The 144,179-nt window shown below is 57.6% G+C and overlaps 1 protein-coding gene across 2 annotated transcripts; it reads left to right on the top strand.

The window, feature by feature from the left end:
* The first annotated feature begins 67,468 nt into the window (after window positions 1-67,468).
* rrp36 (ribosomal RNA processing 36) lies at window positions 67,469-111,839 on the top strand. Of its 2 annotated transcripts, none has more exons than XM_072500377.1 (8): window positions 67,469-67,486; window positions 79,662-79,923; window positions 81,377-81,509; window positions 90,036-90,102; window positions 96,190-96,294; window positions 96,617-96,691; window positions 106,012-106,129; window positions 107,210-111,839. In XM_072500377.1, exons 2-8 carry the CDS (start codon window positions 79,671-79,673, stop codon window positions 107,347-107,349), a joined length of 891 nt encoding a protein of 296 aa, XP_072356478.1. In that variant the 5' UTR covers window positions 67,469-67,486; window positions 79,662-79,670; the 3' UTR covers window positions 107,350-111,839. The 2 variants fall into 2 exon arrangements, with proteins under 2 accessions (XP_072356478.1, XP_072356477.1); XM_072500376.1 differs by having other exon boundaries at window positions 67,480-67,537.
* Window positions 111,840-144,179: the final 32,340 nt, after the last annotated feature.

The raw sequence follows: 144,179 nt of genomic DNA, 5'->3' as shown, positions 1-144,179 counted from the left end.
AGCATGACAGTCACTGGGCTAGTAATCCGGGTGGGTGTAGCGGGACAGTGACTGGGCTAGTAATCCGGGTCGGTGTAGTGGGACAGTCACTGGGCGAGTAATCCAGGTCGGTGCAGCGGGAGAGTCACTGGGCTAGTAGTCCGGGTCGGTGCAGCGGGACAGTCACTGGGTTAGTAATCGGGGTCGGAGGAGCGGGACAGTCACTGGGCTAGTAATCCAGGTCGGTGTAGCGGGACAGTCACTGGGCTAGTAATCCAGGTCGGTGTAGCGGGACAGTCACTGGGTTAGTAATCCGGGTGGGTGTAGCGGGACAGTCACTGGGCTAGTAATCCAGGTCGGTGTAGCGGGACAGTCACTGGGCTAGTAATCGGGGTCGGTGCAGCGGGACAGTCACTGGGCGAGTAATCCGGGTGGGTGTAGCGGGACAGTCACTGGGCTAGTAATCCAGGTTGGTGTAGCGGGACAGTCACTGGGCTAGTAATCCAGGTCGGTGCAGCGGGACAGAGACTGGGTTAGTAATCCGGGTCGGTGGAGCGGGACAGTCACTGGGCGAGTAATCCGGGTCGGTGTAGCGGGACAGTCACTGGGCTAGTAATCCGGGTCGGTGTAGCGGGACAGTCACTGGGCTAGTAATCCAGGTTGGTGTAGCGGGACAGTCACTGGGCTAGTAATCCAGGTCGGTGCAGCGGGACAGTCACTGGGCTAGTAATCCGGGTCGGTGTAGCGGGACAGTCACTGGGCTAGTAATCCAGGTTGGTGTAGCGGGACAGTCACTGGGCTAGTAATCCGGGTCGGTGTAGCGGGACAGTCACTGGGCTCGTAATCCAGGTCGGTGCAGCGGGACAGAGACTGGGTTAGTAATCGGGGTCGGTGTAGCGGGACAGTCACTGGGCTAGTAATCCAGGTCGGTGTAGCGGGACAGTCACTGGGCTAGTAATCCGGGTTGGTGTAGCAGGACAGTCACTGGGCTAGTAATCCGGGTCGGTGCAGCGGGACAGTCACTGGGCTAGTAATCCGGGTCGGTGTAGCGGGACAGTCACTGGGCTAGTAATCCGGGTGGGTGTAGCGGGACAGTCACTGGGCTAGTAATCCAGGTCGTTGCAGCGGGACAGTCACTGGGCTAGTAATCCAGGTCTGTGTAGCATGACAGTCACTGGGCTAGTAATCCGGGTGGGTGTAGCGGGACAGTCACTGGGCTAGTAATCCAGGTCGGTGTAGCGGGACAGTCACTGGGCTAGTAATCCAGGTCGGAGTAGCGGGACAGTCACTGGGCTAGTAATCCGGGTCGGTGGAGCGGGACAGTCACTGGGCTAGTTCTCCAGGTCGGTGGAGCGGGACAGTCACTGGTCAAGTAATCCGGGTCGGTGGAGCGGGACAGTCACTGGGCTAGTAATCCAGGTCGGTGGAGTGGGACAGTCACTGCGCTAGTAATCCAGGTCGGTGCAGCGGGACAGTCACTGGGCTAGTAATCCAGGTCGGTGTAGCGGGACAGTCACTGGGCTAGTAATCCAGGTCGGTGTAGCGGGACAGTCAATGGGCTAGTAATCGGGGTCGGTGCAGCGGGACAGTCACTGGGCGAGTAATCCGGGTGGGTGTAGCGGGACAGTCACTGGGCTAGTAATCCAGGTTGGTGTAGCGGGACAGTCACTGGGCTAGTAATCCAGGTCGGTGCAGCGGGACAGAGACTGGGTTAGTAATCCGGGTCGGTGGAGCGGGACAGTCACTGGGCGAGTAATCCGGGTCGGTGTAGCGGGACAGTCACTGGGCTAGTAATCCGGGTCGGTGTAGCGGGACAGTCACTGGGCTAGTAATCCAGGTTGGTGTAGCGGGACAGTCACTGGGCTAGTAATCCAGGTCGGTGCAGCGGGACAGTCACTGGGCTAGTAATCCGGGTCGGTGTAGCGGGACAGTCACTGGGCTAGTAATCCAGGTTGGTGTAGCGGGACAGTCACTGGGCTAGTAATCCGGGTCGGTGTAGCGGGACAGTCACTGGGCTCGTAATCCAGGTCGGTGCAGCGGGACAGAGACTGGGTTAGTAATCGGGGTCGGTGTAGCGGGACAGTCACTGGGCTAGTAATCCAGGTCGGTGTAGCGGGACAGTCACTGGGCTAGTAATCCGGGTTGGTGTAGCAGGACAGTCACTGGGCTAGTAATCCGGGTCGGTGCAGCGGGACAGTCACTGGGCTAGTAATCCGGGTCGGTGTAGCGGGACAGTCACTGGGCTAGTAATCCGGGTGGGTGTAGCGGGACAGTCACTGGGCTAGTAATCCAGGTCTGTGTAGCATGACAGTCACTGGGCTAGTAATCCGGGTGGGTGTAGCGGGACAGTCACTGGGCTAGTAATCCAGGTCGGTGTAGCGGGACAGTCACTGGGCTAGTAATCCAGGTCGGAGTAGCGGGACAGTCACTGGGCTAGTAATCCGGGTCGGTGGAGCGGGACAGTCACTGGGCTAGTTCTCCAGGTCGGTGGAGCGGGACAGTCACTGGTCAAGTAATCCGGGTCGGTGGAGCGGGACAGTCACTGGGCTAGTAATCCAGGTCGGTGGAGTGGGACAGTCACTGCGCTAGTAATCCAGGTCGGTGCAGCGGGACAGTCACTGGGCTAGTAATCCAGGTCGGTGTAGCGGGACAGTCACTGGGCTAGTAATCCAGGTCGGTGTAGCGGGACAGTCAATGGGCTAGTAATCGGGATCGGTGTAGCGGGACAGTCACTGGGCTAGTAATCCAGGTCGGTGTAGTGGGACAGTGACTGGGCTAGTAATCCGGGTCGGTGGAGTGGGACAGTCACTGGGCGAGTAATCCAGGTCGGTGTAGTGGGACAGTCACTGGGCTAGTAATCCAGGTCGGTGTAGTGGGACAGTGACTGGGCTAGTAATCCGGGTCGGTGCAGCGGGACAGTCACTGGGCTAGTAATCCGGGTCGGTGGAGTGGGACAGTCACTGGGCGAGTAATCCAGATCGGTGTAGCGGGACAGTCACTGGGCTAGTAATCCAGGTCGGTGTAGTGGGACAGTGACTGGGCTAGTAATCCGGGTCGGTGCAGCGGGACAGTCACTGGGTTAGTAATCCGGGTCGGTGTAGCGGGACAGTCACTGGGCTAGTAATCCGGGTCGGTGCAGCGGGACAGTCACTGGGCTAGTAATCCGGGTCGGTGTAGCGGGACAGTCACGGGGTTAGTAATCCGGGTCGGTGTACCGGGACAGTCACTGGGCTAGTAATCCGGGTCGGTGTAGCGGGACAGTCACTGGGCTAGTAATCCAGGTGGGTGCAGCGGGACAGTCACTGGGTTAGTAATCCAGGTCGGTGTAGCGGGACAGTCACTGGGTTAGTAATCCAGGTCGGTGTAGCGGGACAGTCACTGGGCTAGTAATCCAGGTGGGTGCAGCGGGACAGTCACTGGGTTAGTAATCCAGGTCGGTGTAGCGGGACAGTCACTGGGCTAGTAATCCGGGTCGGTGCAGCGGGACAGTCACTGGGCTAGTAATCCAGGTCGGTGCAGCGGGACAGTCACTGGGTTAGTAATCCAGGTGGGTGCAGCGGGACAGTCACTGGGCTAGTAATCCAGGTCGGTGCAGCGGGACAGTCACTGGGTTAGTAATCCGGGTCGGTGTAGCGGGACAGTCACTGGGCTAGTAATCCGGGTCGGTGCAGCGGGACAGTCACTGGGTTAGTAATCCGGGTCGGTGTAGCGGGACAGTCACTGGGCTAGTAATCCTGGTCGGTGCAGCGGGACAGTCACTGGGTTAGTAATCCAGGTGGGTGCAGCGGGACAGTCACTGGGCTAGTAATCCAGGTGGGTGCAGCGGGACAGTCACTGGGCTAGTAATCCGGGTCGGTGTAGCGGGACAGTCACTGGGCTAGTAATCCAGGTCGGTGTAGCGGGACAGTCACTGGGCTAGTAATCCGGGTCGGTGTAGCGGGACAGTCACTGGGCTAGTAATCCGGGTCGGTGCAGAGGGACAGTCACTGGGTTAGTAATCCAGGTGGGTGCAGCGGGACAGTCACTGGGCTAGTAATCCGGGTCGGTGTAGCGGGACAGTCACTGGGCTAGTAATCCGGGTCGGTGTAGCGGGACAGTCACATGGGCTAGTAATCCAGGTGGGTGTAGCGGGACAGTCACTGGGCTAGTAATCCGGGTCGGTGTAGCGGGACAGTCACTGGGCTAGTAATCCGGGTCGGTGTAGCGGGACAGTCACTGGGCTAGTAATCCAGGTCGGTGTAGCGGGACAGTCACTGGGCTAGTAATCCAGGTCGGTGCAGCGGGACAGTCACTGGGCTAGTAATCCGGGTCGGTGCAGCGGGACAGTCACTGGGTTAGTAATCCAGGTCGGTGTAGCGGGACAGTCACTGCGCTAGTAATCCGGGTCGGTGTAGCGGGACAGTCACTGGGCTAGTAATCCAGGTCGGTGTAGCGGGACAGTCACTGGGCGAGTAATCCAGGTCGGTGTAGCGGGACAGTCACTGGGTTAGTAATCCGGGTCGGTGCAGCGGGACAGTCACTGGGTTAGTAATCCGGGTCGGTGCAGCGGGACAGTCACTGGGCTAGTAATCCAGGTCGGTGCAGCGGGACAGTCACTGGGCTAGTAATCCAGGTGGGTGCAGCGGGACAGTCACTGGGCTAGTAATCCAGGTCGGTGCAGCGGGACAGTCACTGGGCTAGTAATCCAGGTGGGTGCAGCGGGACAGTCACTGGGTTAGTAATCCGGGTCGGTGCAGCGGGACAGTCACTGGGCTAGTAATCCAGGTCGGTGTAGCGGGACAGTCACTGGGTTAGTAATCCGGGTGGGTGTAGCGGGACAGTCACTGGGCTAGTACTCCAGGTCGGTGTAGTGGGACAGTCACTGGGCTAGTAATCCAGGTCGGTGCAGCGGGACAGTCACTGGGCTAGTAATCCGGGTCGGTGCAGCGGGACAGTCACTGGGTTAGTAATCCGGGTCGGTGTAGCGGGACAGTCACTGGGCTAGTAATCCGGGTCGGTGCAGCGGGACAGTCACTGGGCGAGTAATCCGGGTCGGTGCAGCGGGACAGTCACTGGGCTAGTAATCCAGGTCGGTGTAGCGGGACAGTCACTGGGCTAGTAATCCGGGTCGGTGCAGCGGGACAGTCACTGGGCTAGTAATCCAGGTCGGTGTAGCGGGACAGTCACTGCGCTAGTAATCCAGGTCGGTGTAGCGGGACAGTCACTGGGCTAGTAATCCGGGTCGGTGCAGTGGGACAGTCACTGGGCTAGTAATCCAGGTCGGTGTAGCGGGACAGTCACTGGGCTAGTAATCCGGGTCGGTGCAGCGGGACAGTCACTGGGCTAGTAATCCGGGTCGGTGCAGCGGGACAGTCACTGGGCTAGTAATCCAGGTCAGTGTAGCGGGACAGTCACTGGGCTAGTAATCCGGGTGGGTGTAGCGGGACAGTCACTGGGCTAGTAATCCGGGTGGGTGTAGCGGGACAGTCACTGGGTTAGTAATCCAGGTCGGTGTAGCGGGACAGTCACTGGGCTAGTAATCCGGGTGGGTGTAGCGGGACAGAGACTGGGTTAGTAATCCGGGTCGGTGTAGCGGGACAGTCACTGGGCTAGTAATCCGGGTCGGTGCAGCGGGACAGTCACTGGGCTAGTAATCCAGGTCGGTGTAGCGGGACAGTCACTGCGCTAGTAATCCAGGTCGGTGTAGCGGGACAGTCACTGGGCTAGTAATCCGGGTCGGTGCAGTGGGACAGTCACTGGGCTAGTAATCCAGGTCGGTGTAGCGGGACAGTCACTGGGCTAGTAATCCGGGTCGGTGCAGCGGGACAGTCACTGGGCTAGTAATCCGGGTCGGTGCAGCGGGACAGTCACTGGGCTAGTAATCCAGGTCAGTGTAGCGGGACAGTCACTGGGCTAGTAATCCGGGTGGGTGTAGCGGGACAGTCACTGGGCTAGTAATCCGGGTGGGTGTAGCGGGACAGTCACTGGGTTAGTAATCCAGGTCGGTGTAGCGGGACAGTCACTGGGCTAGTAATCCGGGTGGGTGTAGCGGGACAGAGACTGGGTTAGTAATCTGGGTCGGTGCAGCGGGACAGTCACTGGGCTAGTAATCCGGGTCGGTGCAGCGGGACAGTCACTGGGTTAGTAATCCAGGTCGGTGCAGCGGGACAGTCACTGGGTTAGTAATCCGGGTCGGTGCAGCGGGACAGTCACTGGGCTAGTAATCCGGGTCGGTGCAGCGGGACAGTCACTGGGCTAGTAATCCAGGTCGGTGTAGCGGGACAGTCACTGGGCTAGTAATCCAGGTCGGTGCAGCGGGACAGTCACTGGGCTAGTAATCCGGGTCGGTGCAGCGGGACAGTCACTGGGCTAGTAATCCAGGTCGGTGCAGCGGGACAGTCACTGGGTTAGTAATCCAGGTCGGTGCAGCGGGACAGTCACTGGGCTAGTAATCCAGGTCGGTGCAGCGGGACAGTCACTGGGCTAGTAATCCGGGTCGGTGCAGCGGGACAGTCACTGGGCTAGTAATCCAGGTCGGTGCAGCGGGACAGTCACTGGGCTAGTAATCCGGGTCGGTGCAGCGGGACAGTCACTGGGCTAGTAATCCAGGTCGGTGCAGCGGGACAGTCACTGGGTTAGTAATCCGGGTGGGTGTAGCGGGACAGAGACTGGGTTAGTAATCCGGGTCGGTGTAGCGGGACAGTCACTGGGCTAGTAATCCAGGTCGGTGTAGCGGGACAGTCACTGGGCTAGTAATCCGGGTCGGTGCAGCGGGACAGTCACTGGGCTAGTAATCCAGGTCGGTGCAGCGGGACAGTCACTGGGTTAGTAATCCGGGTGGGTGTAGCGGGACAGAGACTGGGTTAGTAATCCGGGTCGGTGTAGCGGGACAGTCACTGGGCTAGTAATCCAGGTCGGTGTAGCGGGACAGTCACTGGGCTAGTAATCCGGGTCGGTGTAGCGGGACAGTCGCTGGGTTAGTAATCCAGGTCGGTGTAGCGGGACAGTCACTGGGCTAGTAATCCAGGTCGGTGTAGCGGGACAGTCACTGGGCTAGTAATCCAGGTCGGTGCAGTGGGACAGTCACTGGGCTAGTAATCCAGGTCGGTGTAGCGGGACAGTCACTGGGCTAGTAATCCAGGTCGGTGTAGCGGGACAGTCACTGGGTTAGTAATCCGGGTCGGTGTAGCGGGACAGTCACTGGGCTAGTAATCCGGGTCGGTGCAGTGGGACACTCACTGGGCTAGTAATCCAGGTCGGTGTAGCGGGACAGTCACTGGGCTAGTAATCCGGGTGGGTGTAGCGGGACAGTCACTGGGCTAGTAATCCAGGTCGGTGTAGCGGGACAGTCACTGCGCTAGTAATCCGGGTGGGTGTAGCGGGCCAGTCACTGGGCTAGTAATCCAGGTCGGTGTAGCGGGACAGTCACTGGGCTAGTAATCCAGGTCGGTGCAGCGGGACAGTCACTGGGCTAGTAATCCAGGTCGGTGGAGTGGGACAGTCACTGCGCTAGTAATCCAGGTCGGTGCAGCGGCACAGTCACTGGGCTAGTAATCCGGGTGGGTGTAGCGGGACAGTCACTGCGCTAGTAATCCGGGTGGGTGTAGCGGGACAGTCACTGCGCTAGTAATCCAGGTCGGTGTAGCGGGACAGTCACTGGGCTAGTAATCCAGGTCGGTGCAGCGGGACAGTCACTGGGCTAGTAATCCAGGTCGGTGGAGTGGGACAGTCACTGCGCTAGTAATCCAGGTCGGTGCAGCGGGACAGTCACTGGGCTAGTAATCCGGGTCGGTGTAGCGGGACAGTCGCTGGGCTAGTAATCCGGGTCGGTGTAGCGGGACAGTCACTGGGCTAGTAATCCAGGTCGGTGTAGCGGGACAGTCACTGGGCTAGTAATCCAGGTCGGTGTAGCGGGACAGTCACTGGGCTAGTAATCCAGGTCGGTGCAGCGGGACAGTCACTGGGTTAGTAATCCAGGTCGGTGTAGCGGGACAGTCACTGGGCTAGTAATCCAGGTCGGTGTAGCGGGACAGTCACTGGGCTAGTAATCCAGGTCGGTGCAGCGGGACAGTCACTGGGCTAGTAATCCAGGTCAGTGCAGCGGGACAGTCACTGGGCTAGTAATCCAGGTCGGTGCAGCGGGACAGTCACTGGGCTAGTAATCCAGGTCGGTGCAGCGGGACAGAGACTGGGTTAGTAATCCGGGTCGGTGCAGCGGGACAGTCACTGGGCTAGTAATCCGGGTCGGTGTAGCGGGACAGTCACTGGGCTAGTAAACCAGGTCGGTGCAGCGGGACAGTCACTGGGCTAGTAATCCAGGTCGGTGTAGCGGGACAGTCACTGGGCTAGTAATCCGGGTTGGTGTAGCGGGACAGTCACTGGGTTAGTAATCCGGGTCGGTGTAGCGGGACAGTCACTGGGCTAGTAATCCAGGTCGGTGTAGCGGGACAGTCACTGGGCTAGTAATCCAGGTCGGTGTAGCGGGACAGTCACTGGGCTAGTAATCCAGGTCGGTGTAGCGGGACAGTCACTGGGCTAGTAATCCGGGTCGGTGCAGCGGGACAGTCACTGGGTTAGTAATCCGGGTCGGTGTAGCGGGACAGTCACTGGGCTAGTAATCCAGGTCGGTGCAGCGGGACAGTCACTGGGCTAGTAATCCAGGTCGGTGTAGCGGGACAGTCACTGGGCTAGTAATCCGGGTTGGTGTAGCGGGACAGTCACTGGGTTAGTAATCCGGGTCGGTGTAGCGGGACAGTCACTGCGCTAGTAATCCAGGTCGGTGTAGCGGGACAGTCACTGGGCTAGTAATCCAGGTCGGTGTAGCGGGACAGTCACTGGGCTAGTAATCCAGGTCGGTGTAGCGGGACAGTCACTGGGCTAGTAATCCAGGTCGGTGTAGCGGGACAGTCACTGGGCTAGTAATCCAGGTCGGTGTAGCGGGACAGTCACTGGGCTAGTAATCCGGGTCGGTGGAGCGGGACAGTCACTGGGTTAGTAATCCAGGTCGGTGCAGCGGGACAGTCACTGGGCTAGTAATCCAGGTCGGTGTAGCGGGACAGTCACTGGGTTAGTAATCCGGGTCGGTGTAGCGGGACAGTCGCTGGGTTAGTAATCCAGGTCGGTGCAGCGGGACAGTCACTGGGCTAGTAATCCAGGTCGGTGCAGCGGGACAGTCACTGGGCTAGTAATCCAGGTCGGTGTAGTGGGACAGTCACTGGGCTAGTAATCCGGGTCGGTGCAGCGGGACAGTCACTGGGCTAGTAATCCGGGTCGGTGTAGCGGGACAGTCACTGGGTTAGTAATCCGGGTGGGTGTAGCGGGACAGTCACTGGGCTAGTAATCCAGGTCGGTGTAGTGGGACAGTCACTGGGCTAGTAATCCGGGTCGGTGCAGCGGGACAGTCACTGGGCTAGTAATCCAGGTCGGTGTAGCGGGACAGTCACTGGGCTAGTAATCCAGGTCGGTGTAGCGGGACAGTCACTGGGCTAGTAATCCAGGTCGGTGTAGCGGGACAGTCACTGGGCGAGTAATCCAGGTCGGTGCAGCGGGACAGTCACTGGGCTAGTAATCCGGGTCGGTGTAGCGGGACAGTCACTGGGCTAGTAATCCGGGTCGGTGTAGCGGGACAGTCACTGGGTTAGTAATCCGGGTCGGTGCAGCGGGACAGTCACTGGGTTAGTAATCCAGGTGGGTGTAGCGGGACAGTCACTGGGTTAGTAATCCAGGTGGGTGTAGCGGGACAGTCACTGGGTTAGTAATCCAGGTCGGTGTAGCGGGACAGTCACTGGGCTAGTAATCCGGGTGGGTGTAGCGGGACAGTCACTGCGCTAGTAATCCAGGTCGGTGTAGCGGGACAGTCACTGGGCTAGTAATCCGGGTGGGTGTAGCGGCACAGTCACTGGGCTAGTAATCCGGGTCGGTGCAGCGGGACAGTCACTGGGCTAGTAATCCGGGTCGGTGTAGCGGGACAGTCACTGGGCTAGTAATCCAGGTCGGTGCAGCGGGACAGTCACTGGGTTAGTAATCCGGGTCGGTGTAGCGGGACAGTCACTGGGCTAGTAATCCGGGTCGGTGCAGCGGGACAGTCACTGGGCTAGTAATCCAGGTCGGTGCAGCGGGACAGTCACTGGGTTAGTAATCCAGGTCGGTGCAGCGGGACAGTCACTGGGCTAGTAATCCGGGTCGGTGTAGCGGGACAGTCACTGGGTTAGTAATCCAGGTCGGTGGAGCGGGACAGTCACTGGGCTAGTAATCCAGGTCGGTGTAGCGGGACAGTCACTGGGCTAGTAATCCGGGTCGGTGCAGCGGGACAGTCACTGGGCTAGTAATCCGGGTCGGTGCAGCGGGACAGTCACTGGGCTAGTAATCCGGGTCGGAGCAGCGGGACAGTCACTGGGCTAGTAATCCGGGTCAGTGTAGCGGGACAGTCACTGGGCTAGTAATCCAGGTCGGTGCAGCGGGACAGTCACTGGGCTAGTAATCCGGGTCGGTGCAGCGGGACAGTCACTGGGCTAGTAATCCGGGTCGGTGCAGCGGGACAGTCACTGGGCTAGTAATCCGGGTCGGTGTAGCGGGACAGTCACTGGGTTAGTAATCCAGGTCGGTGTGGCGGGACAGTCACTGGGCTAGTAATCCGGGTCGGTGCAGCGGGACAGTCACTGGGCTAGTAATCCGGGTCGGTGCAGCGGGACAGTCACTGGGCTAGTAATCCGGGTCGGTGTAGCGGGACAGTCACTGGGTTAGTAATCCAGGTCGGTGTGGCGGGACAGTCACTGGGTTAGTAATCCGGGTCGGTGCAGCGGGACAGTCACTGGGCTAGTAATCCAGGTCGGTGCAGCGGGACAGTCACTGGGCTAGTAATCCGGGTCGGTGTAGCGGGACAGTCACTGGGTTAGTAATCCAGGTCGGTGTGGCGGGACAGTCACTGGGTTAGTAATCCAGGTCGGTGTAGCGGGACAGTCACTGGGCTAGTAATCCAGGTCGGTGTAGCGGGACAGTCAATGGGCTAGTAATCCAGGTCGGTGCAGCGGGACAGTCACTGGGCTAGTAATCCGGGTCGGTGTAGCGGGACAGTCACTGGGCTAGTAATCCGGGTCGGTGGAGCGAGACAGTCACTGGGCTAGTAATCCGGGTCGGTGTAGCGGGACAGTCACTGGGCTAGTAATCCAGGTCGGTGCAGCGGGACAGTCACTGGGCTAGTAATCCAGGTCAGTGCAGCGGGACAGTCACTGCGCTAGTAATCCGGTTCGGTGTAGTGGGACAGTCACTGGGTTAGTAATCCGGGTCGGTGGAGCGAGACAGTCACTGGGCTAGTAATCCAGGTCGGTGCAGCGGGACAGTCACTGGGCTAGTAATCCAGGTCAGTGCAGCGGGGCAGTCACTGGGCTAGTAATCCGGGTCGGTGCAGCGGGACAGTCACTGGGCTAGTAATCCAGGTCGGTGTAGCGGGACAGTCACTGGGCTAGTAGTCCGGGTCGGTGTAGCGGGACAGTCACTGGGCTAGTAATCCAGGTCGGTGTAGCGGGACAGTCACTGGGCTAGTAGTCCGGGTCGGTGCAGCGGGACAGTCACTGGGCTAGTAATCCGGGTCGGTGCAGCGGGACAGTCACTGGGTTAGTAATCCGGGTCGGTGTAGCGGGACAGTCACTGGGTTAGTAATCCAGGTCGGTGCAGCGGGACAGTCACTGGGCTAGTAATCCGGGGCGGTGCAGCGGGACAGTCACTGGGCTAGTAATCCGGGTCGGTGCAGCGGGACAGTCACTGGGCTAGTAATCCGGGTCGGTGTAGCGGGACAGTCACTGGGCTAGTAATCCAGGTCGGTGCAGCGGGACAGTCACTGGGTTAGTAATCCGGGTCGGCGCAGCGGGACAGTCACTGGGTTAGTAATCCGGGTGGGTGTAGCGGGACAGTCACTGGGTTAGTAATCCAGGTCGGTGTAGCGGGACAGTCACTGGGCTAGTAATCCAGGTCGGTGCAGCGGGACAGTCACTGGGCGAGTAATCCAGTTCGGTGTAGCGGGACAGTCACTGGGCTAGTAATCCGGGTCGGTGTAGCGGGACAGTCACTGGGCTAGTAATCCGGGTCGGTGTTACGGGACAGTCACTGGGCTAGTAATCCAGGTCGGTGTAGTGGGACAGTCACTGGGCTAGTAATCCAGGTCGGTGCAGCGGGACAGTCACTGGGCTAGTAATCCAGGTCGGTGCAGCGGGACAGTCACTGGGCTAGTAATCCGGGTGGGTGTAGCGCGACAGTCACTGGGCTAGTAATCCAGGTGGGTGCAGCGGGACAGTCACTGGGCTAGTAATCCGGGTCGGTGCAGCGGGACAGAGACTGGGTTAGTAATCCAGGTCAGTGCAGCGGGACAGTCACTGGGCTAGTAATCCAGGTCGGTGTAGCGGGACAGTCACTGGGCTAGTAATCCGGGTCGGTGTAGCGGGACAGTCACTGGGTTAGTAATCCGGGTCAGTGCAGCGAGACAGTCACTGGGCTAGTAATCCAGGTCGGTGTAGCGGGACAGTCACTGGGCTAGTAATCCGGGTCGGTGTAGCGGGACAGTCACTGGGCTAGTAATCCAGGTCAGTGCAGCGGGACAGTAACTGGGCTAGTAATCCAGGTCAGTGCAGCGGGACAGACACTGGGCTAGTAATCCGGGTCGGTGTAGCGGGACAGTCACTGGGCTAGTAATCCAGGTCGGTGTAGCGGGACAGTCACTGGGCTAGTAATCCAGGTCGGTGTAGCGGGACAGTCACTGGGCTAGTAATCCAGGTCGGTGTAGCGGGACAGTCACTGGGCTAGTAATCCAGGTCGGTGCAGCGGGACAGTGACTGGGCTAGTAATCCGTCGGTGTAGCGGGACAGTCAGTGGGCTAGAAATCCAGGTTAGTGCAGCGGGACAGACACTGGGCTAGTAATCCGGGTCGGTGTAGCGGGACAGACACTGGGCTAGTAATCCGGGTCGGTGCAGCGGGACAGTCACTGGGCTAGTAATCCGGGTCGGTGCAGCGGGAGAGTCACTGGGCTAGTAATCCGGGTCGGTGCAGCGGGACAGTCACTGGGCTAGTAATCCAGGTCGGTGTAGCGGGACAGTCACTGGGCTAGTAATCCGGGTGGGTGCAGCGGGACAGTCACTGGGCTAGTAATCCAGGTCGGTGCAGCGGGACAGTCACTGGGCTAGTAATCCAGGTCGGTGCAGCGGGACAGTCACTGGGCTAGTAATCCAGGTCGGTGCAGCGGGACAGTCACTGGGCTAGTAATCCGGGTCGGTGTAGCGGGACAGTCACTGGGCTAGTAATCCAGGTCGGTGCAGCGGAACAGTCACTGGGCTAGTAATCCGGGTCGGTGCAGTGGGACAGTCACTGGGTTAGTAATCCAGGTCGGTGTAGCGGGACAGTCACTGGGCTAGTAATCCGGGTCGGTGCAGCGGGAGAGTCACTGGGCTAGTAATCCGGGTTGGTGTAGCGGGACAGTCACTGGGCTAGTAATCCAGGTCGGTGTAGCGGGACAGTCACTGGGCTAGTAATCCAGGTCAGTGTAGCGGGACAGTCACTGGGCTAGTAATCCGGGTTGGTGTAGCGGGACAGTCACTGGGCTAGTAATCCAGGTCGGTGCAGCGGGACAGTCACTGGGCTAGTAATCCAGGTCGGTGTAGCGGGACAGTCACTGGGCTAGTAATCCAGGTCGGTGCAGCGGGACAGTCACTGGGCTAGAAATCCAGGTCGGTGCAGCGGGACAGTCACTGGGCTAGTAATCCAGGTCGGTGTAGCGGGACAGTCACTGGGAGAGTAATCCGGGTCGGTGCAGCGGGAGAGTCACTGGGCTAGTAATCCGGGTCGGTGCAGCGGGACAGTCACTGGGCTAGTAATCCGGGTCGGTGCAGCGGGACAGTCACTGGGCTAGTAATCCAGGTGGGTGCAGTGGGACAGTCACTGGGCCAGTAATCCGGGTCGGTGCAGCGGGAGAGTCACTGGGAGAGTAATCCGGGTCGGTGCAGCGGGAGAGTCACTGGGCTAGTAATCCGGGTCGGTGCAGCGGGACAGTCACTGGGCTAGTAATCCAGGTGGGTGCAGTGGGACAGTCACTGGGCCAGTAATCCGGGTCGGTGTAGAGGGACAGTCACTGGGCTAGAAATCCAGGTTGGTGTAGCGGGACAGTCACTGGGCTAGTAATCCGGGTTGGTGTAGCGGGACAGTCACTGGGCTAGTAATCCGGGTCGGTGTAGTGGGACAGTCACTGTGCTAGTAATCCGGGTCGGTGGAGCGGGACAGTCACTGGGCTAGTAATCCGGGTCGGTGCAGCGGGACAGAGACTGGGCTAGTAATCCAGGTCGGTGTAGCGGGACAGTCACTGGGCTAGTAATCCGGGTGGGTGTAGCGGGACAGTCACTGGGCTAGTAATCCAGGTCGGTGCAGCGGGACAGTCACTGGGTTAGTAATCCGGGTCGGTGTAGGGGGACAGTCACTGGGCGAGTAATCCGGGTCGGTGTAGCGGGACAGTCACTGGGCTAGTGATCCGGGTCGGTGTAGCGGGACAGTCACTGGGCTAGTGATCCGGGTCGGTGTAGCGGGACAGTCACTGGGCTAGTAATCCAGGTCGGTGGAGCGGGACAGTCACTGCGCTAGTAATCCAGGTCGGTGTAGCGGACAGTCACTGGGCTAGTAATCCAGGTCGGTGGAGCGGGACAGTCACTGGGCTAGTAATCCGGGTCGGTGCAGCGGGACAGTCACGGGGCTAGTAATCCAGGTCGGTGCAGCGGGACAATCACTGTGCTAGTAATCCAGGTCAGTGTAGCGGGACAGTCACTGGGCTAGTAATCCGGGTTGGTGTAGCGGGACAGTCACTGGGCTAGTAATCCGGGTCGGTGTAGCGGGACAGTCACTGGGCTAGTAATCCGGGTCGGCGTAGCGGGACAGTATCTGGGCTAGTAATCCGGGTCGGTGTAGCGGGACAGTCACTGGGCTAGTAATCCGGGTCGGTGGAGCGGGACAGTCACTGGGCTAGTAATCCGGGTCCGTGTAGCGGGACAGTCACTGGGCTAGTAATCCGGGTCGGTGTAGCGGGACAGTCACTGGGCTAGTAATCCGGGTCGGTGTAGCGGGACAGTCACTGGGCTAGTAATCCAGGTCGGTGCAGCGGGACAGTCACTGGGTTAGTAATCCGGGTCGGCGCAGCGGGACAGTCACTGGGCTAGAAATCCAGGTCGGTGCAGCGGGACAGAGACTGGGTTAGTAATCGGGGTCGGTGTAGCGGGACAGTCACTGGGTTAGTAATCCAGGTCGGTGCAGCGGGACAGTCACTGGGTTAGTAATCCGGGTCGGCGCAGCGGGACAGTCACTGGGCTAGAAATCCAGGTCGGTGCAGCGGGACAGAGACTGGGTTAGTAATCGGGGTCGGCGCAGCGGGACAGTCACTGGGTTAGTAATCCAGGTCGGTGCAGCGGGACAGAGACTGGGTTAGTAATCGGGGTCGGTGTAGCGGGACAGTCACTGGGCTAGTAATCCAGGTTGGTGTAGCGGGACAGTCACTGGGCTAGTAATCCGGGTCGGTGCAGCGGGACAGTCACTGGGCTAGTAATCCGGGTCGGTGTAGCAGGACAGTCACTGGGCTAGTAATCCAGGTCGGTGGAGCGGGAAAGTCACTGGGCTAGTAATCCGGGTCGGTGTAGCGGGACAGTCACTGGGCGAGTAATCCAGGTCGGTGCAGCGGGACAGTCACTGGGCTAGTAATCCAGGTCAGTGCAGCGGGACAGTCACTGGGCTAGTAATCGGGGTCGGTGTAGCGGGACAGTCACTGGGCTAGTAATCCAGGTCGGTGCAGCGGGACAGTCACTGGGCTAGTAATCCAGGTCGGTGGAGCGGGACAGTCACTGGGCTAGTAATCCGGGTCGGTGTAGCGGGACAGTCACTGCGCTAGTAATCCAGGTCGGTGGAGCGGGACAGTCACTGGGCTAGTAATCCGGGTCGGTGTAGCGGGACAGTCACTGGGCTGGTAATCCAGGTCGGTGTAGCGGGACAGTCACTGGGCTGGTAATCCAGGTCGGTGTAGTGGGACAGTTACTGGGCTAGTAATCGGGGTCGGTGTAGCGGGACAGTCACTGCGCTAGTAATCCGGGTCGGTGTAGCGGGACAGTCGCTGGGCTAGTAATCCGGGTCGGTGTAGTGGGACAGTCACTGGGCTAGTAATCCGGGTCGGTGTGGCGGGACAGTCACTGGGCTAGTAATCCGGGTCGGTGTAGTGGGACAGACACTGGGTTAGTAATGCGGGTCGGTGTAGCGGGACAGTCACGGGTCTTGTAATCCGGGTCGGTGTAGAGGGACAGTCACTGGGCTAGTAATCCGGGTGGGTGTAGCAGGACAGTCACTGGGCTAGTAATCCAGGTCGGTGTAGTGGGACAGTTACTGGGCTAGTAATCCGGGTCGGTGTAGAGGGACAGTCACTGGGCTAGTAATCCGGGTCGGTGTAGAGGGACAGTCACTGGGCTAGTAATCCGGGTCGGTGTAGCGAGACAGTCACTGGGCTAGTAATCCAGGTGGGTGTAGCGGGACAGTCACTGGGCGAGTAATCCGGGTCGGTATAGCGGGACAGTCACTGGGCTAGTAATCCAGGTCGGTGGAGCGGGACAGTCACTGGGCTAGTAATCCGGTTCGGTGCAGCGGGACAGTCACTGGGCTAGTAATCCGGGTCGGTGTAGCGGGACAGTCACCGGGCTAGTAATCCGGGTCGGTGCAGCGGGACAGTCACTGGGCTAGTAATCCGGGAGGGTGTAGCGGGACAGTCACTGGGCTAGTAATCCGGGTCGGTGCAGCGGGACAGTCACTGGGCTAGTAATCCGGGTTGGTGTAGCGGGACAGTCACTGGGCTAGTGATCCGGGTCGGTGTAGCGGGACAGTCACTGTTCTAGAAATCCAGGTCGGTGTAGCGGGACAGTCACTGGGCTAATAATCCAGGTCAGTGGAGCGGGACAGTCACTGGGCTAGTAATCCGGGTCGGTGGAGCGGGACAGTCACTGGGTTAGTACTACGGGTCGGTGTAGCGGGACAGTCACTGGGCTAGTAATCCAGGTCGGTGGAGCGGGACAGTCACTGGGCTAGTAATCCAGGTCGGTGCAGCGGGACAGTCACTGGGCTAGTAATCCGGGTCGGTGCAGCGGGACAGTCACTGGGCTAGTAATCCGGGTCGGTGTAGCGGGACAGTCACTGGGCTAGTAATCCGGGTCGGTGCAGCGGGACAGACACTGGGCTAGTAATCCGGGTCGGTGCAGCGGGACAGTCACTGGGCTAGTAATCCAGGTCGGTGTAGCATGACAGTCACTGGGCTAGTAGTCCGGGTCGGTGCAGCGGGACAGTCACTGGGCTAGTAATCCGGGTTGGTGTAGCGGGACAGTCACTGGGCTAGTAATCCAGGTCGGTGTAGCGGGACAGTCACTGGGCTAGTAATCCAGGTTGGTGTAGCGGGACAGTCACTGGGCTAGTAATCCGGGTTGGTGTAGCGGGACAGTCACTGGGCTAGTAATCCGGGTCGGTGTAGCGGGACAGTCACTGGGCTAGTAATCCGGGTCGGTGCAGTGGGACAGTCACTGGGCTAGTAATCCAGGTCGGTGCAGCGGGACAGTCACTGGGCTAGTAATCCAGGTCGGTGTAGCGGGACAGTCACTGGGCTAGTAATCCGGGTCGGTGCAGTGGGACAGTCACTGGGCTAGTAATCCAGGTCGGTGCAGCGGGACAGTCACTGGGCTAGTAATCCAGGTCGGTGTAGCGGGACAGTCACTGGGCTAGTAATCCAGGTCGGTGCAGCGGGACAGTCACTGGGCTAGAAATCCAGGTCGGTGCAGCGGGACAGTCACTGGGCTAGTAATCCAGGTCGGTGTAGCGGGACAGTCGCTGGGCTAGTAATCCGGGTCGGTGCAGCGGGAGAGTCACTGGGCTAGTAATCCGGGTCGGTGTAGAGGGACAGTCACTGGGCTAGAAATCCAGGTTGGTGTAGCGGGACAGTCACTGGGCTAGTAATCCGGGTTGGTGTAGCGGGACAGTCACTGGGCTAGTAATCCGGGTCGGTGTAGTGGGACAGTCACTGTGCTAGTAATCCGGGTCGGTGGAGCGGGACAGTCACTGGGCTAGTAATCCGGGTCGGTGCAGCGGGACAGAGACTGGGCTAGTAATCCAGGTCGGTGTAGCGGGACAGTCACTGGGCTAGTAATCCGGGTGGGTGTAGCGGGACAGTCACTGGGCTAGTAATCCGGGTCGGTGCAGCGGGACAGAGACTGGGCTAGTAATCCAGGTCGGTGTAGCGGGACAGTCACTGGGCTAGTAATCCGGGTGGGTGTAGCGGGACAGTCACTGGGCTAGTAATCCGGGTGGGTGTAGCGGGACAGTCACTGGGTTAGTAATCCGGGTGGGTGTAGCGGGACAGAGACTGGGCTAGTAATCCGGGTCGGTGCAGCGGGACAGTCACTGGGTTAGTAATCCAGGTCGGTGCAGCGGGACAGTCACTGGGCTAGTAATCCGGGTGGGTGCAGCGGGACAGTCACTGGGCTAGTAATCCAGGTCGGTGCAGCGGGACAGTCACTGGGTTAGTAATCCGGGTCGGTGTAGCGGGACAGTCACTGGGCGAGTAATCCAGGTCGGTGCAGCGGGACAGTGACTGGGCCAGTAATCCAGGTCGGTGCAGCGGGACAGTCACTGGGCTAGTAATCCGGGTCCGTGTAGCGGGACAGTCACTGCGCTAGTAATCCAGGTCGGTGGAGCGGGACAGTCACTGGGTTAGTAATCCGGGTCGGTGTAGCGGGACAGTCACTGGGCTGGTAATCCAGGTCGGTGTAGCGGGACAGTCACTGGGCTAGTAATCCGGGTCGGTGTAGCGGGACAGTCACTGGGCTGGTAATCCGGGTCGGTGTAGCGGGACAGTCACTGGGCTAGTAATCCAGGTCGGTGGAGCGGGACAGTCACTGGGCTAGTAATCCGGGTCGGTGTAGCGGGACAGTCACTGCGCTAGTAATCCAGGTCGGTGGAGCGGGACAGTCACTGGGCTAGTAATCCAGGTCGGTGTAGCGGGACAGTCACTGGGCTAGTAATCCAGGTCGGTGGAGCGGGACAGTCACTGGGCTAGTAATCCGGGTCGGTGTAGCGGGACAGTCACTGCGCTAGTAATCCAGGTCGGTGGAGCGGGACAGTCACTGGGTTAGTAATCCGGGTCGGTGTAGCGGGACAGTCACTGGGCTGGTAATCCAGGTCGGTGTAGCGGGACAGTCACTGGGCTAGTAATCCGGGTCGGTGTAGCGGGACAGTCACTGGGCTGGTAAACCAGGTCGGTGTAGCGGGACAGTCACTGCGCTAGTAATCCGGGTCGGTGTAGTGGGACAGTCACTGGGCTAGTAATCCGGGTCGGTGTAGTGGGACAGTCACTGGGCTAGTAATCCGGGTCGGTGTGGCGGGACAGTCACTGGGCTAGTAATCCGGGTCGGTGTAGTGGGACAGACACTGGGTTAGTAATGCGGGTCGGTGTAGCGGGACAGTCACGGGTCTTGTAATCCGGGTCGGTGTAGAGGGACAGTCACTGGGCTAGTAATCCGGGTGGGTGTAGCAGGACAGTCACTGGGCTAGTAATCCAGGTCGGTGTAGTGGGACAGTTACTGGGCTAGTAATCCGGGTCGGTGTAGAGGGACAGTCACTGGGCTAGTAATCCGGGTCGGTGTAGAGGGACAGTCACTGGGCTAGTAATCCGGGTCGGTGTAGCGGGACAGTCACTGGGCTAGTAATCCAGGTGGGTGTAGCGGGACAGTCACTGGGCGAGTAATCGGGGTCGGTATAGCGGGACAGTCACTGGGCTAGTAATCCAGGTCGGTGGAGCGGGACAGTCACTGGGCTAGTAATCAGGTTCGGTGCAGCGGGACAGTCACTGGGCTAGTAATCCGGGTCGGTGTAGCGGGACAGTCACCGGGCTAGTAATCCGGGTCGGTGCAGCGGGACAGTCACTGGGCTAGTAATCCGGGAGGGCGTAGCGGGACAGTCACTGGGCTAGTGATCCGGGTCGGTGTAGCGGGACAGTCACTGTTCTAGAAATCCAGGTCGGTGTAGCGGGACAGTCACTGGGCTAATAATCCAGGTCAGTGGAGCGGGACAGTCACTGGGCTAGTAATCCGGGTCGGTGGAGCGGGACAGTCACTGGGTTAGTACTACGGGTCGGTGTAGCGGGACAGTCACTGGGCTAGTAATCCAGGTCGGTGGAGCGGGACAGTCACTGGGCTAGTAATCCAGGTCGGTGCAGCGGGACAGTCACTGGGCTAGTAATCCGGGTCGGTGCAGCGGGACAGTCACTGGGCTAGTAATCCGGGTCGGTGTAGCGGGACAGTCACTGGGCTAGTAATCCGGGTCGGTGCAGCGGGACAGACACTGGGCTAGTAATCCGGGTCGGTGCAGCGGGACAGTCACTGGGCTAGTAATCCAGGTCGGTGTAGCATGACAGTCACTGGGCTAGTAGTCCGGGTCGGTGCAGCGGGACAGTCACTGGGCTAGTAATCCGGGTTGGTGTAGCGGGACAGTCACTGGGCTAGTAATCCAGGTCGGTGTAGCGGGACAGTCACTGGGCTAGTAATCCAGGTCGGTGTAGCGGGACAGTCACTGGGCTAGTAATCCGGGTTGGTGTAGCGGGACAGTCACTGGGCTAGTAATCCGGGTCGGTGTAGCGGGACAGTCACTGGGCTAGTAATCCGGGTCGGTGCAGTGGGACAGTCACTGGGCTAGTAATCCAGGTCGGTGCAGCGGGACAGTCACTGGGCTAGTAATCCAGGTCGGTGTAGCGGGACAGTCACTGGGCTAGTAATCCGGGTCGGTGCAGTGGGACAGTCACTGGGCTAGTAATCCAGGTCGGTGCAGCGGGACAGTCACTGGGCTAGTAATCCAGGTCGGTGTAGCGGGACAGTCACTGGGCTAGTAATCCAGGTCGGTGCAGCGGGACAGTCACTGGGCTAGAAATCCAGGTCGGTGCAGCGGGACAGTCACTGGGCTAGTAATCCAGGTCGGTGTAGCGGGACAGTCACTGGGCTAGTAATCCGGGTCGGTGCAGCGGGAGAGTCACTGGGCTAGTAATCCGGGTCGGTGTAGTGGGACAGTCACTGGGCCAGTAATCCGGGTCGGTGTAGAGGGACAGTCACTGGGCTAGAAATCCAGGTTGGTGTAGCGGGACAGTCACTGGGCTAGTAATCCGTGTTGGTGTAGCGGGACAGTCACTGGGCTAGTAATCCGGGTCGGTGTAGTGGGACAGTCACTGTGCTAGTAATCCGGGTCGGTGGAGCGGGACAGTCACTGGGCTAGTAATCCGGGTCGGTGCAGCGGGACAGAGACTGGGCTAGTAATCCAGGTCGGTGTAGCGGGACAGTCACTGGGCTAGTAATCCGGGTGGGTGTAGCGGGACAGTCACTGGGCTAGTAATCCAGGTCGGTGCAGCGGGACAGTCACTGGGTTAGTAATCCGGGTCGGTGTAGCGGGACAGTCACTGGGCGAGTAATCCGGGTCGGTGTAGCGGGACAGTCACTGGGCTAGTGATCCGGGTCGGTGTAGCGGGACAGTCACTGGGCTAGTGATCCGGGTCGGTGTAGCGGGACAGTCACTGGGCTAGTAATCCAGGTCGGTGGAGCGGGACAGTCACTGCGCTAGTAATCCAGGTCGGTGTAGCGGACAGTCACTGGGCTAGTAATCCAGGTCGGTGGAGCGGGACAGTCACTGGGCTAGTAATCCAGGTCGGTGTAGCGGGACAGTCACTGGGCTAGTAATCCGGGTCGGTGTAGCGGGACAGTCACTGGGATAGTAATCCGGGTCGGTGCAGCGGGACAGACACTGGGAGAGTAATCCGGGTCGGTGAAACGGGACAGTCACTGGGCTAGTAATCCGGGTCGGTGCAGCGGGACAGTCACGGGGCTAGTAATCCAGGTCGGTGCAGCGGGACAATCACTGTGCTAGTAATCCAGGTCAGTGTAGCGGGACAGTCACTGGGCTAGTAATCCGGGTTGGTGTAGCGGGACAGTCACTGGGCTAGTAATCCGGGTCGGTGTAGCGGGACAGTCACTGGGCTAGTAATCCGGGTCGGCGTAGCGGGACAGTATCTGGGCTAGTAATCCAGGTCGGTGTAGCGGGACAGTCACTGGGCTAGTAATCCGGGTCGGTGGAGCGGGACAGTCACTGGGCTAGTAATCCGGGTCCGTGTAGCGGGACAGTCACTGGGCTAGTAATCCGGGTCGGTGTAGCGGGACAGTCACTGGGCTAGTAATCCAGGTCGGTGTAGCGGGACAGTCACTGGGCTAGTAATCCAGGTCGGTGTAGCGGGACAGTCACTGGGCTAGTAATCCGGGTTGGTGTAGCGGGACAGTCACTGGGCTAGTAATCCGGGTCGGTGTAGCGGGACAGTCACTGGGCTAGTAATCCGGGTCGGTGCAGTGGGACAGTCACTGGGCTAGTAATCCAGGTCGGTGCAGCGGGACAGTCACTGGGCTAGTAATCCAGGTCGGTGTAGCGGGACAGTCACTGGGCTAGTAATCCGGGTCGGTGCAGTGGGACAGTCACTGGGCTAGTAATCCAGGTCGGTGCAGCGGGACAGTCACTGGGCTAGTAATCCAGGTCGGTGTAGCGGGACAGTCACTGGGCTAGTAATCCAGGTCGGTGTAGCGGGACAGTCACTGGGCTAGTAATCCGGGTCGGTGTAGCGGGACAGTCACTGGGCTAGCAATCCAGGTCGGTGTAGCGGGACAGTCACTGCGCTAGTAATCCAGGTCGGTGCAGCGGGACAGTCACTGGGCTAGTAATCCGGGTCGGTGTAGCGGGACAGTCACTGGGCTAGTAATCCAGGTCGGTGCAGCGGGACAGTCACTGGGCTAGTAATCCGGGTCGGTGTAGCGGGACAGTCACTGGGCTAGTAATCCAGGTCGGTGCAGCGGGACAGTCACTGGGCTAGTAATCCGGGTCGGTGTAGCGGGACAGTCACTGGGCTAGTAATCCGGGTCGGTGCAGCGGGACAGTCACTGGGCCAGTAATCCAGGTCGGTGTAGCGGGACAGTCACTGGGCTAGTAATCCGGGTCGGTGCAGCGGGACAGTCACTGGGCTAGTAATCCAGGTCGGTGCATCGGGACAGTCACTGGGCTAGTAATCCGGGTCGGTGTAGCGGGACAGTCACTGGGCTAGTAATCCGGGTCGGTGTAGCGGGACAGTCAATGGGTTAGTAATCCGAGTCGGTGCAGCGGGACAGTCACTGGGCTAGTAATCCAGGTCGGTGCAGCGGGACAGTCACTGGGCTAGTAATCCAGGTCGGTGCAGCGGGACAGTCACTGGGCTAGTAATCCGGGTCGGTGGAGTGGGACAGTCACTGGGCTAGTAATCCGGGTCGGTGCAGCGGGACAGTCACTGGGCTAGTAATCCAGGTCGGTGCAGCGGGACAGTCACTGGGCTAGTAATCCGGGTCGGTGTAGCGGGACAGTCACTGGGCTAGTAATCCAGGTCGGTGTAGCGGGACAGTCACTGGGCTAGTAATCCAGGTCGGTGCAGCGGGACAGTCACTGGGCTAGTAATCCGGGTCGGTGTAGCAGGACAGTCACTGGGCTAGTAATCCAGGTCGGTGCAGCGGGACAGTCACTGGGTTAGTAATCCAGGTCGGTGTAGTGGGACAGTCACTGGGCTAGTAATCCGGGTCGGTGTAGCGGGACAGTCACTGGGCTAGTAATCCAGGTCGGTGCAGCGGGACAGTCACTGGGCTAGTAATCTAGGTCAGTGCAGCGGGACAGTCACTGGGCTAGTAATCCGGGTCGGTGCAGCGGGACAGTCACTGGGCTAGTAATCCAGGTCAGTGCAGCGGGACAGTCACTGGGCTAGTAATCCGGGTCGGTGTAGTGGGGCAGTCACTGGGCTAGTAATCGGGGTCGGTGTAGCGGGACAGTCACTGGGCTAGTAATCCAGGTCGGTGTAGCGGGACAGTCACTGGGCGAGTAATCCGGGTCGGTGCAGCGGGACAGTCACTGGGCTAGTAATCCGGGTCGGTGCAGCGGGACAGTCACTGGGCTAGTAATCCAGGTCAGTGCAGCGGGACAGTCACTGGGCTAGTAATCCGGGTCGGTGCAGCGGGACAGTCACTGGGCTAGTAATCCAGGTCAGTGCAGCGGGACAGTCACTGGGCTAGTAATCCGGGTCGGTGTAGTGGGGCAGTCACTGGGCTAGTAATCCAGGTTGGTGTAGCGGGACAGTCACTGGGCTAGTAATCCAGGTCGGTGCAGCGGGAGAGTCACTGGGCTAGTAATCCGGGTCGGTGTAGCGGGACAGTCACTGGGCTAGTAATCCGGGTCGGTGCAGCGGGACAGACACTGGGCTAGTAATCCGGGTCGGTGCAGCGGGACAGTCACTGGGCTAGTAATCCAGGTCGGTGTAGCATGACAGTCACTGGGCTAGTAGTCCGGGTCGGTGCAGCGGGACAGTCACTGGGCTAGTAATCCGGGTTGGTGTAGCGGGACAGTCACTGGGCTAGTAATCCAGGTCGGTGTAGCGGGACAGTCACTGGGCTAGTAATCCAGGTCGGTGTAGCGGGACAGTCACTGGGCTAGTAATCCGGGTTGGTGTAGCGGGACAGTCACTGGGCTAGTAATCCGGGTCGGTGTAGCGGGACAGTCACTGGGTTAGTAATCCGGGTCGGTGCAGTGGGACAGTCACTGGGCTAGTAATCCAGGTCGGTGCAGCGGGACAGTCACTGGGCTAGTAATCCAGGTCGGTGTAGCGGGACAGTCACTGGGCTAGTAATCCGGGTCGGTGCAGTGGGACAGTCACTGGGCTAGTAATCCAGGTCGGTGCAGCGGGACAGTCACTGGGCTAGTAATCCAGGTCGGTGTAGCGGGACAGTCACTGGGCTAGTAATCCAGGTCGGTGCAGCGGGACAGTCACTGGGCTAGAAATCCAGGTCGGTGCAGCGGGACAGTCACTGGGCTAGTAATCCAGGTCGGTGTAGCGGGACAGTCACTGGGCTAGTAATCCGGGTCGGTGCAGCGGGAGAGTCACTGGGCTAGTAATCCGGGTCGGTGTAGTGGGACAGTCACTGGGCCAGTAATCCGGGTCGGTGTAGAGGGACAGTCACTGGGCTAGAAATCCAGGTTGGTGTAGCGGGACAGTCACTGGGCTAGTAATCCGGGTTGGTGTAGCGGGACAGTCACTGGGCTAGTAATCCGGGTCGGTGTAGTGGGACAGTCACTGTGCTAGTAATCCGGGTCGGTGGAGCGGGACAGTCACTGGGCTAGTAATCCGGGTCGGTGCAGCGGGACAGAGACTGGGCTAGTAATCCAGGTCGGTGTAGCGGGACAGTCACTGGGCTAGTAATCCGGGTCGGTGTAGCGGGACAGTCACTGGGCGAGTAATCCGGGTCGGTGTAGCAGGACAGTCACTGGGTTAGTAATCCGGGTCGGTGTAGCGGGACAGTCACTGGGCGAGTAATCCAGGTCGGTGCAGCGGGACAGTCACTGGGCTAGTAATCTGGGTCGGTGTAGCAGGACAGTCACTGGGCTAGTAATCCAGGTCGGTGTAGCGGGACAGTCACTGGGCGAGTAATCCAGGTCGGTGCAGCGGGACAGTCACTGGGCGAGTAATCCGGGTCGGTGCAGCGGGACAGTCACTGGGTTAGTAATCCGGGTCGGTGCAGAGGGACAGTCACTGGGCTAGTAATCCGGGTCGGTGTAGCGGGACAGTCACTGGGCGAGTAATCCAGGTCGGTGGAGCGGGAAAGTCACTGGGCTAGTAATCCGGGTCGGTGTAGCGGGACAGTCACTGGGCGAGTAATCCAGGTCGGTGCAGCGGGACAGTCACTGGGCTTGTAATCCGGGTCGGTGTAGCGGGACAGTCACTGGGCTAGTAATCCAGGTCGGTGCAGCGGGACAGTCACTGGGCTAGTAATCCGGGTCGGTGCAGCGGGACAGTCACTGGGTTAGTAATCCGGGTCGGTGCAGCGGGACAGTCACTGGGCTAGTAATCCGGGTCGGTGCAGCGGGACAGTCACTGGGCTAGTAATCCAGGTCGGTGTAGCGGGACAGTCACTGGGCTTGTAATCCGGGTCGGTGTAGCGGGACAGTCACTGGGCGAGTAATCCGGGTCGGTGTAGCGGGACAGTCACTGGGTTAGTAATCCGGGTCGGTGCAGCGGGACAGTCACTGGGTTAGTAATCCGGGTCGGTGCAGCGGGACAGTCACTGGGCTAGTAATCCGGGTCGGTGCAGCGGGACAGTCACTGGGCTAGTAATCCAGGTCGGTGTAGCGGGACAGTCACTGGGCTTGTAATCCGGGTCGGTGTAGCAGGACAGTCACTGGGCTAGTAATCCAGGTCGGTGTAGCGGGACAGTCACTGGGTTAGTAATCCGGGTCGGTGCAGCGGGACAGTCACTGGGCTAGTAATCCGGGTCGGTGCAGCGGGACAGTCACTGGGCTAGTAATCCAGGTCGGTGTAGCGGGACAGTCACTGGGCTTGTAATCCGGGTCGGTGTAGCAGGACAGTCACTGGGCTAGTAATCCAGGTCGGTGTAGCGGGACAGTCACTGGGCGAGTAATCCAGGTCGGTGGAGCGGGACAGTCACTGGGCTAGTAATCCGGGTCGGTGTAGCGGGACAGTCACTGCGCTAGTAATCCAGGTCGGTGGAGCGGGACAGTCACTGGGCTAGTAATCCGGGTCGGTGTAGCGGGACAGTCACTGGGCTGGTAATCCAGGTCGGTGTAGCGGGACAGTCACGGGTCTTGTAATCCGGGTCGGTGTAGAGGGACAGTCACTGGGCTAGTAATCCGGGTGGGTGTAGCAGGACAGTCACTGGGCTAGTAATCCAGGTCGGTGTAGTGGGACAGTTACTGGGCTAGTAATCCGGGTCGGTGTAGAGGGACAGTCACTGGGCTAGTAATCCGGGTCGGTGTAGAGGGACTGTCACTGGGCTAGTAATCCGGGTCGGTGTAGCGGGACAGTCACTGGGCTAGTAATCCAGGTGGGTGTAGCGGGACAGTCACTGGGCGAGTAATCGGGGTCGGTATAGCGGGACAGTCACTGGGCTAGTAATCCAGGTCGGTGGAGCGGGACAGTCACTGGGCTAGTAATCCGGTTCGGTGCAGCGGGACAGTCACTGGGCTAGTAATCCGGGTCGGTGTAGCGGGACAGTCACCGGGCTAGTAATCCGGGTCGGTGCAGCGGGACAGTCACTGGGCTAGTAATCCGGGTCGGTGTAGCGGGACAGTCACCGGGCTAGTAATCCGGGTCGGTGCAGCGGGACAGTCACTGGGCTAGTGATCCGGGTCGGTGTAGCGGGACAGTCACTGTTCTAGAAATCCAGGTCGGTGTAGCGGGACAGTCACTGGGCTAATAATCCAGGTCAGTGGAGCGGGACAGTCACTGGGCTAGTAATCCGGGTCGGTGGAGCGGGACAGTCACTGGGTTAGTAATCCAGGTCGGTGCAGCGGGACAGTCACTGGGCTAGTAATCCAGGTCGGTGGAGCGGGACAGTCACTGGGCTAGTAATCCAGGTCGGTGCAGCGGGACAGTCACTGGGCTAGTAATCCGGGTCGGTGCAGCGGGACAGTCACTGGGCTAGTAATCCGGGTCGGTGTAGCGGGACAGTCACTGGGCTAGTAATCCGGGTCGGTGCAGCGGGACAGACACTGGGCTAGTAATCCGGGTCGGTGCAGCGGGACAGTCACTGGGCTAGTAATCCAGGTCGGTGTAGCATGACAGTCACTGGGCTAGTAGTCCGGGTCGGTGCAGCGGGACAGTCACTGGGCTAGTAATCCGGGTTGGTGTAGCGGGACAGTCACTGGGCTAGTAATCCAGGTCGGTGTAGCGGGACAGTCACTGGGCTAGTAATCCAGGTCGGTGTAGCGGGACAGTCACTGGGCTAGTAATCCGGGTTGGTGTAGCGGGACAGTCACTGGGCTAGTAATCCGGGTCGGTGTAGCGGGACAGTCACTGGGCTAGTAATCCGGGTCGGTGCAGTGGGACAGTCACTGGGCTAGTAATCCAGGTCGGTGCAGCGGGACAGTCACTGGGCTAGTAATCCAGGTCGGTGTAGCGGGACAGTCACTGGGCTAGTAATCCGGGTCGGTGCAGTGGGACAGTCACTGGGCTAGTAATCCAGGTCGGTGCAGCGGGACAGTCACTGGGCTAGTAATCCAGGTCGGTGTAGCGGGACAGTCACTGGGCTAGTAATCCAGGTCGGTGCAGCGGGACAGTCACTGGGCTAGAAATCCAGGTCGGTGCAGCGGGACAGTCACTGGGCTAGTAATCCAGGTCGGTGTCGCGGGACAGTCACTGGGCTAGTAATCCGGGTCGGTGCAGCGGGAGAGTCACTGGGCTAGTAATCCGGGTCGGTGTAGTGGGACAGTCACTGGGCCAGTAATCCGGGTCGGTGTAGAGGGACAGTCACTGGGCTAGAAATCCAGGTTGGTGTAGCGGGACAGTCACTGGGCTAGTAATCCGGGTTGGTGTAGCGGGACAGTCACTGGGCTAGTAATCCGGGTCGGTGTAGTGGGACAGTCACTGTGCTAGTAATCCGGGTCGGTGGAGCGGGACAGTCACTGGGCTAGTAATCCGGGTCGGTGCAGCGGGACAGAGACTGGGCTAGTAATCCAGGTCGGTGTAGCGGGACAGTCACTGGGCTAGTAATCCGGGTGGGTGTAGCGGGACAGTCACTGGGCTAGTAATCCAGGTCGGTGCAGCGGGACAGTCACTGGGTTAGTAATCCGGGTCGGTGTAGCGGGACAGTCACTGGGCGAGTAATCCGGGTCGGTGTAGCGGGACAGTCACTGGGCTAGTGATCCGGGTCGGTGTAGCGGGACAGTCACTGGGCTAGTGATCCGGGTCGGTGTAGCGGGACAGTCACTGGGCTAGTAATCCAGGTCGGTGGAGCGGGACAGTCACTGCGCTAGTAATCCAGGTCGGTGTAGCGGACAGTCACTGGGCTAGTAATCCAGGTCGGTGGAGCGGGACAGTCACTGGGCTAGTAATCCAGGTCGGTGTAGCGGGACAGTCACTGGGCTAGTAATCCGGGTCGGTGTAGCGGGACAGTCACTGGGCTAGTAATCCGGGTCGGTGCAGCGGGACAGACACTGGGAGAGTAATCCGGGTCGGTGAAACGGGACAGTCACTGGGCTAGTAATCCGGGTCGGTGCAGCGGGACAGTCACGGGGCTAGTAATCCAGGTCGGTGCAGCGGGACAATCACTGTGCTAGTAATCCAGGTCAGTGTAGCGGGACAGTCACTGGGCTAGTAATCCGGGTTGGTGTAGCGGGACAGTCACTGGGCTAGTAAACCGGGTCGGTGTAGCGGGACAGTCACTGGGCTAGTAATCCGGGTCGGCGTAGCGGGACAGTATCTGGGCTAGTAATCCAGGTCGGTGTAGCGGGACAGTCACTGGGCTAGTAATCCGGGTCGGTGGAGCGGGACAGTCACTGGGCTAGTAATCCGGGTCCGTGTAGCGGGACAGTCACTGGGTTAGTAATCCGGGTCGGTGTAGCGGGACAGTCACTGGGCTAGTAATCCAGGTCGGTGTAGCGGGACAGTCACTGGGCTAGTAATCCAGGTCGGTGTAGCGGGACAGTCACTGGGCTAGTAATCCGGGTTGGTGTAGCGGGACAGTCACTGGGCTAGTAATCCGGGTCGGTGTAGCGGGACAGTCACTGGGCTACTAATCCGGGTCGGTGCAGTGGGACAGTCACTGGGCTAGTAATCCAGGTCGGTGCAGCGGGACAGTCACTGGGCTAGTAATCCAGGTCGGTGTAGCGGGACAGTCACTGGGCTAGTAATCCGGGTCGGTGCAGTGGGACAGTCACTGGGCTAGTAATCCAGGTCGGTGCAGCGGGACAGTCACTGGGCTAGTAATCCAGGTCGGTGTAGCGGGACAGTCACTGGGCTAGTAATCCAGGTCGGTGCAGCGGGACAGTCACTGGGCTAGAAATCCAGGTCGGTGCAGCGGGACAGTCACTGGGCTAGTAATCCAGGTCGGTGTAGCGGGACAGTCACTGGGCTAGTAATCCGGGTCGGTGCAGCGGGAGAGTCACTGGGCTAGTAATCCGGGTCGGTGTAGTGGGACAGTCACTGGGCCAGTAATCCGGGTCGGTGTAGAGGGACAGTCACTGGGCTAGAAATCCAGGTTGGTGTAGCGGGACAGTCACTGGGCTAGTAATCCGGGTTGGTGTAGCGGGACAGTCACTGGGCTAGTAATCCGGGTCGGTGTAGTGGGACAGTCACTGTGCTAGTAATCCGGGTCGGTGGAGCGGGACAGTCACTGGGCTAGTAATCCAGGTCGGTGTAGCGGGACAGTCACTGGGCTAGTAATCCAGGTCGGTGGAGCGGGACAGTCAATGGGCTAGTAATCCAGCTCGGTGGAGCGGGACAGTCACTGGGCTAGTAATCCGGGTCGGTGCAGCGGGACAGTCAATGGGCTAGTAATCCAGGTCGGTGGAGCGGGACAGTCAATGGGCTAGTAATCCAGGTCGGAGTAGCGGGACAGTCACTGGGCTAGTAATCCAGGTCGGTGTAGCGGACAGTCACTGGGCTAGAAATCCAGGTCGGTGCAGCGGGACAGTCACTGGGCTAGTAATCCAGGTCGGTGTAGAGGGACAGTCACTGGGCTAGTAATCCGGGTCGGTGTAGCGGGACAGTCACTGGGCTAGTAATCCGGGTCGGTGTAGCGGAACTGTCACTGGGCTAGTAATCCAGGTCGGTGCAGCGGGACAGTCACTGGGCTAGTAATCTGGGTCGGTGCAGCGGGACAGTCACTGCGCTAGTAATCCAGGTCGGTGTAGCGGGACAGTCACTGGGCTAGTAATCCGGGTCGGTGTAGCGGGACAGTCACTGGGCTAGTAAGCCGGGTGGGTGTAGCGGGACAGTCACTGGGCTAGTAAACCGGGTGGGTGCAGCGGGACAGTCACTGGGCTAGTAATCCAGGTCGGTGTAGCCGGACAGTCACTGGGCTAGTAATCCAGGTCGGTGTAGCCGGACAGTCACTGGGCTAGTAATCCGGGTCGGTGTAGCGGGACAGTCACTGGGCTAGTAATCCAGGTCGGTGTAGCGGGACAGTCACTGGGCTAGTAATCCAGGTCGGTGCAGCGGGACAGTCACTGGGCTAGTAATCCGGGTCGGTGTAGCGGGACAGTCACTGGGCTAGTAATCCAGGTCGGTGCAGCGGGACAGTCACTGGGCTAGTAATCCGGGTCGGTGCAGCGGGACAGTCACTGGGCTAGTAATCCAGGTCGGTGTAGCGGGACAGTCACTGGGCTAGTAATCCAGGTCGGTGCAGCGGGACAGTCACTGGGCTAGTAATCCGGGTCGGTGTAGCGGGACAGTCACTGGGCTAGTAATCCAGGTCGGAGTAGCCGGACAGTCACTGGGCTAGTAATCCAGGTCGGTGTAGCCGGACAGTCACTGGGCTAGTAATCCGGGTCGGTGTAGCAGGACAGTCACTGGGTTAGTAATCCGGGTCAGTGGAGCGGGACAGTCACTGGGCTAGTAATCCGGGTGGGTGTAGCGGGACAGTCACTGGGCTAGTAATCCAGGTCGGTGCAGCGGGACAGTCACTGGGCTAGTAATCCAGGTCGGTGTAGCGGGACAGTCACTGGGCTAGTAATCCAGGTCGGTGTAGCGGGACAGTCACTGGGCTAGTAATCCGGGTCGGTGCAGCGGGACAGTCACTGGGCGAGTAATCCGGGTCGGTGTAGCGGGACAGTCACTGGGCTAGTAATCCGGGTCGGTGCAGCGGGACAGTCACTGGGCTAGTAATCCAGGTTGGTGCAGCGGGACAGTCACTGGGCTAGTAATCCGGGTCGGTGTAGCGGGACAGTCACTGGGTTAGTAATCCGGGTCGGTGTAGCGGGACAGTCACTGGGCTAGTAATCCAGGTCGGTGCAGCGGGACAGTCACTGGGCTAGTAATCCAGGTCGGTGCAGCGGGACAGTCACTGGGCTAGTAATCCAGGTTGGTGCAGCGGGACAGTCACTGGGCTAGTAATCCAGGTCGGTGCAGCGGGACAGTCACTGGGCCAGTAATCCAGGTCGGTGTAGCGGGACAGTCACTGGGCTAGTAATCCGGGTCGGTGTAGCGGGACAGTCACTGGGCTAGTAATCCGGGTCGGTGCAGCGGGACAGTCACTGGGCTAGTAATCCGGGTCGGTGTAGCGGGACAGTCACTGGGCTAGTAATCCGGGTCGGTGTAGCGGGACAGTCACTGGGCTAGTAATCCAGGTCGGTGCAGCGGGACAGTCACTGGGCGGGTAATCCAGGTCGGTGCAGCGGGACAGTCACTGGGCTAGTAATCCGGGTCGGTGTAGCGGGACAGTCACTGGGCGAGTAATCCAGGTCGGTGTAGCGGGACAGTCACTGGGCTAGTAATCCGGGTGGGTGTAGCGGGACAGTCACTGGGCTAGTAATCCAGGTCGGTGTAGCGGGACAGTCACTGGGCTAGTAATCCGGGTCGGTGTAGCGGGACAGTCACTGGGCTAGTAATCCGGGTCGGTGCAGCGGGACAGTCACTGGGCTAGTAATCCGGGTGGTGTAGCGGGACAGTCACTGGGCTAGTAATCCAGGTCGGTGTAGCGGGACAGTCACTGGGCTAGTAATCCAGGTCGGTGCAGCGGGACAGTCACTGGGCTAGTAATCCAGGTCGGTGCAGCGGGACAGTCACTGGGCTAGTAATCCAGGTCGGTGTAGCGGGACAGTCACTGGGTTAGTAATCCGGGTCGGTGCAGCGGGACAGTCACTGGGCTAGTAATCCGGGTCGGTGTAGCGGGACAGTCACTGGGCTAGTAATCCGGGTCGGTGTACCGGGACAGTCACTGGGCTAGTAATCCGGGTGGGTGGAGTGGGACAGTCACTGGGCTAGTAATCCGGGTCGGTGTAGCGGGACAGTCACTGGGCTAGTAATCCAGGTCGGTGTAGCGGGACAGTCACTGGGCTAGTAATCCAGGTCGGTGTAGCGGGACAGTCACTGGGCTAGTAATCCGGGTCGGTGTAGCGGGACAGTCACTGGGTTAGTAATCCGGGTCGGTGTAGCGGGACAGTCACTGGGCTAGTAATCCGGGTCGGTGCAGCGGGACAGTCACTGGGTTAGTAATCCGGGTGGGTGTAGCGGGACAGTCACTGGGCTAGTAATCCAGGTCGGTGTAGCGGGACAGTCACTGGGCTAGTAATCCGGGTTGGTGTAGCGGGACAGTCACTGGGCTAGTAATCCAGGTCGGTGCAGAGGGACAGTCACTGGGTTAGTAATCCAGGTCGGTGCAGCGGGACAGTCACTGGGCTAGTAATCCAGGTCGGTGCAGCGGGACAGTCACTGGGCTAGTAATCCAGGTCGGTGTAGCGGGACAGTCACTGGGCTAGTAATCCGGGTCGGTGTAGCGGGACAGTCACTGGGCTAGTAATCCGGGTCGGTGTAGCGGGACAGTCACTGGGTTAGTAATCCGGGTCGGTGTAGCGGGACAGTCACTGGGCTAGTAATCCGGGTCGGTGCAGCGGGACAGTCACTGGGTTAGTAATCCGGGTGGGTGTAGCGGGACAGTCACTGGGCTAGTAATCCGGGTCGGTGGAGCGGGACAGTCACTGGGCTAGTAATCCGGGTCGGTGGAGCGGGACAGTCACTGGGCTAGTAATCCAGGTCGGTGTAGCGGGACAGTCACTGGGCTAGTAATCCGGGTCGGTGGAGCGGGACAGTCACTGGGCTAGTAATCCAGGTCGGTGTAGCGGGACAGTCACTGGGCTAGTAATCCAGGTGGGTGTAGAGGGACAGTCACTGGGCTAGTAATCCGGGTCGGTGTAGCGGGACAGTCACTGGGCTAGTAATCCAGGTCGGTGTAGCGGGACAGTCACTGGGCTAGTAATCCAGGTCGGTGTAGCGGGACAGTCACTGGGCTAGTAATCCAGGTCGGTGTAGCGGGACAGTCACTGGGCTAGTAATCCGGGTCGGTGGAGCGGGACAGTCACTGGGCTAGTAATCCGGGTCGGTGCAGCGGGACAGTCACTGGGCTAGTAATCCGGGTCGGTGCAGCGGGACAGTCACTGGGTTAGTAATCCGGGTCGGTGTAGCGGGACAGTCACTGGGTTAGTAATCCGGGTCGGTGTAGCGGGACAGTCACTGGGCTAGTAATCCAGGTCGGTGTAGCGGGACAGTCACTGGGCTAGTAATCCGGGTCAGTGCAGCGGGACAGTCACTGGGCTAGTAATCCAGGTCGGTGCAGCGGGACAGTCACTGGGCTAGTAATCCAGGTCGGTGTAGCGGGACAGTCACTGGGCTAGTAATCCAGGTCGGTGGAGCGGGACAGTCACTGTGCTAGTAATCCGGGTCGGTGCAGCGGGACAGTCACTGGGCGAGTAATCCGGGTGGGTGTAGCGGGACAGTCACTGGGCTAGTAATCCGGGTCGGTGCAGCGGGACAGTCACTGGGCTAGTAATCCAGGTCGGTGCAGCGGGACAGTCACTGGGCTAGTAATCCAGGTTGGTGCAGCGGGACAGTCACTGGGCTAGTAATCCGGGTCGGTGTAGCGGGACAGTCACTGGGCTAGTAATCCGGGTCGGTGTAGCGGGACAGTCACTGGGCTAGTAATCCAGGTCGGTGTAGCGGGACAGTCACTGGGCTAGTAATCCGGGTCGGTGTAGCGGGACAGTCACTGGGCTAGTAATCCGGGTCGGTGCAGCGGGACAGTCACTGGGCTAGTAATCCAGGTCGGTGTAGCGCGACAGTCACAGGGCTAGTAATCCGGGTCGGTGCAGCGGGACAGTCACTGGGCTAGTAATCCGGGTCGGTGTAGCGGGACAGTCACTGGGCTAGTAATCCGGGTCGGTGTAGCGGGACAGTCACTGGGCTAGTAATCCAGGTCGGTGCAGCGGGACAGTCACTGGGCTAGTAATCCGGGTCGGTGCAGCGGGACAGTCACTGGGCTAGTAATCCGGGTCGGTGCAGCGGGACAGTCACTGGGCTAGTAATCCAGGTCGGTGTAGCGGGACAGTCACTGGGCTAGTAATCCGGGTCGGTGTAGCGGGACAGTCACTGGGTTAGTAATCCGGGTCGGTGTAGCGGGACAGTCACTGGGCTAGTAATCCAGGTTGGTGTAGCGGGACAGTCACTGGGCTAGTAATCCAGGTCGGTGTAGCGGGACAGTCACTGGGCTAGTAATCCGGGTCGGTGTAGCGGGACAGTCACTGGGCTAGTAATCCGGGTGGGTGTAGCGGGACAGTCACTGGGCTAGTAATCCGGGTGGGTGTAGCGGGACAGTCACTGGGCTAGTAATCCAGGTCGGTGTAGCGGGACAGTCACTGGGCTAGTAATCCAGGTCGGTGTAGCGGGACAGTCACTGGGCTAGTAATCCGGGTCGGTGTAGCGGGACAGTCACTGGGCTAGTAATCCAGGTCAGTGCAGCGGGACAGTCACTGGGTTAGTAATCCAGGTCGGTGCAGCGGGACAGTCACTGGGCTAGTAATCCGGGTCGGTGCAGCGGGACAGTCACTGGGCTAGTAATCCAGGTCAGTGCAGCGGGACAGTCACTGGGCTAGTAATCCAGGTCGGTGCAGCGGGACAGTCACTGGGCTAGTAATCCGGGTCGGTGTAGCGGGACAGTCACTGGGCTAGTAATCCGGGTCGGTGTAGCGGGACAGTCACTGGGCTAGTAATCCAGGTCGGTGCAGCGGGACAGTCACTGGGCTAGTAATCCGGGTCGGTGTAGCGGGACAGTCACTGGGTTAGTAATCCAGGTCGGTGCAGCGGGACAGTCACTGGGCTAGTAATCCGGGTCGGTGCAGCGGGACAGTCACTGGGCTAGTAATCCAGGTCAGTGCAGCGGGACAGTCACTGGGCTAGTAATCCGGGTCGGTGTAGCGGGACAGTCACTGGGCTAGTAATCCGGGTCGGTGTAGTGGGACAGTAACTGGGCTAGTAATCCGGGTCGGTGTAGTGGGACAGTCACTGGGCTAGTAATCCGGGTCGGTGTAGCGGGACAGTCACTGGGCTAGTAATCCAGGTCGGTGTAGCGGGACAGTCACTGGGCTAGTAATCCGGGTCGGTGTAGCGGGACAGTCACTGGGCTAGCAATCCAGGTCGGTGTAGCGGGACAGTCACTGCGCTAGTAATCCAGGTCGGTGGAGCGGGACAGTCACTGGGCTAGTAATCCAGGTCGGTGGAGCGGGACAGTCACTGGGCTAGTAATCCAGGTCGGTGCAGCGGGACAGTCACTGGGTTAGTAATCCAGGTCGGTGGAGCGGGACAGTCACTGGGCTAGTAATCCAGGTCGGTGCAGCGGGACAGTCACTGGGCTAGTAATCCGGGTCGGTGTAGCGGGACAGTCACTGGGCTAGTAATCCAGGTCGGTGGAGCGGGACAGTCACTGGGCTAGTAATCCAGGTCGGTGCAGCGGGACAGTCACTGGGCTAGTAATCCGGGTCGGTGTAGCGGGACAGTCACTGGGCTAGTAATCCGAGTCGGTGCAGCGGGACAGTCACTGGGCTAGTAATCCAGGTCGGTGCAGCGGGACAGTCACTGGGCTAGTAATCCAGGTCGGTGCAGCGGGACAGTCACTGGGCTAGTAATCCGGGTCGGTGTAGCGGGACAGTCACTGGGCTAGTAATCCAGGTCGGTGTAGCGGGACAGTCACTGGGCTAGTAATCCAGGTCGGTGCAGCGGGACAGTCACTGGGCTAGTAATCCGGGTCGGTGTAGCAGGACAGTCACTGGGCTAGTAATCCAGGTCGGTGCAGCGGGACAGTCACTGGGCTAGTAATCCAGGTCAGTGCAGCGGGACAGTCACTGGGCTAGTAATCCGGGTCGGTGCAGCGGGACAGTCACTGGGCTAGTAATCCAGGTCAGTGCAGCGGGACAGTCACTGGGCTAGTAATCCGGGTCGGTGTAGTGGGGCAGTCACTGGGCTAGTAATCGGGGTCGGTGTAGCGGGACAGTCACTGGGCTAGTAATCCAGGTCGGTGTAGCGGGACAGTCACTGGGCTAGTAATCCAGGTCGGTGTAGCGTGACAGACACTGGGCTAGTAATCCGGGTCGGTGTAGCGGGACAGTCACTGGGTTAGTAATCCGGGTCGGTGTAGCGGGACAGTCACTGGGTTAGTAATCCGGGTCGGTGTAGCGGGACAGTCACTGGGCTAGTAATCCAGGTCGGTGTAGCGGGACAGTCACTGGGCTAGTAATCCAGGTCGGTGTAGCGCGACAGTCACTGGGCTAGTAATCCAGGTCGGTGCAGCGGGACAGTCACTGGGCTAGTAATCCAGGTCGGTGTAGCGGGACAGTCACTGGGCTAGTAATCCAGGTCGGTGTAGCGGGACAGTCACTGGGCTAGTAATCCAGGTCGGTGTAGCGCGACAGTCACTGGGCTAGTAATCCAGGTCGGTGCAGCGGGACAGTCACTGGGCTAGTAATCCAGGTCGGTGTAGCGGGACAGTCACTGGGCTAGTAATCCAGGTCGGTGCAGCGGGACAGTCACTGGGCTAGTAATCCGGGTCGGTGTAGCGGGACAGTCACTGGGCTAGTAATCCAGGTCGGTGTAGCGGGACAGTCACTGGGCTAGTAATCCGGGTCGGTGCAGCGGGACAGTCACTGGGCTAGTAATCCGGGTGGGTGCAGCGGGGCAGTCACTGGGCTAGTAATCCGGGTCGGTGTAGTGGGACAGTCACTGGGCTAGTAATCCGGGTCGGTGTAGCGGGACAGTCACTGGGCTAGTAATCCGGGTCGGTGCAGTGGGACAGTCACTGGGTTAGTAATCCAGGTTGGTGTAGCGGGACAGTCACTGGGCTAGTAATCCAGGTCGGTGTAGCGGGACAGTCACTGGGCGAGTAATCCGGGTCGGTGTAGCGGGACAGTCACTGGGCTAGTAATCCGGGTCGGTGTAGCGGGACAGTCACTGGGCGAGTAATCCGGGTCGGTGCAGCGGGACAGTCACTGGGCTAGTAATCCAGGTCAGTGCAGCGGGACAGTCACTGGGCTAGTAATCCAGGTTGGTGTAGCGGGACAGTCACTGGGCGAGTAATCCGGGTCGGTGCAGCGGGACAGTCACTGGGCTAGTAATCCAGGTTGGTGTAGCGGGACAGTCACGGGGTTAGTAATCCAGGTCGGTGTAGCGGGACAGTCACTGGGCTAGTAATCCAGGTCGGTGTAGCGGGACAGTCACGGGGTTAGTAATCCGGGTGGGTGTAGCGGGACAGTGACTGGGTTAGTAATCCGGGTCGGTGTAGCGGGACAGTCACTGGGCTAGTAATCCAGGTCGGTGTAGCGGGACAGTCACTGGGCTAGTAATCCGGGTCGGTGTAGCGGGACAGTCACTGGGCTAGTAATCCGGGTCGGTGTAGCGGGACAGTCACTGGGCTAGTAATCCAGGTCGGTGTAGCGGGACAGTCACGGGGTTAGTAATCCGGGTGGGTGTAGCGGGACAGTGACTGGGTTAGTAATCCGGGTCGGTGTAGCGGGACAGTCACTGGGCTAGTAATCCAGGTCGGTGTAGCGGGACAGTCACTGGGCTAGTAATCCGGGTCGGTGTAGCGAGACAGTCACTGGGCTAGTAATCCGGGTCGGTGTAGCGGGACAGTCACTGGGCTAGTAATCCAGGTCGGTGTAGCGGGACAGTCACTGGGCTAGTAATCCGGGTCGGTGCAGCGGGACAGTCACTGGGCTAGTAATCCAGGTCGGTGTAGCGGGACAGTCACTGCGCTAGTAATCCGGGTCGGTGCAGCGGGACAGTCACTGGGCTAGTAATCCAGGTCGGTGTAGCGGGACAGTCACTGGGCTAGTAATCCGGGTCGGTGTAGCGGGACAGTCACTGGGCTAGTAATCCAGGTCGGTGCAGCGGGACAGTCACTGGGTTAGTAATCCGGGTCGGTGCAGCGGGACAGTCACTGGGCTAGTAATCCAGGTCGGTGTAGCGCGACAGTCACTGGGCTAGAAATCCAGGTGGGTGTAGCGGGACAGTCACTGCGCTAGTAATCCGGGTCGGTGTAGCGGGACAGTCACTGGGCTAGTAATCCAGGTCGGTGTAGCGGGACAGTCACTGGGCTAGTAATCCGGGTCGGTGCAGCGGGACAGTCACTGGGCTAGTAATCCAGGTCGGTGGAGTGGGACAGTCACTGGGCTAGTAATCCAGGTCGGTGCAGTGGGACAGTCACTGGGCTAGTAATCCAGGTCGGTGCAGTGGGACAGTCACTGGGCTAGTAATCCTGGTCGGTGGAGTGGGACAGTCACTGGGCTAGTAATCCAGGTCGGTGTAGCGGGACAGTCACTGGGCTAGTAATCCGGGTCGGTGCAGCGGGACAGTCACTGGGCTAGTAATCCAGGTCGGTGTAGCGGGATAGTCACTGGGCTAGTAATCCAGGTCGGTGTAGTGGGACAGTCACTGGGCTAGTAATCCGGGTCGGTGCAGCGGGACAGTCACTGGGCTAGTAATCCAGGTCGGTGTAGTGGGACAGTCACTGGGCTAGTAATCCGGGTCGGTGTAGCGGGACAGTCACTGGGCTAGTAATCCAGGTCGGTGTAGCGGAACAGTCACTGGGCTAGTAATCCGGGTCAGTGCAGCGGGACAGTCACTGGGCTAGTAATCCGGGTCGGTGCAGCGGGACAGTCACTGGGCTAGTAATCCGGGTCAGTGCAGCGGGACAGTCACTGGGCTAGTAATCCGGGTCGGTGCAGCGGGACAGTCACTGGGCTAGTAGTCCGGGTCGGTGTAGCGGGACAGTCACTGGGCTAGTAATCCAGGTCGGTGCAGCGGGACAGTCACCGGGTTAGTAATCCAGGTCGGTGCAGCGGGACAGTCACTGGGCTAGTAATCCGGGTCGGTGCAGCGGGACAGTCACTGGGCTAGTAATCCAGGTCGGTGTAGCGGGACAGTCACTGGGCTAGTAATCCAGGTCGGTGTAGCGGGACAGTCACTGGGCTAGTAATCCAGGTCGGTGTAGCGGGACAGTCACTGGGCGAGTAATCCAGGTCGGTGTAGCGGGACAGTCACTGGGCTAGTAATCCAGGTCGGTGTAGCGGGACAGTCACTGGGCTAGTAATCCAGGTCGGTGTAGCGGGACAGTCACTGGGCTAGTAATCCGGGTCGGTGCAGCGGGACAGTCACTGGGCTAGTAGTCCGGGTCGGTGTAGCGGGACAGTCACTGGGTTAGTAATCCAGGTCGGTGCAGCGGGACAGTCACTGGGCTAGTAATCCGGGTGGGTGTAGCGGGACAGTCACTGGGCTAGTAATCCAGGTCGGTGTAGCGGGACAGTCACTGGGCTAGTAATCCGGGTCGGTGCAGCGGGACAGTCACTGGGCTAGTAGTCCGGGTCGGTGTAGCGGGACAGTCACTGGGTTAGTAATCCAGGTCGGTGCAGCGGGACAGTCACTGGGCTAGTAATCCGGGTGGGTGTAGCGGGACAGTCACTGGGTTAGTAATCCGGGTCGGTGTAGCGGGACAGTCACTGGGCTAGTAATCCAGGTCGGTGCAGCGGGACAGTCACTGGGCTAGTAATCCAAGTCGGTGCAGCGGGACAGTCACTGGGTTAGTAATCCAGGTCGGTGCAGCGGGACAGTCACTGGGTTAGTAATCCAGGTCGGTGTAGCGGGACAGTCACTGGGCTAGTAATCCGTGTCGGTGTAGCGGGACAGTCACTGGGCTAGTAATCCAGGTCGGTGCAGCGGGACAGTCACTGGGCTAGTAATCCGGGTAGGTGCAGCGGGACAGTCACTGGGCTAGTAATCCGGGTCGGTGTAGCAGGACAGTCACTGGGCTAGTAATCCGGGTCGGTGCAGCGGGACAGTCACTGGGCTAGTAATCCGGGTCGGTGTAGCAGGACAGTCACTGGGCTAGTAATCCAGGTCGGTGCAGCGGGACAGTCACTGGGCTAGTAATCCAGGTCGGTGGAGCGGGACAGTCAATGGGCTAGTAATCCGGGTCGGTGCAGCGGGACAGTCACTGGGCTAGTAATCCAGGTCGGTGCAGCGGGACAGTCACTGGGCTAGTAATCCGGGTCGGTGTAGCGCGACAGTCACTGGGCTAGTAATCCAGGTCGGTGGAGCGGGACAGTCAATGGGCTAGTAATCCGGGTCGGTGCAGCGGGACAGTCACTGGGCTAGTAATCCAGGTCGGTGCAGCGGGACAGTCACTGGGCTAGTAATCCGGGTCGGTGTAGCGCGACAGTCACTGGGCTAGTAATCCAGGTCGGTGCAGCGGGACAGTCACTGGGCTAGTAATCCGGGTCGGTGCAGCGGGACAGTCACTGGGCTAGTAATCCAGGTCGGTGCAGCGGGACAGTCACTGGGCTAGTAATCCGGGTAGGTGCAGCGGGACAGTCACTGGGCTAGTAATCCAGGTCGGTGTAGCGGGACAGTCACTGGGCTAGTAATCCAGGTCGGTGCAGCGGGACAGTCACTGGGCTAGTAATCCGGGTAGGTGCAGCGGGACAGTCACTGGGCTAGTAATCCGGGTCGGTGCAGCGGGACAGTCACTGGGCTAGTAATCCAGGTCGGTGCAGCGGGACAGTCACTGGGCTAGTAATCCGGGTAGGTGCAGCGGGACAGTCACTGGGCTAGTAATCCGGGTCGGTGTAGCAGGACAGTCACTGGGCTAGTAATCCAGGTCGGTGCAGCGGGACAGTCACTGGGCTAGTAATCCAGGTCGGTGGAGCGGGACAGTCAATGGGCTAGTAATCGGGGTCGGTGCAGCGGGACAGTCACTGGGTTAGTAATCCAGGTCGGTGTAGCAGGACAGTCACTGGGCTAGTAATCCAGGTCGGTGCAGCGGGACAGTCACTGGGCTAGTAATCCAGGTCGGTGCAGCGGGACAGTCACTGGGCTAGTAATCCAGGTCGGTGCAGCGGGACAGTCACTGGGCTAGTAATCCAGGTCGGTGTAGCGGGACAGTCACTGGGCGAGTAATGCAGGTCGGTGGAGCGGGACAGTCACTGGGCTAGTAATCCGGGTCGGTGCAGCGGGACAGTCACTGGGCTAGTAATCCAGGTCGGTGCAGCGGGACAGTCACTGGGCTAGTAATCCGGGTGGGTGTAGCGGGACAGTCACTGGGTTAGTAATCCGGGTGGGTGTAGCGGGACAGTCACTGGGCTAGTAATCCGGGTGGGTGTAGCGGGACAGTCACTGGGTTAGTAATCCGGGTCGGTGTAGCGGGACAGTCACTGGGCTAGTAATCCAGGTCGGTGCAGCGGGACAGTCACTGGGCTAGTAATCCGGGTGGGTGCAGCGGGACAGTCACTGGGCTAGTAATCCAGGTCGGTGCAGCGGGACAGTCACTGGGCTAGTAATCCGGGTGGGTGTAGCGGGACAGTCACTGGGTTAGTAATCCGGGTCGGTGTAGCGGGACAGTCACTGGGCTAGTAATCCAGGTCGGTGCAGCGGGACAGTCACTGGGTTAGTAATCCAGGTCGGTGCAGCGGGACAGTCACTGGGTTAGTAATCCAGGTCGGTGTAGCGGGACAGTCACTGGGCTAGTCATCCGTGTCGGTGTAGCGGGACAGTCACTGGGCTAGTAATCCAGGTCGGTGCAGCGGGACAGTCACTGGGCTAGTAATCCGGGTAGGTGCAGCGGGACAGTCACTGGGCTAGTAATCCGGGTCGGTGTAGCAGGACAGTCACTGGGCTAGTAATCCGGGTCGGTGCAGCGGGACAGTCACTGGGCTAGTAATCCGGGTCGGTGTAGCAGGACAGTCACTGGGCTAGTAATCCAGGTCGGTGCAGCGGGACAGTCACTGGGCTAGTAATCCAGGTCGGTGGAGCGGGACAGTCAATGGGCTAGTAATCCGGGTAGGTGCAGCGGGACAGTCACTGGGCCAGTAATCCGGGTCGGTGCAGCGGGACAGTCACTGGGCTAGTAATCCAGGTCGGTGCAGCGGGACAGTCACTGGGCTAGTAATCCGGGTAGGTGCAGCGGGACAGTCACTGGGCTAGTAATCCGGGTCGGTGTAGCAGGACAGTCACTGGGCTAGTAATCCAGGTCGGTGTAGCGGGACAGTCACTGGGCTAGTAATCCGGGTCGGTGTAGTGGGACAGTCACTGGGCTAGTAATCCGGGTAGGTGCAGCGGGACAGTCACTGGGCTAGTAATCCGGGTCGGTGTAGCGGGACAGTCACTGGGCTAGTAATCCAGGTCGGTGCAGCGGGACAGTCACTGGGCTAGTAATCCAGGTCGGTGGAGCGGGACAGTCAATGGGCTAGTAATCGGGGTCGGTGCAGCGGGACAGTCACTGGGTTAGTAATCCAGGTGGGTGTAGCGGGACAGTCACTGGGCTAGTAATCCGGGTCGGTGCAGCGGGACAGTCACTGGGCTAGTAATCCGGGTCGGTGCAGCGGGACAGTCACTGGGTTAGTAATCCAGGTCGGTGCAGCGGGACAGTCAATGGGCTAGTAATCGGGGTCGGTGCAGCGGGACAGTCACTGGGTTAGTAATCCAGGTGGGTGTAGCGGGACAGTCACTGGGCTAGTAATCCGGGTCGGTGCAGCGGGACAGTCACTGGGTTAGTAATCCAGGTCGGTGTAGCGGGACAGTCACTGGGCTAGTAATCCGGGTCGGTGCAGCGGGACAGTCACTGGGCTAGTAATCCAGGTCGGTGCAGCGGGACAGTCACTGGGCTAGTAATCCGGGTCGGTGTAGCGGGACAGTCACTGGGCTAGTAATCCAGGTCGGTGTAGTGGGACAGTGACTGGGCTAGTAATCCGGGTCGGTGTAGCGGGACAGTCACTGGGCTAGTAATCCGGGTCAGTGTAGCGGGACAGTCACTGGGCTGGTAATCCAGGTCGGTGTAGTGGGACAGTGACTGGGCTAGTAATCCGGGTCGGTGTAGCGGGACAGTCACTGGGCTGGTAATCCAGGTCGGTGTAGTGGGACAGTCACTGGGTTAGTAATCCAGGTCGGTGTAGCGGGACAGTCACTGGGCTAGTAATCCAGGTCGGTGTAGTGGGACAGTCACTGGGCTAGTAATCCGGGTCAGTGTAGCGGGACAGTCACTGGGCTGGTAATCCAGGTCGGTGTAGTGGGACAGTGACTGGGCTAGTAATCCGGGTCGGTGTAGCGGGACAGTCACTGGGCTGGTAATCCAGGTCGGTGTAGTGGGACAGTCACTGGGTTAGTAATCCAGGTCGGTGTAGCGGGACAGTCACTGGGCTAGTAATCCAGGTCGGTGTAGCGGGACAGTCACTGGGCTAGTAATCCAGGTCGGTGTAGCGGGACAGTCACTGGGCTAGTAATCCGGGTCGGTGTAGCGGGACAGTCACTGGGTTAGTAATCCGGGTCGGTGTAGCGGGACAGTCACTGGGCTAGTAATGCAGGTCGGTGTAGCGGGACAGTCACTGGGCTAGTAATCCAGGTCGGTGTAGCGGGACAGTCACTGGGCTAGTAATCCGGGTCGGTGTAGCGGGACAGTCACTGGGCTAGTAATCCAGGTCGGTGTAGCGGGACAGTCACTGGGCTAGTAATCCAGGTCGGTGTAGCGGGACAGTCACTGGGCTAGTAATCCGGGTCGGTGTAGCGGGACAGTCACTGGGTTAGTAATCCGGGTCGGTGTAGCGGGACAGTCACTGGGCTAGTAATCCAGGTCGGTGCAGCGGGACAGTCACTGGGCTAGTAATCCAGGTCGGTGCAGCGGGACAGTCACTGGGCTAGTAATCCAGGTCGGTGTAGCGGGACAGTCACTGGGCTAGTAATCCAGGTCGGTGCATCGGGACAGTCACTGGGCTAGTAATCCAGGTCGGTGCATCGGGACAGTCACTGGGCTAGTAATCCGGGTCGGTGTAGCGGGACAGTCACTGGGCGAGTAATGCAGGTCGGTGCAGCGGGACAGTCACTGGGTTAGTAATCCAGGTCGGTGTAGCGGGACAGTCACTGGGTTAGTAATCCGGGTCGGTGCAGCGGGACAGTCACTGGGCTAGTAATCCAGGTCAGTGCAGCGGGACAGTCACTGGGCTAGTAATCCGGGTCGGTGTAGCGGGACAGTCACTGGGTTAGTAATCCGGGTCGGTGTAGCGGGACAGTCACTGGGCTAGTAATCCGGGTCGGTGCAGCGGGACAGTCACTGGGTTAGTAATCCGGGTCGGTGCAGCGGGACAGTCACTGGGCTAGTAATCCAGGTCGGTGCAGCGGGACAGTCACTGGGCTAGTAATCCGGGTCGGTGTAGCGGGACAGTCACTGGGCTGGTAATCCAGGTCGGTGTAGCGGGACAGTCACTGGGCTAGTAATCCGGGTCGGTGTAGCGGGACAGTCACTGGGCTAGTAATCCGGGTCGGTGCAGCGGGACAGTCACTGCGCTAGTAATCCGGGTCGGTGTAGCGGGACAGTCACTGGGCTAGTAATCCAGGTCGGTGTTGCGGGACAGTCACTGTGTTAGTAATCCAGGTGGCGCAGCGGGACAGTCACTGGGCTAGTAATCCGGGTCGGTGTAGTGGGACAGTCACTGGGCTAGTAATCCAGGTCGGTGTAGTGGGACAGTCACTGGGCGAGTAATCCAGGTCGGTGCAGCGGGACAGTCACTGGGTTAGTAATCCAGGTCGGTGTAGCGGGACAGTCACTGGGCTAGTAATCCGGGTCGGTGCAGCGGGACAGTCACTGGGCTAGTAATCCAGGTCGGTGCAGCGGGACAGTCACTGGGCTAGTAATCCGGGTCGGTGTAGCGGGACAGTCACTGGGCTGGTAATCCAGGTCGGTGTAGCGGGACAGTCACTGGGCTAGTAATCCGGGTCGGTGTAGCGGGACAGTCACTGGGCTAGTAATCCGGGTCGGTGCAGCGGGACAGTCACTGCGCTAGTAATCCGGGTCGGTGTAGCGGGACAGTCACTGGGCTAGTAATCCAGGTCGGTGTTGCGGGACAGTCACTGTGTTAGTAATCCAGGTGGCGCAGCGGGACAGTCACTGGGCTAGTAATCCGGGTCGGTGTAGTGGGACAGTCACTGGGCTAGTAATCCGGGTCGGTGTGGCGGGACAGTCACTGGGCTAGTAATCCGGGTCGGTGTAGCGGGACAGTCACTGGGCTAGTAGTCCGGGTCGGTGTAGTGGGACAGACACTGGGTTAGTAATCCAGGTCGGTGTAGCGGGACAGTCACTGGTCTTGTAATCCGGGTCGGTGCAGCGGGACAGTCACTGGGCTAGTAATCCGGGTCGGTGTAGCGCGACAGTCACTGTGCTAGTAATCGGGGTCGGTGTAGCGGGACAGTCACTGGGCTAGTAATCCGGGTCGGTGAAACGGGACAGTCACTGGGTTAGTAATGCGGGTCGGTGTAGCGGGACAGTCACGGGTCTTGTAATCCGGGTGGGTGTAGCAGGACAGTCACTGGGCTAGTAATCCAGGTCGGTGTAGCGGGACAGTCACTGGGCTAGTAATCCAGGTCGGTGGAGTGGGACAGTCACTGGGCTAGTAATCCAGGTCGGTGCAGCGGGACAGTCACTGGGCTAGTAATCCAGGTCGGTGCAGCGGGACAGTCACTGGGTTAGTACTCCGGGTCGGTGTAGCGGGACAGTCACTGGGCTAGTAATCCGGGTCGGTGTAGTGGGACAGTCACTGGGCTAGTAATCCAGGTGGGTGTAGCGGGACAGTCACTGGGCTAGTAATCCGGGTCGGTGTAGCGGGACAGACACTGGGCTTGTAATCCAGGTCGGTGTAGCGGGACAGTCAATGGGCTAGTAATCGAGGGTCGGTGTAGCGGGACAGTCACTGGGCTAGTAATCCGGGTCGGTGCAGCGGGACAGTCACTGGGCTAGTAATCCGGGTCGGTGCAGCGGGACAGTCACTGGGCTAGTAATCCGGGTCGGTGTAGCGGGACAGTCACTGGGCTAGTAATCCAGGTGGGTGTAGCGGGACAGTCACTGGGCGAGTAATCCAGGTGGGTGTAGCGGGACAGTCACTGGGCTAGTAATCCAGGTCGGTGTAGCGGGACAGTCACTGGGTTAGTAATCCAGGTCGGTGTAGCGGGACAGTCACTGGGCTAGTAATCCGGGTCGGTGCAGCGGGACAGTCACTGCGCTAGTAATTCAGGTCGGTGTAGCGGGACAGTCACTGGGCTAGTAATCCGGGTCGGTGCAGCGGGACAGTCACTGGGCTAGTAATCCGGGTCGGTGTAGCGGGACAGTCACTGGGCTAGTAATCCGGGTGGGTGTAGCGGGACAGTCACTGGGCTAGTAATCCAGGTCGGTGGAGTGGGACAGTCACTGGGCTAGTAATCCAGGTCGGTGGAGCGGGACAGTCACTGGGCTTGTAATCCAGGTCGGTGTAGCAGGACAGTCACTGGGCTAGTAATCCAGGTCGGTGTAGCGGGACAGTCACTGGGCTAGTAATCCAGGTCGGTGGAGTGGGACAGTCACTGGGCTAGTAATCCAGGTCGGTGGAGCGGGACAGTCACTGGGCTAGTAATCCGGGTCGGTGTAGCGGGACAGTCACTGGGCTAGTAATCCAGGTCGGTGGAGCGGGACAGTCACTGGGCTAGTAATCCAGGTCGGTGCAGCGGGACAGTCACTGGGCTAGTAATCCGGGTCGGTGCAGCGGGACAGTCACTGGGCTAGTAATCCGGGTCGGTGTAGCGGGACAGTCACTGGGCTAGTAATCCAGGTCGGTGCAGCGGGACAGTCACTGGGCTAGTAATCCGGGTCGGTGTAGCGGGACAGTCACTGGGCTAGTAATCCGGGTCGGTGTAGCGGGACAGTCACTGGGCGGGTAATCCAGGTCGGTGGAGCGGGACAGTCACTGGGCTAGTAATCCGGGTCGGTGCTGCGGGACAGTCACTGGGCTAGTAATCCTGGTCGGTGTAGCGGGACAGTCACTGGGCTAGTAATCCGGGTCGGTGGAGCGGGACAGTCACTGGGCTAGTAATCCGGGTCGGTGGAGCGGGACACTCACTTAATTCCATGTTCGTAAACTGCCCCCCTTGCTCGTCTCAGTTGGTGCACTGCCTTCCTGGTAGATAGTCGGTCAAAGCTCGCCTGCAGTTCCTTCCTCTTTGCCGACTTCGTTGGGGTCCTATCTTCTGCATAACTCCTATCTACCTCCAGCATCTCATCTATTACCCTCTGACGTTCCAACCTCTCTTTGTCTAGTCTAGACTTGAACGAGCTCACCTCACCCCTCACACCCGCCTTCAGAGCCTCCCAGACAACCGCCTTCACCACCTCACCCGTGCAGTTGAAACCTACACATTCCTCGATTACTATTTCAATTTTGTCTGATTGCCCTTTCATAAATCCATGGTGCCTTTGTTTAAGCAAGTTGATATTTCCTAAGTTTCCTGATATCACATCCTTTGCAATAAACGCCAGCAGTTTTCCCACTCCAGATGTTAGTCTGTAACATCCTTTGCAATAAACTCCAGCAGTTTTCCCACTCCAGATGTTAGTCTGTAATAAACTCCAGCAGTTTTCCCACTCCAGATGTTAGTCTGTAGTTCCGTTTTGTCTCCTCCACTCCTTTTTAGATTTTCCATTACTGTACCACAGCCCTTACTTCAATCTTTAATTTCCTACTTAACCCCACCCCCAAGCTTACCTCTACTGAACGAGCAAGTTCCGAGGGTCCGTGTAGACACGATGGGCTCAATTGACTCCTTCTGCACTCTAGGGATTCTATTCTACTGTTTGGAGGTCTATAGGCAACTCCCCTCGTTTGGCTCCCCTTGTTTCTTAGCTCCACTCACTGATTCAACATCTAGATTTTCTGAAACAATATCCTCTCTCACTATTGATTTTATCCTTAATTAACACCACACTCCCTCCATTTCCTTTCTACCTGTCATTCTTAAATATTGAATATGTTCCCACCTTGGTCTCCTTGCACCCATGTCTCTGTAATCATACCATACCCATGTATATAAATTTGCACTGTCAATTTGTCTACCTTATTGTAAATGCTCCGCGCATTCAGAAGCAATGGCCCAATTTTCTGCTACTCCTTCATTGCGTGCAATTCTGGTCGCCGCATTATAGGAAGGATGTGGAAGCATTGGAAAGGGTGCAGAGGAGATTTACCAGAATGTTGCCTGGTGTGGAGGGAAGATCTTATGAGGAAAGGCTGAGGGACTTGAGGCTGTTTTCGTTAGAGAAAAGAAGGTTAAGAGGTGACTTAATTGAGGCACACAAGATGATCAGAGGATTGGATAGGGTGGACAGTGAGAGCCTTTTTCCTTGGATGGTGATGTCTAGCACGAGGGGACATGGCTTTAAATTGAGGGGAGATAGATATAGGACAGATGTCAGAGGTAGGTTCTTTACTCAGAGAGTAGTAAGGGAGTGGAATGCCCTGCCTGCAACAGTAGTGGACTCGCCAACACTAAGGACATTTAAATGGTCATTGGATAGACATATGGACGATAAGGGAATAGTGTAGATGGGCTTTCGAGCGGTTTCCCAGGTCGGCGCAACATCGAGGGCCGAAGGGCCTGTACTGCGCTGTAATGTTCTATGTTCTATGTTCTCTATGTTCCATTCCACTTTTGCTTTCTACTTTTTTGCCTTTCATTTCTATCTTTCTTTCCATCTCTCGTGACTCTTCACTCAGATTCCGATCCCCCCGTCACTCGAATTTAAACCCGCCCCAGCAGCACGAGCAAATCTCCGAAAGAATACCAGTCGCGCTCCTGATTGGGGTTCAATCCGTCCAGCTCCCACCAAGCTCAGAATCGGACTCAATGCCTCAGGAATACAAATGCCTCCCTCCTGCCCCATCTCTCCAGCCATGCATTCACCCACTCCCTTCCTGCCTGTGCACTCTTTGCGTGCGGTGTGGCCACCTCACCACACTTGCTACTGTAAAGATCTCACCCTTGCAGAGGCTCCACAGTGACTCCGGTCACAACTCTGGCCTTGGAAAAAGTGGATTCCAGCAGATGCAGTCGGAGACAGCTCCTGCACACGTGGTCACCTTGGACCCAGGAAGAGACTTCCCACATCAGACAGGAGCGTACCTCATGGTCGAACTGCCCTGCCATTACCCTGGGAGGGGGGGGGGGGAACAGTGACCTTCGCTCCATTACCCGGGGGGGGGGGGGGGGAACAGTGACCTTCGATCCATTACCCGGGGGGGGGGGGTCAGTGACCATTGCTCCATTACCCGTGGGGGGGGGGGGGGTCAGTGACCATTGCCCCATTACCCGGGGCGGGGTCAGTGACCATTGCTCCATTACCCGGGGGGGGGGGGGGTCAGTGACCATTGCTCCATTACCCGTGGGGGGGGGGGGTCAGTGACCATTGCCCCATTACCCGGGGCGGGGGGGGGGGGGTCAGTGACCATTGCTCCATTACCCAGGGGGGGGGACAGTGACCATTGCACAATAACCCGTGGGGGGGGGGGGGTCATTGACCATTGCCCCATTATCCAGCGGGGGGGGGGGGGGGTCAGTGACCATTGCTCCATTACCCGGGGGGTGGGGGGATCAGTGACCATTGCTCCATTACCCGGGGGGTGGGGGGATCAGTGACCATTGCTCCATTACCCGGGGGGAGGGGGGGTTCAGTGACCATTACTCCATTACCTGGGGGGGGGGACAGTGACCATTGCTCCATTACCCGGGGGGGGGTCAGTGACCATTGCTCCATTACCCGGGGGGGGGGGTCAGGGACCGTTGCTCCATTACCCGGGGGGGGGTCAGTGACCATTGCTCCATTACCCGGGGGGGGGGGGTGGTCAGTGACCATTGCTCCATTACCCGGGGGGGTCAGTGACCATTGCTCCATTACCCGGGGGGGGGGGCCTGTGACCATTGCTCCATTACCCGGGGGGGGGGGTCATTGACCATTGCTCCATTACCCGGGGGGGTCAGTGACCATTGCTCCATTACCCGGGGGGGGGGGCCTGTGACCATTGCTCCATTACCCGGGGGGGGGGTCATTGACCATTGATCCATTACCCAGGGGGGGGTCAGTGACCATTGCTCCATTACCCAGGGGGGGGTCAGTGACCATTGCTCCATTACCCAGGGGGGGGGGGCCTGTGACCATTGCTCCATTACCCGGGGGGGGGGTCATTGACCATTGATCCATTACCCGAGGGGGAGGGTTAGTGACCATTGCACCATTACCCGGGGGGGGGCCAGTGACCATTGCACTATAACCCGTGGGGGGGGGGTCAGTGACCATCGCTCCATTACCCGGGGGGGGGGGTCAGTGACCATTGCTTCATTACCCGGGGGGGGGGTCAGTGACCATTGCTCCTTTACCAGGGGGGGGTCAGTGACCATTGTCCCATTACCCGGGGCGGGGGGGGGGGGGGTCAGTGACCATTGCTCCATGACCCGGGGGGGGGGGGGGGTCAGTGACCATTGCTCCTTTACCCGGGGGGGGGGTCAGTGACCATTGCTCCATTACCCGGGGGGGGGGGGTCAGTGACCATTGCTCCATTACCCGGGGGGGGGGTCAGTGACCATTGCTCCATTACCCGGGGTGGGGGGTCAGTGACCATTGCTCCATTACCCTGGGTGGGGGGGTCAGTGACCATTGCTCCACTACCCGTGGGGGGGGGGTCAGTGACCATTGCTCCATTACCCGGGGGGGGGGGGTCAGTGACCACTGAACAATAACCCGTGGGGGGGTCAGTGACCATTGCTCCGTTATCCGGGGGGGGGGGGGGCGGTCAGTGACCATTGGCACAATAACCCGTGGGGGGCGGCCAGTGACCATTGGCACATTACCCGGGGGGGGGGGGGGGTCAGTGACCATTGCTCCTTTACCAGGGGGGGGGTCAGTGACCATTGCTCCGTTATCCGGGGGGGGGGGCGGTCAGTGACCATTGGCACAATAACCCGTGGGGGGCGGTCAGTGACCATTGGCACATTACCCGGGGGGGGGGTCAGTGACCATTGCTCCTTTACCAGGGGGGGGGGTCAGTGACCATTGCTCCATTACCCGGGGGGGGGGTCAGTGACCATTGCTCCATTACCCGGGGGGGGGGGGGTCAGTGACCATTGGTCCATTACCCGGGGGGGGGGGGTCAGTGACCATTGCTCCATTACCCGGGGTGGGGGGGGTCAGTGACCATTGCTCCATTACCCGGGGGGGGGGGGGTCAGTGACCATTGCTTATTTACCCGGGGGGGCGGGGGGTCAGTGACCATTGCTCCATTACCCAGGGGGGGGGTCAGTGACCATTGCTCCATTACCCGGGGGGGGGGTCAGTGACCATTGCTCCATTACCCGGGGGGGGGGCAGTGACCATTGCTCCATTACCCGCGGGGGGGGGGGTCAGTGACCATTACTCCATTACCCGGGGGGGGGGGTCAGTGACCATTGCTCCATTACCGGGGGGGGGGTCAGTGACCATTGCTCCATTACCCGGGGGGGGGGGGTGTCAGTACCATTGCTCCATTACCCGGGGGGGGGGGTCAGTGACCATTGCTCCATTACCCGGGGGGGGGGGCAGTGACCATTGCTCCATTACTCAGGGGGGGGTCAGTGACCATTGCTCCATTACCCGGGGGGGGGGGGTCAGTGACCATTGCTCCATTACCCGGGGGGGGGGGGTCAGTGACCATTGCTCCATTACCCGGGGGGCGGGGGGTCAGGGGCCATTGCTCCATTACGCGGGGGGGGGGTCAGCGACCATTACTCCATTAACCGGGGGGGGCAGTGACCATTGAACAATAACCCGTGGGGGGGGTCAGTGACCATTGCCCCATTACCCGGCGGGAGGGGGTCAGTGACCATCGCTCCATTATCCGGGTGGGGGGGCGGTCAGTGACCATTGGCACAATAACCCGTGGGGGGGGGTCAGTGACCATTGCTCCATTATCCGGGGGGGGGGGGTCGGTCAGTGACCATTGGCACAATAACCCGTGGGGGGCGGTCAGTGACCATTGGCACATTACCCGGGGGGGGGGTCTGTGAACATTGCTCCAATACCCGGGGGGGGGCAGTGACCATTGATCAAGTACCCGGGGGGGGTCAATGACCATTGCTCCATTACCCGGGGGGTGGGGGGTGTCAGTGACCATTGCTCCATTACCCGGGGGGGGGGGGGGTCAGTGACCATTGCTCCATTACCCGGGGGGGGGGGGTCAGTGACCATTGCTCCATTACGCGGGGGGGGGGTCAGTGACCATTGCCCCATTACCCGGGGGGGGGGGGTCAGTGACCATTGCTCCATTACCCGGGGGGCGGTGGGGTCAGTGACCATTGCTCCATTACGCGGGGGGGGGGGGGTCAGTGACCATTGCCCCATTACCCGGGGGGGGGGTCAGTGACCATTGCCCCATTACCCGGGGGGGGGGGTCAGTGACCATTGCCCCATTACCCGGCGGGAGGGGGTCAGTGACCATCGCTCCATTATCCCCGGCGGGAGGGGGTCAGTGACCATCGCTCCATTATCCGGGTGGGGGGGCGGTCAGTGACCATTGGCACAATAACCCGTGGGGGGGGGTCAGTGACCATTGCCCCATTACCCGGGGGGGGGGGGGTCAGTGACCATTGCCCCATTACCCGGGGGGGGCGTCAGTGACCATTGCCCCATTACCCGGCGGGAGGGGGTCAGTGACCATCGCTCCATTGTCCGGGTGGGGGGGCTGTCAGTGACCATTGGCACAATAACCCGTGGGGGGCGGTCAGTGACCATTGCTCCAATACCCGGGGGGGGGGGGCAGTGACCATTGATCCATTACCCGGGGGGGTCAGTGACCATTGCCCCATTACCCGGGGGGGGGGTCAGTGACCATTGCTCCATTACACGGGGGGGGGGCCGTGACCATTGCTCCATTACCCGGGGGGGTCAGTGACCATTGCTCCACTACCCCGGGGTGGGGGGGGTCAGTGACCATTGCTCCACTACCCCGGGGTGGGGGGGGTCAGTGACCATTGCCCCATTACCCGGGGGGGGGGACAGTGACCATTGCTCCATTACCCTGGGGGGGGGGTCAGTGACCATTGCTCCTTTACCCGGGGGGCGGGGTCAGTGACCATTGCTCCATTACCCGGGGGGGGGGGGTCAGTGACCATTGCTCCATTACCCGGGGGGGGGGGGGGTCAGTGACCATTGCCCCATTACCCGGGGGGGGGGGTCAGTGACCATTGCTCCATTACCCGGGGGAGGGGGTCAGTGACCATTGCTCCATTACCCGGGGGGGGGGTCAGTGACCATTGCTCCATTACTCGGGGGGGGGGGGCAGTGACCATTGCCGTTTTACCCGGGGGGGGGGGTCAGTGACCATTGCTCCATTACTCGGGGTGGGGGGGGGGGTTAGTGACCATTGCTCCATTACCCGGGGGGGGGTCAGTGACCATTGCTCCATTACCCGGGAGGGTCAGTGACCATTGCTCCTTTACCCGGGGGGCGGGGTCAGTGACCATTGCTCCATTACGCGGGGGGGGTCAGTGACCATTGCTCCATTACCCGGGGGGGGGGGGTCAGTGACCATTGCTCCATTACCCGGGGGGGGGGGTCAGTGACCATTGCTCCATTACCCGGGGGGGGGGGTGTGACCATTGCTCTATTTCCCCCGGGGTGGGGGTGGGGACAGTGACCATTGCTCTATTTCCCGGGGGGGGGGGTCAGTGACCATTACTCTATTTCCCGGGGGGGGGGGGGGTCAGGGACCATTACTCTATTTCCCCCGGGGTGGGGGTGGGGTCAGTAACCATTGCTCCATTACCCGGGGGGGGGGGGTCAGTGACCATTGCTCCATTACCCGGGGGGGGGGTCAGTGACCATTGCTCCATTACACGGAGGGGGGGCGGGTCAGTGACCATTGCTCCATTACCCAGCGGGGGGGGGGGGGGGGGGAGAGGGGTCAGTGACCATTGCCCCATTACCCGGGGGGGGGGGGTCAGTGACCATTGCTCCATTACCCGGGGGGGGGGTGAGTGACCATTGCTTCATTACCCAGCGGGGGGGGGAGGGTCAGTGACCATTGCTCCATTACCCGGGGGGGGGTCAGTGACCATTGCTTCATTACCCGGGGGGGGGGGGGTCAGTGACCATTGCCCCATTACCCGGCGGGGGGGGGGGGGTCAATAACCATTGCTCCATTACCCGGGGGGTGGGGGCCAGTGACCATTGGTCCATTACCCGGGGGGGGGGGGGGGTCAGTGACCATTGCTCCATTACCCGGGGGGGGGGGGTCAGTGACCATTGCTCCATTACCCGGGGCGGGGGTCAGTGACCATTGCTCCACTACCCCGGGGAGGGGGCCAGTGACCATTGGTCTAATACCCGGGGGGAGGGGTCAGTGACCATTGATCCAATACCCGAGGGGGGGGGTCAGTGACCATTGATCCAATACCCGGGGGGGGGGGTCAGTGACCATTGGTCTATTACCCGGGGGGGGGCCAGTGACCATTGCTCCACTACCCCGGGGGGCGGGGGCCAGTGACCATTGGTCTATTACCCGGGGGGGGGCCAGTGACCATTGCTCCATTACCCGGGGGGGGGGTCAGTGACCATTGATCCATTACCCGGGGGGGGGGTCAGTGACCATTGATCCAATACCCGGGGGGGGGGGTCAGTGACCATTGCTCCATTACCCGGAGGGTGGGGGTCAGTGACCATTGCTCTATTACCCGGGGGGGGCAGTGACCTTTGCTCCATTACCCGGGGGGGGGTCAGTGTCCATTGATCCAATACCCGGGGGGAGGGTCAGTGACCATTGATACAATACCCGGGGGGGGGTCAGTGACCATTGCTCCATTACCCGGAGGGGGGGGGTCAGTGACCATTGCTCTATTACCCGGGGGGGGCAGTGACCTTTGCTCCATTACCCGGGGGGGGGTCAGTGTCCATTGATCCATTACCCGGGGGGAGGGTCAGTGACCATTGATACAATACCCGGGGGGGGGGGGGGGTCAGTGACCATTGCTCCAATACCCGGGGGGGGGGTCAGTGACCATTGCTCCATTACCCGGGGGGGGTTAGTGACCATTGCTCCATTACTCGGGGTGGGGGGGGGGGTTAGTGACCATTGCTCCAATACCCGGGGGGGGTCAGTGACCATTGCTCCAATACCCGGGGGGGGTTAGTGACCACTGCTCCATTACCCGGGGGGGGGTCAGTGACCATTGCTCCATTACCCGGGGGGGGGGGGTCAGTGATCATTACTCCATTATCCGGGGGGGGGGTCAGTGACCATTGCTCCATTACCCTGGGGGGGGGCAGTGACCATTGCTCCATTACCCGGGGGGGGGGGTCAGTGACCATTGCCCCATTACCCGGGGGGGGGGGGTCAGTGACCATTGCTCCAATACCCGGGGGGGGTGGGGTCAGTGACCATTGCTCCAATACCCGGGGGGGGGGTCAGTGACCATTTCCCCATTACCCGGGGCGGTGGGGGTCAGTGACCATAGCCCCATTACCCGGGGGGGGGGGGTCAGTGACCATAGCCCCAATACCCGGGGGGGGGTCAGTGACCATTGCTCCATTACCCGGGGGGGGTCAGTGACAATTGCTCCATTACCCGGGGGGGGGGGGGGGGTCAGTGACCATTGCTCCATTACCCGGGGGGGGGTGGTCAGTGACCACTGCTCCATTACCCGGGGCGGGGGGGGGTCAGTGACCATTACTCCATTACCCGGGGGGGGGTCAGTGACCATCGCTCCATTACCCGGGGGGGGGGGGGTCAGTGACCATTGCTCCATTATCCGGGTGGGGGGGCGATCAGTGACCATTGGCACAATAACCCGTGGGGGGGGGGGGGTCAGTGACCATTGCTCCATTATCCGGGGGGGGGGCGGTCAGTGACCATTGGCACAATAACCCGTGGGGGGCGATCAGTGACCATTGGCACATTACCCGGGGGGGCATTGCTCCATTACCCGGGGGGGGGGTCAGTGACCATTGCTCCATTACCCGGGGGGGGGTCAGTGACCATTGCTCCATTACCCGGGGTGGGGGGGGTCAGTGACCATTGCTCCATTACCCGGGGGGGGGGGTGTCAGTGACCATTGCTCCATTAACCGGGGGGGGGGGGGCTGGTCAGTGACCATTGGTCTAATTCCCGGGGGGGAGGGTCAGGGACCGTTGCTCCATTACCCGGGGGGGGGTCAGTGACCATTGCTCCATTACCCGGGGGGGGGTCAGTGACCATTGCCCCATTACCCGGGGGGGGGGTTCAGTGACCATTGCTCCATTACCCGGGGGGGGGGGTCAGTGACCATTGCTCCATTACCCGGGGGGGGGGGGTGTCAGTGACCATTGCTCCATTACCCGGGGGGGGGGGGGTGTCAGTGACCATTGCTCCATTACCCGGGGGGGGGGGTCAGTGACCATTGCTCCATTACCCGGGGGGGGGGGGGTCAGTGAGCATTGCTCCATTACGCGGGGGGGGGGGGGGTCAGTGACCATTGCTCCATTACCCGGGGTGGGGGGGGGCAGTGACCATTGCTCCATTACCCGGCGGGGGGTCAGTGACCATTGCTCCATTACCCGGGGGGGGGGTCAGTGACCATTGCTCCATTACCCGGGGGGGGTCAGTGACCATTGCTCCATTACCCGGGGGGGGGGGGGGGTCAGTGACCATTGCTCCACTACGCTGGGGGGGGGGTCAGTGACCCTTGCTCCATTACGCGGGGGGGGTCAGTGACCATTGCTCCATTACCCGGGGGGGGGGGTCAGTGACCATTGCTCCATTACCTGGGGGGGGGTCAGTGACCATTGCTCCATTACCCGGGGGGGGGGTTCAGTGACCATTGCTCCATTACCCGGGGGGGGGGGGGTCAGTGACCATTGCTCCATTACCCGGGGGGGGGGGGTCAGTGACCATTGCTCCATTACCCGGGGGGGGGGGGGAAGAGTGACCATTGCTCCATTACCCGGGGGGGGGGGGGGTCAGTGACCATTGCTCCATTACCGGGGGGGGGGGGGTCAGTGACCATTGCTCCATTACCCGGGGGGGGGGGTCAGTGACCATTGCTCCATTACCCGGGGGGGGGGGGGGAAGAGTGACCATTGCTCCATTACCCGGGGGGGGGGGGTCAGTGACCATTGCTCCATTACCGGGGGGGGGGGGGTCAGTGACCATTGCTCCATTACCCGGGGGGGGGGGGGTCAGTGACCATTGTTCCATTACCCGGGGGGGGGGGAGAGTGACCATTGCTCCATTACCCGGGGGGGGGGGTCAGTGACCATTGCTCCATTACCCGGGGGGGGGGGGGGTCAGTGACCATTGCTCCATTACCCGGGGGGGGGGGGTCAGTGACCATTGCTCCATCACCCGGGGGGGGGGGGGGGGTCAGTGACCATTGCTCCATTACCCCGGGGGGGGGGGGGGGTCAGAGACCATTGCTCCATTACCCGGGGGGGGGGGCGCAGTGACCATTGCTCCATTACCCGGGGGGGGGGTCAGTGACCATTGCTCCATTACCCGGGGGAGGGGGGGGGTCAGTGACCATTGCTCCATTACCCGGGGGGGGGGGTCAGTGACCATTGCTCCATTACCCGGGGGGGGGGGTCAGTGACCATTGCTCCATTACCCGGGGGGGGGGGTCAGTGACCATTGCTCCATTACCCGGGGGGGGGGTCAGTGACCACTGCTCCATTACCCGTGGGGGGCAGTGACCATTGCTCCATTAACCGGGGGGGGGGGTCAGTGACCATTGAACAATAACCCGTGGGGGGGGTCAGTGACCATTGCCCCATTACCCGGCGGGAGGGGTCAGTGACCATTGCTCCATTATCCGGGGGGGGGCGGTCAGTGACCATTGGCACATTACCCGGGGGGGGGGGTCAGTGACCATTGGCACATTACCCGGGGGGGGGGGGGGTCAGTGACCATTGATCCATTACCCGGGGGGGGGGGGTCAGTGACCATTGCCCCATTACCCGGGGGGGGGAGGTCAGTTACCATTGCTCCATTACCCGGGGGGGTCAGTGACCATTCCTCCATTACCCGGGGTGGGGGGGTTAGTGACCATTGATCCATTACCCCGGGGTGGGGGGGTCAGTGACCATTGCTCTAATTCCCGGGGGGGGGGGGTCAGGGACCGTTGCTCCATTACTCGGGGGGGGGGGGGGTCAGTGACCATTGCTCCATTACCCGGGGGGGGGGGGGGTCAGTGACCATTGCTCCATTACCCGGGGGGGGGTGGTCAGTGACCATTGCTCCATTACCCGGGGGGTGGGGGGGGGGTCAGTGACCATTGCTCCATTACCCGGGGGGGGGGGTGGTCAGTGACCATTGCTCCATTACTCGGGGGGGGGGGGGGTCAGTGACCATTGCTCCATTACCCGGGGGGGGGGGGGGGGGTCAGTGACCATTACTCCATTATCCGGGGGGGGGGGGGGGGCAGTGACCATTGCTTCATTACCTGGGGGGGCGGGGGTCAGTGATCATTACTCCATTATCCGGGGGGGGGCAGTGACCATTGCCCCATTACCCGGGGGGGGGGTCAGTGACCATTGCTCCATTACCCTGGGGGGGGGCAGTGACCATTGCTCCATTACCCCGGGGGGGGGGTCAGTGACCATTGCCCCATTACCCGGGGGGGGGGGGTCAGTGACCATTGCTCCAATACCCGGGGGGGGGGTCAGTGACCATTGCTCCAATACCCGGGGGGGGGGGTCAGTGACCATTTCCCCATTACCGGGGCGGTGGGGGGTCAGTGACCATAGCCCCATTACCCGGGGGGGGGGTCAGTGACCATAGCCCCATTACCCGGGGGGGGGGTCAGTGACCATTGCTCCATTACCCGGGGGGGGTCAGTGACAATTGCTCCATTACCCGGGGGGGGGGGGGGGGGGGTCAGTGACCATTGCTCCATTACCCCGGGGGGGGGGGGGGTGTCAGTCCCATTGCTCCATTACCCGGGGGGGGGTTTCAGTGACCATTGCTCCATTACCCAGGGGGGGGGGGTCAGTGACCATTACTCCATTACCCGGGGGGGGGGGGGGCAGTGACCATTGCTCCATTACGCGGGGGGGGGGGGGTCAGTGACCATTGCTCCATTACCCGGGGGGGGGTCAGTGACCATTGCTCCATTACCCGGGGGGGGGGGTCAGTGACCATTGCTCCATTACCCGGGGGGGGGGTCAGTGACCATTGCTCCATTACCCGGGGGGGGGGTCAGTGACCATTGCTCCATTTACCCGGGGGGGGGGTCAGTGACCACTGCTCCATTACCCGGGGCGGGGGGGGGGTCAGTGACCATTACTCCATTACCCGGGGGGGGTCAGTGACCATCGCTCCATTACCCGGGGGGGGGGGGTCAGTGACCATTGCTCCATTATCCGGGTGGGGGGGCGATCAGTGACCATTGGCACAATAACCCGTGGGGGGGGGGGGGGTCAGTGACCATTGCTCCATTATCCGGGGGGGGGGGCGGTCAGTGACCATTGGCACAATAACCCGTGGGGGGCGATCAGTGACCATTGGCACATTACCCGGGGGAGGGGTCAGTGACCAATGATCCATTACCCGGGGGGGGGTCAGTGACCATTGCCCCATTCCCCGGGGGGGGGGTCAGTGACCATTGCTCCATTACCCGGGGGGGGGGGGGTCAGTGACCATTGCTCCATTACCGGGGGGGTCAGTGACCATTGCTCCATTACCGGGGGGGTCAGTGACCATTGCTCCATTACCGGGGTGGGGGGGTCAGTGACCATTGCTCCATTACCCGGGTGGGGGGGTCAGTGACCCATTAACCGGGGGGGGGGGCTGGTCAGTGACCATTGCTCTAATTCCCGGGGGGGGGGGTCAGGGACCGTTGCTCCATTACCCGGGGGGGGGTCAGTGACCATTGCTCCATTACCCGGGGGGGGGGTCAGTGACCATTGCTCATTACCCGGGGGGGGGGTCAGTGACCATTGCTCCATTACCCGGGGGGGGGGGGGTGTCAGTGACCATTGCTCCATTACCCGGAGGGGGGGTGTCAGTGACCATTGCTCCATTACCCGGGGGGGGGGTCAGTGACCATTGCTCCATTACCCGGGGGGGGGTCAGTGACCATTGCTCCATTACGCGGGGGGGGGGGTCAGTGACCATTGCTCCATTACCCGGGGTGGGGGGGGGCAGTGACCATTGCTCCATTACCCGGCGGGGGGGTCAGTGACCATTGCTCCATTACCCGGGGGGGGGGTCAGTGACCATTGCTCCATTACCCGGGGGGGGGGGTCAGTGACCATTGCTCCACTACGCTGGGGGGGGGGGGGTCAGTGACCCTTGCTCCATTACGCGGGGGGGGTCAGTGACCATTGCTCCATTACCCGGGGGGGGGGTCAGTGACCATTGCTCCATTACCTGGGGGGGGGGTCAGTGACCATTGCTCCATTACCTGGGGGGGGGGTCAGTGACCATTGCTCCATTACCCCGGGGGGGGGGGTCAGTGACCATTGCTCCATTACCCGGGGGGGGGGGGTCAGTGACCATTGCTCCATTACCCGGGGGGGGGGGGTCAGTGACCATTGCTCCATTACCCGGGGGGGGGGTCAGTGACCATTGCTCCATTACCCGGGGGGGGCGCAGTGACCATTGCTCCATTACCGGGGGGGGGGGGGGGGGACAGTGACCATTGCTCCATTACCCGGGGGGGGTCAGTGACCATTGCTCCATTACCCGGGGGGGGGGGGGGTCAGTGACCATTGCTCCATTACCCGGGGGGGGGGGCGCAGTGACCATTGCTCCATTACCCGGGGGGGGGGTCAGTGACCGTTGCTCCATTACCCGGGGGGGGGTCAGTGACCATTGCTCCATTACCCGGGGGGGGGGGGGTCAGTGACCATTGCTCCATTAACCGGGGGGGGGCAGTGACCATTGCTCCATTACGCGGGGGGTGGGGGAGGGGGTCAGTGACCATTGCTCCATTACCCGGGGGGGGGGGTCAGTGACCATTGCTCCATTACCCGGGGGGGGGGTCAGTGACCACTGCTCCATTACCCGGGGGGGGCAGTGACCATTGCTCCATTAACCGGGGGGGGGTCAGTGACCATTGCCCCATTACCCGGCGGGAGGGGGTCAGTGACCATTGCTCCATTTTCCGGGGGGGGGGCGGTCAGTGACCATTGGCACATTACCCGGGGGGGGGGGTCAGTGACCATTGGCACATTACCCGGGGGGGGGGGTCAGTGACCATTGATCCATTACCCGGGGGGGGGGTCAGTGACCATTGCCCCATTACCCGGGGGGGGGGTCAGTGACCATTGCTCCATTACCCGGGGGGGTCAGTGACCATTGCTCCATTACCCGGGGTGGGGGGGTTAGTGACCATTGATCCATTACCCCGGGGTGGGGGGGGTCAGTGACCATTGCTCTAATTCCCGGGGGGGGGGTCAGGGACCGTTGCTCCATTACTCGGGGGGGGGGGGGGTCAGTGACCATTGCTCCATTGCCCGGGGGGGTCAGTGACCATTGCTCCATTACCCGGGGGGGGTGGTCAGTGACCATTGCTCCATTACCCGGGGGTGGGGGGGGGTCAGTGACCATTGCTCCATTACCCGGGGGGGGGGGTGGTCAGTGACCATTGCTCCATTACTCGGGGGGGGGGTCAGTGACCATTGCTCCATTACCCGGGGGGGGGGGGGGGGGGGGTCAGTGACCATTGCTCCATTACCCGGGGGGGGCGGGTCAGTGACCATTGCTCCATTACCCGGGGGGGGGGGGGGTGTCAGTGACCATTGCTCCATTACCCGGGGGGGGGTCAGTGACCATTGCTCCATTACCCGGGGGGGGGAGTCAGTGACCATTGCCCCAATATCCGGGGGGGAGGGTCAGTGACCATTGCTCCATTACGCGGGGGGGGGGTCAGTGACCATTGCTCCATTACCCGGGGGGGGGTCAGTGACCATTGCTCCATTACGCGGGGGGGGGGGGGGGTCAGTGACCATTGCTCCATTACCCGGGGGGGGGGCAGTGACCATTGCTCCATTACCCAGGGGGGGGGGGTCAGTGACCATTGCTCCATTACCCGGGGGGGGGGTCAGTGACCATTGCTCCATTACCCGGGGGGGGGGTCAGTGACCATTGCTCCATTACCCGGGGGGGGGTCAGTGACCATTGCTCCATTACCCGGGGGGGGGGTCAGTGACCATTGCTCCAATACCCGGGGGGGGGTCAGTGACCATTGCTCCATTACCCAGCGGGGGGGGGGGGGGGGAGGGGTCAGTGACCATTGCTCCATTACGCGGGGGGGAGGGGTCAGTGACCATTGCTCCATTACCCGGGGGGGGGGGGTCAGTGACATTGCTCCATTACCCGGGGGGGGGGGGGGGGTCAGTGACCATTGCCCCAATACCCGGGGGGGGTGGTCAGTGACCATTGCTCCATTACCCGGGGGGGGGGGGGGGGTCAGTGACCATTGCTCCATTACCCGGGGGGGGGGTCAGTGACCATTGCCCCATTACCCGGGGGGGGGGGGTCAGTGACCATTGCTCCATTACCCGGGCTGGGGTCAGTGACCATTGCTCCATTACCCGGGGGGGGTCAGTGACCATTGCTCCATTACCCGGGGGGGGTCAGTGACCATTGCCCCATTACCCGGGCTGGGGTCAGTGACCATTGCTCCATTACCCGGGGGGGGGTCAGTGACCATTGCTCCAATACCCGGGGGGGGGGGGTCAGTGACCATTGCTCGATTACCCGGGGGGGTGGGGGAGGGGGTCAGTGACCATTGCTCCATTACCCGGGGGGGGGGGTCAGTGACCATTGCTCCATTACCCGGGGGAGGGGGTCAGTGACCATTGCTCCATTACCCGGGGGGGGGGGGGGTCAGTGACCATTGCTCCATTACCCGGGGGGGGGGGGGGTCAGTGACCATTGCTCCATTACCCGGGGGGGGGGGGGTCAGTGACCATTGCTCCATTACCCGGGGGGGGGGTCAGTGACCATTGCTCCATTACCCGGGGGGGGGGGGTCAGTGACCATTGCTCCATTACCCGGGGGGGGGGGGGGGTCAGTGACCATTGCTCCATTACCCGGGGGGGGGGGGGTCAGTGACCATTGCTCCATTACCCGGGGGGGGGGTCAGTGACCATTGCTCCATTACCCGGGTGTGGGGGGATCAGTGACCATTGCTCCATTACCCGGGGGGGGGTCAGTGACCATTGCTCATTACCCGGGGGGGTGGGGGAGGGGGTCAGTGACCATTGCTCCATTACCCCGGGGGGGGGGTCAGTGACCATTGCTCCATTACCCGGGGGGGGGGGGGGTCAGTGACCATTGCTCCATTACCCGGGGGGGGGGGTCAGTGACCATTGCTCCATTAACCGGGGGGGGGGGCAGTGACCATTGCTCATTACGCGGGGGGTGGGGGAGGGGGTCAGTGACCATTGCTCCATTACCCGGGGGGGGGGGGGTCAGTGACCACTGCTCCATTACCCGGGGGGGGCAGTGACCATTGCTCCATTAACCGGGGGGGGGGGTCAGTGACCATTGAACAATAACCCGTGCGGGGGGTCAGTGACCATTGCCCCATTACCCGGGGAGGGGGCGGTGTCAGTGACCATTGCTCCATTACCCGGCGGGAGGGGGTCAGTGACCATCGCTCCATTACCCGGGGGGGGGGGGGTCAGTGACCATCGCTCCATTACCCGGCGGGAGGGGGTCAGTGACCATTGCTCCATTACCCGGGGGGGGGGGTCAGTGACCATCGCTCCATTACCCGGCGGGAGGGGGTCAGTGACCATTGCTCCATTACCCGGGGGGGGGGGGTCAGTGACCATTGCTCCATTACCCGGGGGGGGGGGGTCAGTGACCATTGCTCCATTACCCGGGGGGGGGGGTCAGTGACCATCGCTCCATTACCCGGCGGGAGGGGGTCAGTGACCATTGCTCCATTACCCGGGGGGGGGGGGTCAGTGACCATTGCTCCATTATCCGGATGGGGGGGCGATCAGTGTCCATTGGCACAATAACCCGTGGGGGGGGGGGGTCAGTGACCATTGGCACATTACCCGGGGGGGGGGGGGGGGTCAGTGACCATTGCTCCATTGCCCAGGAGGGGTCAGTGACCATTGCCCCAATACCCGGGGGGGGGGTCAGTGACCATTGCTCCATTACCCGGGGGGGGGAGTCAGTGACCATTGCTCCATTACCCGGGGGGGCGGGTCTGTGACCATTGCTCCATTACCCGGGGGGGGAGGGGTCAGTGACCATTGCTCCATTACCCGGGGGGGGGGCGCAGTGACCATTGCTCCATTACCCGGGGGGGGGGGGGTTCAGTGACCATTGCTCCATTACCCGGGGGGGGAGGGGTCAGTGACCATTGCTCCATTACCCGGGGGGGGGAGTCAGTGACCATTGCTCCATTACCCGGGGGGGGCGGGTCAGTGACCATTGCTCCATTACCCGGGGGGGGGGGGGGGGAGTCAGTGACCATTGCTTCATTACCCGGGGGGGGGGGGTCAGTGACCATTGCCCCAATACCCGGGGGTGGGGGGGGGTCAGTGACCATTGCTCCATTACCCGGGGGGGGGGGGGAGTCAGTGACCATCGCTCCATTACGCGGGGGGGGGGGGGGTCAGTGACCATTGCTCCATTACGCGGGGGGGGGAGGTCAGTGACCATTGCTCCATTACCCGGGGGGGGGGCAGTGACCATTGCTCCATTACCCGGGGGGGGGGTCAGTGACCATTGCTCCATTACGCGGGGGGGGGTCAGTGACCATTGCTCCATTACCCGGGGGGGGGCAGTGACCATTGCTCCACTACCCCGGGGTGGGGGGGGTCAGTGACCATTGCTCCATTACGCGGGGGGGGGTCAGTGACCATTGCTCCATTACCCGGGGGGGGGGGGGGTCAGTGACCATTGCTCCATTACCCGGAGGGGGGGGGTCAGTGACCATTGCCCCAATATCCGGGGGGGAGGGTCAGTGACCATTGCTCCATTACGCGGGGGGGGAGGGGGGTCAGTGACCATTGCTCCATTACGCGGGGGGGGGGGTTCAGTGACCATTGCTCCATTACCCGGGGGGGGGGGGGGTCAGTGACCATTGCTCCATTACCCGGGGGGGGGGGTCAGTGACCATTGCTCCATTACCCGGGGGGGGGGGGTCAGTGACCATTGCTCCATTACCCGGGGGGGGGGGGAGGGGTCAGTGACCATTGCTCCATTACCCGGGGGGGGGGGGGGGTCAGTGACCATTGCCCCAATACCGGGGGGGGGGGGGAGGGGTCAGTGACCATTGCTCCATTACCCGGGGGGGGGTCAGTGACCATTGCTCCATTACCCGGGGGGGGGGGGGAGGGGTCAGTGACCATTGCTCCATTACCCGGGGGGGGGTCAGTGACCATTGCTCCATTACCCGGGGGGGGGGGGGTCAGTGACCATTGCTCCATTACCCGGGGGGGGGGGGGTTAAGTGACCATTGCTCCATTACCCAGGGGGGGGGGGGTCAGTGACCTTTGCTCCATTACCCGGGGGGGGTGGTCAGTGACCATTGCTCCATTACCCCGGGGGGGGGGTCAGTGACCATTGCTCCATTACCCGGGGGGGGGTCAGTGACCATTGCTCCATTACCCGGGGGGGGGGTCAGTGACCGTTGCTCCATTACCCGGGGGGGGGGGTCAGTGACCATTGCTCCATTACCCGGGGGGGGGTCAGTGAACATTGCTCCATCACCCGGGGGGGGGGGGGGAGAAAGTGACCATTGCTCCATTACCCGGGGGGGGTCAGTGCCCATTGCTCCATCACCCTGGGGGGTGGGGGTCAGTGACCATTGATCCATTACCGGGGGGGGGTCAGTGACCATTGCTCCATTACCCGGGGGTGGGGGGGGGGGGGAGTGACCATTGCTCCATTACGCGGGGGGGGGGGGGTCAGTGACCATTGCTCCATTACCCGGGGGGAGGGGGGGGTCAGTGACCATTGCTCCATTACCCGGGGGGAGGGGGGGGTCAGTGACCATTGCTCCATTACCCGGGGGGGGGGTCAGTGACCATTGCTCCATTACCCGGGGGGGGGGGGCGTCAGTGACCATTGATCCATTACCCGGGGGGGGGCGTCAGTGACCACTGCTCCATTACTCGGGGTGGGGGGGGGGGTTAGTGACCATTGCTCCATTACTCGGGGTGGGGGGGGGGGTTAGTGACCATTGCTCCATTACCCGGGGGGGGGGGGGTCAGTGACCATTGCTCCATTACCCGGGGGGAGGGTCAGTGACCATTGCTCCATTACCCGGGGGGGGGGGGGTCAGTGACCATTGCTCCATTACCCGGGGGGGGGGGGGGGGTCAGTGACCATTGCTCCATTACCCGGGGGGGGGGGGGGGTCAGTGACCATTGCTCCATTACCCGGGGGGGGGGGGGTCAGTGACCATTGCTCCATTACCCGGGGGGGGGGGGGGGTCAGTGACCATTGCTCCATTACCCGGGGGGGGGGGGGGGTCAGTGACCATTGCTCCATTACCCGGGGGGGGGGGGTCAGTGACCATTGCTCCATTACCCGGGGGGGGGTCAGTGACCATTGATCCATTACCCGGGGGGGGGGGTCAGTGACCATTGCTCCATTACCCGGGGGGGGGGTCAGTGACCATTGATCCATTACCCGGGGGGGAGGGGTCAGTGACGCTTGCTCAATTTCCGGTGGGGGATTACATTTCCGGTCTCGGGGACGGTTGTCGGTTTCCGGTTCCGGACGTCGTCGCTCCTTTGTCCGTGGAATCAGTTTCCGTTTCCGGGTGCTCTTCGCTTTGTTTCCGGTTGCGTCTAGTTCCATTTCCGGGTTAGTTGGGCGCCCTGTGTAACTGAGGCCGGAGAGAGCGGCGCGGCCTGTGTGAGTCCCGACCCTCTGACAGGGCGGCACTCCCTCAGTACTGACCCTCTGACAGGGCGGCACTCCCTCAGTACTGACCCTCTGACAGTGCGGCACTCCCTCAGTACTGACCCTCTGACAGTGCAGCACTCCCTCAGTACTGACCCTCTGACAGTGCGGCACTCCCTCAATACTGACCCTCTGACAGTGCAGCACTCCCTCAGTACTGACCCTCTGACAGTGCGGCACTCCCTCAGTACTGACCCTCTGACAGTGCAGCACTCCCTCAGTACTGACCCTCTGACAGTGCAGCACTCCCTCAGTACTGACCCTCTGACAGTGCAGCACTCCCTCAGTACTGACCCTCTGACACTGTAGCACTCCCTCAGTACTGACCCTCTGACACTGCAGCACTCCCTCAGTACTGACCCTCTGACAGTGCAGCACTCCCTCAGTACTGACCCTCTGACAGTGCAGCACTCCCTCAGTACTGCCCCTCTGACAGTGCAGCACTCCCTCAGTCCTGACCCTCTGACAGTGCGGCACTCCCTCAGTACTGACCCTCTGATAGTGCCGCACTCCCTCAGTACTGACCCTCTGACAGTGCAGCACTCCCTCAGTACTGACCCTCTGACAGTGCAGCGCTCCCTCAGTACTGACCCTCTGACACTGCGGCACTCCCTCAGTACTGACCCTCTGACAGTGCAGCACTCACTCAGTCCTGACCCTCTGACAGTGCAGCACTCCCTCAGTACTGACCCTCTGACAGTGCAGCGCTCCCTCAGTACTGACCCTCTGACACTGCGGCACTCCCTCAGTACTGACCCTCTGACAGTGCAGCGCTCCCTCAGTACTGACCCTCTGACAGTGCAGCACTCCCTCAGTACTGACCCTCTGACAGTGCGGCTCTCACTCAGTACTGACCCTCTGACAGTGCGGCTCTCCCTCAGTACTGACCCTCTGACAGTGCGGCTCTCCCTCAGTACTGACCCTCTGACAGTGCGGCACTCCCTCAGTACTGACCCTCTGACAGTGCAGCACTCACTCAGTCCTGACCCTCTGACAGTGCAGCACTCCCTCAGTACTGACCCTCTGACAGTGCAGCACTCCCTCAGTACTGACCCTCTGACAGTGCAGCACTCCCTCAGTACTGACCCTCTGACAGTGCAGCACTCCCTCAGTACTGACCCTCTGACAGTGCAGCACTCCCTCAGTACTGACCCTCTGACAGTGCAGCACTCCCTCAGTACTGACCCTCTGACAGTGCAGCACTCCCTCAGTACTGAGCCTCTGACAGTGCAGCACTCCCTCAGTACTGACTGTCTGACAGTGCAGCTCTCCCTCAGTACTGACCCTCTGACAGTGCAGCACTCCCTCAGTACTGACCCTCTGACAGTGCAGCACTCCCTCAGTACTGACCCTCTGACAGTGCGGCTCTCACTCAGTACTGACCCTCTGACAGTGCGGCTCTCCCTCAGTACTGACCCTCTGACAGTGCAGCACTCCCTCAGTACTGACCCTCTGACAGTGCGGCTCTCCCTCAGTACTGACCCTCTAACAGTGCAGCACTCCCTCAATACTGACCCTCTGACAGTGCGGCACTCACTCAATACTGACCCTCTAACAGTGCAGCACTCCCTCAGTACTGACCCTCTGACAGTGCGGCACTCCCTCAGTACTGACCCTCTGACAGTGCAGCACTCCCTCAGTACTGACCCTCTGACAGTGCAGCACTCCCTCAGTACTGACCCTCTGACAGCGCAGCTCTCCCTCTGTACTGACCCTCTGACAGTGCAGCACTCCCTCAGTACTGACCCTCTGACAGTGCAGCACTCCCTCAGTACTGAGCCTCTGACAGTGCAGCACTCCCTCAGTACTGACCCTCTGACAGTGCAGCACTCCCTCAGTACTGACTGTCTGACAGTGCAGCTCTCCCTCAGTACTGACCCTCTGACAGTGCAGCACTCCCTCAGTACTGACCCTCTGACAGTGCAGCACTCCCTCAGTACTGACCCTCTGACAGTGCGGCACTCCCTCAGTACTGACCCTCTGACAGTGCAGCACTCCCTCAGTACTGACCCTCTGACAGTGCGGCACTCCCTCAGTACTGACCCTCTGACAGTGCAGCACTCCCTCAGTACTGACCCTCTGACAGTGCAGCTCTCCCTCAGTACTGACCCTCTGACAGTGCAGCACTCCCTCAGTACTGACCCTCTGACAGTGCAGCGCTCCCTCAGTACTGACCCTCTGACAGTGCAGCACTCCCTCAGTACTGACCCTCTGACAGTGCAGCACTCCCTCAGTACTGACCCTCTGACAGTGCGGCACTCCCTCAGTACTGACCCTCTGACAGTGCGGCACTCCCTCAGTACTGACCCTCTGACAGTGCAGCACTCCCTCAGTACTGACCCTCTGACACTGCAGCACTCCCTCAGTACTGACCCTCTGACAGTGCAGCACTCCCTCAGTACTGACCCTCTGACAGTGCAGCAATCCCTCAGTACTGACCCTCTGACAGTGCAGCGCTCCCTCAGTACTGACCCTCTGACAGTGCAGCACTCCCTCAGTACTGACCCTCTGACAGTGCAGCGCCCCCTCAGTACTGACCCTCTGACAGTGCGGCACTCCCTCAGTACTGACCCTCTGACAGTGCAGCACTCCCTCAGTACTGACCCTCTGACAGTGCAGCACTCCCTCAGTACTGACCCTCTGACAGTGCGGCACTCCCTCAGTACTGACCCTCTGACAGTGCGGCACTCCCTCAGTACTGACCCTCTGACAGTGCAGCACTCCCTCAGTACTGACCCTCTGACAGTGCAGCGCTCCCTCAGTACTGACCCTCTGACAGTGCGGCACTCCCTCAGTACTGACCCTCTGACAGTGCGGCACTCCCTCAGTACTGACCCTCTGACAGTGCAGCACTCCCTCAGTACTGACCCTCTGACAGTGCAGCACTCCCTCAGTACTGACCCTCTGACACTGCAGCACTCCCTCCGTACTGACCCTCTGACAGTGCGTCACTCCCTCAGTACTGACCCTCTGACAGTGCAGCATTCCCTCAGTACTGACCCTCTGACAGTGCAGCACTCCCTCCGTACTGACCCTCTGACAGTGCGGCACTCCCTCAGTACTGACCCTCTGACAGTGCGGCACTCCCTCAGTACTGACCCTCTGACAGTGCAGCACTCCCTCAGTACTGACCCTCTGACAGTGCAGCACTCCCTCAGTACTGACCCTCTGACAGTGCGGCACTCCCTCAGTACTGACCCTCTGACAGTGCGGCACTCCCTCAGTACTGACTCTCTGACAGTGCGTCACTCCCTCAGTACTGACCCTCTGACAGTGCAGCATTCCCTCAGTACTGACCCTCTGACAGTGCAGCACTCCCTCCGTACTGACCCTCTGACAGTGCGGCACTCCCTCAGTACTGACCCTCTGACAGTGCAGCACTCCCTCAGTACTGACCCTCTGACAGTGCAGCACTCCCTCAGTACTGACCCTCTGACAGTGCGGCACTCACTCAGTACTGACCCTCTGACAGTGTAGCACTCCCTCAGTACTGACCCTCTGACAGTGCAGCGCTCCCTCAGTACTGACCCTCTGACACTGCGGCACTCCCTCAGTACTGACTCTCTGACAGTGCGGCACTCCCTCAGTACTGACCCTCTGACAGTGCGGCTCTCCCTCAGTACTGACCCTCTGACAGTGCAGCGCTCCCTCAGTACTGACCCTCTGACACTGCGGCACTCCCTCAGTACTGACTCTCTGACAGTGCAGCTCTCCCTCAATACTGACCCTCTGACAGTGCAGCACTCCCTCAGTACTGACCCTCTGACAGTGCGGCACTCCCTCAGTACTGACCCTCTGACAGTGCGGCTCTCCCTCAGTACTGACCCTCTGACAGTGCGGCACTCCCTCAGTACTGACCCTCTGACAGTGCGGCACTCCCTCAGTACTGACCCTCTGTCAGTGCGGCTCTCCCTCAGTACTGACCCTCTGACAGTGCGGCGCTCCCTCAGTACTGACCCTCTGACACTGCGGCACTCCCTCAATACTGACCCTCTGACAGTGCAGCACTCCCTCAGTACTGACCCTCTGACAGTGCGGCACTCCCTCAGTACTGACCCTCTGACAGTGCGGCACTCCCTCAGTACTGACCCTCTGACAGTGCGGCACTCCCTCAGTACTGACCCTCTGACAGTGCGGCACTCCCTCAGTACTGACCCTCTGACACTGCGGCACTCCCTCAGTACTGACCCTCTGACAGTGCGGCACTCCCTCAGTACTGACCCTCCGACAGTGCAGCACTCCCTCAGTACTGACCCTCTGACAGTGCGGCACTCCCTCAGTACTGACCCTCTGACAGTGCGGCACTCCCTCAGTACTGACCCTCTGACAGTGCAGCACTCCCTCAGTACTGACCCTCTGACAGTGCGGCACTCCCTCAATACTGACCCTCTGACAGTGCGGCACTCCCTCAGTACTGACTCTCTGACAGTGCAGCACTCCCTCAGTACTGACCCTCTGACAGTGCGGCACTCCCTCAGTACTGACCCTCTGACAGTGCAACACAACCTCAGTACTGACCCTCTGACAGTGCGGCACTCCCTCAGTACTGACCCTCTGACAGTGCAGCACTCCCTCAGTACTGACCCTCTGACAGTGCAGCACTCCCTCAGTACTGACCCTCTGACAGTGCGGCACTCCCTCAGTACTGACCCTCTGACAGTGCGGCATTCCCTCAGTACTGACCCTCTGACAGTGCAGCACTCCCTCAGTACTGACCCTCTGACAGTGCGGCACTCCCTCAGTACTGACCCTCTGACAGTGCAGCACTCCCTCAGTACTGACCCTCTGACAGTGCAACACAACCTCAGTACTGACCCTCTGACAGTGCGGCACTCCCTCAGTACTGACCCTCTGACAGTGCGGCACTCCCTCAGTACTGACCCTCTGACAGTGCGGCACTCCCTCAGTACTGACCCTCTGACAGTGCGGCACTCCCTCAGTACTGACCCTCTGACAGTGCGGCACTCCCTCAGTACTGACCCTCTGACAGTGCAGCACTCCCTCAGTACTGACCCTCTGACAGTGCGGCACTCCCTCAGTACTGACCCTCTGACAGTGCAGCACTCCCTCAGTACTGACCCTCTGACAGTGCAGCACTCCCTCAGTACTGACCCTCTGACAGTGCAGCACTCCCTCAGTACTGACCCTCTGACAGTGCGGCACTCCCTCAGTACTGACCCTCTGACAGTGCGGCACTCCCTCAGCACTGACCCTCTGACAGTGCGGCACTCCCTCAGTACTGACCCTCTGACAGTGCAGCACTCCCTCAGTACTGACCCTCTGACAGTGCGGCTCTCCCTCAGTACTGACCCTCTGACAGTGCGGCACTCCCTCAGTACTGACCCTCTGACAGTGCAGCACTCCCTCAGTACTGACCCTCTGACAGTGCGGCTCTCCCTCAGTACTGACTCTCTGACAGTGCGGCACTCCCTCAGTACTGACCCTCTGACAGTGCGGCACTCCCTCAGTACTGACCCTCTGACAGTGCAGCAGTCCCTCAGTACTGACCCTCTGACAGTGCAGCAGTCCCTCAGTACTGACCCTCTGACAGTGCGGCACTCCCTCAGTACTGACCCTCTGACAGTGCAGCAGTCCCTCAGTACTGACCCTCTGACAGTGCGGCACTCCCTCAGTACTGACCCTCTGACAGTGCGGCACTCCCTCAGTACTGACCCTCTGACAGTGCGGCACTCCCTCAGTACTGACCCTCTGACAGTGCAGCACTCCCTCAGTACTGACCCTCTGACAGTGCAGCACTCCCTCAGTACTGACCCTCTGACAGTGAGGCACTCCCTCAGTACTGACCCTCTGACAGTGCGGCTCTCCCTCAGTACTGACTCTCTGACAGTGCGGCACTCCCTCAGTACTGACCCTCTGACAGTGCGGCACTCCCTCAGTACTGACCCTCTGACAGTGCAGCAGTCCCTCAGTACTGACCCTCTGACAGTGCAGCAGTCCCTCAGTACTGACCCTCTGACAGTGCGGCACTCCCTCAGTACTGACCCTCTGACAGTGCAGCAGTCCCTCAGTACTGACCCTCTGACAGTGCGGCACTCCCTCAGTACTGACCCTCTGACAGTGCGGCACTCCCTCAGTACTGACCCTCTGACAGTGCGGCACTCCCTCAGTACTGACCCTCTGACAGTGCAGCACTCCCTCAGTACTGACCCTCTGACAGTGCAGCACTCCCTCAGTACTGACCCTCTGACAGTGAGGCACTCCCTCAGTACTGAACCTCTGACAGTATGGCACTCCCTCAGTACTGACCCTCTGACAGTGCGGCACTCCCTCAGTACTGACCCTCTGACAGTGCGGCGCTCCCTCAGTACTGACCCTCTGACAGTGCGGCACTCCCTCAGTACTGACCCTCTGACAGTGCGGCACTCCCTCAGTACTGACCCTCTGACAGTGAGGCACTCCCTCAGTACTGACTCTCTGACAGTGCAGCGCTCCCTCAGTACTGACCCTCTGACAGTGCAGCACTCCCTCAGTACTGACCCTCTGACAGTGCAGCACTCCCTCAGTACTGACCCTCTGACAGTGAGGCACTCCCTCAGTACTGAACCTCTGACAGTACGGCACTCCCTCAGTACTGACCCTCTGACAGTGCAGCACTCCCTCAGTACTGACCCTCTGACAGTGCAGCTCTCCCTCAGTACTGACCCTCTGACAGTGCAGCACTCCCTCAGTACTGACCCTCTGACAGTGCGGCACTCCCTCAGTACTGACCCTCTGACAGTGCAGCACTCCCTCAGTACTGACCCTCTGACAGTGCAGCACTCCCTCAGTACTGACCCTCTGACAGTGCGGCACTCCCTCAGTACTGACCCTCTGACAGTGCGGCACTCCCTCAGTACTGACCCTCTGACAGTGCAGCACTCCCTCAGTACTGACCCTCTGACAGTGCGGCACTCACTCAGTACTGACCCTCTGACAGTGCAGCGCTCCCTCAGTACTGACCCTCTGACAGTGCAGCTCTCCCTCAGTACTGACCCTCTGACAGTGCAGCTCTCCCTCAGTACTGACCCTCTGACAGTGCGGCACTCCCTCAGTACTGACCCTCTGACAGTGCAGCTCTCCCTCAGTACTGACCCTCTGACAGTGCGGCACTCCCTCAGTACTGACCCTCTGACAGTGCGGCACTCCCTCAGTACTGACCCTCTGACAGTGCAGCACTCCCTCAGTACTGACCCTCTGACAGTGCAGCACTCCCTCAGTACTGACCCTCTGACAGTGCGGCACTCCCTCAGTACTGACCCTCTGACAGTGCAGTACTCCCTCAGTACTGACCCTCTGACAGTGCGGCACTCCCTCAGTACTGACCCTCTGACAGTGCGGCACTCCCTCAGTACTGACCCTCTGACAGTGCGGCACTCCATCAGTACTGACCCTCTGACAGTGCGGCACTCCCTCAGTACTGACCCTCTGACAGTGCAGCACTCCCTCAGTACTGACCCTCTGACAGTGCAGCACTCCCTCAGTACTGACCCTCTGTGCGGCACTCCCTCTGTACTGACCCTCTGACAGTGCAGCACTCCCACAGTACTGACCCTCTGACAGTGCGGCACTCCCTCAGCACTGACCCTCTGACAGTGCGGCACTCCCTCAGTACTGACCCTCTGACAGTGCGGCACTCCCTCACAAATGACCCTCTGACAGTGCTGCACTCCCTCAGTACTGACCCTCTGACAGTGCGGCACTCCCTCAGTACTGACCCTCTGACAGTGCAGCACTCCCTCAGTACTGACCCTCTGACAGTGCGGCACTCCCTCAGTACTGACCCTCTGACAGTGCGGCACTCCCTCAGTACTGACCCTCTGACTGTGCGGCACTCCCTCAGTACTGACCCTCTGACAGTGCAGCACTCCCTCAGTACTGACCCTCTGACAGTGCGGCACTCCCTCAGTACTGACCCTCTGACAGTGCAGCACTCCCTCAGTACTGACCCTCTGACAGTGCAGCACTCCCTCAGTACTGACCCTCTGACAGTGCAGCACTCCCTCAGTACTGACCCTCTGACAGTGCGGCTCTCCCTCAGTACTGACCCTCTGACAGTGCAGCACTCCCTCAGTACTGACCCTCTGACAGTGCGGCACTCCCTCAGTACTGACCCTCTGACAGTGCGGCACTCGCTCAGTACTGACCCTCTGACAGTGCAGCACTCCCTCAGTACTGACCCTCTGACAGTGCAGCTCTCCCTCAGTACTGACCCTCTGACAGTGCAGCTCTCCCTCAGTACTGACCCTCTGACAGTGCAGCACTCCCTCAGTACTGACCCTCTGACAGTGCGGCACTCCCTCAGTACTGACCCTCTGACAGTGCAGCACTCCCTCAGTACTGACCCACTGACAGTGCAGCGCTCCCTCAGTACTGACCCTCTGACAGTGCGGCACTCCCTCAGTACTGACCCTCTGACAGTGCGGCGCTCCCTCAGTACTGACCCTCTGACAGTGCAGCACTCCCTCAGTACTGACCCTCTGACACTGCAGCACTCCCTCAGTACTGACCCTCTGACAGTGCGGCGCTCCCTCAGTACTGACCCTCTGACAGTGCGGCACTCCTTCAGTACCGACCCTCTGACAGTGCGGCACTCCCTCAGTACTGACCCTCTGACACTGCAGCACTCCCTCAGTACTGACCCTCTGACAGAGCGGCACTCCCTCAGTACTGACCCTCTGACAGTGCGGCACTCCTTCAGTACCGACCCTCTGACAGTGCGTCACTCCCTCAGTACTGACCCTCTGACAGTGCAGCACTCCCTCAGTACTGACCCTCTGACAGTGCGGCACTCCCTCAGTACTGACCCTCTGACAGTGCGGCACTCCCTCAGTACTGACCCTCTGACCGTGCGGCACTCTCTCAGTACTGACCCTCTGACAGTGCGGCACTCCCTCAGTACTGACCCTCTGACAGTGCAGCACTCCCTCAGTACTGACCCTCTGACAGTGCAGCATTCCCTCAGTACTGACCCACTGACAGTGCGGCACTCCCTCAGTACTGACCCTCTGACAGTGCGGCACTCCCTCAGTACTGACCCGCTGACCGTGCAGCACTCCCTCAGAACTGACCCTCTGACAGTGCAGCACTCCCTCAGTACTGACCCTCTGACAGTGCAGCACTCCCTCAGTACTGACCCTCTGACAGTGCGGCAAACCCTTAGTACTGACCCTCTGACAGTGCAGCACTCCCTCAGCACTGACCCTCTGACAGTGCAGCACTCCCTCAGTACTGACCCTCTGACAGTGCAGCACTCCCTCAGTACTGACCCGCTGACCGTGCAGCACTCCCTCAGAACTGACCCTCTGACAGTGCAGCACTCCCTCAGTACTGACCCTCTGACAGTGCAGTACTCCCTCAGTACTGACCCTCTGACAGTGCGGCAAACCCTTAGTACTGACCCTCTGACAGTGCAGCACTCCCTCAGCACTGACCCTCTGACAGTGCAGCACTCCCTCAGTACTGACCCTCTGACAGTGCGGCACTCCCTCAGTACTGACCCTCTGACAGTGCGGCACTCCCTCAGTACTGACCCTCTGACAGTGCCGCACTCCCTCAGTACTGACCCTCTGACAGTGCAGCACTCCCTCAGTACTGACCCTCTGACAGTGCAGCACTCCCTCAGTACTGACCCTCTGACAGTGCGGCGCTCCCTCAGTACTGACCCTCTGACAGTGCAGCACTCCCTCAGTACTGACCCTCTGACAGTGCAGCACTCCCTCAGTACTGACCCTCTGACAGTGCAGCACTCCCTCAGTACTGACCCTCTGACAGTGCCGCACTCCCTCAGTACTGACCCTCTGACAGTGCGGCACTCCCTCAGTACTGACCTCTGACAGTGCGGCGCTCCCTCAGTACTGACCCTCTGACAGTGCGGCGCTCCCTCAGTACTGACCCTCTGACAGTGCGGCACTCCCTCAGTACTGACCCTCTGACAGTGCAGCACTCCCTCAGTACTGACCCTCTGACAGTGCAGCACTCCCTCAGTACTGACCCTCTGACACTGCAGCACTCCCTCAGTACTGACCCTCTGACAGTGCGGCACTCCCTCAGTACTGACCCTCTGACAGTGCGGCACTCCCTCAGTACTGACCATCACACAGTGCGGAACTCCCTCAGTACTGACCCTCTGACAGTGCAGCACTCCCTCAGTACTGACCCTCTGACAGTGCAGCACTCCCTCAGTACTGACCCTCTGACACTGCAGCACTCCCTCAGTACTGACCCTCTGACAGTGCGGCACTCCCTCAGTACTGACCCTCTGACAGTGCGGCACTCCCTCAGTACTGACCATCACACAGTGCGGAACTCCCTCAGTACTGACCCTCTGACAGTGCGGCACTCCCTCAGTACTGACCCTCTGACACTGCAGCACTCCCTCAGTACTGACTCTCTGACAGTGCGGCACTCCCTCAGTACTGACCCTCTGACAGTGCGGCACTCCCTCAATACTGACCCTCTGACAGTGCGGCACTCCCTCAGTACTGACCATCACACAGTGCGGAACTCCCTCAGTACTGACCCTCTGACAGTGCGGCACTCCCTCAGTACTGACTCTCTGACAGTGCGGCACTCCCTCAGTACTGACCCTCTGACAGTGCGGCACTCCCTCAGTACTGACCCTCTGATAGTGCGGCACTCCCTCAGTACTGACCATCACACAGTGCGGAACTCCCTCAGTACTGACCCTCTGACTGTGCGGCACTCCCTCAGTACTGACTCTCTGACAGTGCAGCACTCACTCAGTACTGACTCTCTGACAGTGCGGCACTCCCTCAGTACTGACCCTCTGACTGTGCGGCACTCCCTCAGTACTGACTCTCTGACAGTGCAGCACTCACTCAGTACTGACCCTCTGACAGTGCAGCACTCCCTCAGTACTGACACTCTGACAGTGCGGCACTCCCTCAGTACTAACCCTCTGACAGTGCGGCACTCACTCAGTACTGACCCACTGACAGTGCAGCACTCCCTCAGTAATGACCCTCTGACAGTGCAGCACTCCCTCAGTACTGACCCTCTGACAGTGCGGCACTCACTCAGTACTGACCCTCTGACAGTGCAGCGCTCCCTCAGTACTGACCCTCTGACAGTGTGGCACTCCCTCAGCACTGACCCTCTGACAGTGCGGCACTCCCTCAGTACTGACCCTCTGACAGTGCGGCACTCCCTCAGTACTGACCCTCTGACAGTGCAGCACTCCCTCAGTACTGACCCACTGACAGTGCGGCACTCCCTCAGTACTGACCCTCTGACAGTGCGACACTCCCTCAGTACTGACCCTCTGACAGTGCGGCACTCCCTCAGTACTGACCCTCTGACAGTGCGGCACTCCCTCAGTACTGACCCTCTGACATAGCAGCACTCCCTCAGTACTGACTCTCTGACAGTGCGGCACTCCCTCAGTACTGACCCTCTGACAGTGCAGCACTCCCTCAGTACTGACCCTCTGATAGTGCAGCACTCCCTCAGTACTGACCCTCTGACAGTGCGGCACTCCCTCAGTACTGACTCTCTGACAGTGCGGCACTCCCTCAGTACTGACCCTCTGACAGTGCTGCACTCCCTCAGTACTGACCCTCTGACAGTGCGGCACTCCCTCAGTACTGACCCTCTGACAGTGCGGCACTCCCTCAGTACTGACCCTCTGACAGTGCGGCACTCCCTCAGTACTGACCCTCTGACAGTGCAGCACTCCCTCAGTATAGACCCTCTGACTGTGCGGCGCTCCCTCAGTACTGACCCTCTGACAGTGCGGCACTCCCTCAGTATAGACCCTCTGACAGTGCGGCACTCCCTCAGTACTGACCCTCTGACAGTGCAGCACTCCCTCAGTACTGACCCTCTGACAGTGCTGCACTCCCTCAGTACTGACCCTCTGACAGTGCTGCACTCCCTCAGTACTGACCCTCTGACAGTGCAGCTCTCCCTCAGTACTGACCCTCTGACAGTGCGTCACTCCCTCAGCTCTGTGCCAAGTGTAGGTGTGGAGTAGTTTGTGCAGATTAAGGAGAAATGACTGCTGACCTGCCCATTAACAGTGACCATGTGTTGAATGTTTGGTTTTATTTGTGCCCAGGTGGTAGTGATGCTCCGTAAACACATTCCTCGCTGCAGGACCGAGCTGAAGGTGATGGCAGAGCGGGGAGAAGGATCGAAGCTGACAGCCGGGGGCTTGGGGGAAGTCCCAGCCAGAACAGCTGCAGACAGTGAAGAGGAGGACGTATCCGGAGAGATTGAGACTTCTGGCGAAGATGGTGAGAGCGGCTCGTCAGGGAGTGAGGATTCGGAGACCAGTTCTTCACTGGTTGATGGTCAGGGTGCCCAGTCCATTCAGGAGGGTGAGTGACACGTTTGTGCAGTTGTCACTGCTCGGGTCCAGCAAGCGCATTGCTTTAACCGTCATTGTGACAGCCATTCTCCTCATGTGCCCTTTACCCCTGCCGTCAATCACCTGACATCTCTGCCCTCTGCCAGAGGGTCTGGACCATTCTCGGTACTCCCACACCATTGTGGAAGTTGAGCTGGAGGATTTGTTTTATTGCTGTTAATCGACATAATCACAGCGCTCGGTCCCTCTTTCTGTCACCGCAGCCGTGAGCTGTACAAGCCCATCCACGGGAGCAAACTCCTGCTCAAATTCACAGAACCACAGAATCCCCACCGTGCAGAAGGAGGCCATTCGGCCCATCGAGTCTGCACCAGCCCTTACGAAATAGCCCCCCACTCAAGCCCACGCCTCCACCCTATCCCTTTAACCCAGAAGCACCTCCTAACCTTTCTGACACTAAGGGCAATTTAGCACGGCCAATCCACCCAACCTGCACATCTTTGGACTGTGGGAGGAAACCGGAGCACCCGGAGGAAACCCACGCACACACGGGGAGAACGTGCAGACTCCGCACAGACAGTGACCCAAGCCGGGAATCGAACCTGGGACCCTGGCGCTGTGAAGCCACAGTGCTAACCACTGCGCTACCGTGCCGCCCTAAGTTTCCTCCCACAAGTCCCGAAAGATGTGCTGTTGGTGAATTGGACATTCTGAATTCTCCCTCCGTGTACCCGAACAGGTGCCGGAATGTGGCGACTAGGGGCAGGCCCAAACTCTCTCCCCACCCTGCCACCCTCTCTCCCCACCCTGCCCTCCCTTTCCCCAACCTGGCCCCCCCCCCCCTCTCCCTGCCCTCAGCTAGTTTGACACAACAACAGCAATTATATAATTTTTTGGATAGTCAAGAGGCTTGTTCCCAGGGTAGAGGGGTCAATTACTAGGCGGCATAGGTTTAAGGTGAGAGGGGCAAGGTTTAGAGTAGATGTACGAGGCAAGTTTTTTACGCAGAGGGTAGTGGGTGCCTGGAACTCACTACCGGAGGAGGTAGTGGAAGCAGGGACGATAGGGACATTTAAGGGGCATCTTGACAAATACATGAATAGGATGGGAATAGAAGGATACGGACCCAGGAAGTGTAGAAGATTGTAGTTTAGTCGGGCAGCATGGTCGGCGCGGGCTTGGAGGGCCGAAGGGCCTGTTCCTGTGCTGTACTTTTCTTTGTTCTTTGTTTGTTAAATCTAAGTGATTGTAGATTTAGATTTGCTGAATTTCAGCGTCCCTTGCCGGTCTCCATTTACTTTCCACCTGCTCCCTTCTTTTCAAATATCCTCTCCAACTGCGTTAATCGCCGGGTGTTTGAGTTCATGTTGGGGGAGCTCACATCCCCAGCTGCTGTCGGCAGGTTCTGAAGCAACATCTCTGAGTGGGCCCACACTGATTGAATCTCTGCTGTAATTCTCCAGAACTTTCCACCCTCTCCTTCGAGCAGCTTCAGGAGCTACAGAGCAAAGTTGGGCTCAAGGTTTATAACCAGGTGGCATACGGGCCGAGGAAAGGGGATGGCCAAGCGAAAAGGAAACGGCCCCACAAAAACAGGTAATGCTGCGTACGTGTCTGGGCCCGCCCCGTCCTGGGGCATCGGTACATCACAGCTCGCTTTTGTACCAACACAGACCCCCGTCCCGTCACCGTGTGGGGGAATCACAGACCCCCGTCCCGTCACCGTGTGGGGGAATCACAGACCCCCGTCCCATCACCGTCTGGGGGAATCACAGACGCAGACCCCCGTCCCGTCACCGTGTGGGGGAATCACAGACACAGACCCCCGTCCCGTCACCGTGTGGGGAATCACAGACACAGACCCCCGTCCCATCACCGTGTGGGGGAATCACAGACACCCGTCCCATCACCGTCTGGGGGAATCACAGACACAGACCCCCGTCCCATTACCATGTGGGGGAATCACAGACACAGACCCCGTCCCGTCACCGTGTGGGGGAATCACAGACCCCCGTCCCGTCACCGTGTGGGGGAATCACAGACCCCCGTCCCATCACCGTGTCGGGGAATCACAGACTCCGTCCCATCACCGTGTGGGGTAATCACAGACGCAGACCTCCGTCCCATCACCGTGTGGGGGAATCACAGACCCCGTCCCATCACCGTGTGGGGAATCACAGACCCCCGTCCCATCACCGTGTGGGGGAATCACAGACACAGATCCCCGTCCCATCACCATGTGGGGGAATCACAGACCACCGTCCCATCACCGTGTGGGGGAATCAAAGACACAGACCCCAGTCCCATCACCGTGTGGGGGAATCACAGACCCAGTCCCCTCACCGTGTGGGGGAATCACAGACACAGACCCCCGTCCCATCACCGTGTGGGGGAATCACAGACACAGACCCCCGTCCCATCACCATGTGGGGGAATCACAGACCCCCGTCCCATCACCGTGTGGGGGAATCACAGACACAGACCCCCGTCCCATCACCGTGTGGGGGAATCACAGACACAGACCCACGTCCCGTCACCATGTGGGGGAAATCACAGACCCCCGTCCCACCGTGGGGGGGAATCACAGACCCCCGTCACATCACCGTGTGGGGGAATCACAGACCCACGCCCATCACCGTGTGGGGGAATCACAGACCCCCGTCCCATAACCTTGTGGGGAAATCACAGACACAGACCCCTGTCCAATCACCGTGTGGGAAAATCACAGACACCCGTCCCATCACCGTGTGGGGTAATAACAGACCCCCGTCCCATCACCGTTTGGGGGAATCAAAGACACTGACCCCCGTCCCGTCACCGTGTGGGGGAATCACAGACCCCCGTCCCATCACCGTGTGGGGGAATCACAGACACAGACCCCCGTCCCATCACCGTGTGGGGGAATCACAGACCCCCGTCCCATCACCGTGTGGGGGAATCACAGACACAGACCCCCGTCCCATCACCGTGTGGGGTAATAACAGACCCCCGTCCCATCACCGTTTGGGGGAATCAAAGACACTGACCCCCGTCCCGTCACCGTGTGGGGGAATCACAGACCCCCGTCCCATCACCGTGTGGGGGAATCACAGACACAGACCCCCGTCCCATCACCGTGTGGGGAAATCACAGACCCCGTCCCATCACCGTGTGGGGGAATCAAATACATAGACCCCAGTCCCATCACCGTGTGGGGGAATCACAGACCCGTCCCATCACCGTGTGGGGTAATCACAGACCCCCGTCCCATCACCGTGTGGGGGAATCACAGACACAGACCCCCGTCCCATCACCGTGTGGGGGAATCACAGACCCCGTCCCATCACCGTGTGGGGGAATCAAAGACATAGACCCCAGTCCCATTACCATGTGGGGGAATCACAGAGCCCCGTCCCATCACCGTGTGGGGGAATCACAGAGCCCCGTCCCATCACCGTGTGGGGTAATCACAGACCCCCGTCCCATCACCGTGTGGGGGAATCACAGAGCCCCGTCCCATCACCGTGTGGGGGAATCACAGAGCCCCGTCCCATCACCGTGTGGGGTAATCACAGACCCCCGTCCCATCACCGTGTGGGGGAATCACAGACACAGACCCCCGTCCCATCACCGTGTGGGGGAATCACAGACCCCGTCCCATCACCGTGTGGGGGAATCAAAGACATAGACCCCAGTCCCATTACCATGTGGGGGAATCACAGAGCCCCGTCCCATCACCGTGTGGGGGAATCACAGACACAGACCCCCGTCCCATCACCGTGTGGGGGAATCACAGAGCCCCGTCCCATCACCGTGTGGGGGAATCACAGACACAGACCCCCGTCCCATCACCATGTGGGGGAATCACAGACCCCCGTCCCATCACCGTGTGGGGGAATCACAGACACAGACCCACGTCCCGTCACCATGTGGGGGAAATCACAGACCCCCGTCCCACCGTGGGGGGGAATCACAGACCCCCGTCACATCACCGTGTGGGGGAATCACAGACACAGACCCACGTCCCATCACCGTGTGGGGGAATCACAGACCCACGCCCATCACCGTGTGGGGGAATCACAGACCCCCGTCCCATAACCTTGTGGGGAAATCACAGACACAGACCCCTGTCCAATCACCGTGTGGGAAAATCACAGACACCCGTCCCATCACCGTGTGGGGTAATAACAGACCCCCGTCCCATCACCGTTTGGGGGAATCAAAGACACTGACCCCCGTCCCGTCACCGTGTGGGGGAATCACAGACCCCGTCCCATCACCGTGTGGGGGAATCACAGACACAGACCCCCGTCCCGTCACCGTGTGGGGGAATCACAGACACAGACCCCCGTCCCGTCACCGTGTGGGGGAATCACAGACACAGACACCCGTCCCATCACCGTGTGGGGGAATCACAGACACAGACCCCCGTCCCATCACCGTGTGGGGGAATCACAGAGCCCCGTCCCATCACCGTGTGGGGGAATCACAGACACAGACCCCCAACCCATCACCATGTGGGGGAATCACAGACGCAGACACCCGTCTCATCACCGTGTGGGGGAATCACAGACCCCCGTCCCATCACCGAGTGGGGGAATCACAGACACAGACCCCCGTCACCGTGTGGGGGAATCACAGACCCCCGTCCCATCACCGTGTGGTGGAATCACAGACACAGACCCCCGCCCCATCACCGTGTGGGGAAATCACAGACACCCGTCCCGTCACCGTGTGGGGGAATCACAGACACCCGTCCCAACGTGTGGGGGAATCACAGACACAGACCCCCGTCCCATCACCGTGTGGGGGAATCACAGACACTGACCCCCATCCCGTCACCATGTGGGGGAAATCACAGACCCCCGTCCCACCGTGTGGGGGAATCACAGACCCCCGTCACATCACCGTGTGGGGGAATCACAGACCCCCCGTCCCATCACCGTGTGGGGGAATCACAGACACAGACCCACGTCCCATCACCGTGTGGGGGAATCACAGGCACAGACCCCCGTCCCGTCACCGTGTAGGGGAATCACAGACCCCTGTCCTGTCACCGTGTAGGGGAATCACAGACCCCCGTCCCATCACCGTGTGGGGGAATCACAGACACAGACCCACGTCCCATCACCGTGTGGGGGAATCACAGACTCCGTCCCATCACCGTGTGGGGTAATCACAGACGCAGACCCCCGTCCCATCACCGTGTGGGGGAATCACAGACGCAGACCCGCGTCCCATCACCGTGTGGGGGAATCACAGACCCCGTCCCATCACCGTGTGGGGGAATCACAGACCCCCGTCCCATCACCGTGTGGGGGAATCACAGACACAGACCCCCGTCCCATCACCGTGTGGGGGAATCACAGACACAGACCCCCGTCCCATCACCGTGTGGGGGAATCACAGACACAGACCCCCGTCCCATCACCGTGTGGGGGAATCACAGAGCCCCGTCCCATCACCGTGTGGGGGAATCACAGACACAGACCCCCAACCCATCACCGTGTGGGGGAATCACAGACACAGACCCCCGTCCCATCACCGTGTGGGGGAATCACAGACTCCCGTCCCATTACCGTGTGGTGGAATCACAGACACAGACCCCCGTCCCATCACCGTGTGGGGGAATCACAGACACAGACTCCCGTCCCATTACCGTGTGGTGGAATCACAGACACAGACCCCCGTCCCATCACCGTGTGGTGGAATCACAGACACAGACCCCCGTCCCATCACCGTGTGGGGGAATCACAGACTCCCGTCCCATTACCGTGTGGTGGAATCACAGACACAGACCCCGTCCCATCACCGTGTGAGGAATCACAGACACAGACCACGTCCCATCACCGTGTGAGGAATCACAGACGCAGACCCCCGTCCCATCACTGTGTGGGGGAATCACAGACCCCCGTCCCATCACCGTGTGGGGGAATCACAGAAACCGACCCCCGTTCCGTCACCGTGTAGGGGAATCACAGACCCCTGTCCCATCACTGTGTGGGGTAATCACAGACCCCCGTCCCATCACCGTGTGGGGGAATCACAGACGCAGACCCCCGTCCCATCACTGTGTGGGGGAATCACAGACCCCTGTCCTGTCACCGTGTGGGGGAATCACAGACACAGACCCCCGTCCCATCACCGTGTGAGGAATCACAGACGCAGACCCCCGTCCCATCACTGTGTGGGGTAATCACAGACCCCCGTCCCATCACCGTGTGGGGGAATCACAGACGCAGACCCCCGTCCCATCACTGTGTGGGGGAATCACAGACCCCTGTCCTGTCACCGTGTGGGGGAATCACAGACACAGACCCCCGTCCCATCACCGTGTGAGGAATCACAGACACAGACCCCCGTCCCATCACCGTGTGAGGAATCACAGACGCAGACCCCCGTCCCATCATTTTGTGTAGGAATCACATACCCCCGTCCCATCACCGTGTGGGGGAATCACAGAAACCGACCCCCGTTCCGTCACCGTGTAGGGGAATCACAGACTCCTGTCCTGTCACCGTGTGGGGGAATCCGAGACCCCCGTCACATCACCGTGTGGGGGAATCACAGAAACCGACCCCCGTTCCGTCACCGTGTAGGGGAATCACAGACTCCTGTCCTGTCACCGTGTGGGGGAATCACAGACCCCCGTCCCATCACCGTGTAGGGGAATCACAGACTCCTGTCCTGTCACCGTGTGGGGGAATCACAGACCCCTGTCCCATCACCGTGTGGGGGAATCACAGACCCCCGTCCCATCACCGTGTGGGGGAATCACAGAAACCGACCCCCGTTCCGTCACCGTGTGGGGGAATCACAGACACAGACCCCCGTCCCATCACCGTGTGGGGGAATCACAGACCCCGTCCCATCACCGTGTGGGGGAATCAAAGACATAGACCCCAGTCCCATTACCATGTGGGGGAATCACAGAGCCCCGTCCCATCACCGTGTGGGGTAATCACAGACCCCCGTCCCATCACCGTGTGGGGGAATCACAGACACAGACCCCCGTCCCATCACCGTGTGGGGGAATCACAGACCCCGTCCCATCACCGTGTGGGGGAATCAAAGACATAGACCCCAGTCCCATTACCATGTGGAGGAATCACAGAGCCCCGTCCCATCACCGTGTGGGGGAATCACAGACACAGACCCCCGTCCCATCACCGTGTGGGGGAATCACAGACACAGACCCCCGTCCCATCACCGTGTGGGGGAATCACAGACACAGACCCCCGTCCCATCACCGTGTGGGGGAATCACAGACACAGACCCCCGTCCCATCACCGTGTGGGGGAATCACAGAGCCCCGTCCCATCACCGTGTGGGGGAATCACAGACACAGACCCCCAACCCATCACCATGTGGGGGAATCACAGACGCAGACACCCGTCTCATCACCGTGTGGGGGAATCACAGACCCCCGTCCCATCACCGAGTGGGGGAATCACAGACACAGACCCCCGTCACCGTGTGGGGGAATCACAGACCCCCGTCACCGTGTGGGGGAATCACAGACCCCCGTCCCATCACCGTGTGGGGGAATCACAGACCCCCGTCCCATCACCGTGTGGGGGAATCACAGAAACCGACCCCCGTTCCGTCACCGTGTAGGGGAATCACAGACCCCTGTCCTGTCACCGTGTGGGGGAATCACAGACCCCCGTCCCATCACCGTGTGGGGGAATCACAGACCCCCGTCCCATCACCGTGTGGGGGAATCACAGACGCAGACCCCCGTCCCATCACTGTGTGGGGGAATCACAGACCCCTGTCCTGTCACCGTGTGGGGGAATCACAGACACAGACCCCCGTCCCATCACCGTGTGAGGAATCACAGACGCAGACCCCCGTCCCATCACTGTGTGTGGGAATCACATACCCCCGTCCCATCACCGTGTGGGGGAATCACAGAAACCGACCCCCGTTCCGTCACCGTGTAGGGGAATCACAGACTCCTGTCCTGTCACCGTGTGGGGGAATCAGAGACCCCCGTCACATCACCGTGTGGGGGAATCACAGAAACCGACCCCCGTTCCGTCACCGTGTAGGGGAATCACAGACTCCTGTCCTGTCACCGTGTGGGGGAATCACAGACCCCCGTCCCATCACCGTGTAGGGGAATCACAGACTCCTGTCCTGTCACCGTGTGGGGGAATCACAGACCCCTGTCCCATCACCGTGTGGGGGAATCACAGACCCCCGTCCCATCACCGTGTGGGGGAATCACAGAAACCGACCCCCGTTCCGTCACCGTGTAGGGGAATCACAGACTCCTGTCCTGTCACCGTGTGTGGGAATCACAGACCCCCGTCACATCACCGTGTAGGGGAATCACAGAAACCGACCCCCGTTCCGTCACCGTGTGGGGGAATCACAGACTCCTGTCCTGTCACCGTGTAGGGGAATCACAGACCCCCGTCCCGTCACCGTGTGGGGGAATCACAGACACAGACCCCCGTCCCATCACCGTGTGGGGGAATCACAGACACAGGCCCCCGTCCCATCACCGTGTGGGGGAATCACAGACACAGACCCATCACCGTGTGGGGGAATCACAGACCCCCGTCACATCACCGTGTGGGGGAATCACAGACCCCCGTCACATCACCGTGTGGGGGAATCACAGACTCCTGTCCTGTCACCGTGTGGGGGAATCACAGACTCCTGTCCTGTCACCGTGTGGGGGAATCACAGACCCCCGTCCCGTCACCGTGTGGGGGAATCACAGACCCCCGTCCCATCGCCGAGTGGGGGAATCACAGACACAGACCCCCGTCACATCACCGTGTGGGGGAATCACAGACCCCCGTCCCATCACCGTGTGGGGGAATCACAGACTCCTGTCCTGTCACCGTGTGGGGGAATCACAGACCCCCGTCCCATCACCGTGTGAGGAATCACAGACGCAGACCCCCGTCCCATCACTGTGTGGGGGAATCACAGACCCCCGTCCCATCACCGTGTGGGGGAATCACAGAAACCGACCCCCGTTCCGTCACCGTGTAGGGGAATCACAGACTCCTGTCCTGTCACCGTGTGGGGGAATCACAGACCCCCGTCACATCACCGTGTAGGGGAATCACAGAAACCGACCCCCGTTCCGTCACCGTGTGGGGGAATCACAGACTCCTGTCCTGTCACCGTGTAGGGGAATCACAGACCCCTGTCCTGTCACCGTGTGGGGGAATCACAGACCCCTGTCCCATCACCGTGTGGGGGAATCACAGACACAGACTCCCGTCCCATCACCGTGTGGTGGAATCACAGACACAGACCCCCGTCCCATCACCGTGTGGGGGAATCACAGACTCCTGTCCTGTCACCGTGTGGGGGAATCACAGACCCCCGTCCCATCACCGTGTGGGGGAATCACAGACCCCCGTCCCATCACCGTGTGGGGGAATCACAGACCCCCGTCCCATCACCGTGTGGGGGAATCGCAGACCCCCGTCCCATCACCGTGTGGGGGAATCACAGACACTGACCCCCGTCCCATCACCGTGTGGGGGAATCGCAGACCCCCGTCCCATCACCGTGTGGGGGAATCACAGACACTGACCCCCGTCCCATCACCGTGTGGGGGAATCGCAGACCCCCGTCCCATCACCGTGTGGGGGAATCACAGACACAGACCCCCGTCCCATCACCGTGTGGTGGAATCACAGACACAGACCCCCGTCCCATCACCGTGTGGGGGAATGACAGACTCCTGTCCTGTCACCGTGTGGGGGAATCACAGACCCCCGTCCCATCACCGTGTGGGGGAATCACAGACACAGACCCCCGTCCCATCACCGTGTGGTGGAATCACAGACACAGACCCCCGTCCCATCACCGTGTGGGGGAATCACAGACTCCTGTCCTGTCACCGTGTGGGGGAATCACAGACCCCCGTCCTATCACCGTGTGGGGGAATCACAGACCCCCGTCCCATCACCGTGTGGGGGAATCACAGACCCCCGTCCCATCACCGTGTGGGGGAATCGCCTTGTGTGCTATTTCTAGAAGATGTTTGTTGTATTATATGAATTTGTAATGAGAAAGTTATGTGTGGTTCAATGTGATTTCTGATGCCTCAGTTGGTTGGTTCATCTCCACATTCCAGGTTCCTATAGATTCCTATTCTCTTCCTCCCAGGCCCATCGAGATGTCGACTAAACAGCCAGTGCCGTACCTGAGGAAGGTCGTCCCTGTGCAGAAACGGGTGAGTGTGGCATCAGGTAACTGAGCGGGCGTTCACGCAAAGCCGCTTTGGTCTCCACGCTGGTGCCAGTCTGGGTGGAGGAGGTTCTGCAGCTGACCGGATGTCCACCGGATAGATCAAATTACTGCGGTTGCTGGAATCTGAAACCAAAGAGAAAATGCTGGAAAATCTCAGCAGGTCTGGCAGCATCTGTGGGGAGAGAAAAGAGCGAACGTTTCGAGTCCGATGACTCTTTGTCAAAGCTACAGGCAGAGAAAGTGGGAAATATTTATACTGTGGAGTGAGAATGAAAGATGAGTCATAGCCACAGAAACCCAGGGAAACCGGGTGCTAATGGCCACAGAAACCCAGGGAAACCGGGTGCTAATGGCCACAGAAACCAAGGGAACAGAGTGCTAATGGCCACAGCAACCAAGGGGACAGAGTGCTAATGGCAGTCCCCAGAGAGGACAACAGATGTGAAAGGTCAAACAGCAGGGAAACTAACATCAGAGGATGAACTGTAGATGTGAGAGGGAGGAGAAGGGGGAAGCAAAGAGGAGAAAGGATAAAGGAAGATGGATAAGATTGGAGGGGGGGGGAATTAAATATATATTGAGAGAAAGAAATAGGCAAAGACAGTTGAAATGGGATGAAAACAAATGGGTCGAGGTGGAGCTGATCATCTGAAGTTGTTGAATTCGATGTTCAGGCCGGAAGATGCCTAACCGGAAGATGAGATGTTGTTCCTCCAGTTTGTGTTGAGCGTCACTGGAACATTGCAGCAGGCCAAGGACAGACATGTGGGCATGGGAGCAGGGTCTTGTGTTAAAATAGCAAGCAACGGGAAGGTCAGGGTCCTGAATGCGTACATAGAACATACAGTGCAGAAGAAAGCCATTCGGCCCATCGAGTCTGCACCGACCCACTTAAGCCCCTCACTTCCACCCTCTCCCCGTAACCCAATAACCCCTCCTAACCTTTTGGTCACTAAGGGCAATTTATTACGGCCAATCCACCTAACCTGCACGTCTTTGGACTGTGGGAGGAAACCGGAGCACCCGGAGGAAACCCACGCACACACGGGGAGAACATGCAGACTCCGCACAGACAGTGACTCAAGCCGGAATCGAACCTGGGACCCTGGAGCTGTGAAGCCACAGTGCTAACCCCTGTGCTACCATGCTGCCCACAGACGGAAGGTACTCAGCAAAGCGGTCACCCAGTCTGCGTTTGGTCTCTCTGATATCGAGGAGGCCACATTGGGAGCAGCGAATGCAGGAGACCAGACTGGTGACTGGAGTCACTGGAAAGTGAGACCAGACTGGTGACTGGAGTCACTGGAAAGTGAGACCAGACTGGTGACCGGAGTCACTGGAAAGTGAGACCAGACTGGTGACCGGAGTCACTGTGAAGTGAGACCAGACTGGTGACTGGAGTCACTGGAAAGTGAGACCAGACTGGTGACTGGAGTCACTGGAAAGTGAGACCAGACTGGTGACAGGAGTCACTGTGAAGTGAGACCAGACTGGTGACTGGAGTCACTGGAAAGTGAGACCAGACTGGTGACTGGAGTCACTGGAAAGTGACCAGACTGGTGACTGGAGTCACTGTGAAGTGAGACCAGACTGGTGACTGGAGTCACTGGAAAGTGACCAGACTGGTGACTGGAGTCACTGTGAAGTGAGACCAGACTGGTGACTGGAGTCACTGGAAAGTGAGACCAGACTGGTGACTGGAGTCACTGGAAAGTGAGACCAGACTGGTGACTGGAGTCACTGGAAAGTGAGACCAGACTGGTGACCGGAGTCACTGGAAAGTGAGACCAGACTGGTGACTGGAGTCACTGTGAAGTGAGACCAGACTGGTGACTGGAGTCACTGTAAAGTGAGACCAGACTGGTGACTGGAGTCACTGTGAAGTGAGACCAGACTGGTGACTGGAGTCACTGGAAAGTGAGACCAGACTGGTGACCGGAGTCACTGGAAAGTGAGACCAGACTGGTGACTGGAGTCACTGGAAAGTGACCAGACTGGTGACTGGAGTCACTGGAAAGTGAGACCAGACTGGTGACTGGAGTCACTGGAAAGTGAGACCAGACTGGTGACTGGAGTCACTGTGAAGTGAGACCAGACTGGTGACTGGAGTCACTGGAAAGTGAGACCAGACTGGTGACTGGAGTCACTGGAAAGTGAGACCAGACTGGTGACTGGAGTCACTGGAAAGTGAGACCAGACTGGTGACTGGAGTCACTGGAAAGTGACCAGACTGGTGACCGGAGTCACTGTAAAGTGACCAGACTGGTGACTGGAGTCACTGGAAAGTGAGACCAGACTGGTGACTGGAGTCACTGGAAAGTGAGACCAGACTGGTGACTGGAGTCACTGGAAAGTGAGACCAGACTGGTGACTGGAGTCACTGTGAAGTGAGACCAGACTGGTGACTGGAGTCACTGGAAAGTGAGACCAGACTGGTGACTGGAGTCACTGGAAAGTGAGACCAGACTGGTGACCGGAGTCACTGTAAAGTGAGACCAGACTGGTGACCGGAGTCACTGGAAAGTGAGACCAGACTGGTGACTGGAGTCACTGTGAAGTGAGACCAGACTGGTGACCGGAGTCACTGTAAAGTGAGACCAGACTGGTGACTGGAGTCACTGTAAAGTGAGACCAGACTGGTGACTGGAGTCACTGGAAAGTGAGACCAGACTGGTGACTGGAGTCACTGTGAAGTGAGACCAGACTGGTGACAGGAGTCACTGTGAAGTGAGACCAGACTGGTGACTGGAGTCACTGGAAAGTGAGACCAGACTGGTGACTGGAGTCACTGGAAAGTGAGACCAGACTGGTGACTGGAGTCACTGTAAAGTGAGACCAGACTGGTGACTGGAGTCACTGGAAAGTGAGACCAGACTGGTGACTGGAGTCACTGGAAAGTGAGACCAGACTGGTGACTGGAGTCACTGGAAAGTGAGACCAGACTGATGACTGGAGTCACTGGAAAGTGAGACCAGACTGGTGACTGGAGTCACTGGAAAGTGAGACCAGACTGGTGACTGGAGTCACTGGAAAGTGACCAGACTGGTGACCGGAGTCACTGTAAAGTGACCAGACTGGTGACTGGAGTCACTGGAAAGTGAGACCAGACTGGTGACTGGAGTCACTGGAAAGTGAGACCAGACTGGTGACTGGAGTCACTGGAAAGTGAGACCAGACTGGTGACTGGAGTCACTGTGAAGTGAGACCAGACTGGTGACCGGAGTCACTGGAAAGTGAGACCAGACTGGTGACTGGAGTCACTGTGAAGTGAGACCAGACTGGTGACCGGAGTCACTGGAAAGTGAGACCAGACTGGTGACTGGAGTCACTGTGAAGTGAGACCAGACTGGTGACTGGAGTCACTGTGAAGTGAGACCAGACTGGTGACTGGAGTCACTGGAAAGTGAGACCAGACTGGTGACTGGAGTCACTGTGAAGTGAGACCAGACTGGTGACTGGAGTCACTGTAAAGTGAGACCAGACTGGTGACTGGAGTCACTGTGAAGTGAGACCAGACTGGTGACTGGAGTCACTGTGAAGTGAGACCAGACTAGTGACTGGAGTGACCGGATTGTGGAAAGGTTCAGTGTGAGTCGCTGAGAGCTGGCCCATCGCAGGATGCAGCATTCTGGCTGCGGACCCTCAGTGTTGGGGATGGGGGGGGGTTGTGGACCCTCAGTGTTGGGGATGGGGGGGTTGTGGACCCTCAGTGTTGGGGATGGGGGGGGAGGGTTTGACCCTCAGTGTTGGGGATGGGGGCGGCTGTGGACCCTCAGTGTTGGGGATGGGGGGGGGGAGGGTTTGACCCTCCGTGTTGGGGATGGGGGGGAGGGTTTGACCCTCAGTGTTGGGGATGGGGGGGAGGGTTTGACCCTCAGTGTTGGGGATGGGGGGGAGGGTTTGACCCTCGGTGTTGGGGATGGAGGGGGGGCTGTGGACCCTCAGTGTTGGGGATGGGGGGGAGGGTTTGACCCTCCGTGTTGGGGATGGGGGGGCTGTGGACCCTCAGTGTTGGGGATGGGGGGGGAGGGTTTGACCCTCAGTGTTGGGGATGGAGGGGGGGCTGTGGACCCTCCGTGTTGGGGATGGGGGGGAAGGTTTGACGCTCAGTGTTGGGGATGGGGGGGAGGGTTTGACCCTCAGTGTTGGGGATGGGGGGGAGGGTTTGACCCTCGGTGTTGGGGATGGAGGGGGGGCTGTGGACCCTCAGTGTTAGGGATGGGGGGGAGGGTTTGACCCTCAGTGTTGGGGATGGGGGCGGCTGTGGACCCTCAGTGTTGGGGATGGGGGGGGGGAGGGTTTGACCCTCCGTGTTGGGGATGGGGGGGAGGGTTTGACCCTCAGTGTTGGGGATCGGGGGGGAGGGTTTGACCCTCAGTGTTGGGGATGGGGGGAGGGTTTGACCCTCGGTGTTGGGGATGGAGGGGGGGCTGTGGACCCTCAGTGTTGGGGATGGGGGGGAGGGTTTGACCCTCCGTGTTGGGGATGGGGGGGCTGTGGACCCTCAGTGTTGGGGATGGGGGGGGAGGGTTTGACCCTCAGTGTTGGGGATGGAGGGGGGGCTGTGGACCCTCCGTGTTGGGGATGGGGGGGAAGGTTTGACGCTCAGTGTTGGGGATGGGGGTGGCTGTGGACCCTCAGTGTTGGGGATGGGGGAGGGCTTGACCCTCAGTGTTGGGGATGGAGGGGGGGCTGTGGACCCTGTGTTGGGGATGGGGGGGAGGGTTTGACCCTCAGTGTTGGGGATGGGGGCGGCGGGTTTGACCCTCAGTGTTGGGGATGGGGGCGGCTGTGGCCCCTCAGTGTTGGGGATGGGGGGGCTGTGGACCCTCAGTGTTGGGGATGGGGGAGGGCTTGACCCTCAGTGTTGGGGATGGGGGCGGCTGTGGACCCTCAGTGTTGGGGATGGGGGGGGAGGGTTTGACCCTCAGTGTTGGGGATGGGGGGGAGGGTTTGACCCTCCGTGTTGGGGATGGGGGTGGAGGGTTTGACCCTCCGTGTTGGGAATGGGGGGGAGAGTTTGACCCTCAGTGTTGGGGATGGGGGCGGCTATGGACCCTCAGTGTTGGGGATGGGGGGGGTTTGACCCTCAGTGTTGGGGATGGGGGGGGTTTGACCCTCAGTGTTGGGGATGGGGGGGGTTGACCCTCAGTGTTGGGGATGGGGGAGGGTTGACCCTCCGTGTTGGGGATGGGGGGGCTGCGGACCCTCAGTGTTGGGGATGGGGGGGGGTTGTGGACCCTCAGTGTTGGGGATGGGGGCGGCTATGGACCCTCAGTGTTGGGGATGGGGGGGGTTTGACCCTCAGTGTTGGGGATGGGGGGGGTTTGACCCTCAGTGTTGGGGATGGGGGGGGTTTGACCCTCAGTGTTGGGGATGGGGGGGGGTTGACCCTCAGTGTTGGGGATGGGGGGGTTGTGGACCCTCAGTGTTGGGGATGGGGGGGGTTGTGGACCCTCAGTGTTGGGGATGGGGGGGGATTGTGGACCCTCAGTGTGTCTCTCTCCCCCTTTCACCCTCTCTCTTTCTCTCCCTGTCTCCCTCTCTCTCTCTCCCACTTTCCTCCTCTCTCTCTCTCCCTGTCTCTCTCTCCCACTTTCCTCCTCTTTCTCACTTTCCTCCTCTCTCTCTTTCTCACTTTCCTCCTCTCTCTCTTTCTCTCCCTGTCTCTCTCCCTCTCCCTCTCTCTCTCTCTCTCTCTCTCTCCCACTTTCCTCCTCTCTCTCTTTCTCTCTCTCTCCCTCTCTTCTCTCCCTCTCTCTCTCTGTCTCTCTCCCTCCCCCTCTCTCTCTCTCTCGTTCTTTCTCTCCCTCCCTCTCGCTCCCCCTCTCGCTCCCCCTCTCCCTCTCGCTCTCCCTCTCGCTCCTTCTCTCGCTCTCCTTTTCTCGCTCTCGCTCTCTCCCGCTCTCCTTCCCTCGCTCTCCCTCCCTCGCTCTCTGCTCTCCGTCTCTCTCGCTCCCCGCCCTCTCGCTCTCCGCTCTCTCGCACTCTGCCCTCTCGCACTCTGCCCTCTTCATCTCTCTCTCTCCCTCTCTCTCAGTGTAATGTTTCTGCTGCTGTTCCTCTGCAGATGGTGCGGGACCCTCGGTTTGATGATCTGTCTGGAGAGTTTAAGCCTGATATTTATGAAAAAACATACTCTTTCCTCGGTGACGTCAGGAATAAGGAGAAACAGGTCAGTGAACAGTCTGGGGAGCTGGCTGAGCTCTGTGGGGTCCGTTGGGCCCACGGTGGGTGTGGTATGCGGGGCCCCAGGACAGGGCGTGGGCCCCTGGCTGGGCCGGACCCTGGCCTGGTTCAGTCCCACACTGGGTGATCCCAGGACAGTGAGAGTGTCGGGTTCATTGCCCAGCTCGCTGCCTGTCCTGCTTAATTTATTCTGCAGCTGTGTGCACGCTCTCAGGTATCAGGACCCACAGGTGGGCGTCCAATCACTGCCTTCCCACAGAAGTTTAGAGATGACTTCAATATTCTTTTTGTTCCTCGCTCCCCTGCAGGTTATTAAGAAGAAATTGGGAAAAGTCAAGAACGCAAAGCAGAAAGAGAAATTGGAATGTTTACTACAGAGGATGGTAGGTGGATGTGGGGAGCTGGGCAGGGGGTGTGCGGGACACACTGTGTGGAAGGGGAGGGAGTGACAGACACGTTTCATGTCCACCATTTTATTGCCCATACCTGGTTGCCCTTCGGAAGGTGGTGGTGAGCTGCCTTCTTCAACCGCTGCAGTCCCTGAGGTGTAGGTACACCCACTGTGCTGTTAGGGAGGGTTGACCCAGTGACGGTGATATAATATCCATGAAACAGGCTATCTCCCAATTTGACAAAAAGCCCCCAAGTATTCGATTCAAGATTACACCACAGCAAACGTTGTAATCAGCTCCGTGTCTGCAGACCCGCCTGAAGAAGCAGCTCTCCCAGTTCCATGTTTCCCTGGAGCCTCAGCGTTTCCCGTTTACAGGGAATGATTCAATTCCATCCGAAATTCCTCAATCAGATCATTGACCCTGTCTCCCCCACACTCTCAGACAGAACATTCCAGATCATTGACCGCGTCTCCCCCACACTCTCAGACAGAACATTCCAGATCATTGACCCCGTCTCCCCCACACTCTGACAGAACATTCCAGATCATTGACCCCGTCTCCCCCACACTCTCAGACAGAACATTCCAGATCATTGACCCTGTCTCTTAGAATCACTTCCAATAGTTTCCCCACCACTGAGGTTAGACTGACTGGCCTGTAGTTTCCTGGTTTATCCCTTCCTCCCTTCCTGAATGATGGTCCCACGTTGACTATCCTCCAGTCCTCCGATACATCTCCTGTGGCCACAGAGGGATTGAAAGTTATTGCCAGCGCCCCTGCAATTTCCTCCTTTGCCTCACTCAGCAGCCTGGGATACATTTCATCTGACCCTGGAGACTTGTCTACCTTTAACACCGCCAGACCACTCAGAACCTCTCTGTCTATGTTAACCTCTTTAATTTTATCACAGTCCTCCTGTCCCTGATTTCTATACTCACACTGTCCCTCTCACAAGTGAACACCCACGCAAAGTATTCTTTTAGAACCCAAGGCGGGATTCTCCATTTCTGAGACTAGGGTCCCTCATGGTCGACTGGTACAAAAGGTGAAGTCGCCCAGGATCAGAGGAGAGCTGGCAAGTTGGATACTGAACTGGCTTGGGCACAGAAGACAGAGGGTAGCTGTAGAAGGTGCTTTTCTGAATGGAAGGCTGTGACTAGCGGCGTTCCACAGGGATCAGGTCTGGGGCCTTTGTTGTTCGTGGTGTATATAAATAATGTGGAAGAAAATGTAGCTGGTCTGATTAATAAGTTCGTAGATGACACAAAATTGGTGGAGTTGCGGATAGTGACGAGGATTGTCAGAGGATACAGCAGGATGTAAACTGGCGGAGTCTTGGGCGGAGAAATGGCAAATGGCGTTTAATCCGGAAGGAGTGCAGACAGGTAGTTCAGGCAGGTAACATGGATAGCACGGGGTTGGAGGGCCGAAGGGCCTGTTCATGTGCTCTATTGTTCTTCGTTCTGAAGTGTTGACGCCAACGGCGAATCCGAGGACTTTTCCGACAGAAACACCGGGGCCGATTCCACAGCCATTCAGCGGCTCGCACTGCAGGGAACACACTGAGTTCCAGTAAAAACGGAGCGGGATTCGCGGGGTCGTGATCGACACTCGGGAGGCTGACAAGCTGCAGCCGCACATACACTCCCCACACACACTCATCCCAGCCGCGCATACACATTACACTCCCCACACACACTCATCCCAGCCGCACATACACATTACACTCCCCACACACACTCATCCCAGCCACACGCACACATTACACTCCCCACACACACTCACCCCAGCCGCACACACACATTACACTCCCCACACACACTCACCCCAGCCGCACACACACATTACACTCCCCACACACACTCAACCCAGCCGCACACACACATTACACTCCCCACACACACTCACCCCAGCCGCACACACACATTACACTCCCCACACACACTCACCCGAGCCGCACACACACATTACACTCCCCACACACACTCATCCCAGCCGCACATACACATTACACTCCCCACACACACTCATCCCAGCCGCACACTCACATTACACTCCCCACACACACACATCCCAGCCGCACACACACATTACACTCCCCACACACACTCACCCCAGCCGCACACACACATTACACTCCCCACACACACTCACCCCAGCCGCACACACACATTACACTCCCCACACACACTCACCCCAGCCGCACACACACATTACACTCCCCACACACACTCACCCCAGCCGCACACACACATTACACTCCCCACAAACACTCATCCCAGCCGCACATACACATTACACTCCCCACACACACTCATCCCAGCCGCACACACACATTACACTCCCCACACACACACATCCCAGCCGCACACACACATTACACTCCCCACACACACTCATCCCAGCCGCGCACACACATTACACTCCCCACACACACTTACCCCAGCCGCACACACACATTACACTCCCCACACACACACTCATCCCAGCCGCACATACACATTACACTCCCCACACACACTCACCCCAGCCGCACACACACATTACACTCCCCACACACACTCACCCCAGCCGCACACACACATTACACTCCCCACAAACACTCATCCCAGCCGCACATACACATTACACTCCCCACACACACACTCATCCCAGCCGCACATACACATTACACTCCCCACACACACTCATCCCAGCCGCACACACACATTACACTCCCCACACACACACTCATCCCAGCCGCACATACACATTACACTCCCCACACACACTCATCCCAGCCACACACACACATTACACTCCCCACACACACTCATCCCAGCCGCACACACACATTACACTCCCCACACACACTCATCCCAGCCGCGCACACACATTACACTCCCCACACACACACTCATCCCAGCCGCACATACACATTACACTCCCCACACACACTCATCCCAGCCACACACACACATTACACTCCCCACACACACTCACCCCAGCCGCACACACACATTACACTCCCCACACACACTCACCCCAGCCGCACACACATTACACTCCCCACACACACTCATCCCAGCCGCACATACACATTACACTCCCCACACACACTCATCCCAGCCGCACACACATTACACTCCCCACACACACTCACCCCAGCCGCACACACGCATTACACTCCCACACACACTCATCCCAGCCGCACATACACATTACACTCCCCACACACACTCATCCCAGCCGCACACACATTACACTCCCCACACACACTCATCCCAGCCGCACACACACATTACACTCCCCACACACACTCATCCCAGCCGCGCACACACATTACACTCCCCACACACACTCATCCCAGCCGCACACACACATTACACTCCCCACACACACACATCCCAGCCGCGAACACACATTACACTCCCCACACACACTCACCCCAGCCGCACACACACATTACACTCCCCACACACACTCACCCCAGCCACACACACACATTACACTCGCCACACACACTCACCCCAGCCGCACACACACATTACACTCCCCACACACACTCATCCCAGCCGCACATACACATTACACTCCCCACACACACTCATCCCAGCCGCACACATATTACACTCCCCACACACACTCACCCCAGCCGCACACACGCATTACACTCCCACACACACTCATCCCAGCCGCACATACACATTACACTCCCCACACACACTCATCCCAGCCGCACATACACATTACACTCCCCACACACACTCATCCCAGCCGCACACACATTACACTCCCCACACACACTCATCCCAGCCGCACACACACATTACACTCCCCACACACACTCATCCCAGCCGCACACACACATTACACTCTCCACACACACTCATCCCAGCCGCACGCACACATTACACTCCCCACACACACTCATCCCAGCCGCACACACATTACACTCCCCGCACACACTCATCCCAGCCGCACACACACATTACACTCCCCACACACACTCACCCCAGCCTCACATACACATTACACTCCCCACACATACGCAGCCCAGCCGCACAGACACATTACACTCCCCACACACACACACCCCAGCCGCACATACACATTACACTCCCCACACACACTCACCCCAGCCGCACACGCACATTACACTCCCCACACACATTCACCCCAGCCGCTCACACACATTACACTCCCCACACACATTCACCCCAGCCGCGCACACACATTACACTCCCCACACACACTCACCCCAGCCGCACACACACACTACACTCCCCACACACACTCACCCCAGCCGCACACACACATTACACTCCCCACACACACTCATCCCAGCCGCACACACACATTACACTCCCCACACACACACATCCCAGCCGCGAACACACATTACACTCCCCACACACACTCACCCCAGCCGCACACACACATTACACTCCCCACACACACTCACCCCAGCCGCACACACACATTACACTCCCCACACACACTCACCCCAGCCGCACACACACATTACACTCCCCACACACACTCATCCCAGCCGCACATACACATTACACTCCCCACACACACTCATCCCAGCCGCACACATATTACACTCCCCACACACACTCACCCCAGCCGCACACACGCATTACACTCCCACACACACTCATCCCAGCCGCACATACACATTACACTCCCCACACACACTCATCCCAGCCGCACATACACATTACACTCCCCACACACACTCATCCCAGCCGCACACACATTACACTCCCCACACACACTCATCCCAGCCGCACACACACATTACACTCCCCGCACTCACTCATCCCAGCCGCACACACACATTACACTCCCCGCACTCACTCATCCCAGCCGCACACACACATTACACTCCCCACACACACTCACCCCAGCCGCACATACACATTACACTCCCCACACATACGCAGCCCAGCCGCACAGACACATTACACTCCCCACACACACTCACCCCAGCCGCACATACACATTACACTCCCCACACACACTCACCCCAGCCGCACACGCACATTACACTCCCCACACACATTCACCCCAGCCGCTCACACACATTACACTCCCCACACACATTCACCCCAGCCGCGCACACACATTACACTCCCCACACACACTCACCCCAGCCGCACACACACACTACACTCCCCACACACACTCACCCCAGCCGCACACACACATTACACTCCCCACACACACTCACCCCAGCCGCACACACACATTACACTCCCCACACACACTCACCCCAGCCGCACACACACATTACACTCCCCACACACACTCACCCCAGCCGCACACACACATTACACTCCCCACACACACTCATGCCAGCCGCACACACACATTACACTCCCCACACACACCATCCCAGCCGCACACACACATTCCACTCCCCGCACACACTCATCCCAGCCGCACACACACATTACACTCCCCGCACACACTCTTCCCAGCCGCGCACACACATTACACTCCCCACACACACACTCATCCCAGCCGCGCACACACATTACACTCTCCGCACACACTCACCCCAGCCGCACACACACATTACACTCCCCACACACACTCATCCCAGCCACACACACACATTACACTCCCCACACACACACTCATCCCAGCCGCACACACATTACACTCCCCGCACACACTCATCCCAGCCGCACACACACATTACACTCTCCGCACACACTCACCCCAGCCGCACACACACATTACACTCCCCACACACAGTCATCCCAGCCACACACACACATTACACTCCCCACACACACACTCATCCCAGCCGCACACACACATTACACTCTCCGCACACACTCACCCCAGCCGCACACACACATTACACTCCCCACACACACTCATCCCAGCCACACACACACATTACACTCCCCACACACACTCACCCCAGCTGCACAGACACATTACACTCCCCACACACACTCACCCCAGCCGCACACACACATTACACTCCCCACACACAGTCATCCCAGCCGCACACACACATTACACTCCCCACACACACTCACCCCAGCTGCACAGACACATTACACTCCCCACACACACTCATCCCAGCCACACACACACATTACACTCCCCACACACACTCACCCCAGCCGCACACACACATTACACTCCCCACACACACTCACCCCAGCTGCACAGACACATTACACTCCCCACACACACTCATCCCAGCCGCACACACACATTACACTCCCCACACACACTCACCCCAGCTGCACAGACACATTACACTCCCCACACACACTCATCCCAGCCGCACACACACATTACACTCCCCACACACACTCATCCCAGCCGCACATACACATTACACTCCCCACACACACTCACCCCAGCTGCACAGACACATTACACTCCCCACACACACTCACCCCAGCTGCACAGACACATTACACTCCCCACACACACTCATCCCAGCCGCACACACACATTACACTCCCCACACACACTCACCCCAGCTGCACAGACACATTACACTCCCCACACACACTCACCCCAGCTGCACAGACACATTACACTCCCCACACACACTCATCCCAGCTGCACACACACATTACACACCCCACACACACTCATCCCAGCCGCACACACACATTACACTCCCCACACACACTCACCCCAGCTGCACACACATTACACTCCCCACACACACTCATCCCAGCCGCACACACACATTACACTCTCCGCACACACTCACCCCAGCCGCACACACATTACACTCCCCACACACACTCATCCCAGCCGCACACACACATTACACTCCCCACACACACTCACCCCAGCCGCACACACATTACACTCCCCGCACACACTCACCCCAGCCGCACACACACTGCACTCCCCGCACACACTCACCCCAGCCAGCAAGATGGCACTGGTTGTGCTGGAGCGCGCCCATACAGCTGATGGGTTGGCTGAGGCCAGAGGGACCCAGGGGGGTGCCCTGGGGTGACACCTATATGACCCGCGGCCCTAAGCTCACAGTGAGCCGTCAGCGGTGTGCGCAGCTGCGTGGCTGCCGTGCAGGCTCTGGCAATGGTGCCCGTCCGCGCTGACCAACCCCCCCCCAGCCCACCTACTGGCCACCCCCTGCTACTGCCCCCCCCCCCCCCCCCCCCCCCCCCCAGCCCACCTACTGGCCACCCCCGGGCCCACCTACTGGCCACCCCCTGCTACTGCCCCCCCCCCCAGCCCACCTACTGGCCACCCCCTGCTACTGCCCCCCCCCCCCCCCAGCCCACCTACTGGCCACCCCCTGCTGCTGCCCCCCCCCCCCCCCCCCCCCCAGCCCACCTACTGGCCACCCCCGGCCCACCTACTGGCCACCCCCTGCTACTGCCCCCCCGGCCCCGGGAGAAGCCCCCCCAGCCAGCAGCACAGCTGTCAGCAAACTATGGCGCCGTTGGACACCTTCCGTTCCCCCTCTCCCTCTCGAAAGGAAATTGCTGACGGAAATCTTTGGATCCTCACTGTCTTCAGGGGATGTCCCGGAGGACTGGAGAATAGCCAATGTTGTTCCTCGGTTTAAGAAGGGTAGCAAGGATAATCCCGGGAACGACAGGCCGATGAGCCTTACTTCAGTGGTCGGGAAATTACTGGAGAGAATTCTTCGAGACAGGATCTACTCCCATTTGGAAGCAAATGGACGTATTAGTGAGAGGCAGCATGGTTTTGTGAAGGGGAGGTCGTGTCTCACTAACTTGATAGAGTTTTTCGAGGAGGTCACTAAGATGATTGATGCAGGTAGGGCAGTAGATGTTGTCTATATGGACTTCAGTAAGGCCTTTGACAAGGTCCCTCATGGTAGACTGGTACAAAAGGTGAAGTCACACAGGAACAGGGGGGAGCTGGCAAGGTGGATACAGAACTGGCTAGGTCATAGAAGGCAGAGAGTAGCAATGGAAGGATGCTTTTCTGTTTGAAGGGCTGTGACTAGTGGTGTTCCACAGGTGCTGGGACCTTTGCTGTTTGTAGTATATATCAATGATTTGGAGGAAAATGTAACTGGTCTGATTAGTAAGTTTGCAGACGACACAAAGGTTGGTGGAATTGCGAATAGCGATGAGGACTGTCAGAGGATACAGCAGGATTTAGATTGTTTGGAGACTTGGGCGGAGAGATGGCAGATGGAGTTTAATCCAGACAAATGTGAGATAATGCATTTTGGAAGGTCTAATGCAGGTAGGGAATATACAGTGAATGGTAGGACCCTCAAGAGTATTGAAAGTCAGAGAGATCTAGGAGTACAGGTCCACAGGTCACTGAAAGGGGCAACACAGGTGGAGAAGGTAGTCAAGAAGGCATACGGCATGCTTGCCTTCATTGGCCGGGTCATTGAGTATAAGAATTGGCAAGTCATGTTGCAGCTGTATAGAACCTTAGTTAGGCCACACTTGGAGTATAGTGTTCAATTCTGGTCGCCACACTACCAGAAGGATGTGGAGGCTTTAGAGAGGGTGCAGAAGAGATTTACCAGAATGTTGCCTGGTATGGAGGGCATTAGCTATGAGGAGCGGTTGAATAAACTCGGTTTGTTCTCACTGGAACGACGGAGGTTGAGGGGCGGCCTGATAGAGGTCTACAAAATTATGAGGGGCATAGACCAGAGTGGATAGTCAGAGGCTTTTCCCCGGGGTAGAGGGGTCAATTACGGAGGGGGCATCAGTTTAAAGTGCGAGGGGCAAGGTATCCCTATGCTGTTCCTGTCCTGGGAGTGTTTGATGGGAACAGTGTAATGGGAGCTTTACTCTGTATCTAACCCCGTGCTGTACCTGTCCTGGGAGTGTTTGATGGGGACAGTGTAGAGGGAGCTTTACTCTGTATCTAACCCCGTGCTGTACCTGTCCTGGGAGTGTTTGATGGGGACAGTGCAGAGGGAGCTTTACTCTGTATCTAACCCCGTGCTGTACCTGTCCTGGGAGTGTTTGATGGGGACAGTGTCAAGGGAGCTTTACTCTGTATCTAACCCCGTGCTGTACCTGTCCTGGGAGTGTTTGATGGGGACAGTGTAGCGGGAGCTTTACTCCGTATCTAACCCCGTGCTGTACCTGTCCTGGGAGTGTTTGATGGGGACAGTGTAGAGGGAGCTTTACTCTGTATCTAACCCCGTGCTATACCTGTCCTGGGAGTGTTTGATGGGGACAGTGTAGAGGGAGCTTTATTCTGTATGTGTATCATAGTGTGGCCTGGTGTGTGTCTGTGTGGTGAGGGGTGACCACGCTGTTTGCCTGTCAGCAATAAGACGACCGTTCTGTCCTGCCCCCTCACAGACACAACAGGATGAGGCGGAGAATAGGAAGCGACTGCAACGAGAGCGAATGATGAAGTTCAAACAGAGCCAGAGAGCAAGAGTTGAGCAGGGCAGCAAGCCGTACTTCCTGAAGAAATGTAAGTCTGACATGAGAGAGGAACAGGAAAGATTCTCTGGGATACAGTTCCACACACACTGACCCTCACTGGGATACAGTTCCACACACACCGACTCTCACTGGGGTACAGTTCCACACACACTGACTCTCACTGGGATACAGTTCCACACACACTGACTCTCACTGGGGTACAGTCCCACGCACACTGACTCTCACTGGGATACAGTTCCCCACACACTGACTCTCACTGGGGTACAGTTCCACACACACTGACTCTCACTGGGGTACAGTTCCACACACACTGACCCTCACTGGGTTACAGTTCCACACACACCGACTCTCACTGGGGTACAGTTCCCCACACACTGACTCTCACTGGGATACAGTTCCACACACACTGACCCTCACTGGGGTACAGTTCCACACACACTGAATCTCACTGGGATACAGTTCCACACACACTGACTCTCACTAGGATACAGTTCCACACACACTGACTCTCACTGGGGTACAGTTCCACACACACTGACTCTCACTGGGATACAGTTCCACACACACTGACCCTCTCTGGGGTACAGTTCCACACACACTGACTCTCACTGGGATACAGTTCCACACACACTGACTCTCACTGGGATACAGTTCCACACACACTGACTCTCACTGGGATACAGTTCCACACACACTGACTCTCACTGGTGTACAGTTCCACACACACTGACTCTCACTGGGATACAGTTCCACACACACTGACTCTCACTGGGATACAGTTCCACACACACTGACTCTCACTGGGGTACAGTTCCACACACACTGACTCTCACTGGGATACAGTTCCACACACACTGACTCTCACTGGGATACAGTTCCACACACACTGACTCTCACTGGGGTACAGTTCCACACACACTGACTCTCACTGGGGTACAGTTCCACACACACTGACTCTCACTGGGGTACAGTTCCACACACACTGACTCTCACTGGGGTACAGTCCCACACACACTGACTCTACTCTAGTCGCTTAATTCCGCAGTTTATTTATCTCACAACCTGAACTCTGCCTATAAGCAAACTCCACGTTTCTTCTGGTTCACAGCTGATCAGCGGAAGCTGGAGTTGAAGGAGAAATACCTGTCTCTGAAGAGGCGTGGAAAAGTGGAGAGATTCCTCGCCAGTAAGAGAAAACGGAATGCAACCAAAGATCGCCGCAATCTACCTGCCCAAAAATCCCACTGAGCTGTACTGGGATTCTCCGTGATTCCCACTGGGATCTGTGCTGGGATTGTCTGACAATCCCACTGTGATCTGTGCTGGGATTGTCCGGGAATCCCACTGAGATCTGTGCTGGGATTGTCTGGAATTCCCACTGGCATCTGTGCTGGGATTCTCTGGGAATCCCACCGGGATCTGTGCTGGGATTGTCTGGAATTCCAATGAGATCCCACTGGGATCTGTGCTGGGATTGTCTGGGAATCCCACTGGGATCTGTGCTGGGATTGTCTGACAATCCCACTGAGATCTGTGCTGGGATTGTCTGAGATTCCCACTCGGATCTGTGCTGGGATTGTCTGGAATTTCCACTGAGATCTGTGCTGGGATTGTCTGACAATCCCGCTGAGATCTGTGCTGGGATTGTCCAGAATTCCCACTGAGATCTGTGCTGGGATTGTCTGACAATCCCGCTGAGATCTGTGCTGGGATTGTCCAGAATTCCCGCTGAGATCTGTGATGGGAATGTCTGACAAACCCACTGAGATCTGTGCTGGGATTGTCCAGAATTCCCACTGAGATCTGTGCTGGGATTGTCTTGACAATCCCGCTGAGATCTGTGCTGGGATTGTCTTGACAATCCCGCTGAGATCTGTGCTGGGATTGTCTTGACAATCCCGCTGAGATCTGTGCTGGGATTGTCCGGAATTCCCACTGGGAACTGTGCTGGGATTGTCTGACAATCCCACTGGGATCTGTGCTGGGATTGTCTGGGAATCGCACTGAGATCTGTGCTGGGATTGTCCAGAATTCCAATGAGATCCCACTGAGATCTGTGCTGGGATTGTCTGAGATTCCCACTCGGATCTGTGCTGGGATTGTCTGGAATTTCCACTGAGATCTGTGCTGGGATTGTCTGACAATCCCGCTGAGATCTGTGCTGGGATTGTCTGACAATCCCGCTGAGATCTGTGCTGGGATTGTCTTGACAATCCCGCTGAGATCTGTGATGGGATTGTCTGACAATCCCGCTGAGATCTGTGATGGGATTGTCTGACAATCCCACTGAGATCTGTGCTGGGATTGTCTGAGATTCCCACTCGGATCTGTGCTGGGATTGTCTGGAATTTCCACTGAGATCTGTGCTGGGATTGTCTGACAATCCCGCTGAGATCTGTGCTGGGATTGTCCAGAATTCCCACTGAGATCTGTGCTGGGATTGTCTGACAATCCCGCTGAGATCTGTGCTGGGATTGTCCAGAATTCCCGCTGAGATCTGTGATGGGAATGTCTGACAAACCCACTGAGATCTGTGCTGGGATTGTCCAGAATTCCCACTGAGATCTGTGCTGGGATTGTCTGACAATCCCGCTGAGATCTGTGCTGGGATTGTCTTGACAATCCCGCTGAGATCTGTGCTGGGATTGTCTGACAATCCCACTGAGATCTGTGCTGGGATTGTCCGGAATTCCCACTGGGATCTGTACTGGGATTGTCTGACAGAGCCACTGAGATCTGTGCTGGGATTGTCTGGAATTCCCACAGATCTGTGCTGGGATTGTCTGACAATCCCACTGAGATCTGCTGGGATTGTCTGATCCCACTGAGATCTGCTGGGATTGTCTGATCCCACTGAGATCTGTGCTGGGATTGTCTGACAATCCCACTGAGATCTGTGCTGGGATTGTCTGACAATCCGACTGAGATCTGTGCTGTGATTGTCCGGAATTCCCACTAAGATCTGTGCTGGGATTGTCCGGAATTCGCACTGAGATCTATGCTGGGATTGTCTGACATTCCCGCTGAGACCTGTGCTGGGAGTGTCTGGAATTCGCACTGAGATCTGTGCTGGGATTGTCTGACAATCCCGCTGAGATCTGTGCTGGGATTGTCTGACAATCCCACTGAGATCTGTGCTGGGATTGTCCGGAATTCACACAGATCTATGCTGGGATTGTCTTGACAATCCCGCTGAGATCTGTGCTGGGATTGTCTGACAATCCCACTGAGATCTGTGCTGGATTTGTCCGGAATTCCCACTGGGATATGTACTGGGATTGTCTGACAGACCCCCTGAGATCTGTGCTGGGATTGTCTGGAATTCCCACTGAGATCTGTGCTGGGATTGTCTGACAATCCCACTGAGATCTGCTGGGATTGTCTGACAATCCCACTGAGATCTGTGCTGGGATTGTCCGGAATTCACACTGAGATCTGTGCTGGGATTGTCTGACAATCCCACTGAGATCTGTGCTGGGATTGTCTGACAATCCCACTGAGATCTGAGCTGGGAATGTCTGGAATTCCCACTGGGATCTGTGCTGGGATAGTCTGGAATTCCCACTGAGATCTGTGCTGGGATTGCCCTGAATTCCCACTGAGATCTGTGCTGTGATTGTCTGACAATCCCACTGGGACCTGTGCTGGGATTGTCCGGAATTCCCACTGAGATCTGTGCTGGGATTGTCTGACAATCCCACTGTGATCTGTGCTGGGATTGTCTGGGAATCTCAGTGGGATCTGTGCTGGGATTGTCTGACAATCCCACTGAGATCTGTGCTGGGATTGTCTGGAATTCCCACTGGGATATGTACTGGGATTGTCTGGAATTCCCACTGAGATCTGTGCTGGGATTGTCTGACAATCCCACTGAGATCTGTGCTGGATTTGTCCGGAATTCCCACTGGGATATGTACTGGGATTGTCTGACAGACCCCCTGAGATCTGTGCTGGGATTGTCTGGAATACCCACTGAGATCTGTCCTGGGATTGTCTGACAATCCCACTGTGATCTGTGCTGGGATTGTCTGGGAATCTCAGTGGGATCTGTGCTGGGATTGTCTGACTATCCCACTGAGATCTGTGCTGGGATTGTCTGGAATTCCCACTGGGATCTGTGCTGGGATTGTCTGGAATTCCCACTGAGATCTGTGCTGGGATTGTCTGACAATCCCGCTGAGATCTGTGCTGGGATTGTCTGACAATCCCACTGAGATCTGTGCTGGGATTGTCCGGAATTCACACAGATCTATGCTGGGATTGTCTTGACAATCCCTCTGAGATCTGTGCTGGGATTGTCTGACAATCCCACTGAGATCTGTGCTGGATTTGTCCGGAATTCCCACTGGGATATGTACTGGGATTGTCTGACAGACCCCCTGAGATCTGTGCTGGGATTGTCTGGAATTCCCACTGAGATCTGTGCTGGGATTGTCTGACAATCCCACTGAGATCTGCTGGGATTGTCTGACAATCCCACTGAGATCTGTGCTGGGATTGTCCGGAATTCACACTGAGATCTGTGCTGGGATTGTCTGACAATCCCACTGAGATCTGTGCTGGGATTGCCTGATAATCCCACTGAGATCTGTGCTGGGATTGTCTTGAATTCCCACTGAGATCTGTGCTGGGTTTGTCCAGAATTCCCACTGTGATCTGTGCTGGGATTGTCCGGAATTCCCACTTGAGATCTGTGCTGGGATTGTCCGGAATTCCCACAGAGCTGTGCAGGGATTGTCTTGAATTCCCACTGAGTTCTGTGCTGGGATTGTCCGGAATTCCCACTGAGATCTGTGCTGGGATTGTCTGGGAATCGCACTGGGATCTGTGCTGGGATTGTCTGACAATCCCACTGTGATCTGTGCTGGGATTGTCTGGGGATCTTGGTGGGATCTGTGCTGGGATTGTCTGGAATTCTCACTGAGATCTGTGCTGGGATTGTCTGACTATCCCACTGAGATCTGTGCTGGGATTGGCCAGAATTCCCATTGAGTTCTTTGCTAGGATTGCCCTGAATTCCCACTGAAATCTGTGCTGGGATTGTCTGGAATTCCCACTGGGATCTGTGCTGGGATTGTCTTGAATTCCCACTGAGATCTGTGCTGGGATTGTCTGGCAATCCCACTGAAATCTGTGCTGGGATTGTCTAAATCGCACTGGGATCTGTGCTGGGATTGTTCAGAATTCCCCCTGAGATCTGTGCTGGGATTGTCTGATAATCGCTCCCTCTCCTGTGAGTGTTGATGCTGACTGCACACTCTCCCCTCTGTGTGTGTGTGTGTGTGTGTGTGTTGATGCTGACTGCACACTCTCCCCTCTGTGTGTGTGTGTGTGTGTGTTGATGCTGACTGCACACTCTCCCCTCTGTGTGTGTGTGTGTGTTGATGCTGACTGCACACTCTCCCCTCTCTCTGTGTGTTGATGCTGACTGCACACTCTCCCCTCTCTCTGTGTGTTGATGCTGACTGCACACTCTCCCCTCTCCTGTGAGTGTTGATGCTGACTGCACACTCTCCCCTCTGTGTGTGTGTTAATGCTGACTGCACACTCTCCCCTCTGTGTGTGAGTGTTGATGCTGACTGCACACTATCCCCTCTCCTGTGAGTGTTGATGCTGACTGCACACTCTCCCCTCTCCTGTGAGTGTTGATGCTGACTGCACACTCTCCCCTCTCTGTCCTGTTTCTTGTGTCCTTTAAAAATGTATTTTTATTAAAGATTTTTCAATATAAACAATAATATGAATCCGTTAATAAAGTTATTGTGCAAGAACAGAATAAAGAATCTAGAACCCACGCGATCAGACAATGGCCCCAAACATTGCATTGCTGTAGTGGGTCCATCCCTGCCTCCTCCTCAAACTAAAATAAGAGAGGGAGTGAGACAGTACTTTAGGAGACCGCTAGACCTCCGAGCGACACTCAGTTCTGAGTGTGGATTTAAGAAGGCAGCAGACTGGTGAGTACTTCCTTGTTAGTGTTTTAATTCATTAAGGTATTTTAATATTTAACAGAGAATTAGTCATTAATTGGCAAGAATGAGTTCATAGAATCATAGAAGTTTACAGCATGGAAACAGGCCCTTCGGCCCAACCAGTCCATGCCGCCCAGTTTTTACCATTAAGCTAGTCCCAGTTGCCCGCACTTGGCCCATAACCCTCTATACCCATCTTACCCATGTAACTATCTAAATGCTTTTTAAAAGACACAATTGTACCCGCCTCTACTACTACCTCTGGCAGCCCATTCCAGACACTCACTACCCTCTGAGTGAAGAAATTGCCCCTCTGGGCCCTTCTGAATCTCTCCCCTCTCACCTTAAAACCTATGCCCTCTAGTTTTAGACTCCCCTACCTTTGGGAAAAGATGTTGACTATCTACCTTATCTATGCCCCTCATTATTTTATAGACCTCTATAAGATCACCCCTAAGCCTCCTACGCTCCAAGGAAAAAAGTCCCAGTCTATCCAGCCTCTCCTTATAACTCAAACCATCAAGTCCCGGCAACATCCTAGTAAATCTTTTCTGCACTCTTTCTAGTTTAATAATATCCTTTCTATAATAGGGTGACCAGAACTGCACACAGTATTCCAAGTGTGGCCGTACCAATGTCTTGTACAACTTCAACAAGACGTCCCAACTCCTGTATTCAATGTTCTGACCAATGAAACCAAGCATGCCGAATGCCTTCTTCACCACCCTGTCCACCTGCGACTCCACCTTCAAGGAGCTATGAACCTGTACTCCTAGATCTCTTTGTTCTATAACTCTCCCCAACGCCATACCATTAACTGAGTAGGTCCTGGCCTGATTCGATCTGCCAAAATGCATCACCTCACATTTATCTAAATTAAACTCCATCTGCCATTCGTCGGCCCACTGGCCTAATTGATCAAGATCCCGTTGCAATCCTAGATAACCTTCTTCACTATCCACTGTGCCACCAATCTTGGTGTCATCTGCAAACTTACTAACCATGCCTCCTAAATTCTCATCCAAATCAAGAGTATATACAACAAATAACAGTGGACCCAGCCCCGATCCCCGAGGCACACCACTGGTCACAGGCCTCCAGTTTGAAAAATAACCCTCTACAACCACCCTCTGCCTTCTGTCGTCCAGCCAATTTTGAATCCAATTGGCAACCTCACCCTGGATCCCGTGAGCTTTAACCTTCTGCAACAACCTACCATGCGGTACCTTGTCCAAGGCTTTGCTAAAGTCCATGTAGACAACGTCTACTGCACTGCCCTCATCTACCTTCTTGGTCACCCCCTCAAAAAACTCAATCAAATTTGTGAGACATGATTTTCCACGCACAAAGCCATGCTGACTGCCCCGAATCAGTCCTTGCCTCTCTAAATGCTTGTAGATCCTGTCTCTCAGAATACCTTCTAGCAACTTACCTACTACAGACGTTAGGCTCACCGGTCTGTAGTTCCCAGGCTTTTCCCTGCTGCCCTTCTTAAACAAGGGCACAACATTCGCCACTCTCCAATCTTCAGGCACCTCACCTGTGGCTGCCGATGATTCAAATATCTCTGTTAGGGGACCCGCAATTTCCTCCCTAGCCTCCCACAACATCCTGGGATACATTTCATCAGGTCCCGGGGATTTATCTACCTTGATGCGCTTTAAGACTTCCAGCACCACCTCCTCTGTAATATGCACACTTCTCAAGACATCACTATTTATTTCCCTTAGTTTCCTAACATCCATGCCTTTCTCCACCGTGAATACCGATGAGAAATATTCATTCAGGATCTCACCCAACTCTTGTGGCTCTGCACATAGATGCCCTTGTTGATCCTTAAGAGGCCCTACTCTGTCCCTAGTTACTCTTTTCCCCTTTATGTATTTGTAGAATCTCTTTGGGTTCTCCCTTGCATTATTTGCCAAAGCAATTTCATGTCCCCTTTTTGCCCTCCTGATTTCCCTCTTAACTCTATTTCGACAATCTCTATACTTTTCAAGGGATCCACTTGATCCCAGTTGCTTATGTACGTCATATGCCTCCTTCTTCTTTTTGACCAGAGTCTCACTATCTCGAGTCATCCAGGGTTCCCTACTTCTACCAGCCTTGCCCTTCACTCTAAAGGGAATGTGCTTACCCTGCACCCTGGTTAACACATTTTTAAAAGCCTCCCATTTACCAGCCGTCCCTTTGCCTGACAACAGTCTCCCCCAATCTACCTCTGCAAGTTCCTGTCTGATACCATCAAAATTTGCCTTGCCCCAATTAAGAATTTTAACTCTTGGGCCAGACCTATCATTCTCCATAGCTATCTTAAAACTAATGGAGTTATGGTCACTTGTCTCAAAGTGATCCCTCACTAGCATTTCTGTCACTTGCCCTTCCTTATTTCCCAAGACGAGGTCAAGTTTTGCCCCCTCTCTAGTCGGTCCATCCACATACTGAATGAGAAATTCCTCCTGAATACACTCAACAAATTTCCCTCCATCCAAGCCCCTAATGCTATGGCTGTCCCATGTGTATGTTGGGAAAGTTAAAGTCCCCTACTACTACCACCCTATTATTCTTGCAGCTATCTGTAATCTCCTTACATATTTCCTCCTCAATTTCCCGCTGACTATTTGGGGGCCTGTAGTACAGTCCTACCAAGGTGATCTCTCCCTTCTCATTTTTCAGTTCCACCCATATAGACTCATTGGCGAACCCTCGGATATATCCCCTCTAAGTACTGCTGTGATGTTCTCCCTAATCAAAAACGCCACTCCCCCTCCTCTCTTACCTCCTGTTCTATCCTTTCTATAGCATCTGTACCCCAGAACATTGAGCTGCCAGTCCTGCCCCTCCCTTAGCCATGTTTCAGTCATAGCTATAATATCCCAGTCCCATGTGCCCGTCCATGCTCTGAGTTCATCCGCTTTGCCCGTCAGGCCCCTTGCATTGAAATAAATGCAGTTTAATGTAGACCTTCCTTGCTCTCTGCCCTGCTTTCTCAGGTCATGCTTTACACACTCTCCCTTCCTGCCTTTTGTTTCTGTCCCCACTGACTTCCTACATCGGTTCCCATCCCCCTGCCACATTAGTTTAAACCCTCCCCAACTGCACTAGCAAGTTAGTGGGGCTTGGTGTTCCGCCTGCGGCATGTGGGCAATAATGAATGCTGAGCACATCCCTGTCAATGACATCTGCGGGACGTGTATCCAGCCCTTGATGTCTGAAAGAATGGATGGGTTTGAGCTGCAGCTGGAGGTACTAAGCAACAGCCAAGTGGTGGAAAGCACCATAGATTGAAATGAAATGAAATGAAAATCGCTTATCGTCACAAGTAGGCTTCAAATGAAGTTACTGTGAAAAGCCCCTAGCCGCCACACTCCGGCGCCTGTTCGGGGAGGCTGGTACGGGAATTGAACCGTGCTGCTGGCCTGCCTGGGTCTGCTTTAAAAGCCAGCGATTTAGCCCAGTGTGCTAAACCAGCCCCTTGAAGTTATCGAGGTCACACCCAAGGTACAGGAAGAAAGATGGATGACCGCGAGGTGGGGCAGGTAGTGGGTGCAGGAGTCCCCTGTGGCTGTGCCCCTCTCTAATGGCATGCCCTTTTGGATACTGATGAGGAAGACCCAATAGGTGGCAGCAGCAGCAGCCAGAGTAGTGGCACCAGGGCTGGCTCTACTGTACAGAGATGGGGAACAAGGTCCTGCAAAGACACTACAGGGAGTTAGGTAGTAAGCTAAAAAGCAGGTCCTCGAGGGTAGTCATTTCAGGATCACTCCCCGTGCCACGTGGTGTAGGGGGGTGGGCTTCAGATATGTGGATCATTGGGATGTCTGCCAGCAAGGTGGGATCTATACAAGCAGGACGGGTCACACCTAAACTGGAGTGGCACCAATATCCTGGCCGGGAGGTTTGCTAATGTGGTTCGGGAGGGTTGAAACTTGCATGGCAGGGGGTGGAAATCGGAGCAGCAGGCCACCACGTGTAGAGACTGAGGGAGAGGTTGAGACTAAGACAAATATAGCAAAGCGAGAGAGCAGGCAGGGGGAGGTCGCTGATCTCAGTGGGTCTGGAAGTCTGGAATGCGTTTCTTCAAGCAAGAAGTTTAACAGGTAAGGCGGATGAACTTTGAGCTTGGAGTAATGTGGGGAATTATGATATTGCTATTATATAGACATGGTTAAAGGAGGGACAGGACTGGCAGCTTAACGTTCTGGGATGTTGTTTTAGACAAGACAGAAGGGGTGGCAGAAAGGGTGGGGGAGTTACATTACTGGTTAGGGAATACATCGCCGCTGGGATGAGGGAGGAGTCTGCAGTGAGGCATTGTGGGTAGAGTTCACAAATAAGAAGGCTGCAATCACAATGTTGGGGCTGTGGTTCCCAACAGCCAGCGAGGGACAGAGGAGCAGATATGTACTCAGGTTCTGGAAAGGTGTGAAAATAGCAGGGTTGTGGTGGGTGGTTTTAATTTCCTCCATATTGACTGGGAGTCCCTTAGTGCCAGAGGTTTGGATGGAGAGTAATGTGTCAGGTGTGCCCAAGAGGGTTTTTTGAAACACAACCTGCTTTTGATTCTCAAATTCCCTCGCCACGGAGCTGGTGAGCTTCCCGGCCGTGAATGGAGTAGCCGGAGAAGTAAAGCTGCCTCCGCCATTTTCGCCCCTCAATTTAAAGCCATGTCCCCTCGTGCTCGACATCACCATCCGAGGGAAAAGGCTCTCACTGTCCACCCTATCCAATCCTCTGATCATCTTGTATGCCTCAATTAAGTCAGTCGACAAATTATCGCTATCGGCATCCCCCTTGTCTCCCTGGGCATATCCCTGATGTAGACACTTTCAGCAGGATTCTTTGGTGGCTGAAGAAATTGGAAAACACGATTAGACGGAGAATTGGTTCTGGCGCCAAAAGCCCTGCGGGCGCCGATTTAACACTAAATCGCAATTGACAGCACGTCAATGCGTTCCGGAACGCACGTACAGTAAACACCGTTTGCATATCATTAGCGGGCCCGGCCCAGTATTCTCCGGGGCCTCTGCGATTATCTGCCTACTTGTGCTTTTAAAAACTGTGAAACCGGCGCCGTGGCTGATAGAGGGAGGACACAGAGAGGAGCGACTGTGGGCTGCCGGGCTGGACACAGGCTGGCTGGGGTGGGTTGGGGGAGGAGTGGGGTGACCAGGAAACCGAACATGTGGCTGGATGACCCCCCTACAGGACTGAGGCGGTGACCGTCACGGGCCACCATTGCCGCGGCCTGCAAGCGGAGCATCAGGCGGTCCACTCGAGGCCAACACCCGATGGGCGGCACGGTTACCTAAATGTCCAATTCACCGAAGAAGCAGGTGAATTTCGGGACTTGTGGGAGGAAACCGGAGCATCCGGAGGAAACCCACGCAGGCACGGGGAGAACGTGCAGACTCCGCACAGACAGTGACCCAAGCCGGGAATCAAACCTGGGACCCTGGAGCTGTGAAGCAACAGTGCTAACCACTGTACTGCCGTGTCGTCCTCGAGGACTTCACCTGTCCTAAGTCTTTTGGACTAGGGTTCCCTATACTTTCCACCCTTATCTTTCGTCCATACTCGTACGTGCTGGTCCAGAATTGGGCAGCACGGTAGCAACAGGGGTTAGCACTGTGGCTTCACAGCGCCAGGGTCCCAGGTTCAATTCCCCGCTGGGTCACTGTGCGGAGTTTGCACATTCTCCCCGTGTCTGCGTGGGTTTCCTCCGGGTGCTCCGGTTTTCTCTCACGGTCCAAAGACGTGCGGGTTAGGTGGATTGGCCATGATAAATTGCCCTTAGTGTCCAAAAAGGGTAGGAGGGGTTATTGGGTTACGGGGATAGGGTGGAAGTGAGGGGCTTAAGTGGGTCGGTGCAGACTCGATGGGCCGAATGGCCTCCTTTTGCACTGTATGCTCTATGAATTCTAATCAACTGACATTTGAAAGCCTCCCACATGCCGGATGTTGATTTTCCCTCAAACAGCCTCGCCCAGTCGACACACTCCAGATCCTGCCTAATGCTACTGTAGTTACCCTTGCCCCAGTCTAACACCTTAACCTGAGGACCACTGTTGTCCTTCTCCATAAGCAGCTTAAAACTTAAAGAATTATGATCACTGTTCCCGAAATGATCTCCGACTGAAACTTCGATCACCTGGCCAGGCGTATTCCCCAGCACCAGGTCTAATTTGGCCCCTTCCCGAGTTGGGCTATTTACATATTGTTTCAGGAAACCCTCCTGGACGATCCTTACAAATTCTGCTCCATCCATGCCTCTAGCAGTAAGTGTGTCCCAATCAATATAGGGAAAGTTAAAATCACCCACCACAACAACTCTGTTGTTTAAGCATCTGTCCAAGATCTGCTCCTCTATCTCCCGCTGGCTGTTAGGAGGTCTGTCGTAAACCCCCAACATTGTGACAGCACCCTTCCTGTTCCTGAGCTCTACCCAGATTGCCTCGCTGCCTGAACCCTCCAAGGTGTCCTCCCTCATCACAGCTGTGATAGTCTCCTTAACCAAAAATGCAACTCCCCCACCCCTTTTACATCCCCCTCTATCCTGCCTGAAACATCTAAATCCTGGAATGTTTAGTTGCCAATCCTGTCCCTATTTCAACCAAGTTTCTGTAATAACAACATCATAATTCCACGTACTAATCCAAGCTCTATCTTCATCTGTCTTACCTGAAATACTCCTCGCGTTGAAACTAACGCACTTCAGCCCACCAGCCCCGCTGCGTTAGCCAACCACTCCCTGCCTGCTCTTCCTCTTAATCTTCCAGGCCCAAGTCTGTAGCTCTCCCTCAGTTATTTCTCCTGCTGACCTACTGCTCTGGTTCCCACCCCCCTGCCATACTAGGCAGTTCAATCTGTTTCTCTACCTTCCACTTTTCTCCTTACCAGCTTTTGTTTCTGTCCCCTCTTTACTACCCTCTGACTTCCTGCATTGGTTCCCATCCCCCTGCCACATTAGTTTAAACCCTCCCCAATAACTCTAGCAAATAACCCCCCAAGGACATTGGTTCCAGTGCTGCCCAGATGTAGACCATCCGATTTGTACTGGTCCCACCTCCCCCAGAACCGGTTCCAATGTCCTAAAAATCTGAATCCCTTCCTCCTGCACCATCTCCCGAGCCACGCATTCATCCTATCTATCCTGTCATTCCTACTCTGACCAGCATGTGGCACTGGTAGCAATCCTGAGATTGCTGCCTTTGAGGTCCTACTTTTTAGTTTATCTCCTAACTCCCTAAATTCAGCATGTAGGACCTCATCCTATTTTTTACCTATATTGTTGGTGCCTCTATGCACCACGACAGCTGGCTGTTCACCCTCCCCCTTTAGAATATCCTGCAGCCGCTCTGAGACATCCAGGACCCTTGCACCCGGGAGGCAACATACCTTCCTGGAGTCTTGTTTGTTTCTGCAGAAATGCCTGTCTACTCCTCTTACAATCGAATCCTCTGTGGTCGTCACCACTAACTGTATATTAGATGTAGTACGGTAAGACTCCGGTACTAGAGGTACATGGGTAAATCCCTGCCTGCTGGCTCCGCCCAGTAGGCGGTGTATAAATGTGTGTGCACACCGGGGCTGCTCCCATTCTGGCAGCAGCTACAGGAGGCCACACATCTTTGCTCAATAAAGCCTCGATTATTCACTACTCTCGTCTTTGTAGTAATTGTTAGTGCATCAATTTATTGAGCAAAGATTTTAAAACGATGGAACTTCGCATCAAGCCTGACCACCTACAGCTGCACCCTCAAGCAGCCAACGTCCATTTTTCACCACTGGCTAGCCTGCTTCGAAAGCTACCTCCAAGCATCAGCTGAAGAACCCTCGGACGTGCAGAAGCTCCAAGTTCTTTATTCACGGGTGAGCCCTGACATTCTTCCTCTCATCCGGGATGCGGCCACTTACTTTGAAGCAATGGAGCACCTGAAGGGACATTACGTTCGGCCGGTTAACAAACTCTACGCCAGGCACCTCCTGTCCACGAGACAGCAACTCCACGGTGAATCCTTAGCCGATTTCTGGCGTGCCCTGCACATCCTGGCGAGGAACTGTGACTGCCAGGCAGTTTCGGCAGTCGAGCATGCAGAATTTTTAATCAGAGACGCCTTCGTTGCAGGCCTGAGGTAGGCGTACGTCCGCCAGTGACTATTGGAAGTGGGTACGCCTGACCTTGCGGGAACCAGGCAGCTCCCGAACTTGCTAACAGTGGCCTCCCGTAACGTCCAGTCCTACGCCCCCGACCGCACGGTACCCTCGTGGACATCGTGGGCCCCACCAGCTGAGGTAGGCGTACGTCCGCCAGTGACTATTGGAAGGGGGTACGCCTGACCTTGCGGGAACCAGGCAGCTCCCGAACTTGCTAACAGTGGCCTCCCGTAACGTCCAGTCCTACGCCCCCGACCGCACGGTACCCTCGTGGACATCGTGGGCCCCACCAGCTGCCGACCCCAGCCCACCGCAGGCCTGCGTCGCGCGGCAGCCAGCCAACCCTGGGGGGCCAAAATGCTACTTCTGCGGGCAGACCAAACCCCCCCCCCCGGCAGCGCTGCCCGGCGCGGAGCGCAACCTGCAAGGGCTGCGGAAAGAAGGGACATTTTGCTGCTGTGTGCCAGGCCCAGTCGATCGCTGCTGTTTCTAGGCCCAGTGTTCCTACACCCCCCACATGCGGCCCATGGGTGCCGCCATTTTTAATGCCGCCCGTCATGTGCGCACCATGGGCGCCGCCATCTTCTCCGCAGACCATGTGCGGCCAGTGGGTGCCGCCATCTTCAATGCTGCCCGTCATGTGCGCACCATGGGCGCCGCCATTTTCGGCACCATTTTGGACGGCGCCTCAGGACCCCTGCTCGTCGGGAAGCTCGCCTGACCACTCATCGCCTGCCGCCACCGCTGACCAGCCCAGGACCTCCCAGTGTCCGCTGCAGCTCGCCTCGATCACCCTCGACCAGTCCCGGCCTCACAACCTCGCAACCGCAACGACAACGGTGAAAATCTATGGGCACAAGACTTCCTGCCTTCCTGACTCCGGGGGCACGGAAAGCTTCATCCACCCCTCTACGGTAAGGCGCTGCTCCCTCGCGGTACACCCCGTTACCCAGAGAATCTCCCTGGCCTCCAGATCTCATTCTGTGGAAATCCGGTGGTACTGCATCGCGACCCTCACCGTCCAGGGCGTAGAGTTTAGCAACTTCCGGCTCTACGTCCTCCCCAACCTCTGCGCTGCCCTGTTACTCGGCCTGGGCTTCCAGTGCCACCTCCAAAGCTTAACTTTTAAATTTGGCGGACCCCTACCACCCCCTCACCGTATGCGGCCTCACGACCCTTCAGGTCGATCCACCTTTCTTGTTTGCAAACCTCACCACGGATTACAAACCCGTCGCCACCAGGAGCAGACGGTACAGTGCCCAGCACAGGACCTTCATCAGGTCAGAGGTCCAGTGGCTTCTGCAGGAAGACATCATTGAGGCCAGCAACAGCCCCTGGAGAGCCCAAGTGGTAGTAGTGAAGACTGGGGAGAAGCACAGGATGGTCATTGACTGCAGTCAGACCATCAATCGGTACACGCAGCTCGACACGTACCCCCTCCCACGCATATCTGATATGGCCAATCAGATTGCACAGTACCGGGTCTTCTCGACAGTGGACCTGATGTCCGCCTACCACCAGCTCCCCATCTGCAAGGAGGACCGCCAATACACTGAGTTTGAAGCAGATGGCCGCCTCTATCACTTCCTTAGGGTTCCCTTCGACGTCACAACTGGGTCTCGGTCTTCCAACGTGAGATGGACCGAATGGTTGACCGGTACGGACTGCGGGCCACCTTCCCGTACCTAGACAACGTCACCATCTGCAGCCACGACCAGCAGGACCACGACACTAATCGTCGCAAATTTAGCCACACCGCCAAACTCCTGAATCTCACGTACAATAAGGAGAAGTGCATGTTCCGCACCAACCGCTTAGCCATCCTTGGCTATGTTGTGGAAAATGGAGTTCTAGGGCCCGACCCCGACCGCATGCACCCCTTCATGGAACTACCCCACTGCCCCAAGGCCCTGAAACGATGCCTGCGGATTTTCTCCTATTATGCCCAGTGGGTCCCTAACTATGCGGACAAGGCCCGCCCACTCACTCCACAGTTTTCCCCCTGACGACTGAGGCCCGCCAGGCCTTTAATCGCATCAAGGCGGAGTCGCCAAGGCCACGATGCACGCGGTCGACGAGTCCCTCCCTTTTCAGGTCGTGAGCGATGCATCGGACGTAGCCCTGGCCGCCACCCTCAACCAGGCGGGCAGGTCCGTGGCATTCTTTTCCCGCATCCTCCGTGCCTCCGAAATCCAGCACTCGTCTGCCGAAAAGGAGGCCCAAGCCATCGTTGAAGCTGTGCGGCACTGGAGGCATTACCTGGCCAGCAGGAGATTCACTCTCCTCACTGACCAACGGTCGGTTGCCTTCATGTTCGATAATGCACAGAGGGGCAAGATCAAAATAGATAAGATCTTGAGGTGGAGGATCGAACTCTCCACCTACAAAAACAAGATTTTGTATCGCCCGGGAAGCTCAACGAGCCCCCTAACGCCCTGTCCCGAGGTACATGAGCCAGCGCACAAGTGGACCGACTCCGGGCCCTACACAATGGTCTCTGTCACCCGGGGGTCACCCAGTTCTTCCACTTCATAAAGGCCCGCAACCTGCCCTACTCCATTGAGGAGGTCAGGGCGGTCACCAGAGACTGCCAGGTCTACGCGGAGTGCAAACCACACTTCTACCGGCCAGATTGCACGCACCTTGTGAAGGCCTCCCGCCCCTTTGATCGCCTCAGCATGGACTTCAAAGGGCCCCTCCCCTCCACCGACCGAAACACGTACTTCCTGAACGTGGTCGACGAGTACTCCCGGTTTCCCTTCGCCATCCCATGCCCCGATATGACTTCTGCCACGGTCATTAAAGCATTCAACACCATCTTCACCCTGTTCGGTTTCCCCGCTTACCTCCACAGCGACCGTGGATCCTCCTTTATGAGTGATGAGCTGCGTCAGTTCCTGCTCAGCAAGGGCATTGCCTCCAGCAGGACGATCAGCTACAACCCCCCGGGAAACGGGCAGGTGGAGCGGGAGAACGGGACGGTCTGGAAGGCCGCCCTGCTGGCCCTACGGTCTAAAAATCTCCCGGTCTCCCGCTGGTAGGATGTCCTCCCTGACACGCTCCACTCCATCCGATCGCTCCTCTGCACTGCAACTAACGAAACCCCCCCATGAACGTCTCCTTGCCTTCCCCAGGAGGTCCACCTCCGGGATTTCGCTCCCAACATGGCTGGCAGCTCCAGGACCCGTCCTCCTTCGCAACCACGTGTGGACCCATAAGTCAGACCCGTTGGTCGAAAGAGTACAACTTCTGCACGCGAGCCCGCAGTACGCCTACGTGGCATACCCCGACGGGTGCCAGGACACAGTCTCCCTCCGGGACCTGGCACCCGCTGGATCCCCACCCACGTCCCACCACCCGACACCGCCCCCCCCCATCCAGCGCGAACAGCAACGGGGAGAGTGGGCATCCCTGTCTGGTCCCGTGATGTGGCCTGAAATAATCTGACATTATCCTGTTCGTCCTTTCGCTAGATTTTGGGGCCTGGTACAATAGTCTGACCCAATTAACCAGTCCCTCCCCAAACCCAAACCGTCTGAGTACCTCCCACAAATATCCCCACTCCACCCGGTCGAAGGCCTTCTCCGTGTCCATTGCCAATCACTACCTCCACCTCCTTGCCCGTCGGGGGCACCATGATCACATTAAGCAATCTTCTCAAGTTAGCTGTCAGCTGCCAGCCTTTCACAAACCCGGTCTGATCGTCCCCAATCACCTCCGGTAGGCAGTCCTCAATTCTAATCGCCAGGACCTTGGCCAGGAGCTTGGCATCCACATTGATCAGGGAGATCGGCCTGTATGACCCGCAGGATTCCAGGTCCTTGTCCCGCTTCAATATCAGCGAGATGGTGGCTTGCGACATCGTCGGAGGCAGGGTCCCTCTGTCCCTCGCCTCATTAAAAACTCTAGTCAGGACTTCCGGGTGCGGCGATGACCAGCTGAGTCGCACGTTTCGGCAGCTCCCTGTGAAACGGACTTTTGGGCTCTTGATAGGAGCCCCAACGGCAATTTTAACGGCTGAAAACACCGTGCGGTAAACCAGAAGGGTGTTCCCCCTGGACACGGATGGAAAAAGGAGAGGAAAGTGGCCGGATTGCAGCGGATCCTTTGGAACAACGGCAAGGAAGGCAAGCAGAAACCAAGATGGCGTCGGAAGGTGGCAGTTTCATATGGGGCCCTGAACAACAAGAGTTTTTGAAACGCTGCGTGGAGGAGATAAAAAAGGAAATGAAGAAAGAGTTGTTGGCCCCGATATTACAGGCGATTGAAGGGCTGAAAGAGGAACAAAAGACCCAGGAGCAGGAGCTTCGGGTCGTGAAGGCGAAAGCAGCAGAGAATGAAAACGACATACAGGGCCTGGTGGTGAAGTCGGAGATACAGGAGGCACACCAGAAACGATCTGTGGAGAGGTTGGAGGCACTGGAAAATAACGCAAGGAGGAACAACTTGAGGATTCTTGGCCTTCCTGAAGGTGTGGAGGGGGCGGACGTCGGGGCATATGTGAGCACGATGCTGCACTCGTTAATGGGAGTGGAGGCCCCGACGGGTCCGTTGGAGGTGGAGGGAGCATACCGAGTTATGGTGCGAGGATCGAGAGCAGGAGAAGCTCCCAGAGCCATAGTGGTGAGATTTCTCCATTTTAAGGATAGAGAAATGGTCCTTAGATGGGCGAAGAAAACTCGGTGTAGTAAATGGGAGAACGCGGTGATCCGCGTCTATCAAGATTGGAGTGCGGAGGTGGCGAGAAGGAGGGCGAGCTTTAATCGGGCCAAAGCGGTACTTCACAAAAAAAAGATAAAGTTTGGAATGCTGCAACCGGCAAGACTGTGGGTCACATATCAAGGGAGGCACCACTACTTTGAGACGGCGGATGAAGCGTGGACTTTTATTGTAGAAGAAAAATTGGAATGATTGGACTACGAAAATGAACGTTTGGACAAAGTGGTGGGACGAGTGGGGGGGGGGGGGGGGGGGCGAAGAGGGATTGTATGATTAATCCTGCGGTATGGTAACTTTTCTTTCTCCCACAGGTGGTGATGGGGGGAGGTGGGGAGGGAGAGGAGATGGGACGTTGGCCATGGGAGGCGGGGCCGAGGGAGAGGCGCGGGCTTGGTTCCCGCGCTATGATAATTATGGCGGGAATAGAGAAGCAGGAAGGAGGGGGCGCCGCACGGGGCGAGCCGTGATCACGGGGGGAAGCCGAGGTCAGCCAGAGTTTGCTGACTTCTGGGAGCAACATGGGGGGAGTAATTACGCTAGCGGGGGGTCTAGCGGGGGGGGGGGGGGGGGGAGGGGGGAATTACTGGGTTGCTGCTGCTGGGGAAAGGGGGGAGTGGGTGCGGGAAAGGATGGGCGGGGGGGCACCGTCTGGGAGAAATACAGCCGCGTGGGAACTGGGCGAGAAGCTGGAAAAAGATGATGGCTAACCGGCAAGGGGGGGGGTGGGAAGCCCCCCAACTCGGCTGATCACGTGGAACGTGAGGGGGCTTAACGGGCCGATAAAGAGGGCACGAGTACTCGCACACCTTAAGAAACTTAAAGCAGATGTGGTCATGTTACAGGAAACGCACCTGAAACTGATAGATCAGGTTAGGTTGCGCAAAGGATGGGTGGGGCAGGTGTTCCATTCGGGGCTGGATGCGAAAAACAGGGGGGTGGCTATATTAGTGGGGAAGCGGGTAATGTTCGAGGCAAAGACTATAGTGGCGGATAACGGGGGCAGATACGTGATGGTGAGTGGCAAATTACAGGGAGAGATGGTGGTTTTGGTAAACGTGTATGCCCCGAATTGGGACGATGCCAATTTTATGAGGCGAATGCTAGGACGCATCCCAGACCTAGAGACCGGAAAGCTGATAATGGGGGGAGACTTTAACACGGTGTTGGAACCAAGGCTGGATAGGTCGAAGTCCAGGACTGGTAGGAGGCCGGCAGCAGCCAAGGTGCTTAAGGATTTTATGGAGCAGATGGGAGGGGTGGACCCGTGGAGATTCAGTAGACCTAGGAGTAAGGAGTTCTCGTTTTTCTCCTATGTCCATAAAGTCTATTCACGCATAGACTTTTTTGTGTTGGGTAGGGCATTGATCCCGAGGGTGAGGGGAACGGAATATACGGCTATAGCCATTTCGGATCATGCCCCACACTGGGTAGACTTGGAGATAGGGGAGGAAACAAGAGGGCGTCCACCCTGGAGAATGGATATGGGACTAATGGCGGATGAGGGGGTGTGCTTAAGGGTGAGGGGATGCATTGAAAAGTACTTGGAACTCAATGACAATGGGGAGGTTCAGGTGGGAGTGGTCTGGGAGGCGTTGAAGGCGGTGGTTAGGGGGGAGCTGATATCAATAAGGACACATAAAGGGAAGCAGGAGAGTAAGGAACGGGAGCGGTTGTTGCAAGAACTTTTGAGGGTGGACAGACAGTATGCGGAAGCACCGGAGGAGGGACTGTATAGGGAAAGGCAAATGCTGCATGTGGAATTTGACTTGCTGACCACAGGCACTGCAGAGGCACAATGGAGGAAGGCGCAGGGTGTACAGTATGAATATGGAGAGAAGGCGAGCAGATTGCTGGCACACCAATTGAGGAAAAGGGGAGCAGCGAGGGAAATAGGGGGGGTGAGAGACGAAGATGGAGAGACGGAGCGGGGAGCGGAGAGAGTGAATGAAGTGTTTAAGACATTCTATAAAAAATTGTATGAAGCTCAACCCCCGGATGGGAGGGAGAGAATGATGGAGTTTTTGGATCGGCTGGAAATTCCCAAGGTGGAAGAGCAGGAAAGGATGGGATTGGGAGCACAGATCACGGTAGAAGAAGTGGTGAAAGGAATTAGGAACATGCAGACGGGAAAGGCCCCGGGACCGGACGGATTCCCAGTTGAATTTTACAGAAAATATTTGGACTTGCTCGCCCCGCTACTGACGAGGACCTTCAACGAGGCAAAGGAAAGGGGACAACTGCCCCCGACTATGTCAGAAGCAACGATATCGCTTCTTTTAAAGAAGGAAAAGGATCCGCTACAATGCGGGTCCTACAGACCAATCTCCCTCCTCAATGTAGATGCCAAGGTCTTGGCCAAGGTAATGGCAATGAGAATAGAGGAATGTGTCCCGGGGGTGGTTCATGGGGACCAAACTGGGTTTGTGAAGGGGAGACAGCTGAACACGAACATACGGAGGTTGTTAGGGGTAATGATGATGGCCCCACCAGAGGGTGAAACGGAGATAGTAGTGGCGATGGATGCCGAGAAAGCATTTGATAGAGTGGAGTGGGATTATCTGTGGGAGGTGTTGAGGAGATTTGGGTTCGGAGAGGGGTATGTTAGATGGGTGCAGCTGTTGTATAGGGCCCCAGTGGCGAGTGTGGTCACGAATGGACGGGGATCGGAATATTTTCGGCTCCATAGAGGGACAAGGCAGGGATGTCCTCTGTCCCCATTACTGTTTGCACTGGCGATTGAGCCCCTGGCAATAGCGCTGAGAGGTTCCAAGGGATGGAGGGGAATACTTAGGGGAGGAGAAGAACACCGGGTATCTTTATATGCGGATGATCTGCTACTATATGTGGCGGATCCAGCGGAGGGGATGCCAGAAATAATGCGGATACTTGGGGAGTTTGGGGATTTTTCAGGGTATAAATTGAACATGGGAAAGAGTGAGCTGTTTGTGGTGCATCCAGGGGAGCAGAGTAGAGAAATAGAAGACCTACCGTTGAGGAAGGTAACAAGAGACTTTCGTTACCTGGGGATCCAGATAGCTAAGAATTGGGGCACATTGCACAGGCTAAATTTGACGCGGTTGGTGGAACAGATGGAGGAAGATTTCAAGAGATGGGATATGGTAGCATTGTCAATGGCAGGGAGGGTGCAGGCGGTTAAGATGGTGGTCCTCCCGAGATTCCTTTTTGTGTTTCAGTGTCTCCCGGTGGTGATCACGAAGGCTTTTTTCAAAAGGATAGAAAAGAGTATCATGGGTTTTGTTTGGGCCGGGAAGACTCCGAGAGTGAGGAAGGGATTCTTACAGCGTAGTAGGGATAGGGGGGGGCTGGCACTACCGAGCCTAAGTGAGTATTATTGGGCCGCTAACATTTCAATGGTGAGTAAGTGGATGGGAGAGGAGGAAGGAGCGGCGTGGAAGAGATTAGAGAGGGCGTCCTGTAGGGGGACCAGCCTGCAGGCTATGGTGACAGCCCCATTGCCGTTCTCACCAAGGAACTATACCACGAGTCCGGTGGTGGTAGCTACACTGAAGATTTGGGGACAGTGGAGACGACATAGGGGAAAGACCGGAGCACTGGGGGGGTCCCCGATAAGAAACAACCATAGGTTTGCCCCGGGGGGAATGGATGGGGGATATGGAATGTGGCAAAGAGCAGGTATAACGCAATTGAAAGATCTATTTGTGGATGGGAAGTTTGCGAGTCTGGGAGCGCTGACCGAGAAATATGGGTTGCCCCAAGGGAATGCATTCAGGTACATGCAATTGAGGGCTTTTGCGAGGCAGCAGGTGAGGGAATTCCCGCAGCTCCCGACACAAGAGGTGCAGGACAGAGTCATCTCAAAGAAATGGGTGGGGGACGGTAAGGTGTCGGATATATATAGGGAAATGAGAGACGAAGGGGAGACTATGATGGACGAACTAAAAGGGAAATGGGAAGAAGAGCTAGGGGAGGAGATTGAGGAGGGGATGTGGGCAGATGCCTTAAACAGGGTAAACTCGTCGTCCTCGTGCGCCAGGCTAAGCCTGATTCAGTTTAAGGTATTACACAGGGCACATATGACTGGAACACGGCTCAGTAAATTTTTTGGGGTGGAGGATAGGTGTGCGAGGTGCTCGAGAAGCCCAGCGAATCATACCCATATGTTTTGGTCATGCCCGGCACTACAGGGGTTTTGGATGGGGGTGACAAAGGTGCTTTCGAAAGTAGTAGGAGTCCGGGTCGAACCAAGCTGGGGGTTGGCTATATTTGGGGTTGCACAAGAGCCGGGAGTGCAGGAGGCGAAAGAGGCCGATGTTTTGGCCTTTGCGTCCCTAGTAGCCCGGCGCAGAATATTGCTAATGTGGAAAGAAGCCAAGCCCCCGGGGGTGGAGACCTGGATAAATGATATGGCGGGGTTCATAAAGTTAGAGCGGATTAAGTTCGTCCTAAGGGGGTCGGCTCAAGGGTTTACTAGGCGGTGGCAACCGTTCGTCGAATATCTTGCGGAAAGATAGATAGGGGAGAACAAAGAAGGCAGCAGCAGCGGCCCAGGACTTGGGGTGTGGGGGGTGGGGGGGGGGGGGTGTGGCCTGAGACAAGGCAGTTGCCAATTAGGGCTAGTTTTTATTTTTTTGTTATTTAATATTTATTTATTTGTTGTTGTTTTCTTTTGTTCTTGTTTAAATAAAAAAGGTCATTATTATCGGTATTGTTATAATGTGGTGTAAAGGATGCACAATGTACTGTGTTGGTTGACCAAAAATTTTCAATAAAATATTATTTAAAAAAAAAAAAACTCTAGTCAGGACCAGTCCCACTATCTCCGAGAACTTCTTGTAAAACTCCACTGGGTCTCCACCTGGTCCCGGGGCTTTCCCCGACTGCATGGCCTTTCGGCTGCCCAGTACCTCCTCCGCTCTAATCGGGGCCCCCAGCCCGTCCACTAGTCCCCCACCTACGTTTGGGAAGGTTAGTCCGTCCAGGAACCGTTTCATCTCCTCCGGCTCCTCCGGGGGTTCTGAAGTGTACAGCTTACTATAAAAGTCCCGAAATACCTTATTCAGTCCTGCCGGGTCCTCCACTCTGCTCCCCTCCCCATCAACCACTCTACTTATTTCCCTGGCCGCCTCCCTCTTCCTGAGTTGCTGCGCTAGCAATCTGCTGGCCTTCTCCCCATGCTCATACACCACTCCCCTCGCCTTCCTAAGCCGTTCCACGGCTCTACTCATGGATAGCACTCCCAGTTCCGCCTGCAGTCTCCGTCTCTCCCTGAGTAGGTCCTCCCCCGGGGACCCGTCATGCTCCTCATCTATCCGGTGAATCTCCTTAACCAATCTGTCCATTTCTGCTCTGTCCGCCCCGACCCTGTGAGCCCGAATTGAGATCAGCTCCCCCCTCACTACTGCCTTCAGCGCCTCCCACAGGGTCGCTGCTGAAACCTCCCCCGTATCGTTCACCTGCAAGTAATTTTGCAGACACTTCTGAAGTCTCTCACATATCCCCTCCTCCGACAACAGTCCTACGTCTAACCTCCATTGCGGGCGTTGGTAATTCGCCCCCCGACCTGCAGGTCCACCCAGTGCGGGGCATGGCCCGAGATAGCGATTGCCGGGTATTCCGTATTCTTTACCTCCCCCACACAGTCCCTGCTCAAGATAAAGAAAGCGATCCTAGAATATACTTTATGAACATGCGAGTAGAACGAGTAGCCACTTCCCGTCGGCTGTCTGGCTCTCCATGGGTCCACAGCCCCCATTTGCTCCATGAACCCTTTCAGCTCCCTTGCCATTGCTGGGAGTCTGCCCGTTCTGGGACATGACCGGTCCAGCCCCGGGTCAAGGACCGTATTAAAGTCCCCCCCGCCCCCCATTATCAACTTACGTGAGTCTAGGTCCGGAATCTTGCCCAGCACTCTTTTGATAAAGTCAACGTCGTCCCAGTTCGGCGCATATATGTTCACCAGCACCACTCTTCTCCCCTCCAGCTTGCCCTTTACCATAAGGAATCTGCCCCCGCCGTCTGCGACCACGCCCTCCTCCTCAAATTTAACCCGCTTATTGAACAAGGTAGATGAGCTTGTGGCCCAGATTGTGACTGGCAGGTATGATGTGGTAGGCATCACAGAGACGTGGTTGCAGGGGGTTCAGGACTGGCATTTAAAGATCCAGGGATTCACAACCTATCGAAAAGACAGAGAGGTGGGCAGAGGGGGCGGGGTTGCCTTGTTAATTAGGAATGAAATTAAATCAATAGCACGAAACGACATAGGGTCAGATGATGTGGAGTCTGTGTGGGTAGAGTTGAGGAACCACAAAGGCAAAAAAACCATAATGGGAGTTATGTACAGGCCTCCTAACAGTGGTCAGGATCAGGGGCACAAAATGCACCACGAAATAGAAAGTGCATGTCAGAAAGGCAAGGTCACAGTGATCATGGGGGACTTCAATATGCAGGTGGACTGGGTAAATAATGCTGCCAGTGGACCCAAGGAAAGGGAATTCATTGAATGTTTACAGGAGGGCTTTTTGGAACAGCTTGTGATGGAGTCCACGAGGGAACAGGCCATTCTGGACTTAGTGTTATGTAATGAGCCAGACTTCATTAAAGGTCTTAAAGTAAGGGAGCACTTAGGAGGCAGTGATCATAATATGGTAGAATTCAATCTCCAATTTGAAAGAAAGAAGGTAGAATCAGATGTAAAGGTGTTACAGTTAAATAAAGGTAACTACAGGGGCATGAGGGAGGAACTGACGAAAATCGACTGGGAGCAGAGCCTAGTGGGAAAGACAGTAGAACAGCAATGGCAGGAGTTTCTGGGAGTAATTGAGGACACAGTACAGAGGTTCATCCCAAAGAAAAGAAAGGTTATCAGAGGGGGGATTAGGCAGCCATGGCTGACAAAGGAAGTTAGGGAATGCATCAAAGCAAAAGAGAAAGCCTATAATGTGGCAAAGAGTAGTGGGAAGTCAGAAGATTGGGAAGGCTACAAAAACAAACAGAGGATAACAAAGAGAGAAATAAGGAAAGGGAGGATCAAATATGAAGGTAGGCTAGCCAGTAACATTAGGAATGATAGTAAACGTTTCTTTAAATACATTAAAAACAAACGGGAGGCAAAAGTTGACATTGGGCCGCTCCAAAATGATGCTGGTAATTTTGTGATGGGAGACAAGGAAATAGCTGAGGAACGGGCAGCACGGTAGCCTTGTGGATAGCACAATTGCTTCACAGCTCCAGGGTCCCAGGTTCGATTCCAGCTTGGGTCACTGACTGTGCGGAGTCTGCACATCCTCCCCGTGTCTGTGTGGGTTTCCTCCGGGTGCTCCGGTTTCCTCCCACAGTCCAAAGATGTGCAGGTTAGGTGGATTGGCCATGATAAATTGCCCTTAGTGTCCAAAATTGCCCTTAGTGTTGGGTGTGGTTGCTGGGTTATGGGGCTAGGGTGGCAGTGTGGACCTTGGGTAGGGTGCTCTTTCCAAGAGCCAGTGCAGACTCGATGGGCCGAATGGCCTCCTTCTGCACTGTAAATTCTATGAAAACTAAATAAGTACTTTGCGTCAGTCTTCACAGTAGAAGACATGAGTAATATCCCAACAATTCGGAGAGTCAGGGGGCAGAATTGAATATGGTAGCCATCACAAAGGAGAAAGTGCGAGAGAAACTAAGAGGTCTAAAAATTGATGAATCTCCGGGCCCAGATGGGCGACATCCTAGAGTTCTAAAGGAGATAGCTGAAGAAATAGTGGAGGCGTTAGTTATGATCTTTCAAAAGTCACTGGAGTCAGGGAAAGTCCCAGAGGATTGGAAAATCGCTGTTGTAACCCCCCTGTTCAAGAAGGGAACAAGGAAAAAGATGGAAAATTATAGGCCAATTAGCCTAACCTCGGTTGTTGGCAAGATTCTAGAATCCATTGTTAAGGATGCGATTTCTAAATTCTTGGAAGTGCAGGGTCAGATTAGGACAAGTCAGCATGGATTTAGTAAGGGGAGGTCGTGCCTGACAAACCTGTTAGAGTTCTTTGAAGAGATAACAAATAGGTTAGACCAAGGAGAGCCAATGGATGTTATCTATCTTGACTTCCAAAAGGCCTTTGATAAGGTGCCTCACGGGAGACTGCTGAGTAAAATAAGGGCCCATGGTATTCGAGGCAAGGTACTAACATGGACTGACGATTGGCTGTCAGGCAGAAGGCAGAGAGTTGGGATAAAAGGCTCTTTTTCGGAATGGCAACCGGTGACTAGTGGTGTCCCGCAGGGTTCAGTGTTGGGGCCACAGCTGTTCTCTTTATATGTTAACGAACTAGATGACGGGACTGGGGGCATTCTGGCGAAGTTTGCCGATGATACAAAGATAGGTGGAGGGGCAGGTAGTATGGAGGAGGTGGGGAGGCTGCAGAAAGATTTTGACAGTTTAGGAGAGTGGTCCAAGAAATGGCTGATGAAATTCAACGTGGGCAAGTGCGAGGTCTTGCACTTTGGAAAAAAGAATAGAGGCATGGACTATTTTCTAAACGGTGACAAAATTCATAATGCTGAAGTGCAAAGGGACTTGGGAGTCCTAGTCCAGGATTCTCTAAAGGTAAATTTGCAGGTTGAGTCCGTAATTAAGAAAGCAAATGCAATGTTGTCATTCATCTCAAGAGGCTTGGAATATAAAAGCAGGGATGTACTTCTGAAGCTTTATAAAGCATTAGTTAGGCCCCATTTAGAATACTGTGAGCAATTTTGGGCCCCACACCTCAGGAAGGACATCCTGGCACTGGAGCGGGTCCAGCGGAGATTCACACGGATGATCCCAGGAATGGTAGGCCTAACATACGATGAACGTCTGAGGATCCTGGGATTATATTCATTGGAGTTTAGGAGGTTGAGGGGAGATCTAATAGAAACTTACAAGATAATGAATGGCTTAGATAGGGTGGACGTAGGGAAGTTGTTTCCATTAGCAGGGGAGACTAGGACCCGGGGGCACAGCCTTCGAATAAAAGGGAGTCACTTTAGAACAGAGATGAGGAGAAATTTCTTCAGCCAGAGAGTGGTGGGTCTGTGGAATTCATTGCCACAGAGGGCGGTGGAGGCCGGGACGTTGAGTGTCTTTAAGACAGAAGTTGATAAATTCTTGATTTCTCAAGGAATTAAGGGCGATGGAGAGAGAGCGGGTAAATGGAGTTGAAATCAGCCATGATTGAATGGTGGAGTGGACTCGATGGGCCGAATGGCCTTACTTCCACTCCTATGTCTTATGGTCTTATCATAATTGCTACCCCCCTGGACTTAGAATCCAAGTCCGAGTGGAAGACCCGGCTGATCCAGCCCTTCCTTAGCCTAGTCTGGTCAGACACTTTCAGATGTGTCTCCTGCAACATAATTATGTCCGCCTTTAGAGCCCGCAAGTGCACGAACACACGTTCCCTTTTAACTGGCCCATTTAGTCCCCTGACATTCCAGGTGATCAGCCTGGTTGGGGGGCTTAACCCCCCCCCCCCCCACGCGGGTCAGCCATAACCTTTCTTGGGCCCGCCCCCGGCCCATGTGCCGCACCATTCCTGGCTCGCCTCTTGGCCGCCTCCACCCCCGACCTCCTCTCCATGACCTACTTCAGACCCCTCCCACGTCAGCAGAATAACTCCCCCCCCCCCCCCCCCACCTGACTCCCTTGACTAGCCAATCGGCTAGCCCGGTGACTCATCGCTCCGCCGCCCCCTTGTCTCACTCCCATTGTTTCCCCGACCTCATCTCCCCCCTCCCCAGCACACCAGCCCCCACTCCGACCCACTGGAGCAGCCTCACTAAAATGGGAAAGATCAAACAAGATGTAAACATCAAACAGCACCGCGAGGCTGCTCCAGGTACAAGACAGTTCCAGCTGTCCACACAGATAAGAGTTAACCCACATCCCTCTCTGAGCATTTCCCCCCTCAGTACTCTTTATCTGCGGCGAGCCCAGGCATCACTTCCTCAGCATCGCGGATGCTCCAAAGTGAGTCCATCCGCAGCTCCAGAGCCGTCAAGCGGTCTAACAGGAGCTGCAGCTGGACACACGTCTTGCACGTGAAGGAGCCAGGGACAGTGGAGGTGTCCCTGAGCTCCCACATCGCACAAGAGGAGCATGACACGGGTCTGGGATCTCCTGCCATGTCTAAACCCTTAAGCTAACTTACAACAGCTTGTTCTATGTTCTACAATGAAAGGGAAAACTACTTACTAGTCACCAAACAATCACTCACCTGCTGGGCAAGGAGACAACAGAATATCCTGTCAATCACACTTCTTTACCTGACACAGCGGCACCTAAACTCCTTATTTGCAGGGCCTTCCTGCTCCCAACACTTGCAGGCTTGGCTCCCCGACATCGATGTGGCAGCCCCCTGATTGGACTTCATCGATCAGGGTGATCGAGCCCTGATCAATTTATTGGCAATGACCCAAAGACAGCCCAGCCAAGGGCACGAAATCCAAGCAGGTTAAAAGATGCTGCACCACCTTAGAATCTCTGTGTCCAGCAACAATGAAACAATGGTGATCTCCACCGGCCACCGTGAGGAGGTCCACCACGTCACAGAGCAGGGGGATGACCAGAGGGGGAGCAGCAGCCCAGAACATGGACTGAACATCGAGGGCGACAGGGATCGGATACAGATAAACAAAGGCCTTTATCTGTCTGGGTATTTGTTAGTCACTCTTAAGTTAAGGTCTAGAGGCAGCACGGTGGCGCAGTGGTTAGCACTGCCGCCTCACAGCTCCGAGGTCCCAGGTTCGAGCCCAGCTCTGGGTCACTGTCCGTGTGGAGTTTGCACATTCTCCCCGAGTTTGCATGCGTCTCACCCCAACAACCTAAAACTGTGCCAGCTAGGTGGATTGGCCACGCCAAATTGCCCCTTAATTGGAAAAAGTGGGTTGGGTACTCCAAAAAATTTTTTTTTTAAATTAAGTTCTTGCATGAACTTTACTATTCTGCAAAATAACTTGTGTCTTTTGGTGAGATTGATTAACAGTAATATTGAGCGAGTGTGAATAAATATTATTTGATTAAACAAAGCTGGATCACAGTCAATTGTCCATCGCACATGTGTTAAAGTCACACTGTGGTAGCAACACAGGGTCAATGATCTGGAATGTTCTGTCTGAGAGTGTGGGGGAGACGGGGGTCAATGATCTGGAATGTTCTGTCTGAGAGTGTGGGGGAGACGGGGGCCAATGATCTGGAATGTTCTGTCTGAGAGTGTGGGGGAGACGGGGTCAATGATCTGGAATGTTCTGTCTGAGAGTGTGGGGGAGACGGGGTCAATGATCTGGAATGTTCTGTCTGAGAGTGTGGGGGAGTCGGGGTCAATGATCTGGAATGTTCTGTCTGAGAGTGTGGGGGAGACGGGGTCAATGATCTGGAATGTTCTGTCTGAGAGTGTGGGGGAGACAGGGTCAATGATCTGGAATGTTCTGTCTGAGAGTGTGGGGGAGACAGGGTCAATGATCTGGAATGTTCTGTCTGAGAGTGTGGGGGAGATGGGGGTCAATGATCTGGAATGTTCTGTCTGAGAGTGTGGGGGAGACAGGGTCAATGATCAGGAATGTTCTGTCTGAGAGTGTGGGGGAGTCGGGGTCAATGATCTGGAATGTTCTGTCTGAGAGTGTGGGGGAGACGGGGTCAATGATCTGGAATGTTCTGTCTGAGAGCGTGGGGGAGACGGGGTCAATGATCTGGAAGGTTCTGTCTGAGAGTGTGGGGGAGACAGGGTCAATGTTCTGTCTGAGAGTGTGGGGGAGACTGGGGTCAATGATCTGGAATGTTCTGTCTGAGAGTGTGGGGGAGACGGGGTCAATGATCTGGAATGTTCTGTCTGAGAGTGTGGGGGAGGCAGGGTCAATGATCTGGAATGTTCTGTCTGAGAGTGTGGGGAGGCAGGGTCAATGATCTGGAATGTTCTGTCTGAGAGTGTGGGGGTGACGGGGTCAATGATCTGGAATGTTCTGTCTGAGAGTGTGGGGGAGACGGGGGTCAATGATCTGGAATGTTCTGTCTGAGAGTGTGGGGGAGACGGGGTCAATGTTCTGTATGAGAGTGTGGGGGTGACGGGGGCAGTGATCTGGAATGTTCTGTCTGAGAGTGTGGGGGAGACAGGGTCAATGATCTCGAATGTTCTATCTGAGGGTGTGGGGGAGACGGGGTCAATGATCTGGAATGTTCTGTCTGAGAGTGTGGGGGAGACGGGGTCAGTGATCTGGAATGTTCTGTCTGAGGGTGTGGGGGAGACGGGGTCAATGATCTGGAATGTTCTGTCTGAGAGTGTGGGGGAGACGGGGTCAATGATCTGGAATGTTCTGTCTGAGAGTGTGGGGGAGACGGGGTCAATGATCTGGAATGTTCTGTCTGAGGATGTGGGGGAGACGGGGTCAATGATCTGGAATGTTCTGTCTGAGAGTGTGTGGGAGACAGGGTCAATGATCTGGAATGTTCTGTCTGAGAGTGTGGGGGAGACAGGGTCAATGATCTGGAATGTTCTGTCTGAGAGTGTGGGGGAGATGGGGGTCAATGATCTGGAATGTTCTGTCTGAGAGTGTGGGGGAGACAGGGTCAATGATCAGGAATGTTCTGTCTGAGAGTGTGGGGGAGACAGGGCCAATGATCTGGAATTTTCTGTCTGAGAGTGTGGGGGAGACGGGGTCAATGATCTGGAATGTTCTGTCTGAGAGTGTGGGGGAGACGGGGTCAATGATCTGGAATGTTCTGTATGAGAGTGAGGGGGAGACAGGGTCAATGATCTGGAATGTTCTGTCTGAGAGTGTGGGGGAGACGGGGGCAATGATCTGGAATGTTCTGTCTGAGAGTGTGGGGGAGACAGGGTCAATGATCTGGAATGTTCTGTCTGAGAGTGTGGGGGAGACAGGGTCAATGATCTGGAATGTTCTGTCTGAGAGTGTGGGGGAGTCGGGGCCAATGATCTGGAATGTTCTGTCTGAGAGTGTGGGGGAGACGGGGTCAATGATCCGGAATGTTCTGTCTGAGAGTGTGGGGGAGAGAGGGTCAATGATCTGGAATGTTCTGTCTGAGAGTGTGGGGGAGTCGGGGCCAATGATCTGGAATGTTCTGTCTGAGAGTGTGGGGGAGTCGGGGTCAATGATCTGGAATGTTCTGTCTGAGAGTGTGGGGGAGACGGGGTCAATGATCTGGAATGTTCTGTCTGAGAGTGTGGGGGAGACAGGGTCAATGATCTGGAATGTTCTGTCTGAGAGTGTGGGGGAGACGGGGGCCAATGATCTGGAATGTTCTGTCTGAGAGTGTGGGGGAGACGGGGTCAATGATCTGGAATGTTCTGTCTGAGAGTGTGGGGGAGACGGGGTCAATGATCTGGAATGTTCTGTCTGAGAGTGTGGGGGAGACGGGGTCAATGATCTGGAATGTTCTGTCTGAGAGTGTGGGGGAGGCAGGGTCAATGATCTGGAATGTTCTGTCTGAGAGTGTGGGGAGGCAGGGTCAATGATCTGGAATGTTCTGTCTGAGAGTGTGGGGGTGACGGGGTCAATGATCTGGAATGTTCTGTCTGAGAGTGTGGGGGAGACGGGGGTCAATGATCTGGAATGTTCTGTCTGAGAGTGTGGGGGAGACGGGGTCAATGTTCTGTATGAGAGTGTGGGGGTGACGGGGGCAGTGATCTGGAATGTTCTGTCTGAGAGTGTGGGGGAGACAGGGTCAATGATCTCGAATGTTCTATCTCAGGGTGTGGGGGAGACGGGGTCAATGATCTGGAATGTTCTGTCTGAGAGTGTGGGGGAGACGGGGTCAGTGATCTGGAATGTTCTGTCTGAGGGTGTGGGGGAGACGGGGTCAATGATCTGGAATGTTCTGTCTGAGAGTGTGGGGGAGACGGGGTCAATGATCTGGAATGTTCTGTCTGAGAGTGTGGGGGAGACGGGGTCAATGATCTGGAATGTTCTGTCTGAGGATGTGGGGGAGACGGGGTCAATGATCTGGAATGTTCTGTCTGAGAGTGTGTGGGAGACAGGGTCAATGATCTGGAATGTTCTGTCTGAGAGTGTGGGGGAGACAGGGTCAATGATCTGGAATGTTCTGTCTGAGAGTGTGGGGGAGATGGGGGTCAATGATCTGGAATGTTCTGTCTGAGAGTGTGGGGGAGACAGGGTCAATGATCTGGAATGTTCTGTCTGAGAGTGTGGGGGAGACAGGGCCAATGATCTGGAATTTTCTGTCTGTGAGTGTGGGGGAGACGGGGTCAATGATCTGGATTGTTCTGTCTGAGAGTGTGGGGGAGACGGGGTCAATGATCTGGAATGTTCTGTATGAGAGTGAGGGGGAGACAGGGTCAATGATCTGGAATGTTCTGTCTGAGAGTGTGGGGGAGACGGGGGCAATGATCTGGAATGTTCTGTCTGAGAGTGTGGGGGAGACAGGGTCAATGATCTGGAATGTTCTGTCTGAGAGTGTGGGGGAGACAGGGTCAATGATCTGGAATGTTCTGTCTGAGAGTGTGGGGGAGTCGGGGCCAATGATCTGGAATGTTCTGTCTGAGAGTGTGGGGGAGACGGGGTCAATGATCCGGAATGTTCTGTCTGAGAGTGTGGGGGAGAGAGGGTCAATGATCTGGAATGTTCTGTCTGAGAGTGTGGGGGAGTCGGGGCCAATGACCTGGAATGTTCTGTCTGAGAGTGTGGGGGAGTCGGGGCCAATGATCTGGAATGTTCTGTCTGAGTGTGTGGGGGAGTCGGGGCCAATGATCTGGAATGTTCTGTCTGAGAGTGTGTGGGAGACAGGGTCAATGATCTGGAATGTTCTGTCTGAGAGTGTGGGGGAGACGCGGTCAATGATCTGGAATGTTCTGTCTGAGAGTGTGGGGGAGACAGGGTCAATGATCTGGAATGTTCTGTCTGAGAGTGTGGGGGTGATGGGGTCAATGATCTGGAATGTTCTGTCTGAGAGTGTGGGGGAGACAGGGTCAATGATCTGGAATGTTCTGTCTGAGAGTGTGGGGGAGACGGGGTCAATGTTCTGGAATGTTCTGTCTGAGAGTGTGGGGGAGACGGGGTCAATGTTCTGGAATGTTCTGTCTGAGAGTGTGGGGGAGGCGGGGTCAATGATCTGGAATGTTCTGTCTGAGAGTGTGGGGGAGTCGGGGCCAATGATCTGGAATGTTCTGTCTGAGAGTGTGGGGGAGACACGGTCAATGATCTGGAATGTTCTGTCTGAGAGTGTGGGGGAGACGGGGTCAATGATCTGGAATGTTCTGTCTGAGAGTGTGGGGGAGACGGGGTCAATGATCTGGAATGTTCTGTCTGAGAGTGTGGGGGAGACGGGGTCAATGATCTGGAATGTTCTGTCTGAGAGTGTGGGGGAGACAGGGTCAATGATCTGGAATGTTCTGTCTGAGGGTGTGGGGGAGACGGGGTCAATAATCTGGAATGTTCTGTCTGAGAGTGTGTGGGAGACGGGGTCAATGATCTGGAATGTTCTGTCTGAGAGTGTGGGGGAGACGGGGCCAATGATCTGGAATGTTCTGTCTGAGAGTGTGGGGGAGACGGGGTCAATGTTCTGTATGAGAGTGTGGGGGTGACGGGGGCAGTGATCTGGAATGTTCTGTCTGAGAGTGTGGTGGAGACAGGGTCAATGATCTGGAATGTTCTATCTGAGGGTGTGGGGGAGACGGGGTCAATGATCTGGAATGTTCGGTCTGAGAGTGTGGGGGAGACGGGGTCAGTGATCTGGAATGTTCTGTCTGAGGGTGTGGGGGAGACGGGGTCAATGATCTGGAATGTTCTGTCTGAGAGTGTGGGGGAGACGGGGTCAATGATCTGGAATGTTCTGTCTGAGAGTGTGGGGGAGACGGGGTCAATGATCTGGAATGTTCTGTCTGAGGATGTGGGGGAGACGGGGTCAATGATCTGGAATGTTCTGTCTGAGAGTGTGTGGGAGACAGGGTCAATGATCTGGAATGTTCTGTCTGAGAGTGTGGGGGAGACAGGGTCAATGATCTGGAATGTTCTGTCTGAGAGTGTGGGGGAGACGGGGTCAATGATCTGGAATGTTCTGTCTGAGAGTGTGGGGGAGACAGGGCCAATGATCTGGAATGTTCTGTCTGAGAGTGTGGGGGAGACAGGGTCAATGATCTGGAATTTTCTGTCTGAGAGTGTGGGGGAGACGGGGTCAATGATCTGGAATGTTCTGTCTGAGAGTGAGGGGGAGACAGGGTCAATGATCTGGAATGTTCTGTCTGATAGTGTGGGGGAGACGGGGGCAATGATCTGGAATGTTCTGTCTGAGAGTGTGGGGGAGACGGGGTCAATGATCTGGAATGTTCTGTCTGAGAGTGTGGGGGAGACGGGGTCAATGATCTGGAATGTTCTGTCTGAGGATGTGGGGGAGACGGGGTCAATGATCTGGAATGTTCTGTCTGAGAGTGTGTGGGAGACAGGGTCAATGATCTGGAATGTTCTGTCTGAGAGTGTGGGGGAGACAGGGTCAATGATCTGGAATGTTCTGTCTGAGAGTGTGGGGGAGACGGGGGTCAATGATCTGGAATGTTCTGTCTGAGAGTGTGGGGGAGACGGGGTCAATGATCCGGAATGTTCTGTCTGAGAGTGTGGGGGAGAGAGGGTCAATGATCTGGAATGTTCTGTCTGAGAGTGTGGGGGAGTCGGGGCCAATGATCTGGAATGTTCTGTCTGAGAGTGTGGGGGAGTCGGGGTCAATGATCTGGAATGTTCTGTCTGAGAGTGTGGGGGAGACGGGGTCAATGATCTGGAATGTTCTGTCTGAGAGTGTGGGGGAGACAGGGTCAATGATCTGGAATGTTCTGTCTGAGAGTGTGGGGGAGACGGGGGCCAATGATCTGGAATGTTCTGTCTGAGAGTGTGGGGGAGACGGGGTCAATGATCTGGAATGTTCTGGCTGAGAGTGTGGGGGAGACGGGGTCAATGATCTGGAATGTTCTGTCTGAGAGTGTGGGGGAGACGGGGTCAATGATCTGGAATGTTCTGTCTGAGAGTGTGGGGGAGGCAGGGTCAATGATCTGGAATGTTCTGTCTGAGAGTGTGGGGAGGCAGGGTCAATGATCTGGAATGTTCTGTCTGAGAGTGTGGGGGTGACGGGGTCAATGATCTGGAATGTTCTGTCTGAGAGTGTGGGGGAGACGGGGGTCAATGATCTGGAATGTTCTGTCTGAGAGTGTGGGGGAGACGGGGTCAATGTTCTGTATGAGAGTGTGGGGGTGACGGGGGCAGTGATCTGGAATGTTCTGTCTGAGAGTGTGGGGGAGACAGGGTCAATGATCTCGAATGTTCTATCTGAGGGTGTGGGGGAGACGGGGTCAATGATCTGGAATGTTCTGTCTGAGAGTGTGGGGGAGACGGGGTCAGTGATCTGGAATGTTCTGTCTGAGGGTGTGGGGGAGACGGGGTCAATGATCTGGAATGTTCTGTCTGAGAGTGTGGGGGAGACGGGGGTCAATGATCTGGAATGTTCTGTCTGAGAGTGTGGGGGAGACGGGGTCAATGATCTGGAATGTTCTGTCTGAGGATGTGGGGGAGACGGGGTCAATGATCTGGAATGTTCTGTCTGAGAGTGTGTGGGAGACAGGGTCAATGATCTGGAATGTTCTGTCTGAGAGTGTGGGGGAGACAGGGTCAATGATCTGGAATGTTCTGTCTGAGAGTGTGGGGGAGATGGGGGTCAATGATCTGGAATGTTCTGTCTGAGAGTGTGGGGGAGACAGGGTCAATGATCTGGAATGTTCTGTCTGAGAGTGTGGGGGAGACAGGGCCAATGATCTGGAATTTTCTGTCTGTGAGTGTGGGGGAGACGGGGTCAATGATCTGGAATGTTCTGTCTGAGAGTGTGGGGGAGACGGGGTCAATGATCTGGAATGTTCTGTATGAGAGTGAGGGGGAGACAGGGTCAATGATCTGGAATGTTCTGTCTGAGAGTGTGGGGGAGACGGGGGCAATGATCTGGAATGTTCTGTCTGAGAGTGTGGGGGAGACAGGGTCAATGATCTGGAATGTTCTGTCTGAGAGTGTGGGGGAGACAGGGTCAATGATCTGGAATGTTCTGTCTGAGAGTGTGGGGGAGTCGGGGCCAATGATCTGGAATGTTCTGTCTGAGAGTGTGGGGGAGACGGGGTCAATGATCCGGAATGTTCTGTCTGAGAGTGTGGGGGAGAGAGGGTCAATGATCTGGAATGTTCTGTCTGAGAGTGTGGGGGAGTCGGGGCCAATGATCTGGAATGTTCTGTCTGAGAGTGTGGGGGAGTCGGGGCCAATGATCTGGAATGTTCTGTCTGAGTGTGTGGGGGAGTCGGGGCCAATGATCTGGAATGTTCTGTCTGAGAGTGTGTGGGAGACAGGGTCAATGATCTGGAATGTTCTGTCTGAGAGTGTGGGGGAGACGCGGTCAATGATCTGGAATGTTCTGTCTGAGAGTGTGGGGGTGATGGGGTCAATGATCTGGAATGTTCTGTCTGAGAGTGTGGGGGAGACAGGGTCAATGATCTGGAATGTTCTGTCTGAGAGTGTGGGGGAGACGGGGTCAATGTTCTGGAATGTTCTGTCTGAGAGTGTGGGGGAGACGGGGTCAATGTTCTGGAATGTTCTGTCTGAGAGTGTGGGGGAGGCGGGGTCAATGATCTGGAATGTTCTGTCTGAGAGTGTGGGGGAGTCGGGGCCAATGATCTGGAATGTTCTGTCTGAGAGTGTGGGGGAGACACGGTCAATGATCTGGAATGTTCTGTCTGAGAGTGTGGGGGAGACGGGGTCAATGATCTGGAATGTTCTGTCTGAGAGTGTGGGGGAGACGGGGTCAATGATCTGGAATGTTCTGTCTGAGAGTGTGGGGGAGACGGGGTCAATGTTCTGTATGAGAGTGTGGGGGTGACGGGGGCAGTGATCTGGAATGTTCTGTCTGAGAGTGTGGTGGAGACAGGGTCAATGATCTGGAATGTTCTATCTGAGGGTGTGGGGGAGACGGGGTCAATGATCTGGAATGTTCTGTCTGAGAGTGTGGGGGAGACGGGGTCAGTGATCTGGAATGTTCTGTCTGAGGGTGTGGGGGAGACGGGGTCAATGATCTGGAATGTTCTGTCTGAGAGTGTGGGGGAGACGGGGTCAATGATCTGGAATGTTCTGTCTGAGAGTGTGGGGGAGACGGGGTCAATGATCTGGAATGTTCTGTCTGAGGATGTGGGGGAGACGGGGTCAATGATCTGGAATGTTCTGTCTGAGAGTGTGTGGGAGACAGGGTCAATGATC

This window comes from Scyliorhinus torazame, chromosome 4 (genome assembly GCF_047496885.1).
Source record: "Scyliorhinus torazame isolate Kashiwa2021f chromosome 4, sScyTor2.1, whole genome shotgun sequence".
In the NCBI taxonomy this organism is placed as follows: domain Eukaryota; kingdom Metazoa; phylum Chordata; class Chondrichthyes; order Carcharhiniformes; family Scyliorhinidae; genus Scyliorhinus; species Scyliorhinus torazame.
The sequence above is the reverse complement of the archived record's forward strand: the minus strand, read 5'-3'. Positions and strand labels throughout refer to the sequence as shown.

Coding starts and splice junctions, on each gene's coding strand:
- rrp36 (XM_072500377.1), top strand. CDS start 79,671: ATGCTCCGTAAACACATTCCTCGCTGCAGGACCGAGCTGAAGGTGATG. Junction 90,103..96,189: donor TCGTCCCTGTGCAGAAACGG/GTGAGTGTGGCA, acceptor GTTCCTCTGCAG/ATGGTGCGGGACCCTCGGTT. Junction 96,295..96,616: donor TCAGGAATAAGGAGAAACAG/GTCAGTGAACAG, acceptor GCTCCCCTGCAG/GTTATTAAGAAGAAATTGGG.